At 34.9% G+C, this 126,653-nt stretch overlaps 10 protein-coding genes across 10 annotated transcripts; 1 reads left to right on the top strand and 9 right to left on the bottom strand.

Moving 5' to 3' along the window:
- Positions 1-18,566: 18,566 nt before the first annotated feature.
- On the bottom strand, positions 18,567-39,651 carry cdx1b (caudal type homeobox 1 b). Its single transcript, XM_030153798.1, has 3 exons — positions 39,078-39,651; positions 23,469-23,617; positions 18,567-18,815 (listed from the first exon to the last, which is right to left on the bottom strand). Exons 1-3 carry the CDS (start codon positions 39,610-39,612, stop codon positions 18,567-18,569), a joined length of 933 nt encoding a protein of 310 aa, XP_030009658.1. The 5' UTR covers positions 39,613-39,651.
- An 18,989-nt stretch (positions 39,652-58,640) lies between these two features.
- On the bottom strand, positions 58,641-59,427 carry LOC115432785 (histone H1-like). The gene has a single exon (XM_030153790.1). The coding sequence runs from the start codon at positions 59,418-59,420 to the stop codon at positions 58,785-58,787; it is 636 nt and encodes a 211-aa protein (XP_030009650.1). The 5' UTR covers positions 59,421-59,427; the 3' UTR covers positions 58,641-58,784.
- A 6,509-nt stretch (positions 59,428-65,936) lies between these two features.
- On the bottom strand, positions 65,937-66,504 carry LOC115432789 (histone H2A, sperm-like). Its single transcript, XM_030153793.1, has one exon. The coding sequence runs from the start codon at positions 66,470-66,472 to the stop codon at positions 66,026-66,028; it is 447 nt and encodes a 148-aa protein (XP_030009653.1). The 5' UTR covers positions 66,473-66,504; the 3' UTR covers positions 65,937-66,025.
- A 6,123-nt stretch (positions 66,505-72,627) lies between these two features.
- Positions 72,628-73,205, bottom strand: LOC115432792 (histone H2B 1/2-like). The gene has a single exon (XM_030153797.1). The coding sequence runs from the start codon at positions 73,203-73,205 to the stop codon at positions 72,834-72,836; it is 372 nt and encodes a 123-aa protein (XP_030009657.1). The 3' UTR covers positions 72,628-72,833.
- Positions 73,206-75,281: 2,076 nt separating this feature from the next.
- Positions 75,282-76,336, bottom strand: LOC115432794 (histone H2B 1/2-like). Its single transcript, XM_030153799.1, has one exon. The coding sequence runs from the start codon at positions 75,821-75,823 to the stop codon at positions 75,452-75,454; it is 372 nt and encodes a 123-aa protein (XP_030009659.1). The 5' UTR covers positions 75,824-76,336; the 3' UTR covers positions 75,282-75,451.
- Positions 76,337-78,569: 2,233 nt separating this feature from the next.
- On the bottom strand, positions 78,570-79,049 carry LOC115432791 (histone H2B 1/2-like). The gene has a single exon (XM_030153796.1). The coding sequence runs from the start codon at positions 79,015-79,017 to the stop codon at positions 78,646-78,648; it is 372 nt and encodes a 123-aa protein (XP_030009656.1). The 5' UTR covers positions 79,018-79,049; the 3' UTR covers positions 78,570-78,645.
- A 6,799-nt stretch (positions 79,050-85,848) lies between these two features.
- LOC115432795 (histone H4) lies at positions 85,849-86,483 on the bottom strand. The gene has a single exon (XM_030153800.1). The coding sequence runs from the start codon at positions 86,472-86,474 to the stop codon at positions 86,163-86,165; it is 312 nt and encodes a 103-aa protein (XP_030009660.1). The 5' UTR covers positions 86,475-86,483; the 3' UTR covers positions 85,849-86,162.
- Positions 86,484-91,744: 5,261 nt separating this feature from the next.
- LOC115432784 (DBF4-type zinc finger-containing protein 2 homolog) lies at positions 91,745-96,031 on the bottom strand. Its single transcript, XM_030153789.1, has 3 exons — positions 95,871-96,031; positions 95,136-95,210; positions 91,745-92,386 (listed from the first exon to the last, which is right to left on the bottom strand). The coding sequence occupies exons 1-3, from the start codon at positions 95,986-95,988 to the stop codon at positions 91,893-91,895; spliced, it is 687 nt and encodes a 228-aa protein (XP_030009649.1). The 5' UTR covers positions 95,989-96,031; the 3' UTR covers positions 91,745-91,892.
- An 11,743-nt stretch (positions 96,032-107,774) lies between these two features.
- Positions 107,775-124,870, top strand: LOC115432790 (cornifelin homolog B-like). The gene is made up of 4 exons (XM_030153794.1): positions 107,775-107,904; positions 121,345-121,458; positions 122,391-122,551; positions 123,966-124,870. The coding sequence occupies exons 2-4, from the start codon at positions 121,353-121,355 to the stop codon at positions 124,086-124,088; spliced, it is 390 nt and encodes a 129-aa protein (XP_030009654.1). The 5' UTR covers positions 107,775-107,904; positions 121,345-121,352; the 3' UTR covers positions 124,089-124,870.
- Positions 113,545-114,552, bottom strand: LOC115432614 (chromobox protein homolog 7-like). Its single transcript, XM_030153521.1, has 2 exons — positions 114,251-114,552; positions 113,545-113,650 (listed from the first exon to the last, which is right to left on the bottom strand). The coding sequence occupies exons 1-2, from the start codon at positions 114,523-114,525 to the stop codon at positions 113,545-113,547; spliced, it is 381 nt and encodes a 126-aa protein (XP_030009381.1). The 5' UTR covers positions 114,526-114,552.
- Positions 124,871-126,653: the final 1,783 nt, after the last annotated feature.

Genomic DNA, 126,653 nt, shown 5'->3' with positions numbered 1-126,653 from the left:
TCCTCTGTTTACCCAAAAATGAGCCGGACCTTCTGAGAAATACACGATTCATCTCAGAGGGAGGACAACTTGCATTTTCTGTGATTTTAGTTCATGTGGCCATAAGTTGGAAATACTGAAGGTGAGGATTGAAGATCTCCAAACAGACTGAACAATGAGTAAAAGGGATTAATATGAATTAAATGTCACCTCCACCTTCATTCTGCAGCCTTTTTAGTGGAATTTTTAATTTTTCAAATTCATTAAAGCCTTTATATTTATAAAAACTTGTGAATTATGTTACATTGTCAGTACAATCGGGGCTGTTCAAGTATATCTAATGCAATTCTATAAAGATAGTTCCAAAAATTATGATAATAACTTGGAAACAAATGCTCACAAAGTTATTTGATCGACAAAAGCCCAACAAGGAACCAACAAGGAAGAACAGAAGGCCAAACAAATGCAAAACTGAGGTGATAATGTTAAAAACAAGATGATAAACACATACAAAATGCACATATAATGATGTAAACAAGAAGAATGAGAAACGAGTAAGAGAAAATAAAATATCACTAATCCAAAACAAGATGGTGGACAATACAGGCAATAAAAAGATGACACATAGTCATAGACAAAAAGAAATAAGACACAAAATGAGAACATACAACAGTGGCACAATAAAATAAAAAGGTGTAAATAGATAAATATCGTATGAATTACTGAGTTTTTTCTATGATGAGTTTTAAGTGATTTAAGAAATTTGGTTAATTTTCCACATTTCATTCATTTGTCAATGACAACTAATGTGTTTAATGTCTTTAACAGGGTCCAAAATTAACTTTTTTATTCATTAACCAACAGCAGGTAAACGGAGAAAAGTTAACAATTGTCTTTGTTGAAAATGTAATTACACCAAGACGGACCTTATACTGTCACTGAAAACTGACAATAGTTAAACCGACCTGAACAAATTACCTCAACTGGTAACCAAGGTTATTATCGTTAACGAAAACTAATGAGATGTTGAAAACTAGAATTGTAAAAACATTTTCCTCAACTGAAATAAATAAACACTATAATTAAAAGAGAAAAAAAACGATAACTAACTGAAACTGTATTGTGTGCTTACAAAACTAACTAAAACATATAACAATTCTAGATTAAATTCCCTTAGTATTCGTCTTTGTCAATGTCGGATTGTTATGAAATCGATTTATTTCCCTCAAGCAATTTTAGCTGCTGGCACCATACAGCACTTCACGGTCCATCACTTGGTTTAGAGTCGTCTTCAGGTCCCCACTCTGGAAACATGGAGACTAAAGCAGCAAAGTCCTGTATGGGATTTATGTGAATACGACGGCGAAGACAAGAAAAAATATGAAAAACTAAAACTAATACTAGAACTAAACTAAAACGAAGCATTTAGAAAAATACAAAAACTAACGAAAACTAATAAAAACGAGCAAACCTGCTCTAAAAACAAATTAAAACTAACTGAATTAGAGAAAAAAAAAGTCAAAATTAAATAAAACTAAACTATGATGAAAAATCCAAAACTATTATAACATTGGGGCAGAAGACAAAATGTAAACTAAAATCTACATAACATTTATTTACAGTAATTCATTTCTTCAACTACAGCTCAACAACCCTTTTACAGTGTATTTTTTTGTGCATTTTTTATGCCACGATTATACAAAGAACAGTAAAGATAAAGTTGAACTCTAATATTAAGCCGCATGGAAATTATACTTCTGAACTAGCAATCACTGGAAGGTAGAACCACAGTTTTCAGCATCTACTTGGTGATTTTTAGTCACAAATAAAATGTCTATTCTATTCAACACATCAACCAAGTGGCATGCATTAGCTGCGGAAATTGAAAAAATGCTGGAAATACTCAAGCCATGTTCAAGTACCTCAAAGCTGTCTTTAAATGACCAGACATGACATGTTCTATTCATGACATGGTGTTTTTTTATACATTATAGTCAAGTGAAGGGGGTGTTTCTGAACTGGTCTTAACTCAGTGTTTTTCAACCTTGGGGTAGGGACCTCACGTGGGGTCGCCTGGAATTCAAATGGGGTCGCCTGAAATTTCTAGTAATTGATTAAAAAAAAAAAAAAAAAAAAAAAAAAGTACTAATAAAAAATATATGGTGAGCTGACAGAGACAATCCTAATCCATAACAGACATGACAAACTGTGAGTCTGAAACTGAAGCACTGTGGTTCTGTTTATCTGTCAAATGTTCATTGTGGTCGGTTTCAGATGCTGCAGCTCTTTCATAATTCATAGTTTGAGTTCTTGTTTGTTCAGTAATAATTGTCAGCCTTGTAAATCCAAGCTGGACTGACTGTACATATCCTGACCAAGGAAAATAAAATTCTCCCTTTGCGCGGTAATCTACACCTGGCTTTACTGCCTCCGTCCATAATAATATACATTATATAGACTAAATGCCCTCTAATATTAACATTTACTTGCAACATAGTATAGCAAACTATCACATGATCAAAAACTAATTTTAGTCCAAAAAAAAAATAGTGTAGGGTCAACCTAAGTTTGTGATGTTCAAATGGGGTCACAAGCCAAAAAACATTGGGAGCCACTGTCTTAACTTGTAAATCGAAATCTTATCACTTTTTTCCTAAATTTCTTGCAGATGTTGATGTTCAGTTAGACATAATGGATGTTTGTTCAGTCTCATGAAATCAGTCGTGCTCTGAACAACATCAGCTGTGTTTTCAAATATGTGTAATAGATTTTATTGCTGTGGGCTCTTGGCCATTTTTTCTCTTTAATCAGACGTGTTGGAGCTTATCAAGAGTGGATTAAGCGGAGCTGGTAGTGTCGATTATCTCTGAGTTGCAGGTGAAGTGTTGTTGACCCCTGAAAATACCTAAACCGGGTTAAGATATGATATGGGTCTGATTAAGGACCTTCTGGAAGACGTAAGGCATCGAGTTCAGGAATTGATCCTTTTAATCAATGTGAAATGTCAAAAATATTTACATCACTGTCCTGCAGTAGAGTTTCTGGTATCTGTACTTTACTCAAGTGTTAGTTTTCCAATAACTTTTTAGTATTTTTACAAAAATTACTGTACTTATGCTCATACAAATATAAAAAACCCCACATTTTTGGTATATTACATGACTAACATCTGCCATGAATTATGGAGTGTAGAAGGTTGACAACGGATAATTTACCTAAAACGTGATACTGATATTTATTCCCTGACAGTTTAACTGTTGTCATGGTAGAGAGGTTACACTAACAAGCCCATCAAATGCTTCATCACTTTTACTGTTTTACTGTGTCAGTAAGTTAGTGTTGACATGGCAAATTTAACTGTATTGCTAGAGGGAAATGTTCAAACTAATGCACAACGAGGTGTAAAATGATCAGATTTGGAGTAAAATTGCAGTACACAATCACAATCAAGAAATCTAATGGAAAATAAAATAAGCACTCACGGATCATTGTATTGAATATAAAATGCCTTATATTTCTGACTAATAAACAGGATGTTAGTCAAGAACAGCTGCTCTAATTCAAAACGATCCTGACCTTTTTGGGAAATAAATCAAAATTAGATCACCTAGACCACAGGTGTCAAACATGTGGCCCGGGGGCCAAATCCAGCCCTCCAAAGGGTCCAGTCCAGCCCTTGGGATGAATTTGTGAAATGCAAAAATTACACAACGATATTAACAATCCTTTTAGTTCAGGTTCCACACTCAGACCAGTTAAATTTCAAGTGGGCAGGACCAGTAAAATACTATCATAATAACATAGAAAAAAATGACAACTCCAAATTTTTCTCTTTGTAAATGTAAATATTTTCATGTATTTACACTAAAACAAAGTATAATTTCACAAAAAATGTGAATAACCTGAACAAATATGAACAATCTGAAATGTCTAAAGAGAAGTAAGTACAATTTTAACAAGATTCTGCCTGTTACTAAATGTTTTGTGTATTTGTAGATCCACTGTGAGTTGTAAGTTTTAATGAACATGTGTAAAGGATAAACTGAGGCAGAATAACGTTCAAATTACACTTATTTTTTCAGTTTGTTCATGTTATTCACGTCTTTTGAAAGGATATTTTGCAGATGTAAACCTTTTCATAATGTAAATTTACTTTTTTTGTTTTAAAACATAGAGAAAAATTTGAAGTTGCCATTATTTATAGATTATTATGTTATTATTTTACTGGTTCGGCCCACTTCAGATCTAATTAGCTGAATGTGGCCCCTGAACTAAAATGAGTTTGACACCCCTGACCTAGACCAAAGCTTCTGGACTATTCTCAACTTTGGACCCACATTTTCCCCTGGTCCTCAAGTCACACCAAAACTTTAATAGAATTCAAACCAAGCAAACTAGGTTAATAAACACAAACAATTTTATCAATATGCTCATCTCTGGTTTCGGGTACATTAATAATCAGCTGAGTTAACGTTATCAATAACTGTTTGTACGTACAAGGAGTTCAGCTTATAAACTTTATTGATAGAAAGAACAGTGTGTGTGTTGATATTTAACTGCTTACTGGGCCTTTTATTTTCAGTGTTGGTCAATCCATATTTAACACACTTGTTAAACCTGTACGGAAATTTGGTCTCTGCATTTTACACATCCTAACACAAACACACATATGATATCTAGCAGTAGCATTAGCATTAGCATTAACACTTTAACACAGTGAGCTGATATTGAAGCTACTCGGGGACCAACTCCAGATCTTCATCCAGTCGTTAGTCAAGGCCAGGGCCAGAGAATTAACCTCTGTGCACTGTAATACCGGATAAATTGAGTTTACCTAAAAAATATGAGTAACCGGTTACCTTAAAAAACATAAGTAATGAGTAATGAAAACTTGAGTATGTTAAACTTAAATGCTTGATTTAAATGGAAATGCTATTTTAAGTACAACACACTAAATGCCAAGTTAATTTAACTTCAAATTTGTTGCAAAGCCAATTGCTTTGGATAATTAGTGAACTGGACTCATTCTGTGTTGACTTAAATTAAAATCTTTTGGAGTGTAAATTGCTTTATGAAATTATTCAATTTAATATATTGCAGCATGGATGGAAGTCAAGCAGGAAGATAGCTCAGTGTAACCTATCAGAACAGGAAGTGCTTTTATTTTGGTGAAGCATAAAGATGTTCATTAATTAAGCTCAGGCCAAGATGAACAGTAAAGCCATTGTTCTTCCTATGGTTCTGACTCATGGTGCAACTCTACAAAAATACAAAAACAAACACAAAAAGGCCAATAAACACTGGCATACACACATTAAGTCCAAATCAATACTAACACTATAACCCCGCTGAACCCCTGCACAGAAAAAGAACACATTTTCAACAACATGCCCAATACCCACAATGCAATGCGGATATAAGTGGTGTTGTCATGACTAAAACTGAGTGATTTAAATCCATTCAACTGAAACTTTTTTGTACTTTCGACTATGTCTACAAATTAGTAGAATATACTGAGCATTTTATAGTAATGTAATAAAACTTAAATCATTCAAGTACATTGTAATTAAAGCATTTTAGTAAATAGAAAGTCCAGGCTTACAGTGTAGGCCTGTTTTAGATGGTGGACTCAGTCCGTGCGTTTACATGACAACTTTTATTCCTGGTTTAATCTGAATAAACGTTAGATCCTATTTCAGATGCCTATGTAAACACCTTATTCCAGTTGAAAAAGAATAGTTCGGATTAAATTTAAATCTGAATAAAGTCACTGGTTTAATCCACTTTTTATTCCGAACTAAATTATTCCTCGGACATGTAAACCCTTTATTCCGTTTGGACTTTATTCCTGCCATTCTGCGCATGTTTGTTGTCTTGTCCCATCGCGATGATGCACACATTCTGCACTGGCGGAAGAATATGCAATGCAGTCTTGTCAACCCAAACCGTTCTATTCTGATGGGATCTACCAGCCTCTAAAACCCTGAAGGAAGAGTTCATCACCTGTTTTTTTTTATTCATTCATTTGTCATGCACTAATGAGTTCGATAAGTGGGCAAATCCGTTTGCACTGCAGTGCACCGATTGCCTTGTTCTCACAGCCCTTCTGTTAGCTTAGCTTAGCCTAGCTTAGCATAATGGCTTCATTCCTATGGTCAGACATAGCCAGGCTTTGATAGGTGATCCGTAGTATTTTATGAGTGATTTTGTGAAATTCAGTTCTCCCTAATCATTACTTTAGTCCGGTGGGGTCAATATGATCACAAACTGAGGCTCAAATCATGGCCATGTGACTTACTGCACTAATAAAATCTTGAGAAATAAAAACTAATGCAAAGCTAAAACGGTAAAGGAAGGGCTGCGAGAACAAGGCGACGTGAGCACTGCAACGCAAACCCTTCTGCTCACTTATCTGCCTCATTAATACCTCATGTAAACCTTTATTCAGGTTTAACATTTCCATGTAAACAGAAGAGAAAATACTTTAGTTCCGAATTAATTTCTTCTGGAAAAATAAATCGGATTTAAAAAACATCATGTAACCGTACCTAGTAAAGTCATATCAGAAAGACTCGACTGGGATTCAAACACAGAACCTTATATCTGTGAGGTGGAGGTGCTGATCGACACCACACCGCCACAATGCTACTTAGGGTCATATTTGCCTGAAAACAACAATGTAAACTCAGCCTTTCAATCCAGTGTGACAGCAGCAGCACATCTGTCAAAGAAAAAAAAAAAGTGTCACTGATAGTATTAAAAATACATATTTTAGACATTCAGTAGATTTTTTTAAACATGCTTGTTCATTGATTTAGAGGGAATCCATGTAATGCTGTGTGTAACAAAATTATGACATAATCACACATAAGGTAACACCACAAAGTCCCATCTATTTTGTACCAATATGGTCATTTACATACAACTGTTAATATTGTTAATATTGTGCCTACTCATATTTTGCCCTTTTTTTATTATTATTATTCTACTCTTAGTTCTATTTTTATTTAACTTTTTTGTGAAATTTCAAACTCTATTTTCTTATCTTATTTTTAGTTTTTGTAATTTTATATTCACTCTATTCTTATTTTCTGACATGTTGGCTTTTTATTAATATTGATGCACTGACTGGAGTAGCACTCATAACTTCAGTGCACACACAATGACAATAAAGGCTATTCAATTCTATTCTATTCTATTCTATTCTATTCTATTCTATTCTATTTCTTGCTTCAAAAAACCACGTGGAAATGTAAACTCAGGTTTTTCTTTTACACTTAAATGAATTTCACAAACCAAACTCTTCAGTCCCTCAGGTTATACTAAAGACTTCGGCTTCAAGTTCAAGATAACACCCCGTCTTCATGATGCACACTCTGCAGATAGTCTCTATCAGCACAGAGATAGGACTGTTGTCAAAGGCAGAACGGATCCAGAAGGACAAAGGTCTGAGTGAGGACAAACAACAAACACAAAGAGTTGTGTTTCTATGTGTTTAGAAGAAATTACATTCTCAGATTTACCATTAATTGTCCTGGAGATTTCATTTAGCCTTTCCCAAACGTAAAGTTAACTTTTATTATGCATGTATTAAGTATTACTGTTATTATTATAAGCAGTTATTCAGTAAAATTCACAAATTCAAACAAGAATAGTCTTTTTTTACTGGATAGGACTCAATAGAAACATATATATTGAGGAATTTCTGTGAATCAGAGTACTTGGAGACAGCAAATTTCTATTTTGGGTCTCACGCCTAAAAAGACCAATTTATTTTTTTAAAGTATTGGTTTTGTCTCCATTATTTTCTGAATAAAACAGACTTCCAACCACATAATTTAAAGGCTCAACGAGAAGAAAACAATATAAAAGCTGTGAAAAGACTTGGGCTACATTTGGATGGAAACTCACGCTGGCACATTCACAGGAAATAATGTCGATTATTGTTCTTTGACGTTGAGTAAATGACCAAAACTTCATATTTTAACAGAGTCTGAGTGTGGACCAGAAGTTTAAAGCTGTCAAAGTGATGAATAAATGCTGTCTGAACATCTACACAGACAGAGATAGCAGGATCCTGGTCTGTTTGTCCAGTCTTCCTCTTCGCCCTTTGGACACCACACCTCAACCGCTGCATCGTTTAGCAAATACTTGTATGAGTGCGTCTCCCTCTTTATTCTGTTTTCCTTTCTTCTGCTCATTTCCCCCCATTCACACCAGAGTTTAGTCATGTTCATTAGCTGTTATGTTCTTTGAGTTGTTCAGTTTCTGATTTTGGTTTAGTTTTGATAAGCGTGTATGCAGATTATTTTATTTTCATTTAGGGAAATCATTAGTTTTAGATGCATTTAAAGTAGCATTCAGATTTTTTTGTTTTTCATGACAGTGTGAACACAACAAATCACACTGAATCTGATTTGTGTCACTTCGATATATGGTCCTAAATTAGACAGTGTGGTAGTCAAGACCACCTACACCAGTGGTTCCCAACCTTTTTTGGTTCGTGACCCCATTTTAACATCACAAATTACTGGCGGAGACATTTTTTTTTGGCTAAAATTAATTTGTTTTTGATTATATAATAGTTTGCTATACTATGTTGCAAATACACCTAAATTTTAGATGACATTTAGTCTATATAATGTATATTATTATGGACGGAGGCAGTAAATCCAGGTGTAGATTACTGCACAAAGTGAGAATTTGATTTTCCTTGGTCAGGATATGTACAGTCAGTCCAGCTTGGATTTACAAGGCTGACAATTAATACTGAACAAACAAGAACTCAAACTATGAATTATGAAAGAGCTGCAGCATCTGAAACCGACCACAATGAACATTTGACAGATAAACAGAAGCACAGTGCTTCAGTTTCACACTCACAGTTTGTCATGTCTTTTATGTATTGGGATTGTCTCTGTCAGCTCACCATATATTTTTTTTTAGTAATTTTTTTTTTTATCAATTACTAGAAATTTCATACAACCCCATTTGAATTCCAAGCGACCCCACGTGGGGTCCTGACCCCAAGGTTGAAAAACACTGACCTACACTGAGGCCAAGTCATGACTAAAATCATGATGACATCAAGATTTTGAAGGGTTTGTTATGCCCCGGCCTAGGGGTTCACCAGGGCGAACATAATATGCTCACTTTGTCCCCTCCCAGCTCCCAAGCACACGTCAGTCGAAACTAAAATTCACAGTATTTATTTTTTAAGCAGCTAAAAGGAGGGTTAGGGTAGGGTGCGGCTAAAACATCAAACAAAATATCTTCTTGGGAGTTCAAACTAAATTACCTACTCCTAAATAAATTCAAGAAATAAAATACAGAAAACTTACCTAAACTCCCTAACCAAAAAACAGGAGAAAACGGGAAAAACAAAAGAGCCGACCTCCCCTACCAGAAAAGGATCAATTTACAAAAAAAATATTTACAACTATATACAATTGAATTATCACATGAGCACACGAAGACTGACGGTCACACACACAGAACACAGGGTTGGACGCTGGCAGGAGGCAAGAGAGAGAACCAACTGAAGCTCCAGGGCCATTTTTAAAGGGGCCGGGCAATCACCCTCCACCAATCCGCTTCCTGCAAAAACAAACACACACAAAAGGACACAGCACACCTACAGGACGGGGGAGAACACACACACTAAACAGAACATATAACACAAATAGACAAATTATGACCCAGGGTCATAACAGGTTAGGATCACACAAAAAAAAGACATTTGAACGTGAAAGCTACAAATTTTTGTTTGATGTTGATTGAATATTAATCTAAGTAAATAGTTGAATATTTTTTATAAATTGTGTGTGTTTTTACATTGTAGGTGGAAGATTTAAAGTGTGTACAGTGTTTATAAGAATTCATTTAAAGAGTAAATGCATTAAAAAGGGATATTTAGTTATTTTTCCCTAAAAATGGTACAGAAATAAAGTAGAACCATAGTTTAAAGAAACGTTAATGAAGGGCAAAGGGGCGCTACACATCGTTTTTACAGTTTCCTGAAAAACTACCATTTTGGACATAAGAGGTTTCTACCCGACATCGATGATATACATGACTGCAGCAGTGCAATGAGTAGGAAAATATCATGTAAATGGTGAAATACTGACTGAGCACGTAATGACTACACTGCAAATTATTTGGTTCATACCTAGAAACAAAAAAACAACTTAGATTTAGAAATGTTAGATCATTTATCTTATTTTAAGAGTTAATTTCTTACTCTTATTAATTATTCATACATCTGTAGACATGGTTATTTTTAGACTTAATCATCTTTATTCAAGAAATCTTGTCAAGTGAAATGATCATACTGCATGGACAGATATTTTACTTGTTTTAAGTTCCGTTTTCCTCAGAATTAGTGTTTATTTCTTGTTTTTAGACACCCATTTTTTGCAGTGACCTCAATAATAACTTAATATCTTTAATCAGAAGCAAGTCTTGGATACTCCACTTTGACTTAGTAGAGTATTTTCACAAGGTGCATCAGTACTTTTAAGTTTCAATCAACAACCACAAGTTATTACAGTTTGGAAAATACAGATAAATCAGAAAACAGTGATGGCTAAATGTTGCAACATGGACAAAATGTTGACTATCTGCTTGTCATATTCACTCTTCAGCTTTATTTATACTTTGGTATTTGTTTTTTTCTTTTCTTTTCATGTAATGACTTGTTTACTGTTGATTTTAGTTCAAGTCTATGGACAATAATGACCCCATTGAGTGAAAAGAAACATGTCGGTTTCTGTGTCACGTTATCAGATCAGTCACACATTCACCGACATGACCGACTAAAAAACAGACATGTATTTATGAGGAGAAGAAGAAGAGGAACACTCCACGCTCTGATTGGACAAACTGGAGATAAAATATTGAGACACATCGGTCTCTTTGTTGACTGTCGGCCCGATGTCTGATCATAATGTTCGACTCAAGTCAGAAGTGAAAGTGTGACATTAACCTGAAGACGATGGAGAACCAGCACAATGATGTTATCTCATGAGCCGTAATAAAACCTAATAAACTAGGAAACCATTTCAAATCACATGCTTCTCTGCTGGTGTTAAAGTAAAATTATACTGTACAGCTGTAAAAAGAACCAAACTCCATGACCTCTGGGTTTATCAAGTAAAACATACATGTCTGTACTTCATTTGTGTATTTATTCTTATGGTTTCTCCTTTTCCTCACTATAATTTTAAATAAATATCTGTATTTTCTATTCCTTACATTTATAAACCAGGCTTGTAACTTTAGTTTTAATGCATTTGAGATTAAATTATCCATTATTTTATTTTGCATCATTGTCTTCACAACATCAAGACTAGTTTCAATCTAATGGATGAAATATTAGCGTATAAGATGAAAATGGGATTTAAAAAAAAAAAAAAAAAAGCTAACAATGAAGACAAGATAACAATGATTTTAAAAATAATTTAAAAAAAAATAAAAAAAAAACAGAGGAAACAGAGTAAAGACAGCCTGGATCACAAGGAAAATATGAAAACATTTACAGTTATGTTGCTGACACTGAAATCTGATTTCGGTCCCTTTAAAATTAAGATTCAAGATTCTTTATTATCATTCAACAGTGGTGTGATGAATGAAATTTAAATCCACTGGATCAATAGTGAAATGAACATTTAAAAACACACACTTAAAAAAAAAAAAAAAGAAAAAAAAAAAAGAAAACAACAGAGCGTACACACACACACACACTTAAATACAAATAGAAAACAACAGAGCAGTGCAGATAATAATAATGATAATAATAATAATAATAATAATAATAATAATAATAATAATAATAATAATAATAAATCTACATAGAAGAGGAGGAGACATGACTGCTATCTAAATATAAACAGATTATTGCACGTTATATGTAGTATTGCATGTTATATTACAGTAATTACTCTTTATATTGCAGTACTAGATTGCATAGCTGAATGCTGTAGTGTTATTGTATTTGCACATAATGAGCTGCATCACAGTGGGTTATTACTCTGAGTGGCCTAAAACACTAAACAATCCAAAAAATGTTTCCACTCTGTAAAAAACATGGTTCTGTTTGACAAGTTGAAGACGTTTCACATAAGAAAACTAAAAAAAAAAAAGTTTATTTCACTTACTTAACCCTTTCATGCATGAATTATGAGAACCTTAGATGAGATTTTTTTCCTGAGTGTTTTTATTCCTCTTTAGACATAAAAAAAACCCCAACAGGATTTAAAATTTTTTTTATGAACCTATTTTTCATGGAGTTACAAAAATGTCCACTCAGCTGGACACCGTGTGTTTAATTTTTGAAGCAAAGAAACATGTATTTAAAATCCATCATCAGAAAGTGACATACCGTGTGAAAACTATGAAATAAAAACATTTTTCATGCTGCTAATCTGATGTTTTCCAATATTTTAACATACTTTAATGCTAGTTATTACTCACTTCACGGAGATAATATTCAGAAAGGACAACCTTTTTGATTAAGAAAACTTTTAAATTACAGTCTGATAACAATTAGAGAGAGACTGGGGGAAGAGTATATAAGATTTTGCGTCTTCCCACTCCTTTTTGAGTATGTATAATTTCATTTCATTTATTTTCTTCTTATTATTCTTATTATTTTTATTTATTTATTTATTTAGTTAGTTAGTTAGTTAGTTAGTTAGTTAGTTGACCTGTCAACCTTTTATGTACCAGTACTTATAATTTTTTCGTTGATTTTTGTTTTGATTTCACTGTGTACACGTTCAAAATAAAGATGTTGCTTCTTCCTACTCCTTTTTGAGTATGTATAATTTCATTTCATTTATTTTCTTCTTATTATACTTATTTATTTATTCATTTATTTATTTATTCATTCATTTATTTATTTATTTATTCATTCATTCATTCATTCATTCATTCATTTAGTTAGTTAGTTGACTGATAAACCTTTTATATACCAGTACTCATATTTTGTTCGTTGATTTTTGTTTTGATTTCACTGTCTACATGTTCAAAATAAAGATTTTGCTTCTTCCTACTCCTTTTTGAGTATGTATAATTTCATTTCATTTATTTTCTTCTTATTATTCTTATTATTTTTATTCATTCATTTATTTATTTATTTATTTATTTATTTATTTATTTAGTTAGTTAGTTAGTTAGTTACTTGACTTGTCAACCTTTTATGTACCAATACAGTACTCATATTTTGTTCGTTAATTTTTGTTTTGATTTCACTGTCTACATGTTCAAAATGAAGATTTCGCTTCTTCCTACTCCTTTTTGAGTATGTATAATTTCATTTCATTTATTTTCTTCTTATTATACTTATTATTTTTATTCATTTATTTATTTATTTATTTATTCATTCATTCATTCATTCATTTAGTTAGTTAGTTAGTTGACTTATCAACCTTTTATATACCAGTACTTATATTTTGTTCGTTGATTTTTGTTTTAATTTCACTGTCTGCATGTTCAAAATAAAGATTTCAATCAATCAATCAATATTAACAATTGATTTACACTAAAACATGTCACTGCAAATCAGGTTTATCAAGAACTGCAAAGTTACAGTAATGGTCTGAATGTCAGAGTATGTGATGGTCCATAAGTGTCCACTGTGTATGCAACTAAAACACCCAAACCCATGAACATACAAGAGAACAGCTGCAGAATGACTGTCCACTGCACTGACCAGTATGCATGAAAGGGTTAATGTGGTTTCTACCTAAAGATTTAAAGCACATCGTGGGAAATGGAAACAACAACTTAGAATAAACTCTTATGTACCAAAGATTCAAGTCACATGATTGATCAGCTGTTTGCAGAGTCTTCCAAGATATTCTAATAAAATGCGTAAACATGTCTGGTTGTACTGAGACTATTACAGCTAATGAACAAAGCAAGAAGACAGACAGTAGATAAATGACAAAAACAAGCTGAATTACAGCTGCAGTGTTTGATAGTTTTTCAGTATCTTTAGGCAACAGTTCCATGATAACCTTTTGAGTCATGTAATTCAGGTGGTCTGAAAGGAACACAGTGTTTTTAGAGTGAGGAAAATCTTCCACTTGGTGCATATTTTAACCAATTACATGTACAGGGGTTGGACAAAATAATGGAAACACCTTAAAAAATCAACAAAATATAATTTAATATGGTGTAGGTCCGCCTTTTGCAGCAATTACAGCCTCAATTCTCCGAGGTATTGATTCATACAACTTGTGAATTGTTTCCAAAGGAATTTTAAGCCATTCTTCAGTTAGAATACCCTCCAACTCTTTTAGAGACGATGGCGGTGGAAATCGACGTCTTACTTGAATCTCTAAAACTGACCATAAATGCTCAATAATGTTGAGGTCTGGGGACTGTGCCGGCCATACGAGATGCTCAACTTCATTAGAATGTTCCTCATGCCATTCTTTAACAATTCTAGCTGTATGGATTGGGGCATTATCATCTTGAGGTGAAGGTGTTTCCATTATTTTGTCCAACCCCTGTATTTTCAGACATGTAGGGGGTTAACCCTTTCATGCATAGGCCACTACAGTGGACAGTTCTTCTCCAGCTGTTCTCTTGTATATTAATTTTGATGTTTTAGTTCCATATCAGCCGACACAGTGAACACTTACACACCATCCCATACACTGACATTCAGACCATTACTGTAACTTTTCTGTTCTTGATAAACCTGATCTGCACTAACATGTTTAAGTGTAAATCAATTGTTATTTGTTAGACAAGAATTTTTTTTTTTTTTTTTGCATATTATCTCCATGAAGTGAGTAATTTCTAGCATTAGAATATGTTAAAATGTGAGACGACATCAGATTAGCAGCATTAAAAATGTTTCTATTTCATTGTTTTCATATCACTTTCTGATATTGGGTTTTAAACATATATTTTTTTACTTCAAAAATTAAATGCATGGGTATTTTTGTAACTCCATAGGAAAAAAAAAAAACTCGATCGCATTGTTTTTTTCATGCCTAAGGAGGAATAAAAACACTGAAGAAAAAAATCTTGACTAAGGTTTTCACAATTCATGCATGAAAGGGTTAAATTCATGACTGACAGCTGTAAGTACAAACCATGATACAGAGGCTCAGAAAAGTGGCTTCATATTATTCATATCAGTTTGTTATATATCATATTTAGGTTAATATTTATATTTAGTCTTTTAATTTGAACTGAGAGGAAAGATCTGCAAAGAGAAGTATTTCTAAGTTTGCATTTTTTTTAATTATTGTATATATATATTTTTTTAATTTTTATTTCTTGCAGCTTTATTATCAGATGCAGCCCATATATTAAAAAAAAAAAACAGTGTTAAATAGAATGGAGATGATGATAGCGGGATGAAGGCACAATATTAACACTTTTGTCCTCTGTAGGGGACAAAAGTTTCACAGTTTTACTCACTGTACTTGACCATTGGAAAGGATATTTCATTAAAAAAAAAAAATAAAAATAAAAATAAAAAATAAAAAATAATGTAAAAAAATGCATCTGAAAAAACTGTTGCATTATGCAGTTTCCGATCAAGACAATTATTTAATGTAAAAAAAAAAAAAAAAAAAAAAAAGCTAAAACTGTCACTTTTCTGGGTTTCGAGAGGTTAAAAGCTGTTTAGTCCACACTAGAGAGTAAAAGTAAAATTGTCCAGACTGGCCAAATGTTCATGATTAAAAAAGTAAATCAGTAAGTAAATAAATAAGACCAAAAATAACAACTATAACAATGATGAATAACACTGGTCAACAACAAATTTATTGTTTAAGTTTTTTGAGCTGATTTAGGATAATTTTGGTGTGCTGAATCCAAAAAATCACATTAATTTTGCTCAATCAGGTCAACTTTCTGAACTATGCTACATATTGGCTTTTTAACATTTTTGCTTACATTTATGGGCATTTTCACATCATATGATACAAAATTCTTTCATATTTCTTGCAATAAACGAGTTCTGAAGATTTTACTTTTGCCAATTTATGATTAATGTTTTTTTTTTTAATATTACAGGTGAATGAAATGGCTTCGACTAGAAGATCTTGCAAAAATAAGCCTGACGTATTCTGCTACATCTGCGGTGAATACACCATTGTACCTAACAGGAATCAAGTGATCAAATGATTTTTTTTCTCTTAAAACCTATTTTGGGTGAGAACTATATAAAAAAATCAACTGATAAAGTTACAGAAATGTAATCAATTTTGTGAGAAGATCAAATTTTTCAAAATCAAATTAGCAAAAAAACCTGACCTGATTGAAAAAAACAGATGTCATTTTTGATTTAGCGGTGCAAAATGGTCCCAATTCAGTTGAAAAAACCTAGACAACTTGCAAAAAACATTTTTTTGTAACCCAGTGTAATTTAACATGAACTGAAGAGAAACAGAATGTCAGGTAAAATCAGCTTAGTTTTTGTTTTCCTGCTGTGTTAAATAAAAAACACAAAATTAAATTAAATGGTTTTATGATGTTTCATGTTCCATTGTCTTTCATTTAACCTTTTGTACCTTCTGTAGATCATCTTTTCTTATAATATCTGAAAAAACGTAACTAAATATCTAACATTACTGGAAATTAAAGTGCGTTTATTCATGTGTCGCAGTGTAAGAGAACAAGTAGGCCCCGCCCCTTTTCTGTTTGAACAGTTTTGATTGGCTGCTTGACTGTGACTGTACTGAAGAACAAAAAGTTCAGGAGGCGACTTTACAATAAAGCCTTTTAGTTTTAATACAAATTACATCTGAAAATGTACAGATTGACGGTTAAATCACAGACATTTACAAAACATTTCCTGAAGGTAGAGCAGAAATAATGGAACTCAGATGTGAAAAACATTCACAGGTAAGATGTTTACAGACCGAACGTACAGGTTAATGTCAGGTTTTCTGAAAGGAACCCATTGAAACTCGAGCAAATAAGTCTGAAGTCTACATGTATTTGTTTAAGGTGACATTTTGCTGATTTAATTCACCAGAGTAAAATGCTGCTGATGTACAGTACATTTCTGCAAACTGTAAATATATTTCACTTCAGTTTTACAGAAGCAAAAAAATGTGCTTTGTATCTACATTTCTAGATTCACACACCTCTCTCTGCGACCAAAAAATGAGTATTAGTATCTAATAAATTTGGGAAAAAGTCAGAATATTATGAGATAGAAATTTTAATAATATATGTAAAAAAAAAAAAAGTAATAATTTAAGTTTTAGTGTTTCTTTCTTTCTTTTTTTAAAATTAGTTACATCTGCAAATGGACGTCCATCAGTCCTGGTGCATCTATAGCCTGTCCGTCCATGGGAGTGGATCTCTCCTTCACTGTGGTTCTCCCCGAGGTTTCTCCCTTTTCCCACTGGCTTTGAGTTTTTCCTTGCCGAGAAGGAGGGTCTAAGGACGGGGGATGCCCTGGACATTACTCATTTTCTTGCTGTTTATTTGACTGTTGTTGTTTACATCCAGCTGACTCTGTAAAGCCCTTTGAGATAACCTTGTTGTGATATTGGGCTATACAAATAAAACTGAATTGAACTGAATAGTTACCGACCCAAACGCAGCTTCTATTTGCTTTTTTCATAGAGAAAATTTACAACTTTACTCTTAATATGTTTAATATTGTAACATTCTTATTCAAATTACCACTACAGTACTACTTTAGGCCTATACTACCATGACATTATTTTGGAAAATTCTGGTAATATAGTATCTTTGTCATAAACTTCCTCCGAATTCTACTTATTTTTATAATGTTTTGCACTTTTTTCCTCAAAAAAAAAAAAAAAAAAATCACTTTATTAATATTTTTGTTTTTACTTTAAGGCCCTACCATGCTGTCATAGATACATTCACATGTAATTCAATTATTTTTATTTCTGGGTTTAGAGAAAGACATCAGGGTTTGGTTTAACACAGAAAAAGTTTACAAACCAGTGATAAAACAGACAAAAGACGCACAATATGTTTATGAATATTTAAACCAAACCACAATCTTTAACACTAACAAAAGCAGTTTTATTGTCTAAACGTAGAAAAAGGGTGTGAACGCTTGAATAATTGTAAATTCACTGCAAACACCTACTGAATATGGACTGAAAAACACATCCTTCATTGATAAATTAAGCTGGGATTAACTGTAGTTTGCAGAAATGTACGAGAGCAACATTTGACCTGGTCATGATTTTCACTTTGGACAAACAAAAACAAGACATTTAATGCCATTAGAATATTTTACAGCTTCTTTTTCAGACAATGTTTTACAGACAGACCAATGAAAATAATCTGTAGTCACAGCCTTGTCGTTCATCTGATGCCACAGGTTGTGTTTTTAATGTCAGCATCTTTCCATCACATGGAAGTTTGACTACAGTTTTTTTTTTTTTAAAAACATCATGGACAGATGATTTTCATCTGACAGCAAGAAATATCTGCTGCACTTCAACATTACAACAGACTGGACTTCTTCTGCAATGAGCTGGAACTGAAACTTTAGCGATGGAGCGAGGGGACATCAACGTCCTCCAGTTCTTTAGTCCGACGCCGACTTCAGCGTCCAATCAAAAGCCTCCTCAGTACTCCTCTTTGATGTTTAAAGGCAGAGACGAAGGAGAAACCAGGCCGTTGCTACCGCTGCTACTCGTCACCATGGCCACGCTGCTGCCACCGTTGCCATGGATACCGCCTCCACCTCCTCCTCCTCCTCCGGTGGTGTTGGTGCCGGGCGGCGTGGGCGTCGTGGTGGACGAGGCCGGCTGCTGCTGCTTCTTCTTGTTGATCTTTCGCTCTTTGGCTCGACGGTTCTGAAACCAGATCTTCACCTGGATGAGAAACAACAAAGGATCATCGATTATTGATTCATTCAACATTTGCACTTTGAAATGTCATGTGTATGAGTCATGAGTATGAATTGTGCGATACAAAATAAACTTGCCTAGTGGAAGAAATATGTAATTTTTGTCATTCTTGCTCTTAAACTACTCTACATTTATTCTTCATGTGTGAACATTCTTCTAATTTCTGGTCCAAGATTGAAAAATATATCATATCTAAAAGTAATGAAAAGATAACCATAACATCCCAAAATGTAATTACATATTTTAAACACCACATTCACAATATAGAATTTGTTGTCAATTTGTTCATTTTATTTGGAAAATTTCATATACATAAAATAAATATACCAAAACACACCCAAATTTTAAAATCTTCCTATTGGAATTTGAAAAATACATTAAATCTTTAGAATTTATCTATAATAAAAAAAAGCTCTAACACCCTGGCTATTTAGAAACAATTCTTTAATACTGACTGAACTCTCTGTTGGATTTGTTTATTTATTTTTGTTAAATCTGTTATTTTTATTTATTTATTTATTTACTTTTTATACTATTATTTGTATATTATGCTTTGTGTCTTTAAATCTATGCAGTATTTTCTTAAACTTATTTGCTCAAATGTTTTTTTCCTTTTTGACATCTTGTTTGCTTGTTTCAAAATTTATGTATTCTATACGCAAATGTTTTCAATAAAGTTGGAAAAAGAAATAAAATAAAATAAACTTGTCTTCACTAGATAACAGACATCAGTTCTAACAGTATACACATGTCAATATATGTTGTGTGGAACAGGGGTGGGATTAATAAGTTATACTTCCTCCCATTCCTTTTCGAATATGCAAATGAAGTCATGTGTATGTATAAGCTGGGTTTTTTTTGTTGTTTTTTTTTCCATGACTTCTTACAACCGGTTTTATTTCGAAGGATTAAGTAAGATTACTTTGTCTTGTTGCAGATTCGAAATAAACTAAACCAAACTAAAAAAAATTTTAAAAATAAAAAATAGAAATCAGGAACATTATCACAAAATGTTCCAGTTTTTGTTTTCAAATATTTTTATTAAGAGTACAATAGAGCACTAGAGTCATTCTTTTAGACATTTCTTTCCTTTCTGTTGCCTCCCGTGTTTTAGTGACAGTGCCTAAACTACAGGAAAAAAAACAACAAAAAAACAGTCACAAATCAACCAGACAAATAAAACAACATCCCCACCCTACTGCCACACCCCTCCCACCCAGCTCACTCCATCCCAGCACCCTCTAAGCGGCCCCTCCTCACCCATTATTGAGAGAGGCCTCAAATCATGTCCAAATCCTTTCAAACTTCTATAATTTATCCTTCAAAATAAAGTGAACCCTTTCCAAATGTACAATTTCTGACATTTCCTGAAGCTACAATTTCAGGCAGCATGACAGTAGTTGTTATTGGAAGAGGTTTAGTCTGTTCATTTTTCTGAAGTACTCAATATTATTGTTTCTGGGTCAGGATCTAAAGAGCACTTGAAAAAATGCTCCAGTTTTTTACTTTATTCTGAAAAAGAAAATACTCATATGAAGCTGTTTCCATGACTCACAACAAAAGCAAATGATCCTGTTTACATACATTCATGAAAACCTCATTTAAAAAAGTTTGTTTTCACTTTTCCTCTGATGTTGTTTGTTCTTCAGCTACTTTGTTCTTGTAATATTGTGACTTTTTCTCAAACTATTACTCTGTTCATTTAATGTAATCTATTTTTTCCTCAAAATATTTCTTCATTATTGTGATATTGTGGTTTTTATCCCCAAATTTAGCATGATTTTCTCAAAATTTTCTTTAGTGTCATAATGTTGTGATTTGATGAGAATTTTTGTGACTTGTTCATATTCAAATATTTGACTATGTTTGAAAGTGAGTGTTTCTCCTCCTGATCAGAAATACAGATAACATACATCTCTGCACAGATTATAGCTTCAGTCTTTTTTTTTTTTTTTTGTAAAATTTTGTATTTTTGCATTTCATCAAGTTTGTATAATTGAGTTGGGAGTTGAGTTGGACAAAATAACATACACACTTAGAAATAACAAGTAATTTATGCATTTTTTTTGAAAACCAAGCAGGTTGACTTTGATTAAAATTGCAAAGTGTCAAAAAATGCAACCTTTTTTTTTCACCAAATCATGCCGCCTTATTAATTAATGATACAAACTGCAGTAAAAGCCCAAATGAGACGTTCCTTTGTGCTGTACACAAATCCAAAGATGCTCCTAAAACTTGAGTAGTATCAACAAAATTCAAAATGACTTCATGATAACGACAAAATACAAATGTCCATGTAAATACTGATTATTTTAAGTTTTTCGGTTCCATCTATTTACGTCAGAGCTTGGACTCTTTCACCAGAGACGACCACGAACACTGTCTGAAAACTTCCAGCATCCAACTAAATGTAAAACATTATATTGATGGATGTAAAATCTACATTTACAGTATGAGAACATTCAGAGAAGAAAAAAAAAACAGCTGATTATTTATTAATTCATAGTTTCACAGTTATTTGACATTTACTATGTTGCAATATTTCATATTTAATGTTGCAAATATATTAGAACTAATCAAACATATTAAACCTGCATATATGTTCCATTATTGTTAACTGAGGACATCATTACACAATGTGACTAGTCATTGCTTCTGTTGTAATATAAATGAAAAAAAAAAAAAAAAAATGGAGAAAAATGACTAAACTGGCATCAATAAAAAGGTAAATGTAAAGTAAGCAGTGACACCATTTTGAGGATTTGTTTGTCACTGCTCATGTCTTTTACATTTCCCTACTGTACATTAGTCCTTGTGCATATTTGTATCCCACCTGAATGTATTCCCACTGATAACATATGATCTAACTGAAGACAAACATGCTTAATTACAATCTAAAACACAACTCAAGCTTTCACTTTAACTTCAACAGACTGGCTTTGTAGTATATCACATCATCAATCAATCAGTGGACCTTAAAGCTTCAATGTGCAATTTTCTTTTATAGTGTAATTACAGCAAAATTACATAATTTTACATTTCAGTGGTTTTTTGACTAGGTTTCCAGACTTTAGTAAATAGAGACAGTGATGGAAAATTATAGCCAATCAGAAAAGCAACATGTAACAGTATTATACTTTGTACTTTTTCCACTTAATACATCTTTAAACTCAGCCTATTTGTCGAGCAGAGGAAAGAGATAGAGGAGGAGAGAATGTATTTTCAGATTTTTTTCCTCCTTCAGCTTTAATATGACACCTTCAACCTTTACATTTCTGTTACTGCTTCTCTTACATGAAATATACTTTAGCAATGATTCACACATTGAATTAGACTACATTCTATTAAGCTACATTCAGACTGCAGGCAAATGTGGCCAAAATCCGATTTTTTTTGCCCATATGTGACCTATATCCGATCTGTTAAAGACAGTTTGAACAGCACAAATCCGATTTTTTCAGATCCACTTTCATGTGTGGTCCTAAATTCGGTACTTAACCGATATTTTGCAATGCGACTTCAGTCTGAATGGCCAGGTCACGTTTATCTGATTTTTTTTTTGATCATTGAAATGCGACAAACATCACAATTCTGCATCCCAGGAGAAGAAGCGGCGGGAAAAATGTACTTACTTCCGTAAACACAGTGCTTGCCTGCATGGTCACATATTACGTCAGAACCTCTTTTGCGCACACGGGTCACTTCAGTGTCGCATTCAGTTCATACTTAAAACTGATAGAAGTCGTATTTAACGTGTAATATGAACGAGCACACAAAAAAAATCAGATTTCACCAAAAAAAAAATCCGAATTGTGCATTAAGACCTGCTGTCTGAACGGAGCCTTGGTGAATGTGGTCATTCTATAAGCGGCATTCCAGGCAAAGTTTTAATAGTTTTGGATTTTTTATTATAGTTTAGTTTTGACTTTTTTTTTTCTCTAATTCAGTTAGTTTTAATTAGTTTTTAGAGCAGGTTTGCTAGTTTTTATTAGTTGTCATTTTTTTCTGAATGCTTAGTTTTAGTTTAGTTTAGTTTAGTTTTGGTATCAGTTTCAGTTTTTTCATATATTTTGTCTTCTTCGTCAACCTATTCAAAGAAATTAGTGAGGTTACCTTGGACACTTTATTTGGGGGTGGGGTTAGGGTGGCTCATTGACTGAGCACAGACACAAACGTATGTACAGTACCATGGATACATTCCCTGTAGCAGGTTGGAGGGGGTAATGTATGTGGGAGTGCGATCCATACACAACGTCACTTACGTGAAACCGAAACTGAAACTTTCCATACTTTCACCGTTGGCCTCCCAACTTCTATACCTCTCTTATACCGCTGATCTTACACAAAATTTTCGCATGTTCTATCCTATATCGACATTGGCAAAGACGAAAACTAAAGGAATTTTATCCATTTTTTTTTGTGTTTGTTTTAGTTAGTTTTGTAAGCACGCAATATAGTTTCAGTTAGTTATGGTTTTTTTCTTTTAATTCGAGTTTTTATTCATTTCAGTTAACGAACATGTTTTTTCAATTTTAGTTTTCGTCATTTTGTTCGTTTTCATTAACAATAATAACCTTGGTTCCAGGTCATTGCATGTGTTTGTGTTGTCGTACGTACCTGTCTCTCTGATAGGCTGAGTGCCGTGGCAAGCTCCGCCTTCCTCCTGATGGTGATGTATTTACTGTAGTGAAACTCCTTCTCCAGCTCTAGACGCTGATGATCGGTGTAAACTACACGATATTTGTCTTTAGTTCGCGTTTTCCCATCTGTGAAACAAAAACAAGTAAAAGCTCAGCAGATTAAGTTGTTTGCAGTCTGCTGCCCCCTGCAGGACACTGTCTGCACTGCAACATGACTCACAGAGCAGTGAACTCCTCACTTTAATGGTGTTTTCAGACCAAAAATGACAGGACACAATTTTAATGCAGAAAGAAATTACTCAAAATGTCAGGAGCAAATAATGTAGGAGAAGACCAAGTGGAACCAGAACCATGATATTAACCCATAAAAATCCAAATATTCACTGTTCACCAAAATAATCAACTGATGTAAAATGTTTAACTCTTTAAAACCTGACGTGTCACCGCTGACACACCCTGCGCATATACATTTTGGATGGCTGTAACTTTTTCACTGTTTGAGCAATTGGAAAAATTCCAAAGGGTTCTGAAACCTGAGCTGTTGCACTTGGTTGACTTTATTGGGTCATTACAGTAATTTCACATACACCTGTACTAGAAACTTAAGAATAAGCTGTTTTAGCAGAATTATAACATATAGTGAATTGTAAATGACAGCTAGATTTTGAAAATTCTCTTTGAAAGTGCTCTAGAAAAATGGGCAAAAGGACTCAGTCACAACATATTTTCTAACCTTTTTGTAGTCAAAATAAGAAAAAAAAGTCCAGATGGACCATTTTAGGCTTAGGGTTTAAAGAGTTAATACATGTTGATCCATTAATCCTACCAATACATGTACATAATTGGTGCAAAATACAGTTTGTCATCTTTTCATGGTCATCAGGTATGACCCATTTGGACGTTCAGAGGCTTTAATCTTCTGTAACACTGATTCGCTGCTAAAATCCATGGAGTTTGAAACATGACAGTGTTTGGAGACACTTGGTTTTACATTCACTTATTGATATCTTTGCTGAAAAAGTAACTTTTTCTTCATTCTTCTCTGTGTCTGATATAATAACCCTCAACTTTAATCTGAGCTTTTATGAACATCTATATAATCAGTAAATTAAATGCAAGAAAATACCTGATTTTCACTAAAAAAAAAAGCAAAATAAAGAATATAATATTGCAACAAATGGTGATAAATCACTTTAGAAAGGTTAAATGTAGAGGAAAATTCATTTGGGATTTAAAGAAGCACTGGGTCTTTATGAGTTAATGTCTGTAACTGAACTATGGGAGAAGATAAGGGGAAAATAAGACTTAAAGACCAGTCGAATCTAAAACAGTGGAAAACGCAGATAGTGAAATGTGATGTTCTTGTTGGTTTCATCTGTTTGCTCAAATAACTCCAGTAAGGTGATTATGTGAAGACTAGTTTTGAGACCCATTCTAATCCAGGATAGTTCATTAATGGAGAACAGTGCACAATGATAATAACTTATTACCACATGCATGTCACTTTCTGACAACTATTTCTTGTTTCCTTAAGTCAGTTTTAGTTTGTTAATTATTTATTTTTCTGTTGAAGTGACGCACTAGTCTGTTTACTCTTTTCCTGAAAGTCAGCGGATACTAAATCACCCCAAAACATTGTATTTATTCAGTTTTTTTCTTCATGTTTCTGTTCTTCTGCATGGAGAAATGTTTTCATTTGTATGCAGCCTGTAGAACTACAGAAATTTAGACCAAACACAAACCTACAAGTCTTTTGAGAGTTTTTTTGGTCAGAACGTTCATGCATCAGAACAACAGCAGTGCCATGTTGGTGGAAAAGGGCTAACAGTGTTTTAGTTGAATCAGCTCAGATACACTGTAAACCCAGATGTCGAATATAGTTTAAAAAAAAAATGTATTAGAATATACTTAAAAATATAAGTTTGATGACATTACGACAAAATATTAAATATAGTCAAGTCATTTGTACATATAGTCGAATGTGAGTAAATTTAAGTTAAATGGATTTAAATTAATAAGTTTTAGTTATGACCACACCTCTTTTTCTTTCGACTATGTAAATTATCACTTGCCCATGTGTGTCTGGACATGCCAGTCTCAGTGCTTTCGGTTAAACAGTAGCTGCTTTAGGAGTTTCGGTGCTCATCATATAAGATATGAATCAAAAAGTTGTCAGCGATCAACGATTGTTTGTTTTAACCATGAGAGGAGTGTTTCGTTTTATTGTCCACCAGTTCCATCGCCCTGTTCCAAGGACATTTTCTCTTAGCTAGGTGTCCGCTCGCTGACTTGCTACTTTTCTCAGTGGGGGAAACTGTAAGTTGATAAGTTGAGTTTACTTTAAAAAATTGAGAAAAGTGGTTGACTTCAAACAATTAAGTCATGATTAACCCTTTCACGCATAGTGGTCACTACAGCGGACACCTATTCTCCAGCTGTTCTCTTTTCTTCTATATTCATGGGTTTAGTTGTTTTAGTTCCATGTCCTCCTGAGACTCAGCAATGCATTTTTGTCCTCTGTACGGGAAAAAAGTTTGACAGTTTCACTAAAAAAAATGCTGTTCATTGCGAAGGACATTCCATTAAAAAATAAATAAATGAAAATAATTTTAAAAATGTATCTGAAAAAACTGTTCCATTATGCAGTTTCCAATCAAGATGACTGTTTAATTAAAAAAAAAAAAAAAGCCAAAAATGTTCACTTTCCTGGGTCTCAGGAGGATATCAGCCGACACAGTGGACACTCATGCATCATCTACACTGACATTCAGATCATGACTGTAACTTTGCTGTTCTTGATAAACCTGATCTGCGCTAACATGTTTGAGTGTAAATCAACAGCTAATTTTTTCAAACAAAAAGTTTTTTGTTTTTTTTGCGTATTATCTCCACAACTAATATTAGAATGTGATAAAATGTGTGAAAACATGAGATTAGCTGCATTAAAAAATACATATATTTCATAGTTTTCACACAGTATATCACTTTATGATGATGGGTTTTAAAAATATGTTTCTTTGCTTCAAAAATCAAATGCATGCTGTCCAGCTGAGTGGACATTTTTGTAACTCTGTGAAAAATAGATTCATAAAAAAAATTCAACTGCATTGTTTTTTTCATGCCTAAATAGGAATAAAAACACTCAGTCAAAAAAATCTTGATTAAGATTCTCATAATTCATGCATGAAAGGGTTAAAGAACTTTTTGAGTACATTTAACTTAAAACCTTAGTTAAAAGTAAGTTAAATGTACTTAAAAAGTTCATTAATCATTACTTAATTTTTTTAAGGCAACCACTTTTCTCTTTTTTTTTTTTTTTTCAAGTAAACTCAATTTATCCAGGTTTACAATGTGAGTGCCTTGCTCAGCGGCATTTAATCGGGTTTAATCCCAGGTATTGAATCCTTGTACAAACTAATGAAACATCTGCGTCTGAGCTCAGAAATCACACCTTCTGTTAGTATGTAAAAGTGTCTCTGAGTATGCTTGTATATTATATGATGCGTTATAAAGTCATATAATGTGTCCTCAGTAGAACTCCAGTATTCAAATAGAAACCTGCAGCGGTGGATTTGCATAACTGAGCCCTATCTGTATCTGTATGTGTAGCAGAATGACTAAGGTGTTAAAGAACTTTCACTAAACAGAGCGTACACTAGAACTAAACACACAACATAGAGGTTTGTTTTACATTTTAGTGCAGGTTCATAGTAATAAATATGTCTGAAATGTTTGTGGACATGTAACCGTAAACAGTACCTCAAAGGGGACGTTTTACAATGTACTTTGAGCCTTGAGAGGATGATGAAAATCCCGAATATCTTCAGAAATGCGAGGAGTGATTGGATCAAATGAACATTATTGGTCTTTCCATTGATTAATGATGGAAAAAATTGACCAAATGGAATGAAACACCTTAACTGAAGATATATATTCTATAGAAAAACCATGTAAACACTTGATTTGATTGATTGAATGCTTGTCCATATGGAGGCTGATATACATTTTTTGTTGAGGATGAAAAGCTCCAAACGATGAGTTGAATTAATTAAAAAAAAGAGCTTAAAAGTGACGCACATAAGACTTTCCTGCTCATGCAAATAAACTTCTGTTCTCATTAAATTCATAGGTAAATACAGTCACACCTTATGAAATCACTTCATTTATCAACTAAGAATCAATAATCAAAATAGTTTCCATGAGCTATTTTAAAAGTAGCTGCAGCCCATAATCTTTTTTTTTTTTTCATAATCTGTATATATTCAGGTCTTTCCATGAAACTGGGTTCATTTTGGTATCTGCATTTAACAGCTTTTTAGACTCAATAATAAAAGAGAAATTTAAACATATATCCCCCCAGGATGTACCTAATGATGATCTTAGATACATGCCCAAAAAATTATACTCTTGCTCTGAGCCATCCCAAAATTAAGGAATTTTTAATAAAATATTTCAGCCAAAAATAGGACCCAAATTGGGACATGAAAAGCTACCTAGGTGTCAGTGCATTTGATCTTGAAAACATGGCTGTAAATGGTCTTATATAGCGCTATAAATAAAGACAGTGTTAAATTTGACAAATCCTAGTGGTTTTTCTAATCAAGACATGTGGGTTTTTCTTGAATCTCAGTCTCATTCCAGTTTTGCTATGCAACCCATTGTGTCCACTCGTGTTACATGCGGAACCTGCCCATTTAAATGCATATAAATTGAGAGTGATTTTGCAACAGCGGTCATTTTTGTGAAACACTCTGCCTTGCATATTTACTTCAATTCCCAAAATGTACCTGTTGGAAAAAAAAAAATTATATTCGAAAAAATAGTAGCCCCAAATAAAAACGTGTTTTATCTGAAAAATAGTTTATTTTATCTCAGTAAATATTTATTTTTAAAATAGATCCAAAGTGCTTCCAAACTTGCTTCATAATATTAGTCTACATCTTGTTTGAATTTTTAGCCCCTCTGTCCTGCTTTTAGGAGAAGCACCCATTTGGTATTCATACAGGCTGTATTTACACACATAAAACACTTTTCTAAACGTTTTCACAAACAAGAAAACCTTAATGGAATAAAACTGAGTCTTTTTGTGCAGTACCACATGTGGCCACTAGGAGAAACTTGCAGCAAAGCATTCTCTTCTTTGTAATCATTAACTTTTATGCATCTCCTCAGCGTTACTGACATAGAAACCCCTCTGGATCTTTATCTTTGTTTCTTTTCTGCCCTCCAGCTCATGTTGCCAGGCAGAAGAAACTAATCAGAGTTGTGAAGAATTAAAAACACTACTGAAGAGTACGGAAGCAAAGAGATGAACCCCAGCGTTCACTGAAACATTGTGCAAAATTGACAGCTGACAAATGCTGATGTTACCATGGAAACCCTTAGCTTTTACATCTTATCAATACGAGAACACAGAGATTAGAGGAAAAAGACAATACCGTGGTTATTTTTACCCCGCCCCCCCGGAGGGAAGGCAAGGGGTATTGGTATTGGTTTAGTTTGTTTGGTTTTTCGTTTGTTAACACTGTAGCCACAAAACTGTTGGTTGAATTCATACCAAATTGTGTTTATAGATTGCCAGTGGCCCAGAATAGATTTGATTACATTTTGGGAAAATTAGGTCAAAGTTCAAAATTTTTATGAATTTTTAAAATCTTTTGTATTCCTCATTTACTTATAATGGGCAAAATTTCAAATGTCTGTAGCAGCAAAACTATTCCTTGAATTCATACCAAATTAGGTTTATAGATTGCCAGTGACCCAGAATTGATGTCATTACATTTTGGGAAAAGTAGGTCAAAGTTCAAAAATTTTAATGAACTTTTTCAATCTTTTTTTTTCCCATTTACTTATAATGGGCGAAATTTCAAATGTCTGTAAAATCATCAATTTTGTTTTCAATTTACTTCACACTTGGCACATATATAGAGGCAATTGATATGCTGACATCAGCACATGCATAGACATGATGACATCAGCTGGATCGATGCCAAAATAAGATACAATACGTGCGAGGGGTGGGGTTTGTTGTGCCTGGCACCATTTGTTGAGGACTGTTTTAGACCAAAATGGCTGAAAAGTTGCTTTGTTTTAGTGGAGCAATGTATTAACTTTCAGCTCTTGTTAGTATAAGGTCTTCAGCAGAATTTATCAAGGAACCAACTTGTTTCACATGAGTTCGATGTAAAATATGTGGTGGAGAAAAGAGGAAAATCCACATAAGTATTTTCCCACTTGTCTATAACTATAACATACACAATCAGTTTGACATATTCTATCACAAAAAAACTTAACTTTAAAAGCAGCAGTGAGTTTTTCTGATCCCGAATCTCTGTCACAGGTGATATTTCAAACCTTTTTTTTTTTAATGATACAGTTATCTTTATGGAGCTCATGTAATGTTATGTTTGCAACATCTGACTCCAGATTAGGTCAAAGGTTCTGTATGTGCAATATAGTGGACAGTAGAAGGTGGATTAACTGCTACTGGAGAGTTGGTTTATTGTTAACATCAACGGGAATAAACACAAACCCATTAGAACATTGTTTTAGTAACTTCTGCACAAACTGAAATAGCTTTAATGTGCAGATTGTGTTTTCAGTTCTCTGTTCTGATTCGTCAGTTCCACCTGGAGTTAGCATGCAGCTAACACGACTTAATGCTCTGCGATTGGATGCCTGTAGATGAAATGCATCCTGGGAGTTTTAGTTAACCCATATTTTCATTGGTATCACCCACATGTCACACATTTTCTAATACAGCTGTATAAACCAATCAGAAATCTTACATATAAAACACCCACAAAAAGTCTCAACAAGTGGTTCTAGGCACAACAAACCCCGCCCCTCGCACGTATTAGCTTATTTTAGCATCGATCCAGCTGATGTCATCATGACTATGTTAATCAGTTCCTCAATGGCATTCATTTATTAAAACAAGTACATTCCCTTCTCAGTCTTCTTCTTATCTTAATAAATCTCGACTGCTTACTTTGTGAAAATGGCTGGTTACTATTTATTTATTTTTATCACATTTCATCCCTTTTTATTGATGGTGGTGTCTCATCTTTTATTGATAATATTTTTAATCACTTTGGCTTTTAACTCTTGCAATGTTGTTACATATTTTGGTATGAATTTAGGGTTTTGCAATAGTTTTATTTATTTATTTATCTGTGCTGTATACTGTCCCATGCTTCAGTATGCCATGTCATGGTATGGTTAGTGTTATTTATTAATGTCATATATCTGCACTGAGATATCTTCTTGTTTGTACTGTATTTTCTGTATCGCGTTGCAGCCCCCTTGCATTATTGCCCATAACAAATTTCCCTCCGGGGACAATAAAATATATCTTATCTTACCTTTTTCCCAGAATGAGTTGATTAGAAATGATGAATTTATGAATGCTTTTATTTGACTGATTTTCCTTATACTTTATAATGGTGGAGTACCACAATGTTAGGTAAAGGGTGGGAAATTTTTTTTTTAAAAAAAGGTACCCAAAATGTGAAAAAATACATATGCCTTAGCTTTATGTCAGTGACGTGTAACAATGGCTTCTATATATGTACCAAGTTTGAAGTAAATTGAAACAAAATTGATGTTTTTATAGACATTTGAAATTTCACCCATTATAAGTAAATGGGAAAAAAAAATAGTAAAAATTAATTTAAAAATTTTAACTTTGACCTACTTTTTGTAAAATGTCATCATGTCATCATTCTGGGTCATTGGCAATCTATAAACCCAATTTGGTATGAATTCAGCCTAGAGTTTTGCTGCTAAAGTGTTAACAAACAAGCAAACAAACCAAAAACAATACCCCTGGCCTCCTCTTCAGGGGGCGGGGTAAAAATGGTAGAAAGTTTGTCGTCCATGTTGAAAACTCTAAATCTGCTCCTTGGAAAGACAAAAAGCTGCCATTTTGTGATAAAGATGTAGATGTGTGACTTCTTTAAGGTGAATTAAAGGCCTTCATCTGTCTTAGATGTGCACGCTCTGATTCAGTATTAACACTAAACACACAACCGATCGGTAAGTGATGTCTTCTTTAAACACTCAGCTCTCCGTCTGCTCCATAATCAGTCAGCGAGCGCAATTCCAACTCAAACATTTTAGTTTGGGACCAACATCTGTGCGAGCTGAGCACTTTCTGCCTCATTTGTCAGAAAGTAAAAACCAACAGTTTGACTCTCCAGAGGCAGATAACGTGGCCGACACTAATGAAGGAGTGTAAATCAGAAAGCAGAGTGTGTCTGCCTCTGGTTTCTATGTACAGATTACCATTAAAATGCACAGTTTGTGTCAAACACCGTCACAGCCCATCACCTGTTCATCCACCTGCCACGGACCACTCATTATCTCATTAACGTTCTTCAACTAAAAACATGGCCTAAACATCATGAAACATGCCTGTTTTTCTTTCCAACATGATGCAAATTTGATTTTAGGATAGAATTGAATAGAATAGAATAGAATAGAATAGAATAGAATAGAATAGAATAGAATAGAATAGAATAGAATCTTTATTGTCCCTAGTCACTTTTCCATTGGACATATGCGCAAAAGTTTACCGATATTTACTAAATGACAAAAAAACAGAAGTGTGTAATATCGTTTTTTTTTTCATTAAATCACAAATGCGATGATTTGTTTATTATTACGAGATGTCACGAGAAGTCATTTCATAAACATGGCGACGAATGTAAATATCAAGTTGATTTACAGATATATTCATTATTATTACTATTATTATTATCATTATTATTATTATTATTATTATTATTATTGTTATTATTATTATGTTACCCATCTATTCCATACTGAATTAAAAATTGATTCAGTTTCCTCTTGTGTCCACGAATACCGCACCATGTTTGTTTTAAAACTCTTCTTCACCTGTAACGTCCGTCAACATCCGTTTTTTGTTTTTTGTTTTTTTTGTTCACATGACTCTAGTTGTGCAAAAAGATCTTTCCATTGCAGTTTTGCACGATATACCAATTTCGCTACGTCTGAAAAACCACCTCTTGCAAGTACACACATTTTTCAAAAAATGAGAGTTTGGGCGAAATTGTCATTTTTCCATCAGGCAAATTTTTATGCAAAAGTTATATTCGCGCAATTTGAGGGTCAATGGCAAAGCGACCACTGATCAGGAACAATGAAAACCAGTTTAGCAGCTGTTTCTGTTTAGCAGCAAAAACACTTAAAGTGCAAAAAGACCATAAAAAAATCTCATAAAATACTGAAAAATACTGACAATGTACAAAAACTACAAAGATAAAATATTAAATATACAAATACTACTAAAATGTACAAAAAGTTAACTCTCTACTACTGATAAGCAATATATACAACCTATAAGGCCATATACAGTCAGTATAGGACATGTACAAGGTAATATTAAAGAACAAGCTGCATAGGTTGTGATTATTTCACTGAGGATTGCACTGATTTTCACCTTACTCTGATTCTAAACATTTTCCTGGAAACAGTTTATTTTAGTTCAAATGTTTGCTTCTCTGACATGTATTTCTATTTGTTTGTGTCACTTTTTAATGTGTTGACTGTGTTTAGAATCAGGTAGAGTAGTGGAAATGTCTTAAATTCAATGGTTACACATCCACAGATCGTTCTGTACATGTGAGTTTTCAATCAACAGGAAAAAAAACAAGTATTTGCATCAAATATGCAGATTTTTTTCTCATGCAGCTTTGGTTTGCAGTGCGAGTAAATTTAAAAAATATTTCCCCAAAACATATTTAAAAGAGATGTTACTTAATGCAGCTGCATAAAAGTCATGTTAACTTCATCATGCAGAGTTTTGCAAACTCCCCCTAAATAATTTCTCGCAAAGTGAAAAGGGAAAAATATAGTTACTTTCTATAATTATCATTGTGCTGAATTGCAGTGAACGTCCAAATGCAGTAATTTAACCAGTTTTCATCTATTTCTGATTTCTTTACCAGATACTTTCTTTTCTTAATCTGCTCATAAATGTTATTTTTACCATTTATTGTCAACTGTGTGAGTTATTTGCGTTTTAATGGTGTAATCTTGTAGCTGTGTTTTTTATTTGCTGCTGTCTATATTGACCAGGACTGCTTTGTAAAAGTGTCTGTTAATCTCAAGGGAACTTTTCCCCTTGGTTAAATAAAGGTTAAAATAAAATTCAATCTATCAATCTATAAGTATATTCATAAACATCATGTCCAAAATTACAACCTGCATTTTTTAACAAAAATATCTATACTTTCTACCCCTCAAAGGCTTTAATTGTCATGCATTTGGGGGAAAATATAGTTGGTTTTTTTTTAGATTTTGCAGTGTTTTAGTCTTTCAGTTCATTAGGACTGATTTCAACCAACATGGATGGAAGAATAACATGACAATCTCTATGTGAATCGATGGGTCTGTATTTTGTACGACAAACATGACGTGATGTCGTATAAAACACAAAAACGCAACAAGATGAAAATATTGTAAAAGAAAAGAAAGGTAACGTGTGATGTAACAAGACACAAATTAACCAGTATAGACCCGGTCCTACTTTTACAGCAATTCACAAATGATTTTTTGCTATTTAACCTTTCTTAAGCAATTTATCACTATCACTATTTATCACTGTTTAATTCTACTTCTCTATTTGTATGAATATTTATATAAAAACCAAATTTCTCATTTTCTTTTATATTTTATTTCTCACTTGTGTGTGTTTATTTTTTTTACCTGTCTTTTTCTTTGGACTTCTGTGTTGTATGTTGCTGCTGTTAACTATGAAATTTCCCCATGGTGGGATCAATAAAGCCTTATCTTATCTTATCTTATCTTATCTTATCTTATCTTATCTTATCCTCTATATTTTATGGGGGGGGGGGGGGTTTCAGAATAAATCAGGTTTTTTCCTATAATTTACTGATCATGTAGATGTTCATTCAGATTAAAGTTGAGGGTTATGATATTTAAAACAGAAAAAACTCCGGAAAAAGTGACTTTTTCAGCAAAATATATCACTAACTGAACATAAAAACTAGTGTGTCCATCCACTGTTATTGATCCAACTCCATGGGTTTTACTGATGAATCAATGTTGTAGAACAGGGGCGTCAAACTCATTTTAGTTCAGGGGCCACATTCAGCCAAATTTGATCTCCAGTGGGCCAGAGCAGTAAAATAATAGCATAATAGCCTATACATAATGACAACTCCAATTTTTTTAGTGCAAAAAATAACATTAAATGATGAAACTATTTCTATCCAAAACAAAATAGATGTGAATAACTGAAAAAAACTGAAATTTCTGAAGAAATATAAGTACAATTTGATCAATATTATGCCTCAACTTTTGATTTATACATGTGCATTACATATCAGATCTACAAAGACACTAAACAGGCAGAATATTGTTAAAATTACACTTATTTTTCTTTAGACATTTCAGGTTGTTCATATTCGTTCAGGTTATTGACATTTTATTATTAAAGGATATCAGAATTTAATGTTCTTTGCAATAAATCAAAGAGAAAAAATTGGTGTTGCCGGTATTTAGAGGCAAAATATCATGATTTTTCTCACATTAAACCAAGAACAACATTTGGACTCATTATTTCTAGGTCATTATGCTGTCATTTTTGAGTTTAATGCCCTTGAGTGTTAATATCTTCAGGGTAATATTTGCATTTTGCACTTTGTAAATTCATCCCGCGGGCCAGATTGGAACCTTTGGCGGGCCGGATTTGGCCCCCGGGCCGCATGTTTGACACCTGTGTTGTAGAAGATGACGGTGGCTCCATGGTAAATACAGAGCCTCTGAACATCCAAATGATGACCATGAAAAGATGACGAACTGCACTTTACACCAATTATTTACATGTATTGATAGGATTAATGGATAAACAGGTATTAAACATTTTAGATCAGTAGATGGTTTTGGTCACTGGTGGATGTTTGGGTCTTTATGGGTTAAAACAGGATGAAAACAATCTGAAAGATGAGATAAAAATGGAGTTTAAATGTAATGAAATAAAGTATAAGAGGCATAAAGAGACAGAAACTATGTAATACAAAAACACAAAGTGGAAATGAAGTCAATGTAAAAGATGTATCGGGATAAAAATGACATAACAGACAGATTATTTCAGCTTTAAGGTGATATTTCAACTCCTGCTTTTGCTTTATTTGTCTTTCATATAGTCATGGCATATAGTTTTGACACAAACTGTGATTTATTTGCCAAAAAAAAGTCTTTGAAATGTATCCAGTGCTTGTAACTGTTCTTCAGTTGACCTCAGAAACTCTATAACTGCCAAACCTTTGACCACAACTGTTCATAAAATTGTGATAAATGTTGCGTTGAGTCGCTGTTGAATCATCGCGCACATAAATACTGCATTGCTTTGTCAATCTGTTTGCTCTGACTGTCAGGGTCCAATGACTGAACACTTTTACTGATGAAATACAGGAAGTCGTTTAACAGAATAAATAACCAGCAGCCAGAGCAGAAACCGTACGATGGATTAATATTCCGCTTCTTCCTAAATCTAAAACTGACAAGTAAAAACTCTGCTGCTACGTAAAGAGAGGAAAACTGAAGTAATGGAGATATTCATTCATTTTTTTGGATTTCTTAATCTTCCAGAGACTAAAATCCTAACAGTAAAAGATTATTTCAGCTGTTTTGGTTTTCTTATGATCATATTCTTGTCATCAGATAAACAACAATCTTATATAATAAGCCAGTTTCTCACAGTTTTATTCCCTTTATGCGGACAAGTTTGATATTTTAAGTTATAAAGTGCATTTTGTAATATTTGCACAAGTTCAATCCTATTTTTTGTGTAGATTCCCAGTCATCCAGGTCACGGTAATTCTTTTTTTCAAACCAAGAGCGAAGTTCAGTTGTTTCCGATTCAACCTTTCCAAGGTTCAACCCTATTTCCAAATACTTTTCTCCAAAACGTTAAACATTCATGATCAATAAAACATAAAAACTGAAGAAATAGGAAGAATAAATGGAGCTCCATTATACACTGAATGAAGTCTAATGTACATATTTAACTGTGGGATAAATAATTACATATATACACAAAAGAATATGATTAAAATGTGTAAAAAGCTAACTTATTTGCTAATTTGGAAAATATAAACCATTAATAAAGTTCTGAATTTTTCTGTGAAAAAAAAAAAAAAATCTGTGTATGGTATTATGTAAAGAATTGGCGTGTGACATTTAAAAAAAAAATAAAATACAGCCTTTTCTTTTCTGTTTTTTCCTCAGACGGTAGGATGTTAATGAATAAAAAAGAAAAATAACATGGTTTTATTTGAATTTTCAGTGTAATGCCCAGTTAACCATTTTTTTTACATCTTTCTAAAACATAAAAGAGAAAGTGAAAATAAGTTTAATAAGTTTAATTTGTGATTGTGTTATCTTTTAATTTAATAAATAATCCAATATATTACAGATTTCAGATTGTTCAAAGTCTCTGCTGTCTTAACACAGAGAAATTAAGTGTGTGTAACTTTTTTTATTTTTTTTTTTATTTTTTAACAATGTATGGGTCCTGTTTTTGCAGAAGTAATCCTGTTTTCTAATATAAAACACATCAAACAGGACCACGAGGTTAAAAAAAAAAAAAAAAAAAAAAAAGATCTAAATATGTAGGAATACAAGGCTTCTAAAATAAAATGTAGATTATCATTGGAACATTGTTACAAACCTGTGATTTAATGATAAAATATATCAGTTACAGTTACTTTTTGTCTTGTTTAATATCATCGTATGGTATGTTCTGTGTTTTTTCCTGTAATTTGTGACATGTAAAGACCTCATAAATAGAGTCACGCAGGAAAAAGTCCCACTTCACACTTCAAAGTGTGACTCGTCGTGTTTTCTCCGCCCAGAGACAAGAAGAGTCCCATTAACATCACAACGGCTTCAAACCCACTTCACACGTTTGATCTCCACGAGGAGGGGGCGACACGGACGTGACACGAGACAACTCCCACTTACGACAAATCAGAACAGTCCCACGATCGGTTAATCGGTTAATATTATCATACATCCATAAGAAATTAAGACAGAAGGACTGTTATTATTATTATTATTATTATTATTATTATTATTATTATTACAAGTAGTATCATTATCAGGGTTATGAAAAGTTTTCTGTTACCTTTACTATTGAAATTAATGTTCATTTTTACTCTTTATCGATATTATAAATGTTCATTTTTCCTATTTTAGTTTAATCTGTATGCTATTTTACTTACAATTTGAGGTAAATCCGGGACGTTCGTCATAAAAACGTGTCCTTGTTCTTTTTAAAAATGTATTTATTCTTATTCTCTTTCCGAAAATGATCAAGTTTTAGTAACAAAATTCCTAAAAAAAACTCAGTTATTGGATTCATTTGCAGCGAACCGAATATTATCATGAAATAATTTGGACGCAAACGAAAATGGACGTTTTCTTTGCAGTTTTTTCCTAAAATGCATTTTAAAATTTACAACATACGTGGATAAACATATTTAATCTGCTTGAAGTTGTTTTCTCTTAAAAACGTAAATTGGTCTTGAAACGTGATACAGACACAACTTCATGACTCTTTTATTCTTTGAGGCTTAGTTAGTAATGCATCTGTCAAACTTAAATAATAAAAAAAAATAATTACAAGAAAAGAAAAAAACTTCATATCTCTACCGACTACTATTAAAATCACCAGACGAAAAAAAAAAGCCAAATTTATCGATTATTTTGTTTATTTTTGTTTGGTTGTTCATTTTATTTATTTGATTCAGTCATTTGTTCAGTTTGTGGTTATAGTGGGTCATTTATGATCACATCAGTTCAATGTGGATTCTTATTTAATTTTACTGTTTTTATTTTCGGCAAAAAAAAAGAAGAAATAGGAGACTCATGCCCAGGCCTATATGTCTGTTGATTATTATTATTGTGGTTATTTTACATATTTCTGTTTGTATTTATTTTTTTTTGTGTAGAGATTGTATTGTCTTTATCTTGTCTTTACATTTATATAAATTAAACGTTATATGCAAGTCTCTGATGACATGGCCTACATTGCCCCACATGTGGTCTGCGTGGACCTGATCCTGTATCAGGTCTAACATTTGAGTATCAGCTCCTCTGACTCGGCCTCATATTAAAATGTCAGTGACAGTCTGTTATAGAAGAGGATTAGAGCCACTGAAAAAAAAAAAAAAACTATAAAATTAAGGTCTAATATTTTTTTTAAATTTTTATTCTGAGAAAAAAAGTCAGAATTCTGCCTTTTTCCCCAGAATTCTGCCTTTAATTTCAGAATTCTTCCCTTTTCCTCATAATAATAATAATAATAATAATAATAATAATAACATAAAAATATAAATTGGACCTTCATTTGTATTTTCCAGTAGCCCTTATCCTCTTCTGTAGTTTGTTCTCCTTCTGCCTCAGAATCAATAGGAAAATGAACATCAATAATAAAAGCTAACACTGACACTACGGAGGTCAATGAGCTCCATGTGCAGCGGCTGACCGGACAGTGATGGCCGGCTCTGGTGTGTGCTGTTGCGGCTCTTACTGGGGTTGAGGGGCGGTGCGGAGGACCGTCGTATCCAGTCGTACGGGTTCCTCCTCTGCGGAGATCCGGGGGACAGCTGACCCCCAGACGCGTTCAGGGAGGAGGGCAGCAGCGCCGGAGGCTGCCCGGGGAACTCCGGAGGGCTGAAGCCCAGGGTGGGTCCCACCGCTCCGGGCACCGTGGAGGCCGGCGGAGGCCCCCCGGCTGCTGCGGCCGCGGCTGCCGCTGCTGCAGCTGCGGCGGCGGGGTGGCCGTAGTGCGCGGACCACTCGTCCCGTGAGGGCGGCGGAGGAGGAGGCGGGTAAGCCGTGCTCCAGCCGCCGGCGCCCGGGCCCGACTGCTGGGCCACCGGGTCGTTGTTGAGGCCGTGGTGGTGGTGATGGTGGTGGTGGTAGCCGGGGAAGTCCGTGTACTGCGGCGGGGCGGGCACCGCGAAGTTCTGCGGGCTGAGGCTGAGGCCTGGGTGTCGGCTCACCGGGGTCTGGTGCGGGTACATGGCGGGGTCCTTGTCCAGCTGCAGGTAACTCACGTACATGTTTCCAGGTGAGGGGGGGCCCTCAGCATACTGCGGATCCAGCCTGTCCTCTGTCTCACCTGGTCTACAGGTACACTGAGCCTCTGGACCTGGACTCACCTGGACACACACCTGTCCTCTCTCTCTCTCTCTCTCTCTCTCTCTTTCGCTCTCTCTCTCTCCATCAGTTAAAAGCGCAGGTCACGTGACCGCCTTTACGGCCCTGTCCTCCCTCCCTCTGTCCCTGAAAAGGAGGATGGAACCACACACACATCACCATAAAAACACATTATCCATATGTTGACATGAGAGCGGAAATATTTTCAGTGTTGAAATATTTTTTGTTGCTGAAACTTCATTCCTGGAAAAAAAAAAAAAAAAAAAACAGAACGGTAAAAAAGTGGTAAATTGCAATGAAAACAGTCTAAATGTTGCAGGTTATTGATCAGATATTAAATCGTTTAAAGGCTTGTGTTTGTTAAATCACACCTATTAATACAACTTTTTTTTTTTAATAAGTCGTCATTTTTCAGTCTTATTTATTTCCCATCAGCCCATAAGAACATTGTAAAAAAAAAAAAAAAAAAGTGTAATTTAACAGAATTTTCACTGTCTATTTTACAGATTTTTCCTGTATTTTTAAGATACAGGAAAATATCAATGAAATGACAAAAACAGACAGTGATTTTACATGTCAAATGTAAAATAGCACGAAAAAAACTGTAACTGTGAATAACCATAAAATTTCAGTTTTTTAAAAGAATTTTGTTTCTTTTTTCACAGAAAAATACAGTTAAAATACATTTGCAAATGTATCATAACTTCACAATTATTTCTTTTCTATTTATGAGATTAAACTGTTAATTTAAAGTTTAATACTGTAAAAAAAAAAGTAAAATAAAACTAAATTACTGACAATTAACCGTTAAAGAAGTATTTGTTCTGTAAGTTTAACAAGACTTGTTTGTTAATTGACAAATATCTTGTGTAATTACGGGAGGTTTCACAACAAAAATGTTGAATAAATGTATTTTTGTGAATGTATAACATGTATAAACACTGATAAACTGTCCAAATACAGATTTATCAGTGGATTGTACAACTTAGTCTCATTGAAAATTATTTATCTATATATTTATAGGTAATTTGATTGTTTAAATACATGAAAACATTCTTTATTAAACATTAAAACGTCAAAAAAATATGCAAAATGGCATGTAAAGTTAGGGCAAAAAACTGTATTTTAATTATGGAAAATTAACATATTTTTATGAGATGGTTATTTTCCGTTATTTTACAGTATTTTTTGGCACCCCTGCTGCCGGAATTATATCGTTTTTTGTTTTTTTTTTTGCAGTGTAAAATCATATTCACACTAGGTTTAAACACTCAGCCTAGATGTCCACACACTGAGAAAGGAGCTACAATCTAGAGCATTTTTCCACTGTTCTTATGACAAAAAGTCAGGATTAATAACACAAGAACCTGACTTTTCTGGAGCCATTTTTTTATTTAAAGATATAGAAAATGAAGTCTAAACTAACTGTAATTCACTCTGACATGAGTATTTGTGTTCCCATGTTTACAGATAATGTTAAGAGTATTTTATGTAACCTGAGCACGTTACTATTACATGTAATAAGTAAAGGAATGCTGAAATAATAGGAAGTATTTAAAATATGTGGTCCTAGTGCAGGTCTGAGGGTCTGCAGGTCTGCACATCCCTGCCAACCCCCCCACCCCCCCCACCCCACAGCCGGTCGCGGGTCTCGTCTCTATCAGCCTCCATTTACATGACAGACCTGCTCTGCATTTCAAAGAAAACATCAAAGAGACGGAGACGAAACGACAAATGTCATTTAAGACACAAAAAAAGACATAAAACGGACCAACATGTTCACACGAGTCACAAGCAGAGACATGACGTACCCCCAACACAACAACAACAACAACAATAATAATAATAATAATAATAATAATAATAATAATAATAATAATAATAATAATAATAGGTTAACAAAAACCACAAAAATACTATTACTACTAACATTGAAATACTATTATCAATCTTCTTATAAAATGATTTTAAAATGATTAAAATGAGAAAAAAAAGAAAAGAATATTCATTATTTTAAATTTCCGGAAAAACTACAAAAAAAATACAGATACAATTAATATCTTAATAAATCTATTAAAGTATAACCACTTTAATATACTCTTACTTAACCAGGAAATTTTCACTGAGATTTAAAAATTCTTTTGCAGGAGCATGCTTTGGGTAATTTGGATAATCTACAATAGAAAAAAAGTTATCACATTAAAAATCTAAATGGAAAAATAAATCACGATTAATACAGTTTTTTAAAAGATAGCCTACTAAATAAATGATAGATAGATAGATAGATAGATAGATAGATAGATAGATAGATAGATAGATAGATAGATAGATAGATAGATAGATAGATAGATAGAGGAAACAAATTATCATCCATCATTATTAGATCATTATGATATGAATATTATTTAATTTTATTTAATCGTTTTCATGTCCTTTGTTATGTCTACGTCATATTAAATGATTATCACTTCAATTCATTCAAATCTGTAACTGTTACAAACTGTTCGTTTGTTTTGTTTTGTAAAAAAAAAAAGTTTATGTCAGAGGTTTAAGACACAATAATAATAATAATAATAATAATAATAATAATAATAATAGTAATTGTGAGGGTTTTCTTCAGTCAGTCAACATGTAAGAGACAGACACAGGAAGTAAAGAGGTCATGTGGAGGTCGACAGCAGCTCATCTCCTTCCTGAACTGAAAAGGATAAGACAAGAAAAAGGAGGAGGCAATGAAAAGTAGAAAACAATAGAGAAGAAAACATCTGAGTCACTGGAGCAGAGTCCGTTTGAATGTTTAAGAAACCTCAAAAAAAACAATAGATTTTTTTTTTTTTTTTTTTAAATACTACTAAACAATAGCCCCATGTGTAATTAGTAAATAAAAATAATAGATAATATGAAATAAGACAACAAAAATAGTAGAAATATAGAAAATCTGAAGAAAATAGCTCAGTAAATAACAGAAAACGGTTTGTCTGAGCATCATCTAAAACAAAAGTGACAATATAACACTTAAATAGTTAAAAACTGAAATTCAAAGGATTAAAATAAAAGCAGTGTACCACAAATACAGAATTAAACTGTAGCAGACAACTGAAAATTAGTAGTAAACAGCATGAAAAGAAAAGAAGATAAAAAATAAATTAACAATAACAGTAAAATACAGATGACAATAAAATAAAAACAGTAGAAAATACTAATAGTGCACTGTGGTAGTAAAAAAGTATTAAACATTATAATACAGTGGAAATCTGTGGCGAATCAAGTAGAAAACAAACTCAGCAGAGTCACTATCAACAGTAAAAGAGGAACTGACTCATTCTGCAGAATTTCTCATATTATTACTATATATGATGTTATATAATTGTTTTCATCTCTAATAAATACACATAAGAACTTAATGTCATTGTTTTACATACATCACTTGTATAGAGAATAATATTAACACTGCATCAAATCAAAATCAAATTTTTTCTTATGGGGAAAAGTTAATAAAACTGTCAAACCAATATAGTGAAATAAAGATTTTTCCCTGTGAAATATAAATATGATATAATAAGTATGGTTCTTCAGATTAATTTACTAGAATTATCAAAGTATTTTTCTGTATTTTACGCCAATTTGAGATTATTAAAAAAATAAATAAATAAAAAATCTCTGAGCTATTTTAGATTTTGACTCAATCTGTAGAAAACAGAAGTATAAAATATTACAAAATATTATAAAATCAGTAGAAAAGATAATATTGGTAAAACAATATGAGATAAATCAGTGTTAAGTGGGTAATTAACACATTTTTTGATAAATCTGGTGTCTGTAAACATCTCTGAGAGTCGAAAAGCAAACATTTTTTTATAATAGAACTGATTATTGCTAATTAATTCAGGTGATTTGTAAATTAACCTGTGACATCATGAGTTACACCTGAGTCGGTTCAATACTATTAAATAAACATAAGCATTTTAGCAAATCAAACATTTATTAATTTTGCATATTTATTTATGTACTTATTGAATAAACTATTCTTATTTTTAATGAGGCGAACATGATCTGATATTTTTTAAAATTTTCTCAATCAAATCAAGTCAAAAGTGAACATATAAACCTGGAAAAACAAAGAAAAAACAGGTGTAAAATAATAAATTCATAAATTAAATCAAACACGGGTGAAAATACAGATAAGCTTTACTTATTATTAAACGCTTCCTGCACCCAAACTAATTATACGAAGACTTTGATACACACACATATTGCATTCATTTATTTGACATTTATTAGATTTTACAGACATGCATTTACACCCGAGCATCATTTAATACTAATAGAGTTTACTGATATAAGTAATGACTGTGTTTTATAAGAGAGGACGTGTTTAGTGTCAATGAACTCGGTGTTTATTAAAGTTGTTTGGATCGGTCAAAACCCCTTGAGCATCAAGATTTGGACCGACAACCTTCCAGGATCCCCCCTTCCTCCCGATCTCTGTCTGAAGAGGAATTATCTGCATCTTTATGGATTTATGGAACATTTATTGTTTTACACTGATGAGTATTTAGTTTAGTCGCTGCTGTAAAATCACATAAAAGCCACAATAAGCCTTATTACACACACAGATGCACACATTTACGCCATTTATATTATTTTCAAGTGTTTGATTGTTGTATTGATGTCACTTGTGTATTTTTTTTTATTATTGAACCATCACAGAAAAGAAAACAGACAAATGACCTCATCAGACTTTATAAAACAATAAAATTTACAAGTAAAATTACAATAAAAGACGAAAAAAATCCAAATCTGAGCAGCTGATTTGTATTACAACACACTTACAATCATATATTTTCCTCTTCAAACCATATTTTCTTCATAAACTCTACAACAAAAACTAAAACAAACTTTATAAATCTAAAGCAAATACAATGTAATATTACACATCTTGTATTAAGTAACAGTTGATGAGTAGATTAGCGCAATATTAAAAAAAAAAAAAGACAAACCATAGTGACTACATTTACAATAGGCTTTATCTATAGATGTCTATAGATACAGAGTAAACAGAAGTGGAAGACAGTGGTGAACAGAACATAAACAGTAATAATCTGTAGAAAATAAATAAAGAAAACACTGGAGACACACAAGAAAACAGTGGTACAGAACATAACATATTTTACTGCATTAAATTTCCTATTTCAGTTGCTAGTACATAATAATGATCCTTAAACCAGCAGAAAATAATTTTTAAAAAGTTAAATAAATAAGACAAAAGTGAGTAGGCTATAAAAACATAAAACAGCAAATGGGAGTATAGTAAACTAATAATATAAATATAAAACAGGAGCAGTAGAAGTAGAACATGGCAGTAAAATAGTATTACTCAATAAATTAAAAAAAAGAAAAAAATGAAAAACTGTAAAAGAAAGTACAATAATGAAAAAAGGTTTGGCAGTGACAAAAACTGACAGCAAACATGGGATTTATTTACCATTAAATGTCTTTGACACTTAAAATGCTTATAATTGTGAATTAGTGTACCTGAGACACTGAAAAAAAATTAAGAAAAATTTTTGGCTACAAAAAAGAAAATGGGTAGAAAACAGTAGAAAATGGTAGAAAAACAGTATTTAACTGTGGAAAACAAAAAAAATGGGGAAGACTGATAAACGATAGAAAACAGTAAGAAAACAATAGAAAACCTGCAAAATACTAAAAGTAGCTGAAAATTAAAATGTATAATATAATATAATATAATATAATATTTTTTTGCCCCTTTTTGTTACATGAGTTCCTTTGGAAACCCTCCCATGTTGATTATATGTATAAATTATACATTTTTTGTGGTTTTACAAATGCATAGACAAGCTAGTAGATCAGTTTGTGAGTCAACTTTTATCACAGTTTTTGTCAAACCTCAACACTGTTCCACTAACATAAACTGGGGCTAAAGTTGTTAATCCACTTTACTTGACACTGTTGATAGTTGTGGCTAATTGTGGGTGTATTTATACATCTTTCAACAATACAAAGAATGGTAAAAAAACAAAAAACAAAACATAGATGTTAATGCAAATTATATTTTTTATGAGAAGACACTAAATGAAAATATCTCCCGCCTTAGACAATATAAAATCCATACATTTATTTGTTCCTTTTACTGTAAATCCCTGCAATTTTGCAAAGTGTAGAAGGTTTCACTATCTAACAGTGAATGAGTTATCTTAACTTTACTGAATGTAAGTGGCAGAATTACCTGCAGTAAAAGCTTTATTAGTAACATGAAATTACTGTAAGTGATAAACTACAAAAAATCCAACATGTCCTTCTGTTCCAAATCTGTGAAAATGAAATGTGTAAATATAATAAATATGCACAGATTATTCTTTACTCTGTTATTTCTGTGTTAAACAGAATTAATCCATAAATTCAATGTAGTGGCAATAATCTAAACACTAGCTAACATGTTTCTGATCAAATCTAAAATCAGCTGAGACTGATGTGTTTCACTTAATACATCTTAAATATACACACACGACTTAAATATAAATTAATACATACTAATTTAATTATTTGTCATTGTACTTACCACTGAGTTCACTATAGAGTCTTTATATGTGGTTTTCATTTGTAACTTTCAGAAAATCAAACAAAAATATGTATAAATTACTTATTTTCACTAATTAATTTGTTCATTCATTCAATAAGAAAGAAATTGTAACAGACATTCTTTAGAAAACAAACAAATACATTGATAGGGGAAATTTTAAAGGTTTGTGTTTTTTTTTTTTTAATTATTTCTTGTCTTGTCATAAACATTAATCTGTATATATTCTTATGCATAAGTGGATTCAAAAAATACTGTCCTATTTTTCCCAACTATAATTTTTTTTTTCTTTTAGTTAGGTAGTTAATTAGTTTTTTATTTATAATTCAATCAGTGTATGATTTTATTCCCACTAGTTGTTTTACTGACAGTAAAATATACGAACATCCAGCTTTGGAAGTCAAAAAGCATGACTTAAATAATTAATTGAATAATATTAGCTATTTATTTAGTACCAAATTTATTTATTTATTTATTTTCATAGGATCATCACACAATTACTCTGTCTGAGGTGATGTTATGTTTGACTTGAGTTTTTGAATGAATTCAACATAAAAGACCAAATTGAGTTACTAGTAATAAAGTTATATGCAGGATTGAATTTACAACAATTTGCAAAAAAGTATAAAAGTAACTTGATTCACTCAATAATATCTAAAACGGTAATATTAACTACTTGATCTCGCTTTTATTAATTATCTTTAATGAATGAAATAAATTCCCATCAGTTACTGTTAAAAGAGTGAAAAGAAGACCAGAGAACAGGTGAGGAGGAACAGAAGAACAGATAAGAATGGGCTGTGTGAACTGGGCGTCCATCTTGTTTCTGTTTCCCTCTGTCACCTGTCCTAAGGTAAACCATTAACCTGCCAACAGCCATAAAAACGCACTTTATGGAAAGTTTGATGATGTCGTAAACACTGGAGCCTTTTATGGCCTCGCTGGTCGTCGCTGCTCACCTTGACACAGTTTACCTTCGAGTAAACGAGCCTCGACTTTAACCCCGAAAACCCTCCGCTGTTAGCTTCACCCGTCGAAATGAAACACAGCTGTCCACAGTCTCAACACTATATATACATATATGAGTTATCCTCAAAAAGAACAGTATCGAGTTTGATTGTTAGCTGCTAATGTTAGCCTCACTATTTGACTAATTGCGTTACGTGTTCAGTCATGTCACTGCCATAGTAGCTTTTCTCACAGTCCTTACATGATCTTACAGTAAACACATTATACACCACCAAAGTGTATAATTATGTGATACTTGTTGTTAGTAGTACACTCAAGGAAAAAAAAGAAATGCACCATTTTCATTTTCTCAGTTTTTTTCTGAAATATGACAGTTATTGCTAAATTGCAAACTAAAATGAGTTCAGTACTATTCTGAGTCAAAATGAAATGATTGTTTTCCTGGTTCCGGTTGATTGATTTTGATCCGCAATAAGAACTGTATTTGTGTTTTCCTCACCCATGTCTGCTCATGAGTGAAACTCACAGATGAATTGGACCTCTCCTCAATTGTGCACAACCATCCCCGAAAAAAAGACACTAAAATGGAGCAAAAACACATTTGTCCACAATGCCACGACTACTGCAACCGGAGAGAGATGGGGCCACATTGGGCCGAAACCTGTCATGGAGATGTGACAGCCGATTGGCACGGTCCTGTGCAGCAGCTGTAACATGCAGTCGACCAGATCTGGGACGGTTGTTGGAGGAGCCGGTGGTGTGGTAACGCTCAGCAAGGCGTACAACGGTGGAGTGGTGGAGTCCAAACACCCTGGCTACGGCCCGTCTGCTCCGTCCAGCTTGAAGCATGCCAATGGCCCCATCGCTCTCCGGTTGCAGCAGTCGTGGCATTGTGGACAAATGTGTTTTTGCTCCATTTTGGTGTCTTTTTATAGGGAATGGTTGTGCACAATTGAGGAGAGGTCCAATTCATCTGTGAGTTTCACTCGTGAGCAGACGTGGGTGAGGAATACACAAATACAGTTCTTATTGATAATCAAAATCAATCAACCGGAACCAGGAAAACAATCATTTCATTTGGACTCAAAATAGTACTGAACTCATTGTACAGGGTGTCCCATAAGTCTCCATACAAAGGAAAAATAAACGTTTCTTGACATAAACCATTTTTCTTTATATAATATGCTCTATATGACTGCCATTTTGTCGGGAACACATTTCAATGTGTGTCCTCCACTGCTGAAGAACTATAAAGAAGAAATATAAAGAAATACATGTTAGAACCATATGTATTATGTCTCCTATGTATGGAGACCTATGGGACACCCTGTAGTTTGCAATTTTACAATAACTGTCATATTTCTGAAAAAAATCAAGAAAATGAAAATGGTGCGTTTCTTTTTTCCTTGAGTGTACAGGGGTTAGACAAAATAATGGAAACACCTTAAAAAAATCAACAAAATATAATTTAATATGGTGTAGGTCCACCTTTTGCGGCAATTACAGCCTCAATTCTCCGAGGTATTGATTCATACAACTTGTGAATTATTTCCAAAGGAATTTGAAGCCATTCTTCAGTTAGAATACCCTCCAACTCTTTTAGAGACAATGGCGGTGGAAATCGACGTCTTACTTGAATCTCTAAAACTGACCATAAATGCTCAATAATGTTGAGGTCTGGGGACTGTGCCGGCCATACGAGATGCTCAACTTCATTAGAATGTTCCTCATGCCATTCTTTAACAGTTCTAGCTGTAATGATTGGGGCATTATCATCTTGAGGTGAAGGTGTTTCCATTATTTTGTCCAACCCCTGTATTTCCACATGCATACAAGTAGACACATTCTTACAGCAGCTTCTGGAATTTTAATAAAAATAATTACAAATGCGTTTTGGTTTTACTACGTATAAAACATAAAATTCAAGTTTAAAACAAACAGGTCAACATCTACCATTAGTCATAGAGGTAGCAGCCACTAACATTAGCTAGAGAGAAACTATCAACCAGCCTTAGCTAGCAAGAACAGCAGCTAACATTTGTTAGCCTGTAAACCACAGCTCAATCAATCTATCAAAGTTTATTTTTATAGCACTTTACAACAACATAACTAAGCCCAAAGTGCTTTACATCTAAAAGCATGATTAAATTATAAGATTAAAAAACAGGTCAATCAAGTACCATAAATCTGTATTAAACAATAGGACACTACACACATTGATAAAAGAGACCACAGATTCAAACCTAATAGTGTCTCAGTGCTAAGCTGACATTAGTTAGCAAGACAACAGCAGTTAAGTTAGTAAACAAGCAATGAGAAACTTCAATTAGTTAGAAGTAACAGCAGTTAACATTAGCTAACAAGCAAACAGCAGCTAACATTAGGTAATGAGGTTGTCATGGGACGATTTAAGGCTCCAGACGATGTGAGTCATGCACGCATAGAAGTATTTATCTCCGTCGGCCATCTTTTACCACTCGCTATGGCATCTTTGCTAGGATCACTGGCGTGCTTCTTTATTCTTTCGTTTAAAGAAAACAATCCAATGTAATCATTAAATGTGTTATTTTGATCTGTTAGCGATGGTAACCTGATGAAGCTGATCTGGTTTCTCAGTGGTTTTAAGATGAACATCATGGCTTAATATATCTTGTGTAACAGTTAGGGAGGTAACGATACATCTGGAAAACAATAAACTATAGAATGAATGTATATTTAAAAAACATTTAAATACATAAAAACTACAAAACATCTTTAATCTTATTTTTAACAAATTAAAGAGAATCCCTTTTTGTTTCTCTGAGGTAGGGTAAACTGTGCAAAGACCAATTCAGTCTTCAACACCTGACGTCACACTCGCAAAAAACTACTGCATTCTGGGTAGTTGTATTTTGAAGGGTAAAGTGATAAACAAAGCTGCACATCACAGATCGAATGAGAAAGTTAAGGAATGTTTCTTGCGTGATATAAAATAACAAGGACTTGTTATTTTTGGATCATATCTTTCCATGTGAACATTCACTTCAAGATGTTTTAGTACAAATGTGGGAACAGAAACAAAACGTCATCACTGTTCGCAGGGTGATATTTTAGGTTTTCTTACCTTTGCTGTGACGACTGTGTTGGCACAATTCTCCGGTTGAAATGAGTAAAGATCCTGCACCAGCCACTGGAGAAGCATCCACGAGCCTCAAGAGATTTGTAATTTTTTAACTCTTGAAAAGTGTAAGTACTTATGCCATAAACCAGATAGTTAGTAATGTCTGGACGACGTCAACTTTCCAGCTGTTTTCTTTTTTCCAGTTTATATGGATCAATGTTGTTTATAGAGGCCAGCTCAGCAAAGTACCGATCCTTGACGTCTTTGTTAAGTTTCTCTTCATTCGGTATCCGTTCGTTCTTCTTTTTCTGCTCCATTATTATATTTCTTTAACTCTCCTCTCTGTTGATTAACAGTGTTTGTTGTTATTCGCTTACCCACTGAAATGGCGCCGGGCGCGTGTCTGTGACGTCAGTGTCAAAGACCTGACAGAGACGTAGAATGTCGAATACATAGTGACGTATGACGTACAAGTGAACTCAAAGTAGATTACGCCCTCTGCTGTTTAAAAAGGACATTGCGGGTCATTTTTCATCTCAACCGATTTGAATTGTCACACATTTGTATCCATTACGTTTTTTTTTTTTTTTTTTTTTTTTTTTGTTTTTTTTCAAATTTATTAGTCAATATCTGGTTATACATTCAATCAGTTTCATAGAAAAAGACATATTTTTTTCAGACTTAGCAACAATATCAAACTTAAATGAACAATATTAGTAAAGAACATCATAAAATAAAATAAAATAAAATAAAATAAAGTCAGAGGTTTAATCAGGAATCAATACATTCAAATTTTCATAAACAATCAAGGCTTGTTTATTTGTATCCATTAACTGTCTTGTGATGCATCCTTACATCCTTAGTAACAGTTCATTTTATGCTTGTGATTTTTATGAACCTTTCTCTCTTAAAAACTATTAGAAGTCAGAGAATTAACTAATTTTAACTATATTGTGTTTTGACTTTAACAGATTAATTTTCCAAGGGGAGGAAGTTTATAAGTTGTACTTCGTCTCACTCCTTTTTGAATATGTATTATATGTCTTATGTTTAAACGTGTTTTGTTTATTTATTTTCTTCTGTTTTGACATTCATATTCGAAATAAATACGCCAATCAATCAATAATAATAATAATAATAATAATAATATTTTTGCACACATATTTATACTATTTGAGGATCAACATTAGAATAAACACACCAACAACTGACATAGTTAAATTTTGGTCTTAAAATGTCAAATAAACAATATGTTTTTTGTGTTTATGAATGAGAGTTGAATCATTGCACAGTTACTGATTATTTTACAGCTTTTACAAGCCTCGACTCTCAGAGTTTGCTTGTTTAGTTAGTGTTTATGACTCACAGTTATGTTATTTCATTTCTAATACCAGTGTCATCATGTCAGTTTGTGGTTTGATGCTGCCCCCTGCTGCTCTGATTTGTAATCAACAAAATATCACAATAAAAAGAGATTAGAATACAGACTTTATTTAGAATAATACATGAATAGAATAATAGAATTAAAATTTGCTGTTTTATTCTTCAACTTATTTGTGTTCATCAGTCAACAGTAGAAAAAGATAAACAATGGAAAAATTAAAATAAGACACTGGTGGTATCAATTTATTAGCATACCTTTACTTTGAGGTTCTTTCCTTGTTATTTTAAGTAAATATACTGTGAGTACACAGTGCAATATGTGGTGTTTTTTGCTGAAATGTGCAGATTCATAAAACTGTCAAAAATGCAGTTTGATTCCACTGTGAAGAAATATTCACTTGAGATGGAAGATCATAATACAAATAAGACAGCAGGGTTTTATTCTTGTTCTTTGGCAGCATTCAGAAAAGTGTAGAAACATTTGGAGGAGTGGACGCCATCTGCAACAACACTGGCATACTGAATGAGTCTGAGTGGAAGAAAACAGTTTGTAAAGCTCTTAAGTAGAACAACACACTACATGGTCTTCGTTTTCAATCTGTTTATGTTGTTTATAGCAGGAAGATACAAGTGACAATGTACTGAGTTTGTAAATAGAACAGAAAAGTACAATATGCCTTCTGGTGACACTGGTACAGTTGTCTTTTATAATACTGGTGATGTTTGTCTGTGTTTTTAACCTGTGTTTTTTATTTATTACCTCCACCAGGAGGTATTGTGATCACTTTGCTTTGTTTGTTTGTTTGTTAGCAACTTTACGGAAAAACTATTACAACCATCTTTACCAAATTGTACCCACAGATAGGCCTAGGCCCTGGGACCAACCCATTCAATTCTGGGCCAAGTAGGCCAAAGTTCAAGGTCACAGCAAGGTCACAACATCTACAATTTTCCTATCTCTCATCATTGAGCAATTTTCGAAAATTCATAAAAAAATTCAAAAGGACTCTAATTAGCCTCCAATTTGATCCACCTGTAGCTTAGAACAATATCTTGTATCTGGAGCTAAATTGTCCACATCCACTGTGGAATGTGGACTCTGTGGACATTTACATTTAACATTGAAAATCCCATTCACCACACATTTTTCACTACAGTATAACTCAACAAATATTGATGTGAATTGAATATAATTTGACAGACACATGACTGGTACCAAGCTTCTACTTTTTCTGCTGTATGGAACAACCTTGAAACTGTTTAACCCTTTCATGCATAGTGGTCACTACAGTGGACAGATATTTTACAGCTGTTCTCTTGTATATTCATGGGTTTTGTTGTTTTACTTTTATATCATCAACACGGTGGATGCTTATGCACCATCCCATACACTGCAGTTCATACAATTATTGTTACTTGTAACTGCTCATGATGAACCTTATCTGCAGTAACATGTTTTAGCGTAAACCAGTTGCTAATTGTTATTATTAGACTGTAATTAATAGTTTTCTGAAACAATTTGTTTGTGTGTGTGTGTGTGTGTGTGTGTGTGTGTGTGTGTGTGTGTGCATATCCTCCTGAGACCCAGCAATGCATTTTGTCCTCTGTAGGGGACAAAAGTTTGACAGTTTTACTCAAAAAATGCTGTGCATTACAAAGGACATTCCATTAAAAAAAAATCAATTAAATAAAAATCATTTTAAAAATGTATCTGAAAAAACTGTTGCATTATGCAGTTTCCAATCAAGACAATTTTTAATGTAAAAAAGCTAAAACTGTCAAATTCCTGGGTCTCAGGAGGATATTATCTCCATGAAATGAGTAATAACTAATATTAGAGTATGATAAAATGTTAGAAAACATTAGCGATGCAGAAATTAGCAGCATTAAAAAATGTTATTTCATAGTTTTCACACAGTATATCACTTTCTGATGATGGGTTTTAAATAAATGTTTCTTTGCTTCAAACATTAAATGCATGGTGTCCAGCTGAGTGGACATTTTTGTGACTGCACAAAAAAACAGGTTCATTAACCCTTTCATGCATGAATTATGAGAACATTAAGATTTTTTTTTCCTGAATGTTTTTATTCCTTTTTACGCATGGGGGGAAAAAAAAGGAACCTATTTTTCATGGAGTGACAAAAATGTCCACGCAGCTGAACACCATTCTTTAAATTTTAGAAGCAAAGAAACATGTATTTACTGATATACTGTGTGAAAATTATGAAATTAAAGCATGTTTAATGCTGCTAATCTGATGTTTTCTCACATTTTAACAGCCTTTTCGTTAAAAAACAAAAAAAACTATTACAGTCTAATAACAATTAGCTTTTTTTTTTATGTCAAACATGTTACTGCAGATCAGGTTTATCTGGAACAGCAAACTTACAGTAATGGTATGAATTACAGTGTATGGGATGATGCATAAGCGTCCAGTGTTGGCTGATATGAAACTAAAACCACAAAATCTTTAAATACACAAGAGAATACCTTTGAACAGCTGTCCACTGTAATGACCACTATGCATGAAAGAGTTAAAAAAAAAAAATTATTCATTTGCATGGTTTTTTTCATGCCTAAAGAATAAAATTACTGCAGAAAAAAATATTGACTAAGGTTCTCATAAGTCATGCATGAAAGGGTTAAATATTATAACTAGTTGCACCATCACCCCAGGAGGGAACTAATCTAAACTGCAGTAAAACCACAGGTTCTGGTCGTTGACACTCTTCAGTGTTTCAGTGGCTCTTAAAAGAGCCGTTGTGTGGTTGGACTGGTCTGGGGTCAGCCTAAGCCCTCTCTCCGCGGATGCGTCGGGCCAGCTGGATGTCTTTGGGCATGATGGTGACCCTCTTGGCGTGGATGGCGCACAGGTTGGTGTCCTCGAACAGGCCCACCAGGTAAGCCTCGCTGGCCTCCTGCAGAGCCATGACGGCGGAGCTCTGGAAGCGCAGGTCGGTCTTGAAGTCCTGGGCGATCTCCCTGACCAGGCGCTGGAAGGGCAGCTTCCGGATGAGCAGCTCGGTGGATTTCTGGTAACGGCGGATCTCACGCAGAGCCACGGTGCCGGGCCTGTACCGGTGGGGCTTCTTAACTCCGCCGGTGGCCGGGGCGCTCTTCCGGGCGGCTTTGGTCGCCAGCTGCTTCCTGGGAGCCTTTCCTCCGGTGGATTTGCGGGCGGTCTGCTTGGTTCTAGCCATGGTGCACTGGTGCTTCCTCCTGCTTGTACAGTCAGAGTATAAGACTTCAGATGCCAGATCCGGTTTATATAGAGTCAGTGAAAGCGGCAAGTGCGCTGATTGGTCCTGGTTTAGACGCGCGCGCTTTATAGTTGAATTATTATTGGAGAAGGAAATTTGAAATGTCATATTTAAGAATTCAAACAAACTAACGCCTGCGTTGTTGTGTAAGATGTTACTGAGAGGAAATCACACCCTTATTTTTCAGCTTTTACCAGTTTTATTTATACTTTTTCATGTGAACCAAATTAAATCAAAGGATGAAGGAACGAAATTCACAGACAAAACCCTTTTCTTTCAAAGTCGTTTATTTTCTGTAATATTATCAGTGATAAGGCAGATACTATAGTGTGACACAATGTTTGAGCAGTTTATTCAGACTTTATTCATTTTCAGAAAACCCCAAATTTGTATCTCTGAATATAACAGCACATTGAATTATATAAATATTTGTAAATTGATGTTAAAGAAGCTTTATAGGTCTGAGTGTTCTATTGTGCTGTAGATCAGTAGATGCTGTTATGAATGAATGTGGATTTATTGTCTCTTTAATTCACTTTTACAATAAATAAAATAATTTCATGACAGCAATAAGGATCTCTCTGATTTGGTAAAATATAAACACTGAAAATGATATAGGTTTTCATACAAAATCTGTTTTAAATCCGAGTTATGAGTGCATTTTACTTTCTTATTTAACAAATCAATTCATTATAACTTTAAATGCATGTCACTGAACATGTTTTATACTGAGTTGGAATATGAGCTAATTAATATTACTGTGTTTGGAATCTATTACATATGACTTATGCATCAACACACCCAATAATTCCACGGTAAAATTAATCAGAAAATGTATGAAAATATGAATATGACAATGAAAAATGCTTTATTATCAAAGCAAATAACTTAGAAAAAAGAAATGGACATAAAAAGTCAAAAATTAACTATTTTGTGTCATTTGTTTTGATTCATTTTCTGTCCTTCAGATTTTGTTGTTCTGCAAAAATATATCTATTACTGGCCTAAGTGTCTTAATAAATTTTATATTGTTTCCTAAAAATATTGTAGTAAACAAATATGTCGCAATTATCACTTTTAACAGCATTTCTTTGTAAGTAAATGTCCTGTATTAAAAGTTCTGGCTTTGTGTTTTAATCTTTTTTTCTTTTTCTTTTTTTAACAGGTGTTTTTAAGTGTATATTTACAGCAATTTGGCTACAGGTTTTCTCAAGCTACAGGAGATTTTATTAGCATTAGCAAAATATACTGCCTACATTACTGACATGTATAAGTACAATAATACACCATACTGTACAAAGTAAATATACCAAATATGAAGGCACATGGCTTTCTTATTACCCATGTTTTAAAACCATCTCTTTCTGTTTGCAGCAGGTTATGAATTTACTAATTTCATCTAAATATTGGACTCAAAAACTTTCCTTTATTATTTTAAAATTCTTTTTAGCTAATTATCTATTTTTCAGAGGATTGGTGTAAAAATGGGGTGATGCAGTGTTGTGTTTTTTTGTGAGCTCTGGAATGTAAATTTAGTCATTTTACCACATGATAAAAGGAAAAATCCACCCTAGAATTAATCTTTTTCTTTTTTTTCCCCCTGAAGCCCAGCTATTTATTTATTTATTTATTTATTTATTTATCTCATCACCAAATACATGGTATGGAGTACAGACATTATGTTATAACAGATAAAAAAAAAACCTCCTGAGACCCAGTAAGTAAGTATTTTTGCCATTTTACATTAAATTATTGCCTTAATTGGAAATAGCATGATGCAACAGTTTTTTCAGATACATTTTAAAAATTATTTTACATAATGTTCTTTTCAGCTGACTTTTTTTTTTTTTTTTGAAGTAAAGCTCTGAAACGCTTGTCCACTACAGAGGACAAAAATGCATTGCTGGGCCTCAGGAGGATAATATCCCTTTCATGCATAGTGGTCACTCCAGTGGACAGTTCTTCTCCAGCTGATCTGCACTAACACGTTTGAGTGTAAATCAACTGCTTGTTATTGCTATTAGATTGTAATTTATGGGGGGGGGGGGTTAAACAAAAAGGTGTTTTTTTGTTTTTGTTTTTGTTTTTTTGTTTTTTTTGCATATTATCTCCATGGAGTGAGTAATGACTAGTATTAGTATATGTTAAAATGTGAGACACCATCAGATTAGCAGCATTGAAAATGTTTTTATTTAATAGAAATACTGAAATATTATTTTAATTTAAATAGTTAAAGTCTTAAGTTTAATCACAAATTAGTCAGTAGTTAATGTTAAAGATAGGATTCCTTTGTTTCATTTAGTAAGTTTTTAGGATGGTATGGGTTGGTTGTAATCCTTGAGGTGGATCCTTAATACTAAATTAAGTTTTGTCTGTGATCAGATGAAGCCAAAATAAATTTATAAAAATGAGATGAATCCAGACTTATTCTTGGAACTTTCAACAAAAGAACACACTAACAACATTTTTCTTTGCTTCAAAAATGAAGTGCATGATGTCCAGCTGAATGGACATTTTTGCAACCCTATGAAAAATAGGTTAATAAAAACATATTCAATCACATTATTTTTTTAATGCCTAGAACAGGGGTGTCAACTCATTTTCTTTCATATTCAGCCCAGTGGGCCGGACCAGTAAAATAATGACATAATAGCCTATAAATAATGACAACTCCAATTTTTTTGATGCAAAAGAATAACATTAAATGATGAAACTATTTCTATCTAAAACAAAAAAGATGTGAATAACTGGAAAAACTGAAATTTCTGAAGAAAAATAAGTATGCTTTTATCAATATTCTGTCTCAATTTATCATTTCTACATGTGCATTACAGATCAGATCTACCAAGGCACAAAACAGGCAGAATATTGTTAAAATTACACTTATTTTTCTTTAGACATTTCAGGTTGTTCATATTTGTTCAGGCTATTGACATTTTTTATTAAAGGATATCAGAATTTAATGTTCTTTGCAATAAATCAAAGAGAAAAAAAGTGGTGTTGCCATTATTTAGAGGCATAATGTATTATTTTTCTCACATTAAACCAAGAAGAACATTTTCGAGTCATTATTTCTAGGTTATTATGTAATTACTTTTGAGTTTGATGCCCTTGACTGTTAATATCTTCTGGGTATTTTTTGCATTTTGCACTTTGTAAATTCATCTTGCTGGCCAGACTGGAACTTTTGGTGGGCCAGATTTGGTCCCCGGGCCGCATGTTTGACACCTGTGGCCTAGAGGAATCAAAACACTCAGGCAAAAAAATCTTGATCTTGAACGCTGTCACTATTCATGCATGAAAGGGATATACATTACTAATATTCTAACTATACTAGAGGTATACTAACAGTCTGAGGACTGGAATTAGGGGGTAGGACTGGATAAGCAGTGGCTTCTTCCTACTCCCTTTCAGGCACAACAGTTCTTTTTTTTTCACTATTTGATTTTTTGTGTATTGTCTGTCATTATTATTTTTCTATTGTTTAAGTTTTTATTGGTGTATTGTTTACTATTATTTTTATTTTTGTTTCATATGTTTTGTATCATGTCTGTGTCTGAAATAAACTAACCTACCATTCAATAATAAAATGTGTTTTTTTGTTTTGTCCTTTTCTCATGTTAGTGGGAACCCTGTACTTCAGTACTTCCACCATGCCTGTGATCTGACTATAGATCATAATGAATGGAATGCTCTTTAGTGGAGGCTGTGGTGGCTCTTAAAAGAGCCTTTGGTTTGTGTGTCTATTACAACATCACTTTATTTCTTCGCTGCCTTCTTTGGTCCCTTCTTCGTGGCTGACTTCTTCACCTGACTCTTCCTCTGGACCTTCTTCGCTGGGACTTTAACCTTGGTTACTTTTGGCTTCTTGGCAGCTGGCTTCTTGGCAGCTGGCTTCTTGGCAGCTGGCTTCTTCCCCGCCGGCTTTTTCCCTGACTTCTTCTTCGGGGTGCTCTTTCCACCTGCCTTCTTCGCGGCTGGCTTCTTCTTCGCTGGAGACTTCTTGGCATCAGCCTTCTTGGCCTTACCAGATTTCTTCTTGGGAGTGGCCGGTTTCTTCTTCTTCGGCTTCTCCGCTTTGGTTTCCTTGGCCAGTTTAAATGAGCCGCTCGCCCCGGTTCCCTTCACCTGGATGAGTTTTCCTTTACTCACCAGGGACTTGATGGTGACGTTGATGCGTTTGTTGGACTTGCTCAGATCGACGCCTTTGGAAGCCAACACCTTCTTGAGCTTGGCTGATGAGATGCCTTTCCGATCCTTAGACTCAGCCACGGCGGCGAGGATGAGCTTCGGAAGGCTCGGACCGGAGCTCTGGGTCCGGGAAGAGCTCTTTTTCTTCGCCTTGCCAGGTGCCTTCGCCGGCGTAGTAGCTGGAGCTGGAGTTTCTTCTGCCATCTTCTCTCTTCTTTGTGTCTCTGTCAGACTGATGTGCCAGCTCTGGACGACCGCAATAAATGAAGCATATGAGAACCGTGGAGAGTCAATCCACCGCGCCGCTCCGCCGTGCCGCTGAAACAAACCGACAGTTGTGTTTTCTCCTCCACGTTTTGGAGAAAAAAAACATAAAAATGAAAAACCTAACCCCCGACCTTTTATCCCAGCGTGGAACGGGGGTTCATCCCTTTAGATTCAGGGAGTTTCTGGCGGACATGAGTTTTGTATTTATTTTCAATAAGCCTCAAACCTCCTCAGTACAGACTCATTTTGCACAGTTCACAGCGACTTTTCTTCACATTTCCTCTCAAAAAATGGCTTAAAATGTTTTGTACCAAACATATCCATGGTGCATTAGTAAGTAGACATATCATAGAGTGGAACAAAACCGAAAACGCTGTGATCTGGTGTTTTATTTCTTTTTTATCTATGATATTATCAGTGCAGGTAAACACAGGAAGTCACTGAATTCGGATTGAATCACCGCCCACACAAATTAATTTGGACAGGCGTTTTAAGTCATGTTTTACTCTTCTATATGTTTAATGTACTTCTTGATTACACATTATACAAAGTACATCGCAGTTTGCGCTACGTCTGGGGCATTATTTCAGAGTCAGAAAAATATTTACTTTAACAAACTTTCCTTTAACAATAAAAAAATGAACAACCTGAAACATCTAAAGAAAATTAAGTGCAGAATTAAGAATTTTCTCTTGCTAAATGTTTTGTACCTTTGTAGATCTGTAATGCACATGTATAAATGATTAGTTGAGGCATAATATAGTTAAAATTGTACTTAATTTTCTTAAGAAATGTCACTTTTTTCAGGTTACTCATCTTTTTTGTTTGGATAGTTTGTAAATGTAAAATATTTTCATATTTTGATGTTATTGTCTAGTAAAAGTTCATACTGTCTTGCGCATATAATTATTGAAGGTAATTCATTTATCAGACAGGGGGAGTTGTTTGTTTACCCTGTGTGATAAATAAACTACCTACAATAATTTCATGTTATTTTTTTTTACACTAAAGAGAAAAAATTGGAGTTGTTATTATTTATAGACTATTTTCGTATTACTTTACTGGTCTTGCCCCTAGAGATCAGAGTGGACAGAAAGTGGCCCCTGAAAGAAAATGAGTTTGACACCCCTCCTGCCTTAAAACGTGGAGAGAAATGTGAATTTGTTGGTCAATAACTTTAGATATTGCTAAACTAAACTAATATTTACATTAACATGACTGCTGTGAATGTATGTAATAATGTGTATCTACATACTATACCTGTGGTACACCTCTGCTCACAAAATACATATGCATTTTTTTCTTCATTGTACTCCTTTTTCAGGACAAGACATTACAGAGCAAGATGAAGGCCACTGATTTTGGTATCAAAGGTAATATTGCAACACACACTCCAACTGTCCCAGTGCTTTAATCCATCAGTATCCTATTCGTTGTACATATCTCTCATCTGTGGTATAGAGTTAGCTTTTGTATATTATTTTTGTATATTTTTTTCATTTCAGAAGTTCTAGTAGTACTTTAGTAGCACGTGTATTAATATTTTATTGTGAAGCCTTTGCATAGTCCTACTTTTTCTCAATACCCTGTGTGATATTTTTTATTTTACTTTATTTTATTGAATTTTTTTCTTTCACAATCCCTTTTGCATTAAGTTTTTTTGCTGCTAAATTGAACTGGGCTGCTAAACTGATTTTCATTGTTCCTGTGATAATGACAGTAAAGATCTATTCTATTCTTTTCTATTCTATTCTTTTCTATTCTATTCTATTCTATTCTATTCTATTCTATTCTATTGTAGTTGACACCGAGGAATCCAGATGGGTGTTAAGTGCCTTGCTCAAGGGCAAACCGTCCAACAATTTCTCAGATGGAATTGATCCAACAACCCTTTGGTCATGACCTCCAATCTTCCAGGCCATAGCTACTCCCATTAATCAAGGAATTACTCTTAAATGTACAGTATATGTGGAAAATGTCTCAGTATAAAACAGCCCATATATAGACAGCAGAATGTACCGGTACCAGAAGTCATGGGTGTGTTATGGAAATGTTCAACTGATAACCCACACACAAAGAGGAGGAGAGAAAGTTACAGTTAAAATAAATAAATGCATTTATTGAGAAGTCAGTCACAGAGAAACTCTGTAAGTGAAGTCTGCTTAAACAAGAGAAAACTAAAGATTATATAGAACCAAATCCAACCCCCTCAAACTATGATGTCATTCCTTACGTACATCGTACCACCCCATACTACTCCTTCTCTGCTCCGTGAAGAGGTCATGATGACCTCTCCACTCTAACCTTGCTTGGATCCAATCTGGAGTGCAGGCGCCATTCTCTATCTACACATTCAGACATTTAGGTGTTTGGGTTTTAACTCAAGGCAAGAACTCCGTTCCTGGGTTGGGGGTGTTACAGAGTGGTAAACATCACACATAATGAATAATGACTCAGCATTAAAAGAAGATGTACTAACAGTATAAAATATAAAGAGTATAAAATATAAAAAGTAAATTTTTCCACCACAGGTGTCATTAACAAAGCTGATCACAGTAGAAACTAGAAGCACTCAGAGAGCGCAGACCTCCGCCAAGGCTGATCAGTGCCCCCCCCCCCCCCCCCCCCCCAATCACTCCCAAAATTTAATCATTTCTTCCTTATCCCATTTCCAACAAACCCTGAAAATTTCATCCAAATCTGTCCATAACTTTTTGAGTTATGTTGCACACTAACGGACAGACAAACAGACAGACAAACAAACAAACCCTGGCAAAAACATAACCTCCTTGGTGGAGGTAATAAATTACTTTCTGAATGTGTTTATTTCATATTTAACATGTGACTAAAACTATATGGCTGCGTTCAGACAGCAGGTCTTATTGCACCATTCGGATTTTTGGGTGAAATCCGATTATTTTTGTGTGCTCGTTCGTATTACACATTAACAGCGACTTCTATCAGTTTTGAGTATGAACTGAATACGACCCTGAAGTGACCCGCATTTGCAAAAGAGGTCTTGATGTAATACGTGACCACGCAGGTACGCACTGTGTTTATGGAAGTAACGCTCCTGGGACGCAGAATTGTGGCATTTGTCGCATTTCATTGATGTAAAGGTCAAATAAATGTGACCTGGCCATTCAGAGTGAAGTCGCATTGCAAAATATCAGATACGTATCAGATTTAGGACCACATATGAAAGTGGCCTGGGTGGAATTTGAAAAAATCTGATTAGTGCTGTTCAAACTGTCTTTAACAGATCGGATACAGGTCACATATGAGCAAAAAAATCTGATTTGGGACACATTTGCCTGCAGTCTGAATGTAACCTATGTCCAGTGGTGTCCGGAGAATGATGAGATGTTTAATCTTAAGAATAAATCTCATAACCTATAGATTGAGTATAGCATATAGTAAAACATATATTAGACACTTTAACCCTTTCATGCACGAATTATGAGAACCTCAATCAAGAGTTTTTTCCTGAGTGTTTTTATTCTTCTCTAGGCATGAAAAAAACAATGCGATTGAAAATTTTCTTATGAAAAATAAATAAATTAAAAAAAAAAAAAAAACATTAAAAAAAAAAAAAAAAAATAGTGATAATAATTTAAAAAAAAAAAATTCTTAGGAACCTATTTTTCATGAAGTTCCAAAAATGTCCACTCAGCTGGACACCATGCATTTAATTTTTGAAGCAAAGAAACATGTATTTACTGATAATTGCGTGAAAACTATAACTATTACATTCAGGGGAGATCTACACAATATTACCAATCCATGTCAGAAACGATATGTAATGTCTTAAAACTTTAATAAAGATATGTGTAAAAACAAAACAAAACAACAAAATCCATGAATATACAAGAGAACAGCTGTAGAATAAGTGTCCATTGTAGTGACCAGTATACATGAAAGGGTTAAAGCAGGGGTGTCAAACTCATTTTAGTTCAGGGGCCACAAACAGCCAGATATGATCTCAAGCAGGCCGGACTAGTAAAATAATAGCATAATAATCGATAAATAATAACCAAAACATTTTCATGCAAAAAAAGGGATACTTTATGAGTCATTATTTTTTTTAGGTTATTCTGCTGTTATTATTTTACTGTAGATCATATTGGTCTGTATGTGGAACCTGAAGTAAAATGAGTTCCACAGCCTTGATTGTGGAATTTTTGCACTTAGCAAATTCATCCCACGGGCCGCATTGGAACCTTTGGCGGGCCGCATTTGGCCCCTAGGCCGCATGTTTGAGACCCCTGGTTTAAATCAATAGATGCGTTTGGTTGACAGTGGATGTTTGGGTCTTTATGGGTTAATATTTTAAAAACAAATAAAGAAAATCAGTTAGAATTACAAACACAAACTAAGATGCAAGCACCCTCCAGACCACAGGTGTCAAACATGCGGCCCGGGGCCCAAATCCGGACCACCAAAGGGTCCAGTCCGGCCCTAGGGATGAAGTTGTGAAATGCAAAAATTACACTGAAGATATTAACAATCCTTTTAGTTCAGGTTCCACATTTAGACCAATTTGATCTAAAGTGGGTCAGACCAGTAAAATACTATCATCATAATGCATAAATACTCACAACTTCAAATTTCTCTCTTTGTAAATGTAAATATTGTCATGTATTTACACTAAAACAAAGTATAATTTCACAAAAAATGTGAATAACCTGAACAAATATGGACCACCTGAAATATTTTAAGAGAAGTACAATTTTACCAATATTTTTGCATGATATTAAATGGTTTTTGTTCTTTTTTTATAGATCCAGTGTGATCTGTACATTATAATAAACGTGGAAATGATAACGTGAGGCAGAATATTGTTAAAATTAAACATATTTTTTTCCAGTTTGTTTATTTTATTCACATTGTTTGAAAGGATAGTTGGTAGATGGAAACATTTTCATTGTTTAATTTGACTTTTTTCACTGTAAAACAAAGAGAAAACTTTGGAGTTGACATTATTTATATATAATTATGTTATTATTTTACTGGTTCGGCCCACTGCAGATCAAACTGAGCTGAATGTGGCCCCTGAACTAAAATGAGTTTGACACCCCTGGTCCAGACCTTCATCTCATGCATTTTCAAGGATTTCAAGCACTAATACAAACCCTGAATGTAGTCAACAGCGCTGCCAGGATCCTGATGAGGGGGCGTAAACACGAGCCCATCACTCCTGCCCTTCACTCACTACACTGGCTCCCTGTTCACCTCCGCATCAAACAGAAGATCCTCCTCCACACCCATCACTGTCTCCATGGTCAAGCCCCCTCTTACCTCACTGAACTCCTCACCCCCCACACCACCTCCAGAACCTGGTCAGGCCAATCTCCTGGTCTGTCCCCCCCCCCCCCCCCAGGACAAAACTTAAAACTATGGGTGACAGGGCTTTTTTGCTGCTGCTGCTGCTCCTGTCTGTGGAACGCCCTGCCTGATCACTTCCGGGCCCCACAGACCGTGGACGCTTTTAAAAAAGGTCTGAAGAGCTTTTTTATTCAGGAAAGCATTTCCACGATAAAGTCTTGCATGGACTATCCCCTCCTCCCTTGACAGATTTTATCAAATCCCGCTCTGTCAGTAGGATGGTCACCAGGGCCACAGCTCCAGGAGACTGGGAGGGGCCACGCAGACGCACTACATTTGGACAAACTACACTTTCAGTCACCGGGACTGAATATTGGAACAGTTTACCGCTCAACATAAGAGACTCACAGTCATATGCCTCCTTCAAATCACAACTTAAACATTGGATGAAGGAAAACCAAGCCTGTGAACATCAGTAGATTGTTCTCACTGTTGTTCTGTGTTTTTTTATGACGTTTGGCATTTTTGTCTAATGTCTTTTAAGATGTTTTGTCTTTTTGTCAACTGTCTTTCCTGTCACCTGCCTAGGGACTACAGATTAGATTAGATTTAATTTATTGGTCCCCGTGGGGAAATTCGTCTTCACTGACTGAACATTACAAGAAAAAGACAGCAACATTATACAACACAGACAACAACAACAGTAGGGGCAGACGAAACAAAAAGAGACATTAATGAAGTGATAGCAGACTGGTCAGCCTGTCAGCGGGGCCTGGTGTTTAGGGCAGCTATGGCTTTTCCCAAGACGGGCCCTCCTGAATTAGATGGAACTCCTCCTGAACAGATGGAAATTAGCACCGCTGCTACAATCTGGCATATTTACAGCTGCAGTTGTTGTAGATGTTCATTAATATGCACTGTCCCTAATAAATAAATAAGTCTCTCAACATTTATGCATGCTTCTCCTGTTTTAATTGTCGCCATTTTTAACTGTTTTTATGTTTAAACTGTTTTTATCTCTTATTATCCATTTTTATTCTGTTATTTATTGCCTGTAGCACTTTGAGATTTTTAGATATAAATGTAAAGTGCGTAACAAATAAAATGTATTTGTATTAGTAGTAGTAAATAAAGTCTGAACAGACAGGAAGTCCCCTCTAAACATGCAGTGGGTGGCTCTTAAAAGAGCCGTTGTGTTCAAAGACTTTCGTCAGAGTTTACTTTGCCTTCTGGGGCTTTTCGCTCTTCTTGGGCAGCAGCACCGCCTGGATGTTGGGCAGAACTCCACCCTGGGCGATAGTAACACCACCCAGCAGTTTGTTGAGCTCCTCGTCGTTGCGGACAGCCAGCTGCAGGTGACGGGGGATGATGCGGGTCTTCTTGTTGTCGCGGGCGGCGTTTCCGGCCAGCTCCAGGATCTCAGCGGTCAGGTACTCCAGCACGGCCGCCAGGTACACCGGAGCTCCGGCACCGACGCGCTGGGCATAGTTACCTTTACGCAGCAGCCTGTGGACACGCCCCACGGGGAACTGAAGCCCAGCGCGAGAAGAACGACTCTTGGCCTTGGCACGAGCCTTTCCGGCACCGCCTTTACTTTTTTTTTTTTTCTTTAAATTCTTTATTGAAATTTTCAAAAGAATACAGGCACAGACATATGTCCCCATACTTAACACAGTTGATTAGCCACCCACAAATACGTTCACTTATAAAACTGCTCTTACCGCCTTTACTTTTTTTTTTTAAATTCTTTATTGAAATTTTCAAAAGAATACAGGCACAGACATATGTCCCCATACTTAACACAGTTGATTAGCCACCCACAAATACGTTCACTTATAAAACTGCTCTTTATCTATATAAAAAAAAAAAAAAAAAAAAAAAAAAAAAAAAAACATACATACATATACATGTTAACAAGGCACACATTCTTAAAACATGCATACATGTTTTTTTTTTTTCTTTTTTTTTTCTGTCCTTTTTCCCTTTTTTTTTCTTTCAATGTGAAGACTGACTTACAAGTCTATTGTGTTCCATGGAAAGGAGTGCTGTTTGTCCAGGGTTCTTCTTCTGCGTAGTTCAGTCAATGTTTGTTTAATCACTGTTTTACTATCTATGAGATTCTGATTAATGACTGTTAAACATCTTGTTTTCCAGAGCTTGACTGTTACAATGTAGATGATTAACTGGAAGAGTCTATGTTTGTTTGTTGATGTTGATTCCTCTAGAAGTCCGTACATGACTGAGCGATAGTTTATAGGGCAGCTCAGGCCAATGTTTTTAAAAAAAGTCCAAACAGCTTGCGCTCTATAGCAGTCAATAAGTACGTGTTCTTGAGTTTCGTCATTTCCACAGTTTATCATCGGACATTTTTTTGTTGTGACATAACAGCTCCAGGATACCAGAGCTCTAGCTGGAAGTCTACTTACAGAAATAAGCCAGCGGATATCTCTGTAATTCTCAGAAATAGATTTGTCCTTTATATTTTTAATGACAGTCTTCTTCTCGTTTTCCTTTACATGTTTGTAATCCACCAATCCACCATAGCTAAAATCGCTTATACATTTATAGATCCCTCTAGAAGTCCCCTTAACCCAGTCGATATTTAAATGTTTATACTTTTCTTTTATGTCACCATATATGATTTTGTAATAAGGTCCTTTCCTTGCCCTGCCTTTTTTTTTCTCCCAGGTGGACAGGTCATAGATCCATGTTGACTTCCGTGACATACTCATTGAGACATTCTTAATAAAGGCAATATTTAATTTGAGACCGAGATCTATTGCACCGAGTCCACCGAGTTCTTTATTTTTAAACAATAGTATTCTTTTAGTGACCTCTCTGGTGGTTCCCCAGATCAGATTTACACACTGTTTGTTCAACCGCGTTATCATTTTGTCAGTTGGAGGAAAAATGTTAGCTAAAAAGAGGAGTTTGGAAAGGATATGAGTTTTCACAATGTTAATTCTACCGCCTTTACCGCGTCCGCTCATTGTGTTGGTCTGTCAGAAGTTGTGTTCTTTAAAAAAGAAATGACTGCGGAAGGGAACACTCAGGTATATAACGACAGCCTCCTGCTCGCTCATTGGTGGAAATAAGCGTAACTGAAGTTGTCCAATCATAAGAGAGTTTCTAAAGTACACGCGCCACATCCGCTTTGTCCTCAGTTGACCTTCAAAATAAACTAAATAATGACTTTCTAAATTTATAATTCCTCATCTGCCTTACATTTTAAAAGAAGTGTGATGTGTTTTTTTTTTTTCATCTATATTTTCAGCTAGTTTACGTATTTTTACCACTTCCATTTGCATCATAAACTTCCCTGTTTATTTTCAAAATAAAGAATCCTGAACACACAATAAGTCATGACTCTCATTTCTTTTTTTTTTTCTTTTTTTTTTTTTTTTACAATATATAAGGAATTGAGGAATTTTGGATTTGTAGCAGGATCACTGTAATTTCCCAGTTTGGGATAAATAAAATCTATCTATCTATCTTATGAGGCCATATATTGATCTTGCTAATAACGTTCATTTTGTCTTCTGTTAATGTAATTATACTTTTTTTTTGTTCTTTTCTTTTTTTTTTTTTTTTTTTTTTTTGTCATACAAGGTATAGTTTTTAGACGTTACCTGCTTGACTCCGGTCTTCCTCAGAAGCCTCATCTGACATACTGTGATGTGTCATTTATCGGCTAGTCGGCTCAACGAACCAATCAGAACCCGTCAGCAGACCGCGCCTCCCTCACCTTGGTCTCGGTCTCTGTGGTGGGGGGGGGGACTTTGTGGTGGACTATAGTTTATGTTGTGTTAGAGCAGGGGTACTTGGAAGAAGTTTAGGGTACTAAGGGGAAAAATACATTAAATATAACTTATTTAAAAAAAAAAAAAAAAAAAGCAAAATAAATAATGAGAATGATGAATTACAAAACACAATAAAAACAAAATAGTTTTATTGTCAATCATGTTCTTTAAATTTTGGTAACATTTTAAGAACATTTCTATTTTATATAATTTAAAATGAGTGTATCTGAGTAGCCAAGTTATTTTTTGTTGGTCAAAGGATAATTTAATGACCAGTTTACTTTTTTTTTCTTATCAATTAAAGAGGGCACTTTTCAGTTTGTTTTATACACAAAATTTACTTTTAAAACTTATTTTATTTTGTTTGTTTACAGTTTTAAAAACAAACAGCCACCTTTGGCACAGGAACAAATTTTGCCTATTTTTTGTTTTTTTCAGTAAAAAAAATGCTGAAGCGACAGTTGGGGTTACTCAGCTGGGGGGAAAAAAAAAAAAAATAAATAAAAAAAAAAAAAAAAGTATATTTTATTCAGGGGTTGCTCCACTGTAAAAAGTTTGAGAACCACTGCACTAGAGAGGGGGGGGGGGGGGGCTTAAATAGTTAAACAGATTAATGAACAATTTTAATATTTTCATTTAGTAGTCCCCTTTTACAGCCTCACCCCAGGAGGGAATTAATCTAAACTGCAGTTAAACCACAGGTTCTGGTCGTTGACACTTTTCAGTGTTTCAGTGGCTCTTAAAAGAGCCGTTGTGTGGTTGGACTGGTCTGGGGTCAGCCTAAGCCCTCTCTCCGCGGATGCGTCGGGCCAGCTGGATGTCTTTGGGCATGATGGTGACCCTCTTGGCGTGGATGGCACACAGGTTGGTGTCCTCGAACAGGCCCACCAGGTAAGCCTCGCTGGCCTCCTGCAGAGCCATGACGGCGGAGCTCTGGAAGCGCAGGTCGGTCTTGAAGTCCTGGGCGATCTCCCTGACCAGGCGCTGGAAGGGCAGCTTCCGGATGAGCAGCTCGGTGGATTTCTGGTAACGGCGGATCTCACGCAGAGCCACGGTTCCTGGCCTGTACCGGTGGGGCTTCTTGACTCCGCCGGTGGCCGGGGCGCTCTTCCGGGCGGCTTTGGTCGCCAGCTGCTTCCTGGGAGCCTTTCCTCCGGTAGATTTGCGGGCGGTCTGCTTGGTTCTAGCCATGATGCACTGGTGCTTCCTCCTGCTTGTACAGTCAGATTATGAAACTTCAAATGCCAGATCCGGTTTATATAGAGTCAATGAAAGCGGCAAGTGCGCTGATTGGTCCTGGTTTAGACTCGCGCGCTGTGTTTGAGTAGACGGTTTAGACTCACGCGCTGTATTTGATTGGATAAAGGAAATGTCAAAAGTCTCTAAACCACTCCTGTTTTCCACAGAGCGGGAACTGACAAACAGACTGTTTATGTTTTTATGAGTCAGAGCATTACAGAATACGGAAGCATGTTTTTAGGTGATACATCACAGATATTTATTTGAATAAGAGAATACGGATTTGGACTTCTGCTAAAAAATGATCAAACGAACTCCTTGTGCACCTAAACGAACTTTTTTTATTTATTTATTTTTTTGTTGCTGTTGTAGCTTGTGTACATGATCACATCACATAATGCATGGACATAAAACCTATTTATATAATTAATCACATTTATAGAATTCCGCATGTACAACAGTCATGCAAATATTAGGCTTTATATATGTTTCTCTACCTTTTAAACTGCTTGTAGAATTACCACCAGTTGCTGATGGACAGAAATGACTAAGTCCAGTGTTATTTCAGACGAATATTTTTAACCCTTTCATGCGTGAATTGTGAGCAGTTAGTTGAGTTTTGGGGTTTTTTGAGTGTTTTTATTCCTCCCTAGGCATGAAAAAAAAAAAAAAAACAATACAATTGAGTTGTGTGTTGTTTTTTTCCATGGATTTAGAAAAATGTCCATGCTACACCATGCATTATATTCTTGAAGCAGAGACACAACTATTTAAAACCCAACATCAGAAAATGATATGAAAACAATGAAATAAAAACATGTTTAATGCTGCTAATCTGTTTTCTCACATTGTAACATATTCTAATACTAGTTATTGCTCACTTCATGGAGATAATATGCAAAAAAAAAAAAAAAAACAAACTGTTTAACCCCCCCCCCAAAAAAAATAAATAAATAAATAAATAAATAAATAAAAACTGTTAAATACAGTCTAACAATTAACAATGGATTTACACTCAAACATGTTAGTGCAGATCAGGTTTATCAAGAACAGCAAAGTTACAGTAATGGTATGAATTGCAGTGTTAAGAATGATGCATTAAGCGTCCACAATGTTGGCTGATATGAAACTAAAACAACAAAATATAAAAATATAATATACATATAAAATAAACATAAAATAAAGTATACAAGAGAACAGCTGTAGAATAACTGTCCACTGGAGTTACCATTATGCATGAAAGAGTTAATGTCAGATGGACAAAGTCACTGCTGTTACTATAAGGCAGGGGTGTCAAACTCCTTTTAGTTCAGTTCCACATTCAGCTAAATTTGATCTGCAGTGGGCCGAACCAGTAAAATAATAACATAGTAATATATAAATAATGTCAACTCCAAACTTTTCTCTGTTTTAAAGCGAAAAAAGTAAATTTACATTATGAACAAGTTTATGTCTAGAAACTATCCTTTCAAAATATGTGAACAACATGAACAAACTGAAAAAATAAGTGTAATTTTAACAATATTCTGCCTCAGTTTATCATTTACACATGTACATAATAACATACAGATCACAGTGGATCTACAAACACAAAACATTTAGTAACAGGCAGAATATTGTAAAAATTGCACTTACTTCTCTTAAGACATTTCAGATTGTTCATATTTATGTTTGCGAAATTATACTTTGTTTTAGTGCAAATACATGAAAATATTTACATTTACAGAAAGAAAACTTTGGAGTTGTCATTATTTCTATGTTATTATGATAGTATCTGACTGATCTGACCCACTTGAGATTGAATTGGTCTGAATGTGGAACCTGAACTAAAAGGATTGTTAATATCTTAGTGTAATTTTTGCATTTCACAAATTCATCCCAAGGGCCGGACTGGACCGTTTGGCGGGCTGGATTTGGGCCCCGAGCCGCATGTTTGACACCTGTGCTCTAAGGAAACTGTTCACACACCGGATCAATACAGTTGTATACTACATGCATTTAAGTAAAAAACCTTTACAGATAATTAAGCCTCTTAATCCATCATGACATATTATCGTCCACTTGCTTTTTACATTTTGGTTAATACTGTAAACACTGTAAAAAAAAAAATATATATATATATATATATATATATATATATATATATATATATATATATATATATGTAATTTAACAGGATTTCCACTGTTTATTTTACAGATTTTTCCTGTATTTTTAAAATACAGGAAAATATCAGTGAAATGACAAAAATAGACTGATTTTACATGTCAAATGTAAAATAACACGAAACTGAAACACGTAACTGAATAACCATAAAATTTCCATTTTTTAAAAGAATTTTTTTCTTTTTTCACAGAAAAATAGTTAAAATACATTTGCAAATGTATCATAACTTCACAATTATTTCTTTTCTATTTATGAGATTAAACTTAATTTAAAGTTTAATACTGTAAAAAAATAAATAAATAAATAAAACAAAATTACTGACTATTAACCGTTAAAGAAGTATTTGTTCTGTAAGTTTAACAAGACTTGTTTGTTAATTGACAAATATCTTGTGTAATTACAGGAGGTTTCACAACAAAAATGTTGAATAAATGTATTTTTGTGAATGTTTAACATGTATAAGCACTGATAAACTGTACAAATACAGTTTTTAATCAGTGGATTGTACAACTGAGTCTCATTGAAAATTATTAAATTTATTTATATTGTTTTAATACATTTAAGTATTCTTTATTACACATTAAATTAAAAAAAATATGCAAAATGTCATGTAAAGTTAGAGCAAGAAACTATTGTAATTATGGAAAATTACCGTATTTTTATGAGATGGTAGTTTTCAGTTTTCAGCACCCCCGCTGCCAGATTATTGCCGTTTTTGGTTTTCTTTTAAAAACAGTATACAGCCGATGTGGAAGTCGTTCTTGTGAGGCGGTGGGTGGCCCTGAAAAGGGCCTTTAATTTGATGCAGAAAGCCGCAGATTTACTTGGAGCTGGTGTACTTGGTCACGGCCTTGGTGCCCTCAGACACGGCGTGTTTGGCCAGCTCCCCGGGCAGCAGGAGGCGGACGGCGGTCTGGATCTCCCTGGATGAGATGGTGGAGCGTTTGTTGTACAGAGCCAGACGGGAGGCTTCACCGGCGATCCGCTCAAAGATGTCAGTGACGAACGAGTTCATGATGCTCATGGCTTTGGAGGAGATGCCGGTGTCAGGATGGACCTGCTTCAGGACTTTGTAGACGTAGATGCCGTAGCTCTCCTTCCTTCCCCTCCTCCTTTTCTTGGTTCCTTTACCGGCAGACTTGGTCACGGCTTTCTTAGAGCCTTTCTTCGCAACCTTGGTTTGTTCGGGCATGTTTGCTAATATTACTTCGCAATACACAATGCCAGTTATTTGCTCACGCTATTCATTTATTCAGCCTGCATGTAAAATATGCTGTACTGTCGCTCGTACCGGATTGGTGGAGTACAGAGCGCGATCGTGAGCACGCGCCAAATTAACCGTCCTGTTCTTTCTTATCTGTCAGTCTGAGATAAGTTCAACTGACAGTTAGTGACAGAGACAGGGTGTTCATTACTGTAATACTTACAATATGTAATAATTCAACTTTTAGATTTAAACATGTTACACAAATAGTTTCTTTGTGGCTGTGAAGGATTTTTTTCAGAATCAGACTATTTTATGAGTTCTAGGCGAAATTATTGGAAGAAGATACAAATGATGCCAAGATTGTATATCTAATTACAAATAAAGAACAATTTTATTATTATTATTATTATTATTATTATTATTATTATTATTATTAGTGTTAGTAGTAGTAGTAGATAAATAAGGACACAAATCATAAATTAAATCCATTAGCATATTCCAACTTTTAAGTGTTATATTTAAACCTGACAAGATAAAGTAGCTAAATGTTATACTCTGCTCGGTTTAATTTCAGACTAAGAAAGTGAAAACAGTAATAGTATGAATTTAGTCCTTTATTAAGAAAATAGAACAAAGGAACACGTTACAAATTCACTCCAGTCAATACACAGTATCATTACATATGCTGCTCATCAAAACAGCCTCAAGTCATGGTACCATTAATTTTAGACAGACTTTTAAGTAGAAAACAGAAGAACTGCAGCTGTAGATTTTATATGTAGACACATCACATAATATCTGGATGTCATGTGTAAACTGGGGCCCCCTGGTGGTTCACCTGGTGGAGTACATGTTATAAAGGCCACAGCAGCCTGGATCCAAAATTAATTTAAATCAATCAATCAATCAATAAATCAATAAATCTAAGTATTCCCAAATATTAAGACCCATGTCTTATAATTGGTTAGCCTCCAATTTGTTATCATTATGATTATTTTTTAATCACATAAAGATTAGAATCTGTTTTTCAAGTGACTCAAGCAAGAGAACAGCATAAATAAATAAAAACTTTACAAGTAAGTTTACAATAAAACAAAGGAGTGAATTTCATGAAGTTTTAATAAAATATATAAAATAGGAGCAGGAAGCTTCTTCTTATGTCTTAAGACACGTGTATCCTCGGTGTAATTTAATAATCACTAAGCATTACATGAGTAAAAAACACAAATCTATTGTAAAAAATTAAATAGAATGTGATCACAGCAAAAGTGTTTCTGTTTTACATTTACTTTATAGTAATATTACATTTATTTCCATCAGAGCTTTAAGTAAAATGTCATAACCTAATGTGAATAAATCTTTTATTTTGATCCTAGTAGCCACAGAAAATAATGCACTTACTGACAATAGTCTTGGTGTCTGTGATGTTTCACTTGATCTCACGTGTCCATTTAAAAAAGCATTTTAGTTTTTTGTAGAACGTGTCTAGGAGTATTTTGGGTTATGATCTCATGGATGCACAGCAAACTTAACTATAACTCAGTGTTTTTCAACCATGGGGTCGGGACCCCATGTGGGGTCTCCTCGGATTCAAATGGGGTCGGCTGAAATTTACAGTAATTAATTAAAAAAAACACAACAAAAAAAAAACATATTAATAAAAAATATATGGTGAGTTGACAGAGACAATCCCAATCCATAAAAGACATGACAAACTGTGAGTCTGAAACTGAAGCACTGTGGTTCTGTTTATCTGTCAAATGTTCATTGTGGTCAATTTCAGATGCTGCAGCTCTTCCATAATTTGACTTATTGTTTGTTCAGTATTAATTGTCAGCCTTGTAAATACAAACTGGACTGACCTTACATATCCTGACCAAGGAAATCTAATTCTCACTTTGTGCAGTAATCTACACCTGGCTTTACTGCCTCCGTCCAGAATAATATGCATTATATAGACTATGTCATCTAAAATGAACAATTATTTGCAACATAGTATAGCAAACGATTACATAGACAAAAGCAAATTAATTTTAGCAAAAAAATGTCTCCGTTCTGGGGTCGCCAGAAATGTAATAAGGTTAAGATGGGGTCACGAGCCAAAATAGGTTGTGAAATACTGTGGTAACTTGTTGAAAATTCTATTACTGCATCCACACGTGGAAGTTGTTCTTATGAGGCGGTGTGTGGCCCTGAAAAGGGCCTTTAGTTTGATGCAGAAAGCTGCAGATTTACTTGGAGCTGGTGTACTTGGTCACGGCCTTGGTGCCCTCAGACACGGCGTGTTTGGCCAGTTCCCCGGGCAGCAGGAGGCGGACGGCGGTCTGGATCTCCCTGGATGAGATGGTGGAGCGTTTGTTGTACAGAGCCAGACGGGAGGCTTCACCGGCGATCCGCTCAAAGATGTCAGTGACGAACGAGTTCATGATGCTCATGGCTTTGGAGGAGATGCCGGTGTCAGGATGGACCTGCTTCAGGACTTTGTAGACGTAGATGCCGTAGCTCTCCTTCCTTCCCCTTCTCCTTTTCTTGGTTCCTTTACCGGCGGACTTTGACACGGCTTTCTTGGAGCCTTTCTTTGCTACTTTCACTTGCTCAGGCATGTTGACTTGTAATGTTTCACAAGACAGGATGTCATGACTCTGTCCAAGCTATTCATTTATTCAGCTTGTATGTAAATGAGGCTGTGCTGTCGCTCGTACTAGATTCGTTGAAAGCTGTGAGCAACAGTGAACACGCGCCAAAACCAACCATCTTGTTCATTCTTGGAATCTGGGTGTGACTGTTCATAAGTGTAAAACTTACATGTTCTTATCAAAGCTGTAGGATTAAAGATGTTACAGACATAGGATTTATGTGGTTCTTAAAGGAGATCTGAGTATTTATGTAGAGGAAACAGTAGTGTCACATTTATAGTTATAATTACAAATAATTGACCATTTTCATATTTATCATATATAACTGGTGGATTCCTTTTACACATTTTCCTGATGATCTTTGGAGACATATGATGAAGTCCACTGTTTTTTCAGATCAGAGATGTCAAACTCATTTTAGTTCAGGGGCCACATACAGCCTAATATGATATAAAGTGGGCCGGACCAATAAAATAATATAAATAATATAGGATAAGAACTTATAAATAATGTCATCTCCAAAGTTTTCTGTGTTTTTGAGTGAAAAAAGTCAAATCTTGTAATAAAAATGTTAACATCTACGAACTGTACTTGAACACAACATGAACAAATATGAACAACCTGAAAATTCTTATGAAAAATAAGTGCAATTTTTACAATAGTACACCTTAGTTTATCATTTATACATGCGCTTCACAACATACAGTGGATCTACAAATACACAAAACATGTAGGAATAGGCAGAATATCATTAAAATTCCACATACTTCTCTTTCAGGTTCATATTAGTTCAGGGTATTCACTTTTTTTTGTAAAAGGCTGTAGTCCGTTAATTTAACATTTTGTGTAATTTTACTTTTTATTTTTTACACTAAAACAAGGAGGACAGTTTTTGGTTTTCATTATTTATAGGTTATTGTGATAGTATTTTATTGGTCTGATCCACTTTAGATAGAATTGACCTAAAATGATTTTTACATCCTTGATTGTTAATATCTTTGGTATAATTTTTGTATTTCACAAATTCATCCTATGGGCCGGACTGGAGCCTTTGGCAGGGCCGGTTTTGGCCCCCAGGCCGTATGTTTGACACCTGTGTGCTAGTTATTTTTCATGTCATAAAAATGACTAATACACAGCCATTACTTTAAGAAAAGTGTTCAGTACATGCACCTGTTAACATGGGAATCAAACAACCCAATACAAACCAACATACTAACAATATGCTAGTGACAGTTGCATTTTTTTAAAAACAGTCTTTAAAATAAGGCAAATTTTTTTCAATATATAGCTAAGTAAAAATTAAGATTAATCTATCATGGTATGGTCATTGTTCACTTGTTCACATTAGTGTTTCTGTTTAAGACGTGGTTAATAGTAGGGCAGTCTTTATCTGTTATGTTTTATTCACATTTCTTTCTCTCTCTTCATTAATGATGTTAATTGCCTGTTATAGAAAAAAAAGATGGCAATAAAGTTAAAAAAAAAAAAAAAGTACACTGTAAAAAAAATCTGTAATTTAACAGGATTTCCACTGTTTGTTTTACAGATTTTTCCTGTATTTTTAAAATACAGGAAAATATCAATGAAACGACAAAATAGACTGATTTTACATGTCAAATGTAAAATAACATGAAAAACTGTAACTGTGAATAACCATAAAATTAAAAATTTTTTTAAAGAAATTCTTTTTTCACAGAAAAATACAGTTAAAATACATTTACAAATGTATCATAAGTTCACAATTATTTCTTTTCTATTTATGAGATTACACTGTTCATTTAAAGTTTAATACTGTAAAAAAAATAAAATTAAATTAAATAAAATTAAAACCAGATAAAATTAGAGAATTAACCATAAAAGAAGTATTTGTTCTGTAAGTTTAACAAGACTTGTTTGTTAATGGACAAATATCTTGAGTAATTACAGGAGGTTTCACAACAAAAATGTTGAATAATGTATTTTTGTGAATGTATAACATGTATAAGCACTGATAAACTGTCCAAATACAGTTTTTATCAGTGGATTGTATGAGTCTCATTGAAAATTAGTTTTTATTTATTTATTTATTTATTTATAGATAATTTGATTGTTTTAATACATGTAAATATTCTTTATTAAACATTAAAAAGTCAAAAAGAAAAATGTAAAATCTCATGTAAAGTTAGGGCAAAAAACTATTTTAATTAGAAAAAACATCTACTGTCAAACCAAACCTGTAGACATAATATAATGTGATGTAAACATGTTCAGAGTGTGAGACAGACTGCAGTGGGACATGAGAGTAAATGGTCGGATGGGAATGAATATTTTACAGTTATAAATATGCATTTTTTACTGTTCTTTAATGTTTTCGTTTTTATTGTCTGTTTTTAATGATATACAGATGGAGTTAAAAATGCCTTTTTTTTTTTTTTTTTTTACTGTTTTAGTTTTAATTAATGTGTTTTTTTTAAATAACATCAGCCAGCCCAGGGACTACAGGTGGAAATTAGCACTAGTGCTAGAACCTGACACACTACATCTCTACTTTTTAAGGTTAATGCATGTTGTGCATTGTCCCTGTCTAAATAATGAAATAAAACGGAAAAAAAAAATATATATATATGGAAAATTAGCGTATTATTATGAGATGGTTATTTTGCGTTATTTCACAGCATTTTATCGGCACCCCTGCTGCCGGAATCATTTATTTATTTAAACTGTGTAGAGCTGATGTGGAAGTCGTTCTTATGAGGCGGTGTGTGGCCCTGAAAAGGGCCTTTATGTTATTGCGGAAAGCCGCAGATTTACTTGGAGCTGGTGTACTTGGTCACGGCCTTGGTGCCCTCAGACACGGCGTGTTTGGCCAGCTCCCCAGGCAGTAGGAGGCGGACGGCGGTCTGGATCTCCCTGGATGAGATGGTGGAGCGTTTGTTGTACAGAGCCAGACGGGAGGCTTCACCGGCGATCCGCTCAAAGATGTCAGTGACGAACGAGTTCATGATGCTCATGGCTTTGGAGGAGATGCCGGTGTCAGGATGGACCTGCTTCAGGACTTTGTAGACGTAGATGGCGTAGCTCTCCCTCCTTCCCCTTCTCCTTTTCTTGGTTCCTTTACCGGTGGACTTGGTCACGGCTTTCTTAGAGCCTTTCTTCGCTACTTTGGTTTGTTCAGGCATGTTGACTGATAGTATCTCTCCAGACACAATACTTCCTCTTTACCCAAGCTATTCACTTATTCAGTCTGTATGTAAATGAGGCTGTACTGTTGCTTGTATTTGATTGGTGGATTGCGTCGAGCAATTGTGAGCATGCGCCAAATTAACCGTCTTTTTGTTACATCACTTTGTGAGTCTGGGTGTGGCCGCGCGCTCACTACTACATTTATTTTATTCTGATTTTTACCTCCGCCAAGGAGGTTATGTTTTTGCCAGGGTTTGTTTGTTTGTCTATTTGTCTGTCTGTTTGTCTGTCCGTTAGTGTGCAACATAACTCAAAAAGTTATGGACAGATTTTGATGAAATTTTCAGGGTTTGTTGGAAATGGGATAAGGAAGAAATGATTAACTTTTGGGGGTGATCCGGAAGAAATCCTGGATTCTGGATCACTTTGAAATTTTCGTTAACATTGTGGTAAATGGGGCCAAAATTTTCGTTTCCCAATATCTCGCTTAATTATTGACCAAAACTCATGAAATTTAACTCAGGAATTGACAATGGGGTCCTCTATCACATTTCAAAGGCTGATCCGGATCTGATCCAGAAGGCGGATTTTATTTTAAAAAATAAATGTAGGATTTGTATCACCGATTATGTGGGGAATTTTTGCGCTTGGCGGAGGTCTGCGCTCTCCGAGTGCTTTTCTAGTTAAGTTCTTTATTTAGTTCAAAATAAGTTTACACACAGAACATATATAATAATAACAATAATAATAATAATAGCTTTATTTATATAGCACCTTTTAAAAACAAAGTTTACAAAGTGCTTTTGACAAACAAGTAAAGGGCTCAACAGCAGGATACAAGATGCAAGTAAAAACACTAAAACAGAAGCAACACAATAGGAGAGATGTGTACAACAATGCAGAAACATGACACTTCGAATAAATTAAATGAATCGGAATAAAGAGGGCAGGGATAATGTAACATGATGCTGTCAAATCAATGCAAAAATAAAGGCGTGAGATAAAACAACATCATGTATGAGAATATAAACCAACAATCAAACAGGATAAGATTCAAATTTTAAAAAATTTAAAATTAAAAGGGACAAACATCACATAAAAGCAAGTCTATAAAAGTGTGTTTTAAGAAGTGATTTAAAAGGTGCCACTGATTCCGCAACCCTTATCTCCGCGGGCAGGTCATTCCAAAGTCGAGGGGCCCTGATGGAAAAGGCCCGCTTACCTTTAGATTTAAGCCTTGACTTTGGAACAGCCAGGAGCCCTCTGCCCCCCCGAGGATCTAAGGCTTGCGTGCTGGCTCGTAGGTAACTAACATTTCATCTATATAACTTGGGGCCAGACCCATTGGGGCTTTAAAAGTAATCAGTAAAATCTTAAAATCAATTCCAAAACACACAGGGAGCCAATGGAGGGATGCCAGGATAGGGGTTATGTGATGTCGTCTGTATATATGTTTCATAAATAGGCACAGCCTGGGACTGGCATAAAACTATAAAAGATATCTTCATTGTCTACCTACCTACTGGCATTTATTTCCATGTACACACTTACCATAATCACACACCCACACATACAAACATGTACATATATATTATTATTATTTTCAACAATAGACAAATTAAGAGAATGAGAAAAAGTTCCGAAGTCTATAGCGTTTGTGGATGTGTCTGAAGTCTGTCCAGTGTTCTATGAAGATCCATCAGTATGTGTTTGATCACAGTGACACTGTCCAGAAAAGTCTGATTAATAGTCAGTACACATGTGCTTTTCCAAAGTTTGACTGAAGCCACACAAATAACCCACTGGAAAGGTTTTAGTTGGTTGGCATCTTTTCCCTCCGGAGTACAAATAAAGATAATTTAAGTATTTTTGCATGGGAGAAAATTGTGTCACAATTGTATTTACATAATTGCAAATAATTCACTAATTTCATATTATATTTATTTTTCTTTTATTTTTTAACATGACTTTACAAATAAGGACATATTTTAACACATTCCAACTTTTCATTGTTACATTTATATTCGAAAAGATGTCATTTCAGACCAAGAAAGTGAGATAATGCAGATACAATGAGAAAAATATCATCAAACACAAACAGTTGTCTTTCTATTTTAGAGTTTAGTCACATAGTTTAGAGTCTATTAAACATTTTATACGCAACAACATTGTACATATTCGTGTCTGTTATGAGATTGGGAACGTGCACATGTCAATATCTTATCAGTCCTTAACAGACTCATCCAAACACAAGTGCTGACAGATTATGCATGTACAAACAAAGATAACAGTTGAAATCAGATATAAGTAACCGCTGAGAAATGAATCTATTAAACAATGCTTTAAGGCCTCAAAATGAATAAATAAGTCCAATGAATTAATAAGTGTTCCCCGTGCTTTCAAAGCCATCCTTTTAGCATAATCACATTCACAACCGTCCCAAACTGAATAATATCTACTTTCCCCTCTGTCCCTCCCATCGTTCTATCAGGAAAAACAGACACTATATCAGGTTTGAATGAATGAATGAATGTTTATTTCAGTTAAATACAAAACACAAAACACATACATATTAAAAAAAAACAACAAAACAAAACACCTACATATTAAAAAAAACAAACATAAAATTAACACATTTTGTAACTGAAAAAGGAAGAAGCTGAAGCCGGAGGCTTATTTCTGCTTCTCCTATTTACATCCTTAGTCCATATCCACACCTGAAGTTGCAGCAGATAAATACTTAAACTTAAATTATACTACATTCAGTGTAATAAGTTATTTTGTAATCATATTACTTTCATAGCCCTTCATAATTTGACCAATTAAATTCTTTTTGAAACTCAACAGCGAGCTACACAGTTTCACTTCATCCTTCAGTTCGTTCCGTAGCTTGACACCAATAACTGAAACACTGTGATATTTAACGTTTGTTCTTACTTTACATTTTTCAAACACAAACATCCCTCTTAAATTATAATGTCCTTCTCTTAACTTAAAAATTTTCTGAATACAAAAAGGAAGGTTTTTACTTTTAACGCGAAACATAAATTCCATTGTTTTTAAATATACAATGTCAAAAAATTTTAGTAAACCAGATTCTACAAAAACTGGATTACTTGATTGGAGATAACCAGCTTTGTTTATGACTCTAATAACTTTTTTTTGGAGTTTAATTATTGGGTCTAAATTAGTTTTATACACATTGCCCCATATTTCCACACAGTATGACATATATGGCATTACAAGTGAACAATACAACATATGCAAACATTTTTTGCTTAACAAGTCTCAAGTTTTATAAAGAATCACAACAGCCTTGGACATTTTGCGTTTGATATATTCTATTTGTGGTTTCCAACAGAGTTTATGGTCAATAATCACTCCCAAAAATTTTGTTTCATACACCCTTTCAATTTCAATTTCATTAATTTTCAGTTTTATATCATCATTTCCCCTAGCACCACCAAAAACCATAAATTTGGTTTTATCTTCATTAAGTGATAACTTATTAACGTCAAACCATTTTTTTTTAACTTGCTCAATTCCTTTTCCACAGTTTCTAATATTTGTTTCATATTTGCTCCCGAATAAAGCAAATTAGTATCATCTGCAAATATTGTAAATTTTAACTCACTAGATGCCATAAAAATATCATTTAGATAAAGTATAAATAACTTGGGTCCCAGAACTGAACCTTGTGGGACCCCACATGTTACTTTTCTAAGTTGTGAATTTGTATTTCCAATTGATGCGTACTGAGACCTATTTTGTAAATAACTTGTTAACCAGTTTTGCGTCACACCTCTTATACCATACATTTCACATTTCCGGAGTAATATTGAGTGATCAATTGTGTCAAATGCCTTCCTTAAATCAATAAAAACACCAACAGTATGTAGTTTCTGATCCACACAGGTTAGTTAGCACATACGTGTAAAGTGAATTTCAGAATATTAGAAAGCATGATAATCTATGTCAGGGATCTCAAACTCATTCTCTTTCAGGGACCACATTCACACTGATTTGATTTCCAGTGGACCAGACCAGTAAAATAACAGCATAATAACCTATAAATAATGACAACTCCAAATTTTTGTCTTTGTTTTAGTGCAAAAAAAAAAACATTAAATCATGAAAATACTTACTTTTGTAAAATATCCAAACAAAAAAGATGTGAATCACTTGAAAAAACTGAAATTTCTTAAGGAAAATAAGTACAGTTTTAACAATATTGTGCCTCAACTTATCATTTCTACATGTGCATTATGGATCAGATCTACAAAGAAACTAAACACTGAGTAACAGGCAGAAAATTGTTAAAATTGTGCTTAATTTTTTTTAACATTTCAAGTTGTTCATATTTGTTCAGATTATTCACATTTTATTGTTGCAGGATAGTGTGTAAATGTAAATATCATTATAATTTAATGCTATTTTTTGCACTTAAAACTTGAAGTTGTCATTATTTATAGGCATAGTGTAATATTTTTTCACATCAAACCAAAAAAAATATGGAGTCATTCTTTTTTGTCGGTTATTCTGCTGTTATTTGACTGATCATATTGGTCTGTATGTGGAACCTGAGCTAAAATGAGTTCGACAGCCTTGATTGTGGAATTTTTGCACTTGGTAAATTCATCCCATGGGCCGGATGCACTGATGCACTACTGTCGATGCTGCTGCTGCTGCTGAAATACACTGCTGTTTTTATTCTGGTTTAACATGCTACTAATTTTTTTAAATTCTGCACTGTAGTATTTATTTATGTATATTCATTCATTATTATTTTTTAGATTTTTACTGTTATTATCAGATTTTATTATTATTATCTTTAATATAGGATTCCTTTTATAGGATTTTACCATGTACATTGCTGGACCTGAGTACTGATTTCGTTTCATGTATACACTGCATGTAATGACAATAAAGTGAACCTTGAACCTTGGATTGGAACCTTTGGTGGGCCACATTTGGCCCCTGGGCCACATGTTTGAGACCCCTGATGTATGTATGTTTATGTTTATGTTTACGCATTTGGCAGACGCTTTTTTCCAAAGCGACTTACAGGGGAAAACCAATTAAATCACTCAATCAATCAAATTTTATTTATATAGCGCCAGATCACAAAAAAGTTATCTCTTGACATTTTATATATAGAGTTGGTCAAAACCAGACTCTAAGTCAATTTACAGAAACCCAACAGAATGTAGTGTGTGACTGAGAGAGTGAGCAAAGGACAAATCAAGGACGGAGACCAGGACAAGTTAAAAGCAAGACCTTCTGTATGGAGGCACTTTGACCTTTTTAACCCAACAGTCCCATGTTGCACAAACATTTCCCTATTTCTTTCTAAATATTTGCATTTATTAAATATATTTTGGTAGTTCTATCAAATGTGCAAAACCATATCTATTTCATACAGTATTTTATGATGGCACAAATTTCAAGACCCAAAGAATCTTTAGAACATATAACATTCCATTACTGTTTCCTGACTCCCTAGTGTTCCACTCAAATGCTGTGTTTGGCCAGCAGATGGCGCCATATTTAACTATTAAATACTTGAAAACACTAAATTTAACTCTTTCATGCATGAACTATGAGAACCTTAATCAATCCATCATTTTTTTCCTGAGTGTTTTTTATTCCTCTTTAGACATTAAAATAACAATACGATTGAAAATATTTTTATGAACCCATTTTTCATGGGGTTACAAAAATGTCCGCTCAGCTGGACACTGTGTCTAATTTTTGAAGCAAAGAAACATGCATTTACTAATATACTGGGTGAAAACTATGCTGCTAATCTGATGTTTTCTCACATTTTAACATACTCATACTCTAATACTAGTCATTACTCACTTCATGGAGATAATATGAAAAAAAAAAAAAAAAAACTTTTTGTTGTTAATTAGTCTAATAAAAATGACAAGCAAGTGCTTTACACTCTTTAATGTGTGTGTTTTTATATTTGTGGATTTTATGTGTTGTTTTCTTACTTGCTGTTTTTAATCACCTTTCACATGTTTCTTTTATAATGTTTTAAATGTGTTTCTTTTTCCCTGTCGTTGTATTTCAATGTCCTGTGTGAAGCACCTTGAATTGCCTTGTTGCTGAAATGTGCTATATAAATAAACTTGCCTCGCCTTACACTCAAACATGTCACTGCAGATCAGGTTTATCAAGAACAGCACAGTTACTGTAATGGTGTGAATTACAGTGTATGGGATGGTGCATAAGCGTCCACTGTGTTGGCTGATATGGAACTAAAACAACAAGACCCATGAATATACAAGAGAACAGCTGAAGAAGAACTGAACGCTGGAGTGACCACTGTGCATGAAAGGGACATTATCCTCCTGAGGCCCAGCAATGCATTTGTGTCCTCTGTAGTGGACAAGAGTTTCACAGCTTTACTTAAAAAAAAAAAAAAAAAAAAAAATGTCCACTGAAAAAAACATTACGTAAAAATAATTTTTAAAATGTATCTGAAAAAACTGTTGCATTACACCATTTCCTATTAAGGCAATAATTTAATGTAAAATGGCAAAAATATTTACTTACTGGGTGTCAGGAGGTTACTGTGTTATAACAATGTGTTCTCTGTACCATGTATTTGGTGAGGAGATGAATAAAAAAGCAAAGAAACATGTATTTACTGATAAATCATGTGAAAACTGAAATAGCACTTTTAATGCAGCTAATCTGATGTTCTCACAGTTTAACATACTCTTAATACTAGTCATTACTCACTTCATAGAGATAATATGCAAAAAAAAAAAAAAAAAAAAAAAAAAAACCTTTAATGTAAAAATAAATAGCTGGACTTCAGGGGGAAAAAAAAGCTTTATTCTTGGGTGGATTTTGCCTTTTATCATGACATAAAATGACTAAATTAAGGCTATTAAAATATGTATTAATAAATTAAAGGCAAGTAGAAAGGATAAAAAGGGAAATGAAATAGAAAGTGACGAATCTTATAGACAGATTTGAACTTTTTTGAAAACCTAAATAGTACCTGAATGTGTCAGTTTTCCAGTGTACTGGTGTGACTGTTCAGGTTCCAGTAGCTCTGTAGATGCAGTGGGCGGCTCTTAAAAGAGCCTTTGGGTTGTTTTTTCTTGGTAGTTTAGGAGCAGCTTTAACCTCCGAAGCCGTACAGAGTGCGTCCCTGCCTCTTCAGGGCGTAGACCACATCCATGGCGGTCACCGTCTTCCTCTTGGCGTGTTCGGTGTAGGTGACGGCATCACGGATCACGTTCTCCAGGAACACCTTCAGCACCCCACGGGTCTCCTCGTAGATCAGACCGGAGATGCGCTTGACTCCACCACGGCGGGCCAGGCGGCGGATGGCGGGTTTGGTGATGCCCTGGATGTTGTCACGGAGGACCTTACGGTGACGCTTGGCTCCGCCCTTTCCGAGTCCTTTCCCGCCTTTTCCTCTGCCGCTCATTCTGACAGTCTGAGGGAGAAATGAAAGTATGAGTGTAGACAGTTGAGCATCTGTATTTATACAGTGTTTGCGGACGTAAGAGGAAACCAGCAAAAGTTTCACTGGGTGGAGCGATAAGTTACAGTTAGTCCTGCCCAGCACTATTACATAACCTACTGGTTAGACAGCTTGTGGTGTTTCAACAATAATAACAGGGAAACTCCAAACAGGTTTGTGTGAGAAATGACAGGAGGAGGAGGAGTCTGTGGAGCATGTTTTATTTATTTATTTATTTAGAATAGAATAGAATAGAATAGAATAGAATAGAATAGAATGCATTTATTGTCATTAAAGTCTGCCTGTTGAAGGGAAGTTTTTCGATTCCATGACAAATGCCCACAATTTATAGTATGGCATTATTCCAGAGGGGGAACTATATGAAGCATGCAAATACTGCTGATATTTTAAGTACATATGTACTGCAGATATCTACATATGTAATCAGTATTCAGCTGTTCAGCAACAGTAGTCCAGACAGTTATGTCATTGTAACATTATTGATACAGGATCTGAGTTAAGCCTTTATGATGTGTGGTTACATTAAAATAATGCAAAAGGACAGTTTAATTTTGATTTCTTTTTCTGGAGAATATTTTATGAATACTAAGGTGCTACACACGCGCGCGCACACACACATATACATATATATATATATATATATATATATATATATATATATATATTTATATGTAACTTTTAAACAGATTGTCTTCAATGGCATTCTTGACTGTCCGCAGACCGTCCCTTACAGCATCTTTGATCTGTGGGAGGGTGCTTCATGGTATGGGCTACATTAAATAAAAATGCAATGGACAGTTCAATTTAACATGTAAATGCAAATACAGATTTTTCTTACATGGGACTTTAACATGTTCTTTAAGTTTATTACTCGTCGAGGTGAATATTTCACATATGAATCCTTAGGCGATGGGACTTGGAGTGTTTGTTTAATTTAACATGTAACATTTTTCCTCAGTAGCTACGAATATGTCTACATACGGAGGTGATGGGATATCACAGGTACTGTTTTTTGCATTTCCTTACTAACAGTGTATATAATTTTGTTACTTTTGTTGCTAATAAAATATTATGAAATAAAGGTGTGGGCATTTGTCTTGTGGGCATTTGTCTGCGCACCAGGTTTTTCCTCACCACTGTCACCAGTCACAAGTGTTTGCTCCTGGAGGATTCTGATGGGTTTCTGTAAATTTGATTTGATTTTGATTTGATTTGATAAAGCACTTTGTGACTTTATCTGTGAAAAGTGCTCTATAAGTAAAATGTCCTTACTTACTAACTTACTACAGGGTGTCCCATAAGTCTCCATACATAGGAAAAATAAACATTTCTTGACATAAACCATTTTTATTTATATAATATGCTCTATATGACTGCCATTTTGTCGGGAACACATTTCACTGCGTGTCTGCTGAAGAACTATAAAGAAGAAATATAAAGAAATACATGTTAGAACCATATATGTATGGAATGTATTATGTCTCATATGTATGGAGACTTATGGGACACCCTGTATTATACATATGTACAACGAAATTAAAAGAGACAGCTCTCTAATGGTGCGTAGTGCAAAACAGTTTAAAAGAAGAGGAAAAGGAAAGTGTAAATATATATACAGAATAAAAACAGGCATGTCACCAACCAAGAAACAGTACAGATAAGTATATATTGCACTTTGACCCTGGCTGAACACTATGGATATATGTCAAATTTATGTCCTTTTTTGAGGTATTGTCATTGCAGTGTGTTCAGCACTCGTATTGCACTTGGATAAAATGTGCTGCTAAATCTGGAGGTGTGGGCCTGGATGGACCTGTGCCTCCTCCCTGAGGGCAACAGTGAGAACAGGCTGTGTCCGGGATGTGAACTGTCGAGGGTGATGCTTCTGGCCCTGCACGGACACCTGGTGTTATAGATGTCTGACAGAGAGGACAGCTGGACTCCCATGATGCTCTGGGCTGACTTCTTACTTTCTTTCTTTTTTTTTTTAAATATTCTTTATTGAATTCTACAAGATAATACAAGGCACAAACAGACTTCTATGCTTAATATACACATTTAGCCACCCGTATATACATCCACGCATAAAATTGCACATTGCCTATGTTCACAAGGATGAGAAAAAGAAAACAAAAGAAGGGAGAGAAAAAAAAAGGGAAACCATTTGTATATACACCCACACCTAAAAATCTAAAATTTACATCAACCCATATATATATATATACAATAACAAGGCACACATTCTTGAAATATGCATACATGTTTTCTTTTTTTTTTTTTTTTCCCTTTTCCTTCCTCCTTCTTCTTCCCTTTCCCCTTTCTTTAAATGTGAGACAGACTTAGAAGTCTATGGTATTCCATGGCAGTGTCTGCTGTTTGTCCAAAGTTCTTCTGCCTAGTTCAGTCAGTATTTGTTTGATCACTGTACTGCTGTCTATTAAGTTCTGATTAATGATCGTTATGCGTCTCATTTTCCAAAGCTTGACTGACACAATGCAGATGATTAACTGGAAGAGTCTTTGTTGGTTTGTTGGTGTTTTTTTCCTCTAGAAGACCGTACATGACTCTTTCCAGAGCCTTCTTGTCAGCCTGAGAGCTACTCCTATACCACACTAAGATGTTGTGGGTAAGGATGTTCTCCACAGAACATCTATATTTTTTTATTTATTTATTTATTTAAAATAACTTTTATTAACAATTCTGAACACAAACACAATAAAAAGATACATTCACTTGACACATTTTTAGGACAGAACTATGAAAGACGAGACAAGAATAAAAGACAAATAAAAGGAAAATAACAAATCAACACTCAGGAGTCTGTTACACAATAAATTTAAACTCATGGTATAATTAAGTTGTTTTGATTAATTTATTGTTTTTCTTTTTCAAATTTTCAATGTTGTTCCAATCCTGCGGAGCATGCATGCAGCTGCTCCTAAATGTTTATCTTCCGGCTAGAGAAGCGAACCACGCTCTGACTGATGGTTGATGAATTGTTGGGTTAATTTTTTATATCTCAGACCCCAAACCGCTGTGAAAGACTGAAATAATATAAATCATAATAAATAATATCCTCCAGAGACCTGGGAGAGGTTTTGACTTTTTTACATTAAATATTTACCTTGATTGGAAACAGCATGATGCAACAGCTTTTTCAGATAGATTTTCTATTTTAATTTCTTTTTTATGGCATGTCCTTTGCAGTGGACAGCATTTTTTTTTTTTTTTTTAAATTAAACCTGTTAAAGTCTTGTCCCCTACATGAGACAAAAATCCATTGCTGAGTCTCAGGATGTTGGCACAATAGAATAGAATAGAATAGAATAGAATAGAATAGAATAGAATAGAATAGAATAGAATGCCTTTATTGTCATTATACATATGTACAACGAAATTGTAAGTGACAACTCTCTGGTGATGCGTGATAGGTGATAAATAATATTAATAATAATTACAAGTAATCCATACTGTGTGCGCCCTCCAACCAGAAGTACAGAGTAGCTCTTCTTAAAAATGTGTCTTTCCCTTAATCTCCAAAGGAAGAACTAAACTTTAATTATATTAGTTTCACATCACATGACTGTGCAACCTTGAAGTGTAATTCTTTTTCCACCAGCAGGGGTCATTAAAGTTACAGCAAACATACAATTTTAAGACGCAAAAGTGCATAAATAAACAAAAATACATATCAAATATTTAAATAAACAAAGACATATTATTCAGTGACAGCTATAATGTGGTTCTTAGTTGCAGAAAATACAAGACACAAAGAGGTGAGGAGGAGGAGGCTAATAGAGTACGGAGGGAGTAAATGAATTTACACTGACATGTTAAAAATGGGTGAGAGAGCACAGGTCAGGGTACTATTGGATTTCTTAAAGTGCACAGGGGTATATTGTAGGACTTGAGGGACACTGGGGGGGTGTTTTTGTTGGGAATAGATGAAAAATAAGAGTGTATGAGGACATAGGGATGTATGTGTGAACAGATGCAGGTTTGTGTTATTTTTAATTATCATTTAATATTTATACTATGGGGATTAAGAATGTAAATCTGTTCTGACCTTCTTTCCAAAAACAGTGAATTCCATTGCTTTGATTAAATGAAAATGTAAAAGAAAGTTAATAGAAACCTGTCAAAAATAAAATTGTCTATTTTTATGAGTGGATGTATATATAGGTGGGGAAATATGTATGAAGTATAGATGGGTATGTTTATGTTTTGTAATACTTTGTAAAAAAAAAAAAAAAAAAAAGTAATTCTGTTAAATAAAGGTTATTTAAAAAAAAAACAATAAAGTAAACAGTGCAAAGAAGTAAAAATTTAATCATGAAAATGCTTACATTTACAACCTTTCTTTTCGCGAAAAAAAAAACAAAAAAAACCCAGCAACACAATAACCAAAAAACCCTGATATTTCTTCAGAAAAATAAGTACAATTTTAACACTATTATGCCTCAACTCATCATTTTTACATATGCATTACAACCTACAGATTGCAGTGGATCCACAAAGACATAAAACTTACAAAATTTACTAACAGGCATAATATTATAAAAAATTTTAGAGTTTGGAATTTGGAGTTGTCATTGTTATTATTTATTTATATTATTTTATACCATGGGGAAAGTTTCAGTTAACAACAAAGTAAAAGACAAGAAGAGCAGAAGAAGAACATTGGACAAATTGTAGACACTTCCATGGAATATCATAGACTTTTAAGTCTGTCACTCATAGAAAAACAAAAATCTATATATGCTATATACACTCACACATAAATTTACATCAACACACATATATATATATATAGAATAACAAATGCACACGCGCTTAGAATAATACACATGCATGTCTACACACACACACATTTATACAAACTTACACCCTACGTACACCTCATCTCCCTCTTTTTTCTTTTTTTTCTTTTTTTTTTTTTTTTTATGAGACAGGCTTAGAAGTCTATAATATTCCATGGGAGTGTCTGTGATTTGTCCACTGTTCTTCTTCTACGTAGCTCAGTCAGAATGTGCACTGTTTACTATGTCCAATCATGACAGGCAGGTGAGGGACAATAAAATGAACACTAGAAAATACTAAAAAACAAAGGAAAACATATATAGATTTTAGAATTTTCATTATTTATAGGTTATCATGCTATTAATTTACTGTAATTGGGCTGTATGTGACCCCTGAACTGAAATAATTCTAACAGCCTTGACTGTTAATATCTTCAGTGTAAGTTTTGCATTTTACAAATTCATCCCATGGGTCAGATTGGACCCTGTGGCAGACCAGTTATGGCCCACGGGCTTTATGTTTGCCACCTAAATTCTAAATCCTTCTATTACAGTGTCTCTCCTACGTTTCAGAAATAGCCGGCAGTATCGGGGCCTTAAATCGTCTGAACTGTCTGCAGGTTTTGTGACAACCAGACGCCCAAACGTACACCACCCCTGTCTTTCTCTCTGGCTGTTTATTAGTTGATAATGACACATTTTCTGTCTGTTTGGCTTCATCATTGTTTGATTCTTTGTCCTCAGATGTCATCGTGTTCCCAAAAGAAACCTGTTTGTTTATTTGGTCTTTCTGCTGAATCTGAACACGATCTGGACCTGAGTTTACTTCTAAAGATTTCCAGATGGTGGATAATGACGGACGGGGGGAAAGCTGCCGCCCCGTGCTGCTCTCGTCCCCCCTCCATCCACTTCGTAGGATCCGGGCCGCGGTGAGGAACGAGTCGGCCTGGACGTCCTGATTCTTCCAGGGGTGGCAGGCAGAGGTCCTATCCAGACCAGGAGATGTGGTCTCTGGATTACAGTGGGCCTCCATCCCCCTGTTGTCCAGCTCAGGATCTGTCACCGAAATACATAAAAATCACATTTACACCATTAGATCAACGATTTACTTCAACACTGTTATGTTAATATGTTAATACTAGCGCGTTGACCCGTTGGGAACCACATGTTCTAGATCCTCTGATCCAGTTCATTCCTTTACTTTCTTAGTAAATTCCACTGGCATTTTCAGTTGAATAACCTCTCAGCTGCCATGTCTGTTTCTGCACATGAAATTTGACACCACGGCAAAGTCACCCTATTGTTTATCTGTTGCTAGGTAACCCACTTCAATGATGATTCTATGATTCTGCGTATAGCAACATGATTCTAAGGCCATTGTATTCCAAAATTACTAATATCTCCCAAAATATTGGTCCTATCAACTTATCGTTTTCACTAGTCTGTTCCAAGGTTATTATCGTTAACGAAAACTAATGAAATGATGAAAACTAGAATTGAAAAAACATTTTCGTTAACTGAAATAAATAAAAACTATAATTAAAAGGAAAAAAATGATAACTAACTGAAACTGTATTGTGTGCTTACAAAACTAACTAAAACGTATAAAAAATTATGGCTAAAATTCCCTTCATTTTCGTCTTTGTCAATGTCGGATTGATACGAAAGCGATTTATTTTGCTCTAGCAATTTTAGCTAGCGGCACCATATGGAACTTCACAGTCCGTCACTTGTGGTCACTTGTGGTTTAGAGTCGTCTTCTGGTCCCCACTCTACCGGGAAACATGGAGACTAAAGTTGGAAGAAATCAGCAGGGTCCTGTCTGGGATTTATTTGAATACGACGGAGAAGAAGAGAAAAGATATATACAAAAAAAATTAAAACTAAACTAAAACTAAGCATTTAGAAAATAACCAAAACTAAGAAAAACTAGCAAACCTGCTCTAAAAACGAATTAAAACTAACTGAATTAGAGAAAAAAAAAAGCCAAAACTAAATAAAACTAAACTATAATGAAAAATCCAAAACTATTATAACCTTGGTCTGTTCCTTGACCAAAAATACATAAATATGCCAAACTGCAGCAGTCAACTCTTTTCGGATTTTTTGTGATACCCGAGACACACACACACAGAGTCCACTTCCCTTTTGTAATATAGATTTCTGCCAGTTTTCTCTTTTTTTTTTTTCAAACTTCATAGACCATAAAGATCAAGCTGTGGTTTCTCTTTTTCCCTCCAGTCATCAGGTCTATAGCTTTTATAGAAAGTAGAAGTCCTGCCTATTCTGGTGGGAATAATATTGTAAAAAAAAAAAAAAAAAAAAAAAAAAATCATACATTTCAGTTAGAGTAAGAAGTCAAGAAAGTCACAATTTGTGGTAAAACGGTAAAAGTGTGTAAATATAAAGACTTCACACCCAAACCTCATGTAGGTAACATCACTGTAACTGTCTCTGATCTGTTAGTCGCTGAAGCTGTATCTGCAGTTTCAACATGACCAGACTAGAGATTTTCACCTCTTTCATAATTTTTCAAGTCGCTCTTGAAGATTGACATTAAATGTAGCAATGCAGAGGTTGTCTGATGTTGCAGATGTGTATCAAATTCAACAACAGATGCAGTCCATTCAGCTGTTTAACACAAAACTAGATGTTTCTTTACTATCTTTGCCACAAACTGCGACTTTTGTGACTTGTTAAATTATCTTGCAAAGTTACAAACACCATATGTTTAAATGGTGGAAAATTTAATGGGATTAAGAAATGATTTGTCTCTCACCATTGACTACCAGTCTTTTTTTTTTTCTTTTTTTCTTTATGTTTGGTCCTATGGGGTGGGGTGGCTTAGTTCCTTATATACATCATCTGGAACCGTACTGAATCTATTGAAATCACATAGAAAACAACCACTATGACCACATGAACAAAATCAGACAATAGCTCCGTATAAGTACAATGAGTAAAGTAACTTTCTATAATCAGTTGCAATCAAGGTTTTAATAGTTTTGGATTTTCCATTATAGTTTAGTTTTATTTAGTTTTGGCTTTTTTTTTCTCTAATTCAGTTAGTTTTAATTAGTTTTTAGAGCAGGTTTGCTAGTTTTTATTAGTTTTCGTTATTTTCTAAATGCTTAGTTTTCGTTTAGTTTTAGTGTCTTTATATCTTTTATCTTCTGCACCATCATATTCAAATAAATCCCAGACAGGACTCTGCTGCTTTCTCCCAACTTTAGTCTCCATGTTTCCAGGTAGAGTGGGGACCAGAAGACGACTGGAAACCACAAGTGACGGACCGTTAAATATCGTATGGTGCCACTAGCTAAAATTGCTTGAGGGAAATAAATCGATTTTGTATCAATCCGATACTGAGAAAGACGAAAACGAAGGGAATTTAATCCAGAATTTTTATTCATTTTAGTTAGTTTTGTAAGCACACAATACAGTTTCAGTTAGTTATTGTTTTTTTCTCTTTGAATTATAGTTTTTATTTATTTCAGTTAACGAAAATGTTTTTAAAATTCTAGTTTTCGTTATTTCGTTAGTTTTCGTTAACGATAATAACCTTGGTTCCAATGAGCTGTGATATGTGTCTCATGGTTGCTGTTGAGACTGTGGTTGTAATCCCAGTAAAAGTCCAAAAGGTGGAGACAAAGATATAATATCATAAAGAATCTGTGTCCGGAAGGAGATGTTAAAGCTACTGTGTTAAAGCTGTTGTTGGTGCAGATGATGTGAATAATTCCGATTCTATAAGTCTATGTTCTTATGGCTCCATTTGTTTTATATGAACTATTGTAAAACTTACCTTCACCTACAAAGCTTGAAAGATGGAAAGTGAGACCTGTAGTTCTGAGTCCTTCTGCTGAAATGCTGAAAGAAACTGACAAAACAAAAACAGTGAAGTTCAGGATGGATCACTACTATTCACCAAACTTTATGTTTGTCCTTAAAATCTTTAATTTCCATCTAAAGGTGTAGACTTTGTCAAAAAATGGAATGAATGGCAGACCTACATCACATGAGAAGACTGCAACTATTGTTTTAGGCCTTTTTTTAGAAGATAACTAAATAAATGAATGTGTTTCCCTGCTGCTTCCCCCACAAACCTACTGGAAAAAATACATAAAACACACTTTTAGACACTGAAATGACTCTTTTATACTGTATAGATAACACTATTTATTTGTTAATGAGTGTGTATTCAAATGGCATTGATGGATCATCCTGTGTTAGAATATTCTATTCTATTCTATTCTATTCTATTCTATTCTATTCTATTCTATTCTATTCTATTCTATTCTATTCTATTTTATCCTATTCTATTCTATTCTATTCTATTCTATTCTATTCTATTCTATTCTATTATATTATATTATAATCTTATATATTTTTTAGCTTTATAATCTGCTCTTTGCCACAAAAGTAAGAAACACTTAACACTATGTTTAATTAAACCATCAAATTAAAGGAAAAGTTAGGAAAATATCATTATGTTTGACTTATACAAATAAAAAATAATATAATAAATAAGAACCCCTACATGTGAGGTCTTCTTCCTCTTCTTCTTCTTCTTCTTCTTCTTCTTCTTCTTCTCCTTCTTCTTCTCCTTCTTCTTCTTCTTCTTCTCTTTTCTTTATGGAAACAAACCGTATTTTCATTCAGTTTTATACCACTTTTATGGTGTGGTCCTCTCGTGTCTCCTCGTCCTCATTTCACTGCTGCTTTCTCCCTCCAACCTTTTCTCACTTTTCCCCCTCGTAACCCCACCCTCTGTTCACCCGCGATTTAAAGGAGCATTTCAATGTTTTAGGACATGAATGAAATCTATGTCTATGAGGGTGAAATCAGAAGTTGCGTCTGTCAGGTCATAATTATTATTATTATTATTATTATTATTATTATTATTATTATTATTATTATTATTATTATTATTATTATTGGATCCATCCATCAGAAATAATAAATTAGCTCAAGTCAAAAAATAAAATGCAAATCGAGTATTTTTCCAGGTTCTTTTAATCTAAGCAAAATTGTATTAAATAAACACTATATAACTGTAAATGTTCTGTTTTTATATTTAACCAAAAATAATCCAGATACATATTTATTTTCTGGGTGAAAACACAATATTTTCAACATGAATGAAGGCTTCTCTAGTTCAGTAAAAATGGGATAAAATACAGTTTGGTTTCTGAAACTGCATTTCTACCACTTTAGCATCAAAGTGTGATACAGTGTATATGAATTAAACCTTTAATTAAATTAACTTTCCATATATTATCCTGACACTTCAGTTTCTGTCAGTGCCTTATTAAAGGAAGTAAGGTCATTATCTCATTCCTGGTCTTGATTTTCTCTGGATTCAACCTGGTTTGCTGCTGAACTCATGCAGACTATTTGGTGATTTCAGACAAAAGGTCCACGCGTGTTGACAGTGTGTGGATGTAATCTCTGCTCTGTTTGCTCTGGTCAGATATTTGGGTTCAGCAGGTTTATTCCTTGTCGGTGAAGTAAGAGACCGAGGTTCATGAAAGGGACAAGGACCTCAGTTTCAAAACGAAGTCAAAGCGGTCAGCCTAAGCCTAAGTATGTTAAGGTTGTAATACCACCGATGCCCACTGGGGGTGTCTCTTTAAAACCCTGGCTCCCATAGACTTCTCTCTAAAAATACTAAGTTAATATTTCATTCTGGTCTCATTCATTTAATGGTACTGACAACTCGACTGTAAATGTGGTTCCTCTAACACAGTGTATCGCAAACTGTGGAGCTAAGCTTGCTGGGGGGTCATGGGGTCTTGCCTGGGTGTTTTTTTTTTTTTTTTTTTTCTTTTCTTCAGGTTAGAACAGTGGTTCTCAAATGGGGGTACGTGAAGGCACTCCAGGGGGTACGTGAGATTTTAAAATATATTTAAAAAGTAGCATCCATGCAAAAATCCTTTAAAAATAAAGAGCTTGATCACAGCAGTTGCCTCCCTGCCACCAAGAATGACACAGATCCTCAGCGAAGCACAAGCCCAAGTGTCTGACTAAATGCAAAAACACTCAGTTCAGTGCAACAATGCAATATTCAGCGTTGACAGCTGGTAATGTTGTCAGTCTTCTTTTTAATTATTAAATGGATATTTTAAGATGATATATATATACATATACAAATATATGTATATATATGTGTGTGTGTGTATATATATATATATATATATATATATATATATATATATATATATATATATATATATATATATATATATATATATATATATATATATGTCACAGTAGAGATTGAAATCCAGTAGGATTCCTAATCCTACTAGGACAGATAGGAATTGTAGTTTGTCCTAGGACAAACTGAAATCCTACAAGAAATTAGGATCTGAAAATTGGAATTCCAATCTGTCCTAGGAGAATTTACAATCCTACTAGGACAGATTGTAATTCTATTTGGAAGTGGGATCTGAAGATTGGAATTTCAGTCTGTTCTACGGCAAAAAATATAAGAATTCTGTCAGGACAATCTCGAATTCTATTAGGAGAATGTCAGATTATATCAAAATGTATGGAAAATAGACTGAATCATTTCACAGCCAAAACCTTTAAGTATCAGAAAAAAAAAACAACTGACAAAACCTCTATAGTATTACTTGTTTGAAATTTTGAAGTTAGTACTATAGACTAAGGTTATTGTCACTTAACTAGTGAGTAGTATGCAGCACATTTAAGTCTTAGAAAAAGTCTTTGAAGCTTAGCTATAGAATATTAGATTCAAAGTCTGTGTAAATTCTGAATAAAATCATGGTTTGTAAGAATATTGTTGTCTCTTTTACTTTTAACCCTACCATCTAGACCAGGGGGCAGCAAAATGCCAATGCCAACTTTAACATCATACATTTTCTGAATGGCTTGGCAACAATTAGATAATAATAAAATTGTATGTTGCCATGGCAACGGGTTGTTTACAGGTACGTTTTTCAAATTCTTACGATTTCTGAATACAAATGTGTCTCATTTACATACCAATGACAGTTACAAACGGCCACTGAATAAGGTTGGACCAGATAGGACGGCTGGCATCCTGGTTACAATGTGTGTTGACCTAAGGGCCATATACTGTATCTAAGATATGAAAATAATTCAGCTGGAATAGTGATGGCGAAATCGTAGAACAGACTGAAATTCCAATCTTCAGATCCCACTTCCAAATAGAATTACAATCTGTCCTAGTAGGATTGTAAATTCTCCTAGGACAGATTGGAATTCCAATCTTCAGATCCTAATTTCTTGTAGGATTTCAGTTTGTCCTAGGACAAACTACAATTCCTATCTGTCCTAGTAGGATTAGGAATCCTACTGGATTTCAATCTCTACTGTGACATATATATATATATATATATATATATATGATTTTTAGCAGTTTCTGCTTTTATTTAAAATTAAGTAAATGATTTCTTTTTGAGAATAGATCTTTACTATGATCCCAAAGGAGGACACTTTATGTTGATAATTATTTTTATGTGCACAAATCTCTATTTATAATTAAGTTAATTATTTCTTTCTTTTTTTAGTTATATCTTCTTATTTCCAAATAGTTCAAGAGAGACCACTACAAATGGAGTTCCAAAGTTTAATAAATCAGACACTGATAGCACAGCACTCTGTTTTAAGTCTTTTTTTTTTATTTCAACCAAAAATGCTTTGCGCTGGTTAGGGGTACTTGGCTGAAAAAATATTTCACAGGGGGTACATCTCTGAAAAAAGGTTGAGGACCACTGGGTTAGAACAGTGTTTTTCAACCTTGGGGTCAGGACCCCATGTGGGGTTGCCTGGAATTTAAATGGGGTTGCTTGAAATTTCTAGTAAAAGACATGACAAACTGTGAAGCTGAAACTGCAGCATTGTGGTTCTGTTTATCTGTCAAATGTTCATTGTGGTCGGTTTCAGATGCTGCAGCTCTTTCATAATTCATAGTTTGAGTTCTTGTTTGTTCAGTATTAATTGTCAGCCTTGTAAATCCAAGCTGGACTGACTGTACATATCCTGACCAAAGAAAATAAAATTCTCACTTTGTGCAGTAATCTACACCTGGCTTTACTGCCTCTGTCCATAATAATATACATTATATAGACTAAATGTCGATTAAAATTATTGTTTATGAGCAACATAGTATAGCAAACTATTACATGATCAAAAATAAATTAATTTTAGCAAAAAAAAAAAAAAAGTCTCTGTTTTGAATGTCTGGGGTCGCCAGAAATTTGTGATGTTAAAATGGGGTCACGAGCCAAAAAAGGTTGGGAACCACTGATGTAGCCGGTGGAACTAATATTTTAGTGTTGGAGCACCCAGGACTCATTTTATAGTCGTACGACAAACAAAGCTACTGCCATGATGATCTGTCACTAGACTAGACAAAGAGTTTAGGTTTTTTGGAGAATGGACAAGGATAGGACTGGAAAAGAAAAGTTTGAACAGTTTGTACTTTAATGTTTTGAGATGTGTAATAAACGGGCTCATTGCAGTCACTGATATTATTAAAGTGTTCATCTTTGTTTCCAAAATTTGTTTGTTGTTCTAAAAAAAAGTAACTTTATTGTCATAGTTGTAAGATAATTGTGCATTTCCTACTTTTATTTGCAAGAATATTGTCTCAGGGAGCAGTCTAGTTGAGTTTATTTGTATTGTTCAAGCAAAAATCTGTTATTTTTAATTTGCACAACAAATTATTCAAAGACAAGCAAAAAGTATTGTCAAAATATTTATGTTTCTTTCAATAAAAGTTATAATTGTACCACTATTGCAATGTTGTTGGGGTTGAGGGGGGCCTGGAGATTTTTCATCCTCCAAAGTGGGGGTCTAACAGAAAAAGATTGAGAACCACAGCCCTGACAAGTCTGTAAAATAAACTTCTTACACAGAGTTAGATGAAGTTGAATATATCCCAAGTCATTAAGCTAGCATTTAGCATTAGCTCCTGTAGTTTCACTCTTTTTGTCCAAATATGGTGACTTCTGGCTCCATAAAACCCAACATGGCAAAGGGATATTGTACTGTAATATTAGTTTTATTGAGCAGTATTTATTGAGTGTACTTTAATTCTAATAGCTTGTGTTTATGTACATTTTTAGGGTTTCAAAGTAATTTTACACCACAATTTTTCTGTTTATAAAGAAAGACATGAGTTATGTGGGATATACTTTCACTGTATCAGAATTGCCATGGGAAATATACTTTTATTGTAGTGTTTTTTTTATCTAAGAAGTACTTTCAGAACAGAACAGAGTTTTAATTTGTACTTTTAAAGCAAAATAGTCATTATATAGCACATGTCAATTTTCATAGTGCAGTATTAATATTTTTATAGTAACATGCACACTTTTAGCATAAATTAATTTTTTACTGTTCAGAATAATTCTTTAAAGCAGTATTCCAACAGCAAAAACTACTTTTATAACACACAGAAGTTAAAACAAGTATTTCTTCCCTTTCATTCGCTGAATTATATATAGACCTGTTTTTCTTGCAGGAGTCTGAACAAGTTCAAAAGTCCAGCTCAAGAGTCCGTCGTGCCACTAAATACTCAGAACTATTTTGACTATGCAGTTTCATGACTCATGTGACCATAAGCCACGTTCACATGTGGATCTGGAGTTTGCACAAAATTCTGGATCAAAGTTTACAGAGTGAGAGCTGGAGCCGTCGGGGTCATTGACGAGTTTGTGCTGGTTCATGGTATTGATCTGAAAAAAATGTGAATGGAAAAACTGAATCTGAATCTTAATACGTTAAATAACACAGTATACACTATATTTATTGTTTGACTCAGAATATGGTAAAATAAAATGTTCATGCATTTTAACACCATAATTAGGTGCCTTAGTTTATTTATTTTTGTGCTACTAAATCACACTCAGGGACCGATTGATTGATTGATTGATTGATTGATTGATTGATTGATTGGTTGGTTTGTATTAGTGATACAGTTAACAAGACATAGTGGACAGAAAAACAACAACACATAAACAAAAGAAGAATCAAGCAAATAATCAAAACAAAAACAAAAACGACAAAATGATGACAAACAACAACATTGACAACATCACATTACAATGAAAAAGATCATAAACATAAAGAGCAACTAAACTATATAAAGTGATTAGGGGAGAATGGGAAAAGGGGAGTGTGAATGAAAGTGTGTGTGTGTGTGTGTGTGTGTGTGGGGGGGGGGGGGGGGGTGAGAGGAAAAATTATAAGTATGATAGTAAGGATAATGATAATGATAATGATAATGATAATGATAATGATCATGATCATGATAATGATAATGACAATAACAACAACACAACAATATATATTAATAATACCAATAGTCTAATTTGCTTGTATTATTGCAATGCAAAAATGGGTTAAATAACTGAATATTTATAATAACTTGGTTTTTTTAGACTACATTGTTATTATTGTATTTAAAGCTTTGTATTATATTATCGTATTTGTATTTGTGTGCTTTGTTTTTAAATTATCTGTCAACTATTTTATGTCATGTCTTGTTTTTATTTTCTGTATTAACTGTTGTCTGTTTACCTGTCCAGGGACTGAAGATGCAAATTAGCTCTCAGCTAACTCCAGTGCAATCGTGTGACTGCACAATGGCCCTGTCAAATAAACAATAAACGAAACGAAACGAAACTAAATGAAAGGCAAGGCAAGGCAAGTTTATTTATATAGTACATTTCAGCAACAAGGCAATTCAAGGTGACTCACACAGGACATAGAAATGGAAAAAGAAACACATGTAAAACATTATAAAAGAAACATGTAAAAGGTGATTAAAAACAAGTAAGAAAACAACACATAAAATCCAAAAATATAAAAACACACACATATTAAAGTAAGAGTTGCAGTGCAGAGTTTCGAAAGAGAATATAAAATTTAAAAAATAAAAAGCCTTTTAGTCAAAGGTCGCAGTGAACAGGTGAGTCTTTAACCTTGACTTAAAAGAACTCAGACTCTCAGCAAACCTGATATTTTCTGCTAGTTTGTTCCAGATACACGGAGCATAGAAATTGAACGCTGATTCTCCATGTTTAGTTCTGACTTTGGGAACGCAGAGCAGAGAAACTAAACTAAACTAAACTAAGCTAAACTAAACTAAACTAAACTAAACTAAGCTAAACTAAACTAAACTAAGCTAAACTAAACTAAACTAAACTAAGCTAAACTAAACTAAGCTAAGCTAAGCTAAGCTAAACTAAACTAAACTAAACTAAGGTAAACTAAACTAAGCTAAACTAAACTAAACTAAGCTAAACTAAACTAAGCTAAGCTAAGCTAAGCTAAGCTAAGCTAAGCTAAACTAAACTAAACTAAACTAAGCTAAGCTAAACTAAACTAAACTAAACTAAGCTAAACTAAACTAAACTAAACTAATCTAAACAGATTAAGGTCATTCAATCTCAGGTAAATTATCAAATACACAAGACGACACCAAACAATCAACCAAAGTATTTTCAGTCAGACCTTACAAACATGAAGCATTTCTCCATTTTCTGCAGCTTTGTACATCTAACTAACTACATCTCAGAGGCAAATATCCCACTTTTTACTGCATTATATTTCTTAATATTTAATGCAATGGTTTGTATTATTATCTATAGTGACTTATCAGGATTATTTTATTACAAGAAGATAAAAAATGCACTCTACGTTTACCTTTAGTACATTTAGACTTCGTCAGACCTGAAATTATTCACCCTTAAAGACCCAAACAGCCACTGACGACCAAAACCATCTACTGATCTGAAATGTTTAATTACGTCTGATCCACTAATCCAGTTAATGCATGTAAATAACTGGTGTGAAATTCAGTTTTTCATCTTTTCATGGTCATCACATATGACCCATTTGGACGTTCAGAGGCTCCGTAGTGAACATGAAAACACCGTCATCCTCTACAACATTGGTTCATCAGTAAAACCCATGGAGTTGGATCAATGACAGTGAATGGAGACACTTGGTTGATGTTCAGTTAATAACAGGCTTTGTTGAGAAAGTCACTTTTTCTTCACTTTTCTGTGTTTCTGATATAATAACAATGAATTTTAATCAGAGGTTTTATGAACATCTATATGATCAGTAGATTAAAAATAGGAAAATACCTGATTTTCACTGGGAAAAATGTAAAATATAGAGGATAATGTTATAATAATAATAATATAATAATAATAAACTTTATTTGTATAGCACCTTTCATACAGAAATTGTAGCCCAAAGTGCTTCACATTGATTGAAAAAATACAATATTAAAATACATTAAGATTTGATTATACATCAAGAAATAAAATGAAATTTGAGAGAAATGCAATAAAATAAAAACAAAAATAAAAACAGCGCACATTAAAATATTTGATTATACATAGAATTTTTGAGTGCAAGAAATAAAATGAAATTTAGAATACAATACAATAAAAAATAAAAACAGAAATACAATAAAATAAAATAAAAATAAAAACAGCGCACATTCCTGGTTCCTGAATTGTGACCCCATTTTTATCTCCTTTCAAAGGCTGATGAGAATAAAAATGTTTTTAATTTGGTTTTAAATATATTCAGTGAACTGGCTTCTCTAATGTCTTTTGGAATTGTATTCCATAACTTTGGTGCATAGTTAGTAAAGGCTGCGTCCCCCATTTTCTTTGTAATATTTCTGGGAGTCGCTAGTAACCCTGCGTTTGATGACCTCAGTGTTCTAGTTTGTACATAATCGATCAGTGAGTTTGCAATGTAACTTGGTCCGGTTCCATTTAGAGCTTTATACGTGAGGAGTAGTATCTTAAAATCAATTCTGTAGGTTACCGGTAGCCAGTGCAGGGAAACCAACACTGGAGTAATGTGCTCTCTCTTCTTGGTTTTGGTGAATAACCTAGCTGCAGAGTTCTGAATCAGCTGAAGTCTGTCTGTGGTGCTTTTGGTGTTATAATAAATGGTGATAAATCTCTTAAGAAAGGTTAAGAAGAGAGAAAAAAATCATTTGGGAACTGCCACAAAAGTATCACTGGGTCTTTATGGGTTAAGGTTTGGAACTGAAATGTTTTTCTTTCATTTTTATATGTTGTTCTTAATCCACTAAAACAAGTAATAGAGAATCTTCTAGAACAGGTTATGCCACAACCGAAGCCAATGTTTGTATTCCACAGAATGTGAACTTCCCACAACAATGAACATGCAGAGCAGCTTCACAAACTAACAGAAGAATGGGCAGTGTATACCTCTGGAGGACTCATTTTAACCCTTGCTACTAATGCAGTTTTATTTTGCTTTAAATTCCTCAGTGGCTCATTTTCCCCTGAATCTCCTCCAAGTCGTGTTTGATTTTCATTTATCATTCATGCGTATCTTGCATTTTACCGATACACATGTTCTGAGCTCATTTGTTTAAATTGCAGCAATGGTCACATGATGTATGTGTTAGAAGATAATAAGTGTTGACCTAATTCAGTGTCCTAAGGTTGAGAGACTTCTTGCTTTTTTGTCATGATGAAATTAGGTTGGATATTGTGAAATTTTAGGTACGAACATTTCACTCTCCAGTGTCAAACAGCCAGAATACAGGCTCAACAGTTGGCTATTTGCATTTAACCCACAGGTGTCAAACATGCGGCCCGGGGGCCAAATCCGGCCCGCCAAAGGGTCCAGTCCGGCCCTTGTGATGAATGTGTGAAATGTAAAAATTACACTAAGATATGAACAATCCTTTTAGTTCAGGTTCCACATTCAGACCAATTCAATCTCAGGTAGGTCATAATAACGTATAAATACTCACAAGTCCAAATTTTTCTCTTTGTAAATGTAAATGTTTTCATGTATTTACACTAAAACAAAGTATAATATTGCAAAAATATCTGAATATCCTGAACAAATATGAACAACCTGAAATGTCTTAAGAGAAGTAAGTGCAATTTTGATAATATTCCTCCTGTTACAAAATGTTTTGTGTATTTGTAGATCCACTGTGATCTGTAAGTTATAATGTACATGTGCAAATGATAAACTGAAGCATTATATTGTTCAAATTACACATTTTTTTCAGTTTGTTCATATTATTCACATTGTTTGAGAGGATAGTTTAGAACATAACATAGAGAAAAGTTTAAAGTTGACATTATTTATATATTATTATGTTATTATTTTACTGGTCCGGCCAACTTCAGATCAAATTTAGCTGAATGTGGCCTGAACTAAAATGAGTTTGACACCCCTGATTTAAGCCATAAAGACCCAAACACCCACCAACGACCAAAATCATGTACTGATCTAAAATGTTTAATAACTGTTGACCCATTAATCCTATCAATACATGTAAATAATTGTTGTGAAATGCAGTTTGTCATCTTTCCATGGTCATTAGATGTGACCTATTTGGACATTCAGAGGTTTTGTAGTGAATGTGGAAACACCATCATCTTCCACAACATTGATTCACTAGTAAAACCCATGGAATTGGATCAATGATAGTGAATAGAGATACTTGGTTTATGTTCAGTTGATGATATATTTTACTAAAAAAAGTCAAATTTTCTTCATTTTTTTTTTTCCGTTTTTGATATAATAACCCTCAATTTTAATCTCAGCTTTTGTGAACATCTACATGATCAGTCCATTAAATATAGGAAAATATCTAATTTATACTTAAAAATGCAAAATACAGAGCATAATATCAGACTAAATGGTGATAAATCAGTTAAGAAAGGTTGAAAATAGGGGAAAATTCAAAATTTGGGAGATGCCACAAAAGTAGCACCGGGTCTTTATGGGTTAGAATAGAATAGAATAGAATAGAATAGAATAGAATAGAATAGAATAGAATAGAATAGAATAGAATAGAATAGAATAGAATAGATCTTTATTGTCATCATTGCAGGAACAATGAAAATCATTTCAGCAGATCTGTTTCTTCTTTAGCTGCAAAAAACATTTAAGGTGCAAAGAGACTGGATAAAAATATCCCACAGAATTATAATCAAACTATATACTGAAAACTATTTGATAATGTCCAAAAAAAAAAAAATAAACTACAAGAAATAGTAAAATATCCAAAAAGCCAACTCTGTACTTTGACACACAGCCTACTGTGTCACTGTTTGTGGTTGTCTTCAGACAGACAAAGTTTTGTTTGGAACTAAAACAGGAATGCAGAGCAGGGCAGGGCCATGAAGTATCCATAGAGATGAGTTTCTGTTTTTAATGCCAACACAGCTCTTTATTTTCATCATATTTTACTCGATCATTGAGTCGATGCCATCCTTGGTTCCTGTCGTTCCTGTCGTCCTCCTTTTGTGATTTTCTTTTGCAGATAGTGTTGTCATTATTTTCCTCTGTGGCTTTTAATGTGGTTTACTGTTGGAGCAGCTTCAAAATATTTCTAGTACAAAAGGAAGGGAGAGGCTTAATAAAAGACTGATCTCTTGGGTCTTTCACGTAGGCTCTCTATTATTTATAGCTGCGTCATTTAGTTTAAGAGAAAGAAGGATGACTTGACTGTTTCTTCAAAAATGTATTGCTACTGAAGAAGGTGTAGAAAAATACAAGCAGCTTCTCTGATCACATTATTATCATTATATCACATTATATTATAAATGATGCTACTATGTTTATCATTAATTTTATTTATTTTTGCTAAAATCTTTAAAAAAAAAAACATTATTTATTTATTTATCTATTTTATTTATTTATTTATCTATTTTATTTTTTCTTTTTGGGAACTTCCACGCTTTGTAGCATTTTTGATATTTTTCATGTATGTATAGAAGCCCTCTTTGTTAACATTAAGCAACATTGTATGATTGTCGTGTACCAAGTGAAAACTCTAATAAAAACTTGAATTATTAAAAAAAAAAAAAAAAAAAAAAAACATGATCTGAACAATTGCAGATTCGTTTAAATGAGCATGGAGCGAACATATTGGACTTTTTGAGCTGCTTTTAAACCCTGAAAACCCTAAACAGCAGCGATGGCAAAAACATCTATAATATAAAATCTTTAATAACCTTTGAAACACTCATCTAATCAATACATGTAAGTAATTCAGGTTCAGAAAATGGACCCATTGTCATTTTCTGTTGACGCTTGATGATTTTTATGTTCATTTAACTACACATTTTCCTGCGAAAGTCTCTTTTTTTTCAGTTTTCTCTGAACTGTTGAATTTACTCTGAGCTTTTATGAATATCTATATAATCAGTTAATCAAATCAATCAATAAAATCCTGGTTTTCACCGTAAAATGCAGAAGATAATGGCGCTGGCAGATAATGGTGGAAAAGTAGTCATCATTAAAGGTTATAACTTTCTTCCATATTGTCATGAATGACATGCGAAGGCCCCACCTTTGTTTCAATCTTCTGGGAATTACAATAAATGAAAGAGTGTCTGTTGGTAAAACAGAGCTGGGAGAACCAGTTTGTGTAGTTTTTTCCCTCACGTGTTGTTTCTCTGCAGGTATTTTTAATCTCTGAGAAATTCCATCTTCACAGTTCGTATCAGCTCTGACGCCTATTGCAGAACCCTCACCACACAGAAACGCAGGTAAGCCGACATCTGTACACTTCGCAATTAGTTGATAGTTATCCTCCACAAACACATGCAATTATTTTTTTGATTAGAAAGTTAGTTTTGGGACATAAACTATCCTCATATTTTTATTTCTTGTGAACTGACAAAAATGGAAGTGGACATTTCTAAATAGAATATGCATTAATGTAGCATAAAAAAATCTACTACCTGAAAACTGATCATGTTTAGCACAAATATTTCATATATTACTAATGTTTTCATGACCTAGAATGGTAATCATATTCTGTAAATGCTTAAAATAACTGAAACACGGGAAAAAAAAAAATCAATAATGGCAACACAATGAAAAAAAAAATCTGATGTTTCAACCATTAGGATAGATAGATAGATAGATAGATAGATAGATAGATAGATAGATAGATAGATAGATAGATAGATAGATAGATAGATAGATAGATAGATAGATAGATGATAATAATAATAATAATAATAATAATAATAATAATAATAATAATAATAATGATAACTTTATCTATATAGTACATTTAAAAACGTAGTAGTATTGAAAAGTTCATAAAACTGACTGGCCGACATAGAGTTAAAAAGCACAACGTCGAAGGGGTAAATTGTGTTTAAAAGGTAGTTTGGAGAAGATAACATTAGATAAAATTGCTTTATGGTCTAACACACAGATATCCTTAAGCTTGAGCTTCTCAGGATCGAGACCAAGATGAATAACAAGATCGAGTGTGTGACCTTTTGAATGTGTGGGAACTTGTATGATCTGTGTGAGATTAAAAGATTCCAGTGTATTCATAAAATCTGAGATAAGAGACTGAGCAGGGCAGCACATATGTATGTTAAAATCACCTACAATAAGAATTTTGTCGAACTTTGAAACAAAACCAGATAGTAGTTCGGCAAACTCTTGGATAAAAACATTGTTTGGCCTTGGTGCTCTGTAGATTAATAAAATTAGCACTGGGTGTTTAAAATCAATTATAAAACCAAGATGTTCAAATGTGGTAAAATCACTCTGAGAGATGGGGGAGCATTTAAGAACTTTTCTGACGATGACAGCAAACCCCCCCGCCCCCCCACCTGTCAGCTGGGGTTGGTGAAGGTATGTAAAATCAGAGGGGGTCGCTTCAATGAGGGGGCTGCAGTCATCTTCAGAGAGCCAAGTCTCAGTGATTTAAAAAGAAAAAAGTAAAATTTATTAAAAGTAATAAAATCATGACCTACCTAGAAAAGCACTCAGAGAACGCAGACCTCCACCAAGGCAGATCACTCCCCCCCCCATCACCACTAAAATTTAATCATTTGTTTCTTGTGCCAGAATCAATATTTCCTGAAAAGTTCATCAAAATCTGCCCCCACCCCCCACCCCCCCGATCACCACCAAAATTTTATCCTTTGTTCCATGTGCCAGTATCAACATTTCCTGAAATTTTCATCCAAATTCGTCCATAACTTTTTGAGTTATCTTGCACACAGACAGACAGACAAACCAATGTCGACAAAAACATAACCTCCCTGATGGAGGTAAAGATCTAATATTTAAAAGGCCAAAATGTACTGGAGTAAAAGATGGTGTGGAAGCTAACATGTGTTGCCGAGGTACTAAGATTAGGGACTTTGAGTTGGCAGCAGAAAGATGTGACGGTGGACGTGTGGTTTGTCTTCGATGTGAAATGATGGTGGGTATTTTGGTTGGAAGTAATGTAGTGTCTGTGGGACCTGGGTGGGGTGCAGAGGTGAGGGATGACGTTGGTGTTGATTTGAGAATTTCCACTTGGAGGGAATGTGATAATGGGAGGGACCGGTGGGGGGAGATGTGACAGGGACCAGGGTGTGGAATACTTGCTGAGGAAGGAAGGAAGGAAAGAAGGAAGGAAGGAAGGAAGGGTGGTGTGGTTTCCTGTGTAAACAGTCAGTCATGTGGGTGCTGCATAGTGCACTGCAGGTTAGCCGACAACATTCGGCTACCTTGTCTGTTGGGATGGATACCATCTCTGCTAAAAAGTGAAGGGCGCTCCCAGAACAAGTTAAAATTGTCAATAAAACCAAAGTTCCTGCAGGCGGTCAGGAGCCCAGTGTGAAGGCTGAGGAGTCTGCTAAAACGACCAGCTCCACGACCAAAAGTCGGTATTGGTCCAGAAATAAAAACAGTCTTTCCACAGTCCTTTAAAACGTCAAAGAGGAGGTTAAAATAGTTTTTGTTGCACTCCGACTCCTGGCGGGTTGGGTCGTTTGTCCCCACATGCACCACAACTCTGTATAGAGCCGGGCAGTGAGGGCAAAAGGGAGAGGAGTTTATCCAGGACGATGGGGACGGTGGCATCAGGAAGACAGTGAGTGACCGCATTAAAGAAGCAGATGTTCCTGGTTATGGAGTCACCGATAATTAAAGTTTCTGGGGGGATGAGGGGTCGTGGAGATGAAGTTGCAGGTGGAGGTGGACTGCCTGAAGTGGACAGAGGACGCCCAAATCCCTCCGCTGTCACTGGGTCCGGACCGGTGTTGTGCCAAGGTACGTATCCCCGCTTGTTTCCCCTGGGTGTAGGAGCATAACTGCGACTTTTTATCTTATTATTATGACTTTTTATCTCATAATTATGCCTTACCATGGGGATATTAACTCTTTCATGCATGAACCTTAGTCAACTTTTTTTTTCCTGAGTGTTTTTATTCTTCTTTATGAACCTATTTTTCATGTAGTTACAAAAATTTCCATTCATCTGGACACCATGTGTTTAATTTCTGAAGCAAAGAAACGTGAATTTAAAGCGCAACATCAGAAAGTGATAAACTGTGCAAAAACTGTGAAATGAAAACATTTTTGATGCAGCTAATCTGATGTTTTCTCACATTTTATCATACTCAAACACTAGTTATAACTCACTTCATGGAGATATTGTACAAAACAAACTTTTTGCGTGAGAAAACTGTTAATTACAGTCTAATAACAACTAGCAATTGATTTACACACAAACATGTTACTGCAGATCAGGATTATCAAGAACAGCAAAGTTACAGTAATGGGATGAATTGCAGTGTATGAGATGGTGCATAAGCGTCCACTGTGTTGGGTAACATGCAAGTAAAACAACAAAACTCATGAATATATAAGAGAGCAGCTGTAGAATAGCTGTCCACTGTACTGACCACTATGCATGAAAGGGTTAAAATAAATAAATAAATAAATATATAAAAATGTTTTTTCTAAAAGAGGGGAAAAATATCCCCATGGTAAGTCATAATTATAGGATAAAAAGTCGAAATTATGAGATAAAAAGTTGTAATTATGAGATAAAAAGTCAAAATTATGAGATAAAAAGTTGTAATTGTGAGATCAAAAGTCAAAATTATGAGATAAAAAGTTGTAATTGTGAGATAAAAAGCCGTAACTTTGAGATAAAAAGTTGTAATTATGAGATAAAAAGTTGTAATTGTGAGATAAAAAGTTGTAATTGTGAGATAAAAAGCCGTAACTTTGAGATAAAAAGTTGTAATTATGAGATAAAAAGTTGTAATTGTGAGCTAAAAAGTCATAATTATGAGATAAAAAGTTGTAATTGTGAGATAAAAAGTCGTAATTATGAGATGAAAAAGTCAAAATTATGATATAAAAAGTCGAAATAATGCTTTTGCAGCCAGGGGAAACAATTGTGAGCGGGGATATGTACCTTGGCACAACACCTGTCTGTATGGACACACAGGTGTGCGCAGAGGAGGAGCCTAGACCATGCTCCCCTGAACACTTCAGGACAGCCTCCTTCAGGATTCTCCCACAGTCCCTCTGTCTGTGGAGGATCGATGAGCAGCTCGACCAGCACCGGTCGCAGGAGTGACAATGGTCCGGGGTGGAGAGAAGGCCACGGCCGGGGGTGGGGGAACAAGTAGGTGCAGCAGTGCCCACAGGCAGAGGAGCCACTGCTGAAGGTGGAGAAGGGTCAGTGGCAGCAGGTGGAGATAGATAGATTGATAGATAGATAGATAGATAGAGAGAGAGAGAGAGAGAGAGAGAGAGAGAGAGAGAGATAGATAGATAGAGAGAGAGACAGATAGATAGATAGATAGAGAGAGAGAAACAGATAGATAGATAGATAGATAGATAGATAGATAGATAGATAGATAGATAGATAGATAGATAGATAGATAGATAGATAGATAGATAAACTTTATTGTCTGTCACGGGTTAAAACAACATTCAAGTGCAATCATGCTAAAAAAAAAAAGGCGGGGGGGGGGGGGGGGGCAGTTAAAATCAGCAAAGTGTTCATTTTTGGTTATTCTGGGTGGTTATTGCAGAGGGGATGAAGGAGGGCTAAACAGAGCAAGGAGGATTGTGAGGGATCTGTCACACCCAGGGAACAGACATTTCAATCTCCTGCCCTCTGGAAGGAGATACAGATCCCTAGGGAGCCGGACAAACAGACTGAAGAACACCTTTTATCCATGGGCTGTCCGGCTCCTAAATGCATAACCTCCCCTCCTCCTGGGCATGTGCAATAGGAACAATAGCAGTTTTTAAATGTGCAATGGAATAATAGTAGTTTTTAAATATTTATTCTTCTTTTAACTGTATTTATTGTCTTTTATGCCTTTCAAATTCTTATATGTTTACACTTTTTTTTTGCACTGTGGGTGGGAAGTACCACTCCAATTTCATTGTTTGCTTTTTGCACAATGACAATAAAGGCTATTCTATTCTATTCTATTCTGAATTGTTTTTACAGATGTTTTTCTGGGCCAGTGGAACCTGACAGCATTGTTGAACTTTCCTTCAAAATGAGCCTCATCTACCTTTTGTTGTGACGTTCAGTTTTTTTGCCTGGTTTTATCCACCTTTGTACGGACACAATTCGTTGTATGAAGCACATGCAGACGGTACTGGATTGGGTTCCATTTTGGCTCTATCGTCGCCTTCTCAATAGTATGAATGGCATCAATTGTCTTGTGCTTCAGGTCATTGATATCCCGTATCTTTGTTCGATATACGCTATCTTTAAACCCCATAGAAAGAAATCCAGGGCAGCGATATCTGGTGAACGAATAATTGGTGTAAAATACTGTTTGTCATCTTTTTATGGTCATCAAATATGACCCATTTGGACGTTCAGAGGCTCCGTAGTGAACGTGGGAACACCGTCATCTTCTACAACACAGGTGTCAAACATGCGGCCCGGGGGCCAAATCCGGCCCGCCAGAGGGTCCAGTTGAGCCCTTGGGATGAATGTGTGAAATGCAAAAATTACACTGAAGATATTAACGATCCTTTGAGTTCAGGTTCCACATTCAGACCAATTCAATCTGAAGTGGGCAGGACCAATAAAATACTATCATAATAACAGAAATAATGATAACTCCAAATTTTTCTCTTTGTAAATGTAAACATTTTCATCTATTTACACTAAAACAAAGTATAATTTCACAAAAAATATGAATAACCTGAAATGTCTTAAGAGAAGGAAGTCCAATTTTAAATGAGATTCTGCCTGTTACTAAATGTTTTGTGTGTTTGTAGAAATAAAGTGTGAAAGGCCGAGTACAGAGGCTGAACCCAAAAGCAAGACCACGAGAGACCAATACAGTTTAGTGTTTTTATTAAACACTTTAACAGAGAAATTGGAACAACACAGAGAATATTTAATTCCTGTGGAGCCTCTGGTTCCGGGGATAAACGTCTGGCCTGCGGGTGGTAACGACAGGTGGTCGGCTGGGCCGAGCCGGGAAAGCCCCAACGGAATCCCCACTAGGGACAGACAGAGGGTGGTCAATAAACAAGCCAGGTCATACACGGGAAGACAATCATGCAAGCAACGGGACATGGGGGACAGGCAAAACTCACGGTAAATATCCAGGCTAGGGTCGAAGCACAGGTGATCGTTGGAGGCTGAGGTAATATAAGGAGCAGGCAGAGACAGAGTCGGGTAAACGAACCAGGTCGGGAACAGGCAGGCAGGATAGGAACAGGCTGAATCGATGGTCGAGGGACGAAAACAGGTCAAACACGGCAGACAAACGAACAGGATCCAAGAAACGCTGGTAAGTGAACACAAACTAGTTGTAGAGCACAAACTGGCAACTGAACAGGGGAAGACTGAGGGTTTAAATACACAGGAGGGCGGGAAGACTATGAGACACAGGTGGAGATAATCAGGGAGGAGTCAGGTAATCAGGGAAAAGGTGAACATGATCAGGGAGAGGAAGTAAAGACAACAGACAAGACACATGAGGGAAACTTAACAAAATAAAACAGGAAACGACAAACAAAACAGAAAAGACAGACAAAGTCCAACAGCCGACATGACAGTACCCCCCCCTTTAGGGGACGGCACCGGACGGCCCAGGAACCTCCGGGTGGCGCTGATGGAACTCCCGAATCAGGTCCGGGTCCAATATGTAGGAGGCGGGCACCCAGGAACGCTCTTCAGGGCCGTATCCCTCCCAGTCCACCAAGTACTGGAACCCTCTCCCTCGACGACGGGCTGCAATGAGCCGGCGCACCGTGTAGGCTGGGTCCCCATCGATGATCCGGGGCGGTGGAGGTGGCTGGGTGGGGGGGACTAACGGACTCTCCTTTGCGGGCTTGACTTGACTGACGTGAAACGACGGGTGAATTCTCATTGTCCTGGGTAATTTGAGGCGTACAGAGACAGGATTAATAACCTTTGATATAGGGAAAGGGCCCACGAACCTGGGTGCCAGTTTTCGGCTCTCCACCCTCAAAGGGAGATGCCGGGTCGACAGCCACACACGCTGGTCACGCTGGTAGACCGGAGCTGGAGTCCTGTGCCGGTCCGCCGCAGTCTTGTAGATGCCAGACGCCTTAAGCAGAGCCTGTCTGGCACGAATCCAGGTCCTTTTACATCTCCTTATCAGAGCCAGGGCTGACGGAACGCTGACTTCCTTTTCCAGGGCCGGGAACAGAGGAGGTTGATATCCAAAAACTACATGAAAAGGAGACAGACCAGAGGAAGCACAGGGTAACGAGTTGTGGGCGTATTCCACCCAGATCAGCTGGCGGCTCCAGGATGCAGGGTTGTGGGAGGCCAAAACTCTAAGACCGGCCCCCAACACCTGATTGAGCCGCTCAGTCTGACCGTTAGACTGGGGGTGGTAGCCCGAGGACAAACTGACAGATGCCCCGATGAGGGAGCAAAAAGCACGCCAAAAACGTGCGACAAACTGAGGGCCCCTATCAGAAACAATGTCCTTAGGGAACCCATGCAGACGACAGACATGAAACAGAACCGCCTCTGCAGTCTCCTTAGCAGAGGGGAGCTTGGGTAACGGGACAAAATGGACCATCTTAGAAAATCGATCCACAATAGTTAGAACAGTGGTATTACCTTCAGACGGGGGTAATCCTGTCACAAAATCCAATGACACATCAGACCAGGGTCTACTAGGGACGGAAAGCGGATGCAACTGACCAACCGGGGGTTTGTTGGAGGTCTTGCATGCTGCACAGACGGGACAGGACGCGACGTACTCCGCCACCAGCTTTTCCATGGCTGGCCACCAGAAGCGCTGTTTGATGACGAACATGGTTCGCTGGACTCCCGGGTGACAGGACAGCTTAGAGGTATGGGCCCAGTGAATCACCTGTGGACGGAGGTTAGGGGGAACAAACAGACGGTCTGGCGGGACGCCAGCCGGGATGTCACAAGCCTTTAAGGCCTCAGAAACAGACTTTTCAATCTCCCAACGCACCGCCCCCACCACACAGGACTCAGGCAAAATAGCTTCGGGCTCAACACTGGCTGTATCAGGTGCAAACAGTCTGGACAAGGCATCGGGCTTCACATTCTTGGAGCCCGGCCGATAGGAGAGTAAGAAATTGAAACGTGTAAAGAATAATGCCCACCTGGCCTGACGAGAGTTGAGTCTTTTGGCGGTCCGCAGGTACTCTAAGTTCTTGTGGTCAGTCCATATTAGGAACGGCACCTCCGTTCCCTCCAGCCAATGTCGCCATTCCTCCAGCGCGACCTTTATGGCTAACAGCTCCCTGTTGCCGATGTCATAATTACATTCTGCTTTAGTCAATCTTCTGGAAAGGAAGGCACAAGGGTGGAGCCTGTTGTCCTTAGGCGACCGTTGCGAGATGACCGCACCGACCCCCAGGTCAGAAGCATCCACTTCCACGACGAACTGGAGAACTGGATCCGGGACTGACAGAACGGGGGCCGAAGTGAAGACGTCCTTCAGCCTTCTAAAGGCTTTTTCAGCTTCGGGACCCCATCTAAACACAGACTTAGGAGAGGTTAGAGCATGCAGGGGGGCAGCCACACTACTGAACCCCCTAATGAACTTTCTGTAAAAGTTGGCGAATCCAAGGAACCTCTGGACGTCCTTTCGACAACTAGGGGTAGGCCAATCCCTAACTGCACTAACCTTCTCCGGGTCCATCTGCACACGTCCCTCTGCAATGATGAACCCCAGAAAAGACACAGATGGCCGGTGGAATTCACACTTCTCTGCTTTTACAAATAACTGATTCTGAAGGAGTCTCTGGAGCACTTGGCGGACATGATGGACGTGTGACTCGACATCCGGGGAAAAAATCAGGATGTCGTCTAAATAGACAAATACAAAAACATTGAGCATGTCACGCAGTACATCGTTTACCAGGGCTTGGAAAACAGCGGGGGCGTTGGTGAGACCAAATGGCATGACCAAGTACTCATAATGCCCACTGGGAGTGTTAAATGCCGTTTTCCACTCGTCACCTTCTCTGATTCTGACCAGATGGTAGGCATTACGGAGGTCTAATTTAGTAAAAACCTTCGCACCATGTAATAGCTCAAAAGCAGATGACATGAGTGGTAATGGGTACCTATTACGGACAGTGATATCATTTAAGCCACGGTAGTCAATACAGGGGCGGAGACTCTTGTCTTTCTTGTCTACAAAGAAAAAACCAGCACCAGCTGGAGACGATGAGGGCCGAATTAAACCAGCTGCTAATGATTCGTCGATGTATTTTTTCATGGCGACTGTCTCCGGGCCCGACAGGGAATACAACCTTCCCTTAGGGGGGCTGGTACCAGGGCGCAGGTCTATGGCGCAGTCATACGGTCTGTGAGGAGGCAAAGCAGTGGCACGGGCCTTATTGAAAACTTCTTTCAGGTCATGATAACATTCTGGTACCTTATTAAGGGCAGGAAAATCAGTCTCTGGCTCCCTCAGGGCCTCCACAGAAGCCACAACAGGCTGGACTGGAGCGGATGGGAGACCCTGGGACCGGTCCTTTACCCCATGGTCCACACAAGCCTCTCCCCAAGACAAGACCTCTCCTGTCTTCCAATCTACCCGGGGGTTATGAAGTATGAGCCACGGGTGACCTAATATGAGGGGTTGAGTATCAGAGTGGAAGATATGAAAGCTAAGCTTCTCTGAATGACCATCCTGGAACTGAAGAGTAACTGGTTGAGTGCGTAGCACCACACGACAGATGATGTGATCGTCCAAAGCCCGTGCCTCCAGGGGGTGCTGCACCGGTACCAGTTCCAGGTTTAGCTGCTTAGCCAGTCTCTCATCCATGAGGTTAGCGTCTGAGCCGGAGTCTATCAGGGCGGAGTGCTGTAGCGAGACAGAATTAGAAGACAAACAAACCATAGGCTGCACCCGAGATGTGTTGAGCATACACACAGTATGGCTCAAGAGAGCGCCCTCACCTGCCGGAGTTTTGGGCTTCAGCGGACAGCTGGCGACCCGATGCCCATCTTGTCCACAGTAAAGACACAGTCCGGTTGTCAGACGGCGGCGATGCTCCTCTGCGGAGAGACGTGTGCGGCCCAACTGCATCGGCTCCTGCCTCGAGGCTTGGCCAGATTCCGGTACGGGTAACGGAGGATCTACAACCTTCTTGTCACGATCAGCTGGTCGAAACCCAGACGGTTCAGTCTGCCAGATGCCCCATTGGTCCGAGACCAAGATGGCAGCTGAGATGACGTCATCCAGAGTGCGTAGTTCCCGACGGAGCGCCATCTCACGCCCAATGGTGCGGTTCAGTCCTGACTGAAAAGCAGTAATTAATCCTGCCTCATTCCAACCCGACTCAGCTGCCAAAGAGCGAAACTCACTCACATATTGTCTGATTGATCGGTCTCCCTACCTCAGCCTCATAAGTCTCATCGCAGCCTGCTGGCCACGAATAGGATGATCATATATTCTTTTAAGTTCGGCCAACAGGCAAGATGCAGACTGAGCTAGGGGTGAATTCTGCTCCATGAGGGAATTGAAAAAACTTAATGGAGGTCCTTCCAACAAACTTGCTACATAAGCAATTTTAGCTGACTCACAAGAAAAGCGTCTGGGTTGAGAATCAAAAATTAAGCGAATCTGGGTACAAAAACTTCGACATGTGTCCGGGTTACCAGAGTACTTTGAGGGAGGAGGGATGTTAGGTTCCTCCGAGGCCCTCACAGATGGATCTGAGGGTTCAGGTTCGCTCGGGGGACTCTGGGCGGACGCCTGATTACCGGTGAGCTGGGAAATCTGGGAGGACAGCTGAGACATCTGGTCCATAAGGGACTGCAAGAGCTGCTCATGTCCCCCCATGCGTTGCCCCTGTAGGCGGATAGCTTCCCGGACCTGGTCTAGGTCTGCTGGGTTCATACTGTTGGCCAGTTTGTACTGTGAAAGGCCGAGTACAGAGGCTGAACCCAAAAGCAAGACCACAAGAGACCAATACAGTTTAGTGTTTTTATTAAACACTTTAACAGAGAAATTGGAACAACACAGAGAATATTTAATTCCTGTGGAGCCTCTGGTTCCGGGGATAAACGTCTGGCCTGCGGGTGGTAACGACAGGTGGTCGGCTGGGCCGAGCCGGGAAAGCCCCAACGGAATCCCCACTAGGGACAGACAGAGGGTGGTCAATAAACAAGCCAGGTCATACACGGGAAGACAATCATGCAAGCAACGGGACATGGGGGACAGGCAAAACTCACGGTAAATATCCAGGCTAGGGTCGAAGCACAGGTGATCGTTGGAGGCTGAGGTAATATAAGGAGCAGGCAGAGACAGAGTCGGGTAAACGAACCAGGTCGGGAACAGGCAGGCAGGATAGGAACAGGCTGAATCGATGGTCGAGGGACGAAAACAGGTCAAACACGGCAGACAAACGAACAGGATCCAAGAAACGCTGGTAAGTGAACACAAACTAGTTGTAGAGCACAAACTGGCAACTGAACAGGGGAAGACTGAGGGTTTAAATACACAGGAGGGCGGGAAGACTATGAGACACAGGTGGAGATAATCAGGGAGGAGTCAGGTAATCAGGGAAAAGGTGAACATGATCAGGGAGAGGAAGTAAAGACAACAGACAAGACACATGAGGGAAACTTAACAAAATAAAACAGGAAACGACAAACAAAACAGAAAAGACAGACAAAGTCCAACAGCCGACATGACATAAAGTCTATTTATATCTACATCTATAAATGAAAGTATATCTAGTATATAATATATAGTATATAACAGTAATAAAACAATGAAAACATCCATGTAGTGAGTCAGTCCTTTGGTTTTACTGTTGAATGAATCACAGTTTCAGATGTAACTCTACTGTAAATGAATGTAGGTCATTTTGACCCAAATATGGAAGTTTGGGGTAGTAAAACAAAAACTACAATTGTATAAAATCTGTAAAAGATAAGATATCTCAAATCATTCAAGGAGGAAATAATGACAAGTCCAAATTTTTATCATTGTAAATGTAAATATTTTCATGTATTTACACTAAAACAAAGTATAAGTTCACAAAAAATGTGACTAACCTGAGAAGTAAATACAATTTTAACAAGATTCTGCCTGTTATTAAATGTTTTGTGTGTTTGTAGAAATAAAGTCTATTTATATCTATATCTACGAATGAAAGTATATCTAGTATGTAATATATAGTATTTGTAGATCCACTGTGATCTGTACATTAGAATGTAGATGTGTAAACGATAAACTGAAGCATAATATTTTTAAAATTACACGTATTTTTTTCAGTTTGTTCATGTTATTCGCAGATGATGTAAACCTTTTCATAATGTAAATTTACTCTTTTCGCTCTAAAACGCTGAAAAAAGTTTGGAGTTGACATTATTTATATATTATTATGTTATTAATTTACTAGTCCGGCCCACTTCAGATCAAATTTAGCTGAATGTGGCCCCTGAACTACAATGAGTTTGACAACCCTGTTCTACAACATTGATTCACCAGTAAAACCCATGGAGCTGGAGCAATGACAGTGGTTAGAGATGACTGGTTTATGTTCAGTTAATTACGTATTTTACTGTAAAAGTCACTTTTTCTTCACTTTTCTCTGTTTTTGATATAATAACGCTCAACTTTGAATGGAGTTTTTACAAACATCAATGTGATCAGAGTACATTAAGTATAGGAAATTACCACATTTTCACTTAAAAATGCAAAATACTGAGCATAATATTATACTTAACGATGATAAATCACTTAAGGAAGGTTAAATATAAAGGAAAAATGAATGTGAGAACTGTCCCAAAAGCAGCACCGGATCTTTATGGGTTAATTATGTTTTGATTGAACCTTTGCCAACACGGAAACACCTTTTAAAATAATTCAAATGGTATGTGTTTACTGCAGGTGACCATGTGCATGAACTCTCACTGTTCTCACAATATTCAAGAAACCCTGAGGGAAGCTTCAGAAGTCAGTGGATGAATATATTATTGTAGAAAACAAGAACTAACTTTAAACTCTAAGTCTAAATGGAGGAGTTCAACTATTTTCTGTTATGGCTTAATGTTTGTTTGTAAAATCAGTGACTTGATGGAACCATAATTAGAAAACTTCTTCTGCTAAACATTACATAATCACCTGCACCAGGAGGTATTGTGATCACTTTGGTTTGTTTGTTTGTTTGTTTGCAAGATAAATCAAAAAGTTATGGATGAATTTTCATGAAATTTTCAGGAAATGTTGATACTGGCACAAGGAACAAACGATTAAATTTTGGTGGTGATCAGGGGGTGGTGGAACGACAGATCTGTCTTGGCAGGGGTCTGTGCTCTCCAAGTGCTTTTCTTGTTAGATAATAAAGCCAGAAGACCCTCTGAATCTGACCCTCGTGTTGTAATTTGTCACAAACGTTTTTTATATTGGCAAGGATTTCAGGATCATCAGAGAATATGACGTTTTCAGGAAAATTGGAAAGTTTTCCCTAAAATGTTAATTTTATGGGAAACAGCAGGACAAAAAAACTCTGAAACTGTCCTTGTGTTCATTTCTGGGTTTGTTTTCTTCTTCTCTGTCTCTTTTCATCCCTTCTTCTTCTTCTTCTTCTTCTTCTTCTTCTTCTTCTTCTTCTTCTTCTTCTTCTTCTTCTTCTTCTTCTTCTTCTTCTTCTTCTTCTTCTTCTTCTTCTTCTTCTTCTTCTTCTTCTTCTTCTTCTTCTTCTTCACCCAGTCTCCACCATGGCGTCTAAACTGCTGATCCAGCAGCCTCAGCCTGTGATGGTGGTCCAGGACTCAGATGAGTGGGGGTCTGGGATCTGTGACTGTTTCGAAGATCTGCCTGAATGTGAGTCTTTATGAATTCACACACAAAGACAACAACATATTTTACATCTGTTTATTTTGAGATTATCTCTTTTTCTTTTCAGTTCAACAATAATTATTAAATGAATATTTCATTATTTCTACACTTTGCTTTACGTTCACCCTATTTGTACCATATAATAATAATAATAATAATAATAATAATAATAATAATAATAATAATAATAAATCAAACTAATCTGTGTAACATGGAATGCTTAGTGAAATAGTAAAGTGAAATATATAATAATGATACAGAAAAATAAACGTAAAATGATTTGAAACTGAGCTCAGATTTCAGACATTTAAAAGAAACAAGTGCTTAGATTCATTTACTCCCTTATCTCAGAACGATGATCAAAATATGCTTGTTTCCTGGATGTTTTCAGGTTGAGTTTCCTCCTCAGTATCTGTATGTATATGGCATGTTAATCTGAGTTTATCTTTTTTATTTTCTTTTTTTTTTTTTACCCTGGATGTTTTCAAGTTGTTTTGCCTCATTGCCGTCTATATTTATTTATTTACTTATTTATTTATTTTTCAATCATGATTTTATTTTATTTTATTATTTTTTTAATTAGCTTATTGCTGTTTTTCCTGGATGTTTTGGGGCTGGTTTTTCTCCTCAGTGTCTATATTTTTATCTGATTTGATTTGCATGGGTTTTTTTTTTTGTTGTTTTGGGGTTTTTTTTTCTATTTTTATTTTTCTAGAGGTTTTCAGGCTGTTTGACTCCTGAATGTCTTTATGTATTGATTATTGATTTTTTTTTTTAATTGTCGTGTTATTTATTCATTTATTTAGCCTAATTACTCATTATTATTACTTTTTTTTACTGATCTGATTTTCTTAAATAGTTGTATTATTATTTTTTATTTATTTTGTTTTTTTTTTTATTTTCCGGGGCGTTTTCAGGCTGTTTTGGGTTCTGGTGCTTACCCTGCTTCGCATGCAGAACCTCCAAGAAATTCGGGGAGGACCTCTGTATCCCCCTGCTGGAGCTGTTCTTCGGAGGCCTCATCCCGCCCATCACCATGTCCATGAGGGTCGCCATGAGGTACCGCTACGGCATCAAGGTATAAGGACACAACACATCTAGCATCTTAGTCAATTTATGCAGCGATTTAACAGTCATATTTATTAATGAACCTATTGTTTTCTGTAAAGCATTCACTTTTTTTATTGTTTTCTGTTGTTAAACTTTCCTTTTCTGTTGTTTCCTGACTTTAACCTGTTGTTTATCGACTGTTTTCTATTGTTTCCTTTCATTTTCTGTTAATATCTGGCTTCTAACTTAAACTTTATCTATTGTTTTCCATCATTTTCAAGTTTTTGCTGGTGCTTACTTTTTATTTTCTGTCATTTTCTGACCTTTATCCATTCTTTACCTTTTGTTTTGTGTTGTTTCCTTTAATTTACCCACTATTTTCCTATTGCTTTCTTATGTTTGGCAGTCATGCACAGTGTTTTCTGTTATTTATCTGTTGACTTTTGTTGCTTCCTATTATTTTCCGGTTTTAACTTTAATTTTCTGGTTTTTGCCAGTTGTTGACTGATTCTTAACCTGTCATTTTCTAATGTTTTATATTGTTTATCAGTTGTGTACTTGTTGTTTTCTGGGTCAATATATAATTGAGGGACTTTTTGAGTTGCCTTTACAGGGTAACATAGTTGACAGGGATAGATGATGTTTTTGTGGTTTTCAGGCCTAAAATCAACATAACCATAACAATGCATGGCATTTTTACAAACAGATTCTTCTAAATATCATATATACAATTAAGTAAAATTGAAAATGAAAGTTATTTAAAAAGATATTGTTGTAACACTGTTGACATAAGAGTGTGACAAATACACACTTGACTCACACACTACTTTATATTAAATAACTAAGAAAAAGGTCAAAGAACATACCTTGGGGTCTTGCCAGTTTTCTTCAGGAGGAAATGACATCATGTGGAGCAGATCATGTGATCTGGAATAAACACACTTCCTTGAGAGATGTTTTTGTAATGGGTAACTTAGCTGAAAGTGATTTCTTGGACACAGATACAATTTATTATTTTCCATATAAAATTTAATAGAATGCCAAAAAAGAAATATCTGTCATGAATATCTCAACTTAATCAAAAGAACACAATTAAAACAATTTTTGAATGAGCTCATTTTATTACTGTTTAGCTAATTAGAATGTGGTTATTAAATTTGGATGTTATTTAGTTGACATTTTAGTATATCTAGTCATGTATTAATAAGTGATTGTTTCCATAATTAAATAATTATGGAATTGTTACAGACATGATCATAATGAATATAAAAAACTTTTTTTTTTACTTTTAGTAAAGATGTATGCAAGATATATCCCACATGGACTTCAAAAGTCCCTCAATTATATATACTTTTTATTTTTCTGTAGTTTATCTGTGGTTTTCCAGTTGTTTGATGACCCTTGCTTTTCATTTTCTACCATTTACTTGTTGTTTTCTGCAGGGCTCCATGTGTATGGACTGTGTCTATTCAACCTTTTGCGCCGCATGTAGCTGGTGTCAGATGGCCCGAGAAATAAGGAGGCGAGACCTCCCCATTGTCCTGGTCAACGCCAGACACAAATGACTCCGTTTATCCACCATTTTCATTACACTGCATTTATATAGACAGTTATAACCAGAATAAAAACATGTGATGGTTTCCCTCTGTGTTCATGTTTGACACACAGTGACATGACATTAGGTCAAATGAGAAGCAGCAGTAAAATAAAACTTACCTCCATGTTTTTTTGTTGGAGACTTAAAGAAAATATTCTTCTTCTTTTTTCATATTTCTGACAGAATGGACATCTCAGAACAGTTTCATTCTAATAAACTAACATCTAATTAGTTAAAGCTACCATTTCTGATTTTAATGATTTTTTCTGTTTGAAAAAATATTATCCATATAACAAAATACAGTAACAGGATTGAAAAGTATAACATGAAAACAGAAGCAGAATTTGTTCAAATATGCAACAGACTGATATACAAAGACATAGCATCTGTTGTGACACTGTTAAGATTTAATTCAGCAAATATAGTAAATTTGCTAATATATGCTATGAAATTCTTTAGTTATTTGAAATATGCTGATGTATTCAAGTCTAAAATGAATGAATTCCATTGTTTTGTTCATAGTATATATCCTGCATTAATTTTAAACGTCTTTCTTTATCATGTTTAAGAAATTTGTACTTACTCAAGTCTTAATATCCTTAATTAAATGAACACTGATGACGCTGTACTTTTACTTTACATTCAAGCACCTTATTAACTGAGAGGATGTGTCTATAATGATAAACTTTAGAAATAATTTAAAAAAAAAAAAAAAAAAAAAAAAAAAAAGAAAAAAAAAGAAAAAAGAAAGAAAATATGACATTATTTTTGAATGATGTTTTCAGAATTTTTTTTTTTTTAAGAAACTTCTGTGTTGATTTAAATGCTTATATTCTTGGTTTCAAAAGGGAAAATAATGTAAATCAAATAAACAGATAAAAAAATACAATGATGCATCGAGTTGCTGTTTCTCCCCAAAAACTATTTTTCACTGTCACCATCTGAAATAATTCTGTATAAATAAAGATGTAGTTATTACAGTCTCCACTAGAGGGCGCCACAGTCTTCATCATGATTGGACAACATTGTAGAGACATCTGAGGTCATGTGGGGTCACAGTCAACAGAAGAACAATTTGACAGAAAAACAACTTTAACAGAAACATAATGTTTATCTCCCCACCAATGTTCAATGAAAATACTGATGAACTTTATGCATGTATTTGTTTATCATCATTTATTAATCATGAATATTTACTAGGGTTTAAATATAGCTTCTCATATAGATAAATACCCTGTAATGTGTTATATTTTATGTAATTTTTTTTTTAATATTTCACTTTATTTCCTCAGGGAAGCATTAGTTAAAATTTTTAAGTTCTTTCTTTTTATCATATACAGTAATAAATAAATAAATAAATAAACTGAATTTAAAGGATAGATGAATTAAATTATTTATTACAGGGTTGATGTTTACATTGGCACAGTTCAATACATATGTTGAGCATTTTGATGTTTATCATGTTATATTTACAGTTAGAAGTAACAGCTCAAAACTTTTTCTCAACTTGTGTAAAATATTTGTGTGATCAGTCAAGGTTGAAGTTGCAGAACCTCTTTCATATAGATTAGTGCAGTTGAGTACATTGATTCATTAGGACACTGGTGACTGATAAAACAGCAGTTTTAAGGTTAAAATGACCAAAACCAAAACATTAAAAAGTATAAAACAACATACAAGCTTTTGAAGATAGAATAAAATTAGCAAAATATTGAAGTTTATATCAATAAACAATTAAGTAAAACTTCATAAATACAAGGAAATACTGAAGAAAATGAGGTAAATAATGTCTATAACCCATATTAAAATATCGAGTTGAAGAGGGAGAATTTCTGTTCAGAGAAAAGTTTTGTTCTTGTTTTTTTCATTTAAAAAATGTATAAATTATGCTAGCATAAAAAACTATTAAAAAAAAATATTATCTTGATAATATTGAAGCTAATAATAATTGTACAATGCAAGTGTTTTGTTGTGTTGTTTTAATGTCAGGTTACAGGCTTAAAATAACTTAGTATTCGGTGATTAGTGCATGTGTATGGTATCTTTAGAAATTAATGTAAAACTGTTTTTTCCTTAGTGTTTTATTTGACACCTGAACACCCTGATTAGTGTGTTGCTTAGAAACAACAGCTTCTGGAAAAAGTGAAACATGTAGCAGCTAAAAGTGGTGGTGACCAAAGCAGAGTTCAGAGCAGAGCACACATTTCCCACATGTACACGTTTTTGTTTGTTGTTCTGTTCCGTTGTTTTTCTGTCATTTTCTGTTTTCTTATGTATCGTTTACTGTGGTCTATAGTCCCTCTTCCATTGCCCCTCAAACTGCGTGAATATAACTTACGCATAAAAAATTATCTAATGGAAAAACGGCAATTTCTCCAAAACTCGCTTTTGATGAAAAGTTTTTGTGCTGGCAAGAGGTGGTTTTTCAGGCATATCAGAAGTGGTTTAACATGCAAAACTGCAAGAGAAAGATCTATTTCCACAACTAGAGTTAATGTGAACAAAAAAAATAGATGTTGATGGACGTTACAAC

Source organism: Sphaeramia orbicularis, chromosome 14, assembly GCF_902148855.1.
Source record: "Sphaeramia orbicularis chromosome 14, fSphaOr1.1, whole genome shotgun sequence".
Classification (NCBI taxonomy): domain Eukaryota; kingdom Metazoa; phylum Chordata; class Actinopteri; order Kurtiformes; family Apogonidae; genus Sphaeramia; species Sphaeramia orbicularis.
This window is presented reverse-complemented; position numbering and strand designations above follow the sequence as displayed.

Bases quoted from the DNA above. Each gene is read 5' to 3' on its own strand.
- cdx1b (XM_030153798.1), bottom strand. From the start codon at position 39,612: ATGTACGTGAGTTACCTGCAGCTGGACAAGGACCCCGCCATGTACCCG. The intron at 23,618-39,077 runs GTAAGAGCCGCA...TTTGTTTCACAG, and splicing joins CGCACCGCCCCTCAACCCCA to ATGGGAAAACGCGAACTAAA. The intron at 18,816-23,468 runs GTACGTACGACA...TTTCTCATCCAG, and splicing joins TCAGCCTATCAGAGAGACAG to GTGAAGATCTGGTTTCAGAA.
- LOC115432785 (XM_030153790.1), bottom strand. From the start codon at position 59,420: ATGGCAGAAGAAACTCCAGCTCCAGCTACTACGCCGGCGAAGGCACCT.
- LOC115432789 (XM_030153793.1), bottom strand. From the start codon at position 66,472: ATGGGGACATATGTCTGTGCCTGTATTCTTTTGAAAATTTCAATAAAG.
- LOC115432792 (XM_030153797.1), bottom strand. From the start codon at position 73,205: ATGCCCGAACAAACCAAGGTTGCGAAGAAAGGCTCTAAGAAAGCCGTG.
- LOC115432794 (XM_030153799.1), bottom strand. From the start codon at position 75,823: ATGCCTGAGCAAGTGAAAGTAGCAAAGAAAGGCTCCAAGAAAGCCGTG.
- LOC115432791 (XM_030153796.1), bottom strand. From the start codon at position 79,017: ATGCCTGAACAAACCAAAGTAGCGAAGAAAGGCTCTAAGAAAGCCGTG.
- LOC115432795 (XM_030153800.1), bottom strand. From the start codon at position 86,474: ATGAGCGGCAGAGGAAAAGGCGGGAAAGGACTCGGAAAGGGCGGAGCC.
- LOC115432784 (XM_030153789.1), bottom strand. From the start codon at position 95,988: ATGAAAATACGGTTTGTTTCCATAAAGAAAAGAGAAGAAGAAGAAGAA. The intron at 95,211-95,870 runs GTAGGGGTTCTT...TTGTTTTGTCAG, and splicing joins AGAGGAAGAAGACCTCACAT to TTTCTTTCAGCATTTCAGCA. The intron at 92,387-95,135 runs GTAAGTTTTACA...TTTCGGTGACAG, and splicing joins TTCAAGCTTTGTAGGTGAAG to ATCCTGAGCTGGACAACAGG.
- LOC115432614 (XM_030153521.1), bottom strand. From the start codon at position 114,525: ATGAGAATTCACCCGTCGTTTCACGTCAGTCAAGTCAAGCCCGCAAAG. The intron at 113,651-114,250 runs TCCTGGGCCGTC...GTCTGTCCCTAG, and splicing joins CATCAGCGCCACCCGGAGGT to TGGGGATTCCGTTGGGGCTT.
- LOC115432790 (XM_030153794.1), top strand. From the start codon at position 121,353: ATGGCGTCTAAACTGCTGATCCAGCAGCCTCAGCCTGTGATGGTGGTC. The intron at 121,459-122,390 runs GTGAGTCTTTAT...GGGCGTTTTCAG, and splicing joins TTTCGAAGATCTGCCTGAAT to GCTGTTTTGGGTTCTGGTGC. The intron at 122,552-123,965 runs GTATAAGGACAC...TGTTTTCTGCAG, and splicing joins GGTACCGCTACGGCATCAAG to GGCTCCATGTGTATGGACTG.